This window comes from Scardinius erythrophthalmus, assembly GCF_964197995.2.
Source record: "Scardinius erythrophthalmus genome assembly, chromosome: 17".
NCBI lineage: Eukaryota > Metazoa > Chordata > Actinopteri > Cypriniformes > Leuciscidae > Scardinius > Scardinius erythrophthalmus.
Genome location: NC_138237.1, coordinates 23496214 through 23617412, shown reverse-complemented (window position 1 = coordinate 23617412; position 121199 = coordinate 23496214). Strand labels below are relative to the sequence as shown.

Genomic DNA, 121199 nt, shown 5'->3' with positions numbered 1-121199 from the left:
TGACATTGTGCCTCACTGATTCGTTTCTCTAAGCGCACTGCCAGTGCTATCAGTGAACACCTGAACAGCCTCAATCTACTTATACAATATCCTCATTTATGTTTTTCTTTTTCTTTTTCTTTTTGGGTGTCTACAATGTCGAGTAAAGTGAGTGTTTCTGCTGTGCCGATCTGGGCTCGTGATCATTCTCATGTAGTTCCACCATTCCTCCCAAAATTTTTTTTTCTCCTTCCATTTGCATCCTCTATTTACTGCCACTTCCTCCCACTCGACTCAGGCAATTCACTTTAACCGTATATTTTTGCTTGTGTATTTCTCTATTCGTTCGGATCTCGTTCTGTATTTCACTTCCTGCTAGACTACGGTTATCTCCTCGTGTCGTGCCATCTAATGCATTCTGCCACAAGGCCAAGTGTAAAGCTCGATCTACTACTGTAAAGCCTGTTCTCTGACCTGATGAAAACGTACGTGGTGATTTTTGTAGGTTTTCTGCTCTAAACGCAAGGCCAGAGTACCGTTCCTGTAGCGCGGTCTGACTTTTAACTTCGTCTACGGTGGCGTTGCGATAGCGCTGCGTCGTTTTCTTGCTGCGTGCTCTCAAAGCCAATTTGTTTTTCGTTTCTCCCTCCCTCTCGAATTTGTCATGTTTTAAAAAATCGAATGGACTGACAAGCACTTATTGTAGATCACTGGTGCAGCTACTCATTGCTTTTTAAAAAGAGAAAAGAAAAGAAAAGAAAACATACTTTTGCCATGAGGCAGAGGTCAATTTTAATGGCTTTTATCAAGCAAGAGTAAATAGATGAACTGGGGAGGACCATCTTATAGTTCCCCTTTTGGTGTCCCTTTTTATTCCTCACATTATCTGTCCGTTTTTGTTTTCTTCTGGTTGTTTTTAATTGGAAGCAACTTGTCTGGTTATATTGGATTGCTGATGGTGTTGTAGTAAAAAGATTTTTGTAAAGTGTGAATAAATAATGTATCACGTTTCCTTTCTTTGACATGAATTGTGTTGATGTGTGTATTATATCTAATAGTTTTTGTCATTTTCATTTTGCTTTTGTTTTGTAATACTCAAAACCAAATTTTTTGTAAAAATGTTGGCACACTGAATTATAGATTTATATTGTTGCTAACCTTCACTTCAAGAAACTTTTGAGAAAAAGATACGTCAATGAAATAGTAAAGTCACAGAGAAATAAAGAGCTTTGTCATTTTGTCACCAAACAATTCCAACTTTGACCCTGAGCTTTATGTGGCATTTCACCTGGTTTGAGAGCCAGTTAGTTTAAAGCGTGCAAATGTTTTTGGTTTGTGGCAAGAATAGCAGTCTCTCTATCTCTTTCTTTCTTTCTATCTCTCTCTTTCTCTCTTTTTTTTATTTTTTTTTTAGGTGTTTTGTTGCTACCGCTCTCCAGGAGAAAGTAAGGCTGAGTAGGATGAGATGAGACTTTTTTTTTTTTAAGTGTTCTTGTTCTCCCTCCTTGTGTTCTGTGCACATCTCAGTGTCACTGATCTCTGAAAAACAGTCACTAATAATAAATTGTGCATGTTTAGATATTGTTGCCATCACCATATTGTTCAGAGACGTTTTTGTTTCCTTTGGGTCAAAGACAGTGGTTTCAGGTGGTGTCTTGTGCACGACAAGCAAAAACGACATAATGCTAATCACGTCAACGTGCTCAACTTGGCAATAATTGCTTGCATCCATCCCCCCTTTTCTGATCCACTTGAGCAGATGTTTCTGGCTTCACCGTAGAAATCCTTTTAATTTCCTTTTCCTGTTTCATAGTCGACTTTTCTCTGTCAGTAGGGGTAGTAGTTCAATGGTCAGGATTGTGGTTGAATCAGCTGAGAGTCAATAAGTATTTAGGTAATGTCACTATATAATGCACTGGACCAACTCTTGTTTACCATTTATGGAATACCAGCATAACACTTGCACAATGTTTCAAATAAGAATGTTGCATATATATATATATATAAATAAATAAATACACATATATATGGTAAAAGATTATAGATATTTAATAATAGAAAATCAAATAATGGCAGCTGTTTTTAATTCAATATTAAGTGTTGGGGATAAAAACCTAATGGTAAACAAGCGTTTTGGATTTCACGGTTTCTCCAGTTCTCTTGGTTCTCTGAGTAGTGATGTGTTTATAACAGGGTCAGCTTGTTTCCTTTACACCTATGTATTTTTTTCCTACTCATGGTTAAATAAATTCTATATCTGTTTCAGTCTTGGTGTTTTGTGTTTATTCTTAGATTCGATGTAAATGTTAGAGCACGTTGTGTAGGTTACAACGCATGCAACAGAAATTTCCTTTGAGTCAATTCCTTTAGCATTAAAGGGATAGTTCACCCAAAAATGAAAATTCTACTCAACCTTATGTCGTTCCAAACCGTAAGACCCTTGTTCATCTTAGGAACACAAATGAAGATATTTTTGATGAAATCCGAGAGCTTTCTGATCCCCCTGTAGACGGCAACGTTATTACCACTTTCGAGGTCCAGAAAGTTAGTAAAGACAACGTTAAAATAGGCCATGTGACTACAGTGGTTCAACCTTAATTTTATGTAGTGAAGAGAATACTTATTGTGCGCAAAAAAAAAAGATTTTATGAATTTTATTATGCAACGATTTTATTCAACAATTTCTTCTCTGCCATGTCAGTCTCTGACGCCATTCACGTTGTAAACAGTGCAGCGCTTATGGGTTCTGCGTCTTCACATCAAGCACGATAACTATAAAGATAACGATAAAGATAACTATATATGCGTCCACACCAACGACCGATAACGGTCTTTTTATTCTAAGCACGCGCGCGCGCGCCCCATTTTAAATGCGCGAGACCTTTAAATTAGAATGGATTCTGATTGGCTGTCAGTGTTTTATCGTTTGACAGCTGGAAAAAAATCGTTCTGAAAGTGATCCCAACGATATCGTTCCTCATATCTTTATCGTTATAGTTGTGGTGTGAACTCTGTTATTCTTTAATATGGAGAACGATTTTTAGAATTATATCTTTATCGTTATCTTTATAGTTATCGTCCTTGGTGTGAACGGGCCTTTATAGTTATCGTCCTTGGTGTGAACGGGCCTTTAAGGCTGAATCCGAAATCGCTCCCTAAACCCTCATTCACTATTCCCTACGTTAGTCCACTTAAAGGAGTGAACGAAAACGAGTGAGCGTACGTCGGCTATACGCTCGTTAATGCGGTGCAATGTGGGATAGAATAAGTGCACACCATAACATCCACTATGGTTTCGGACACCACTACAAATGGCTGTCCCTTCAAATAATGCCCTTTTTGAGGGTGGGGGCAATTTCGGATTCAGCCTTAGTATTGGCCGGCTTCTGCGTCAGCATCACACGCACGTGTCGTGGTGCTCACGTGAACGGCGTCAGAGACTGACACGCAAGAGAAGAAATTGTTGCAGGAGATTTTAAGATAGTAAAATGACACACTTCGGCTTTCATTTCATAACCATAACTTGTAGTTTTGTCTGCCCTGATGTGCTTCACCCAGCAGATGGAGTGCATGTTTCATGGATGATCATGATTCTTTTTTCTTTACTTCTCAGTGGTATGAACTTGTCTCTTTTTTCCATCTGTAAGCTTGGCAAGAATTCTAAATGTTTATATATATATATATATATATATATATATATATATATATATATATATATATATATATATATATATATATATATATATATATATATATATATATAAAATATAACACGTGTCTTATAAAATAAAGCCACATGACACTATAAGATTACAAAGGATCCTGTAGAAAGAATCTGTACAAAGTTTTGTATGATTACAGTGTGTTTTACCAGACACAGATGAATATGTATTATATTGTCTACAAAACCCTCAAATTGACAGTCTGTATGAATGTGTAAACAGACATTTCCCTGCAGTTCCATTGTGATTTAATGCAATTACCATGGAGACAAACCCTCCTGCAAAACGATCATCACAGGGAGCATAAACAGTCAGTCTTGGGTAGCAATGCGGCAAACATCTGCAGCGCCGAGATGAATAAGTCATGTCAGTCATAATTTGTTAAAACTTTGTCAATAAGACAGCCAAGTGCTACAAATTATGTATCGCTGAGAACCTGAGATACATAATCATGAACACATGCACAATGTGGAAAATATCAGTCTCAAAACAGTATCTGCTCTTAACCTGTCTCTGAAGCAGTAAGAAAAAGAAACACCAGACAATTACCCCGGTGAAAATGTTACACATTAGATAGACAGACAGTGAGACAAAGAAATAGACAAACAGAGATAGGCATGCGGATGGGTGGATGGATGGATGTTGGAGCTCATGTTGGTGCTTCTCTGCATGCACATAAAATCCACAATAGGCTGTTAGAACATCACTATGTAATTTTGCTGCCTTAAAGCTGAAGTTGTTTACAGGTTGGATTTATCCTTGAATAGACTTCATTAGTTTTGAAGTTTCATTTCAAGGTTTGGGCCGTAGGGAATCTGTCTAAATTCTCTCTGTAGGTTGGTTATGACGAACCAAAGCAATGATCCCTGCTAAACTTTTTCCGAAACAATCTCTTGGGATGGCCTCATGATCGCTTTAGAATTCGCTTGGCTTACACTGCATGCTGTAATGCTTAATGCTGATGCTAAAACCACATTTAAAATCATTTGGTCCTCTGCCAGCAGAGTCATTTTTACAAAATACATGCCCATGGCTGGAACTGTTTACCCCAAGGAGGTCTATAGCCTAATTAATTTCTTTAGGTTATATGACTCAACTGACACTTTGAGTTCCATCTGCTTCTTTGGCCCTTATGCTGTTAGCAAAAAAAGGGACTCCTACCAACATTAGGCCTATCAGTCTGTTAGGCTCAGTGGATAGGCTATACTACAGCACCATCATGCTCTGGTCAGCATTACTACCATTTCAACAGTTGATCCACAAACACTCCATTGAACACAGATGATCATAATCCAAGTCTCACTTAATTAAATTGCGAGTTTTCATTAAGTTCCACAATTGTATGCGACTCCCTGAAAGATACCGTTGGAATAAGAGCTGCCCTTGTCTCTGTAAACGGTATAAATCCACTTGATCAGTGTATAAATCGGTATTTTGTTTACGCAGGCTGCGGTTAGTTTGTTTGTTTCAACCAATCAGAAGTGGCTTTCATCATATATGAAGTCCATATATGGGAAGCCGGAAGTACATGAATTTGTAGCGTTCATTGCGAAATGTTTACGTTTGCGATTTCCCTGCATACACAGCCAAACGTAAGGATTATGAAGAATAAAATAAGGAGACCAAAAGGCGACAGAAAAAAAAAGTCAAAAGGAGAGTAGGCTAAACACTGGCAAAGTATTTCATCACTGGAGGGAGTTGAGAGTTTCAAGGTGTAGGAAAACGGATGCCAAGCTCGCTTTGCTTCTTCTTGACAGGTAAAAATACCAAAGAGTAGAAAGGTCGTTTCTAGTTCTGGATGAAGTTCTACAACGGTTAACATCGCTTGCATGACATTCATAGAGATTTTGTAATTGAACAAATATGTTTGTGAGTTAGCAGTAATATTCAATTTAAGGGAAAATGCATGAAGGCCTATTTCAAGAAATATTTCCAAAAACAAGTCTCAAAATTGTATGTATTTTATTGTGTTTTTTATTACTGGAAAACAAGAAAAAATACTGATGAAGAAAGTAATTTTTTACTGTAAGTAATTTGTGTAAATTCGGATTTTATATTATCTTGTGGAATTGATGCATGTTGGTTATGTTAAATAGTACATAGTAAAAACAAAAATTATTTCTTGCTGTTATTTAAAAACAGTGCTAAACAACAGATTCTGCAAAAAGTATATGGCAAAACTTCATTGAGACTCAAAAAATGTATAATTTGACCATCTGACCAGGTTGTACTAGTCCATCCTTTGGATCATTTAATTAGGATTTTGTCATATATATATATATATATATATATATATATATATATATATATATATATATATATATATATATATATATATATATATATATATATACTAAGGTTCACAATTTAGTTTTCTTGAAAAGACATTTGATGCCTGGTGCTGGTTAAGTAATTATAACGGTTGAACACTTGTATAATATTATAAATGTAGTTTGAAGCAAGTTTAAAGACAAGAATAGATTTTGTTCCACGGAAAATGGAAGCTCATGGTCCTCTGCTTTTCGTTCTCTTAGGCTCATAAATTGTTCAGTGGCTTTCGTAAATGAATAAATCAAGTATCTTGAGGTTCTTTATGAGTTGCTGGTAATACTTGTGCATCTTTGTATTTTAGGATTTCATATTCTAACAGATTTCAGATGTTTCTCTTTGATGTTCAAATACATGCTTGGTTATCAAATACACGTGGCATATCCATAATTCGTTTAAGTTTTTTGTTCCTTTGAGGGGAATACAAGAGGATAAGAAGCTAAAACACCTTAAAATGGCTTGAGCAGCAATCATGGTGTAAAAATAAAATAATGATGCTGCCATCTTTTTTTAAATGCCCCCTGAAATCAAAATTTAAGCTTTGTAGTTGTTAGTAATGTTGGCCTTAAGGTTATGAATAAGCTGGTGTGTTCCAAAACAATGACAAAACTCGCATTTAGGAGATATAAGCATTAAAAACGTACAGTTTCTCACTTCCGCTAAAATGGATCACGGATTTTTATGACTTCATCTTCTCATCACATCTTATGTCCAATCAAATGCTCTCTAGAATCTAAAGCGTCCTGCCTCCTATGCTATAAATACCATGGAGCAATATGAGTTGGAGATGTGCGTTCGGTTGCTAAAACGCTCGAGTTTTATTCCGTTTTCCAACTGTCCGTTGGTTAAGAATGAAATAGACAGAATGTATTCACACCTCTACTATTGAATTCAACATATCATCAGCGCTCGGATTCGCTTCCATGGTGCTGTCAAGTACGAATTGCAGTCTGTGAGGTAAACTAAACGCTATTGGCTATTTGAAAAAGGGGAGGAGCCATTCAATATGTCCTGCCTTAGTTTCCTGTTTCACTGGAATTTAAGAATACGCATCATACAGAGCTGCTGCACTTCAGTGGGCCTTTAAAGTCATTTTTACCCCCTTGTAATTTGGCTCAAAATCTCTGGTGAAAATTGTCATTTTGAGTGGATTATTCAGTAAATATACATCCATGGCATTTAATATTTTGGATTTCTGCTTCATTCATGTATTTCTTTCATTGAAATTGAAGAAATGTAGGATGAGTAATCAAAATTTTTAGGTATTCATATACAGTAGATGGCCTTAAAGCTCACCGAGAAGGATTAAAAGCTACACAATTCCTGTTTTGATTAAATGGAGTGTTTAACTCAATATAGGGAAAGTCGCCATCTCGCATCCCAGATGCGGATTATATTGTTATTTTCAGTGGTAGTGCAAATATCAGTGCTCCGAGAGAAGTGCTGCCACACACACACACACACACACACACACAGATGGGTCCTGACTGCAGTCACCTCAGTGAGGTGGATTTGACATAAATCTCTGCAGACAGCTCCCAAATGCATCCTCCACACTTCCCTGAGTTGTGCTCCACTCACAATGTCACCTGCTTTTTTCCATTTTGCTACAGCAGAAAAGTTCATTTCGCAAGAGAACCCTCTGCGCTCTTTACCTAACAAACCCGATTGATTACTTGTCACCCTGCGAGTAACTTCCTTACTTTTGTCACTTCAAGTTTTCGGCGTCATCCATCTGAGGCTCACAAGGACCCGCGTTACGTCAAAGAGTTATTTAAGTGAACTCTCTCAAATTGAGTTGTTGATGAAGCCACGCTCCGAGTTGAGAGATTTAGAGGACCAAAGCTAAACTGTAGCATCTAGAGCCGGGGAGAGGCGTTTGTCTCTGCCATAGTGTCGGCGGGACATCAAGGACACTGATGTTTGTTAGCGGGGGAGCGAGGCTCAGCTGGAGGTGCAGGTACAGGTAGGATGAGAAGATGCAGGGTGACAGCAGTTCCAGGTAGCTGAATCCGTGAATCCGTGGGGGAATGCTGAGCTCAGCAGTCTGAAGTGAAGTTAACAGAACAGGCAGCTTGCAAAAGTGCAGGGAGGAGTGTGAGGTGAGAAGGCACAGCAAACATGACTGAGCAGATGGGAATTTCTTATTGTTTACCAGAAGCTGCTCAAAAGGGAACGTGCTTTGGTTCCGAAAGAGCTTTTTTTGTTGTTGTTGCTTGAGCTAAAAAATTTAAATATGGAAAAATCAGTGCATATACTCTCAGTTTATTACATTCTCTTGAAAGCAAAAGCAGAGCAGCTATGCTCGTACTACTTGCATGTTGCGACCTGTGTAATATTCTAAATCTAGCTAAATATTTGTCCAGAGTCTTTATATAAGCTTTGATGTCCATGCCACACATCCTCAAGCAACTTGCTTTTCGACCATCAGGAGAAATAAAATTGGGGTGTTTTGCTTTACTTCTCATATTTGGCTTGCAAAGTTTGGCCCTATTTTGTCCACGCGTCAGGCTGCAGTGAAGGTCACGATTCCACCATAAAAAGAGAATCTATTGGTGGTAATTAAGGTAATAAGAAAGAAAATGTGTTTTGAGTGGGCGTTTTAAGTTTACAGGGAACATGTGGTTGTCCATGTGGAAAATTAAAGTCCAATTTAAGAATTAGAACTTGGTTTCATCAAACTGAAAGACAGTTTAATGAAACCAAGAAGCTGTAATAGAATGTCTGTAGATGAAACCACAAATGATCAAAATAAAGTAAAATGAAGATTTCTTTGTGTGCATTTGAAAGGCCTTTCAGCAAATTGTCCTGTGATGTAATGCGTCTTTTGATTTCTTTTACTGGACAAAAACTGAGACAGTAAGTTATGTTGTGGCGCTGAGCATTGTGGAGACACTCACCAGATTTGCAGACAAGACGAGCAGTGAAAAACAAACTGTTCCTGAAACACCAGGGGATTTCAATTCTTTAAGTCACTTTTTGGAAGATTTCCCTCCCATCCATTCCATTTCTTTTCCTGTCCAACATTTCAACGGCTTTGATCATGGAATTGGAAGCAGAAGATGTGGAGCACACTGTCGAGAGAGCCAGCAATGGAGGCTGCTTCTGGTTAAACAGAGGGATTAAACCTCGCAATCTTGTTTGGTGCACACAGTCTGTTATTCAGTTCGTATTCGCATTTGAGGATGATAGTCTATTGCTCTCACCACGTTTCAAAGCTATGTAATCGGCACTTTCCGTGAATAGGGTACACAATAGGGCTTGAAACTCTTAGGAACTAGAAAGTATTTTACAAATCAGTGAGAAGAGGTGCCTAACCTTCATAAAATGCCATTCTTCCACCTCAAGAGGTCAAAGAAAGTATTATATGAGCTTTTTATTTTATATTATATGATTTTTTTTATCTATTTTTTATTTATAAAGCCCTGTTACTGAAATGTGGGACGTCTAAAACACTTTAAACCAAAATGTTCTGGTTTTGTTATTTTCAAGCAGTAAACAGTAGATTAACATTAATATAATGTCACTATTGCAATATTGGTCTTTTTGGATGCACTTTATTTCGATAGTCCACTTCAGACACTCCACTAACTATAAGTAACTTGTCTATAAGTAACTACATGTCAACTAACTCCCATTAGAGCATTAGTAGACTTAGTAGAGTGTTCAGGTTAGTAGAATAAGTTGACACGTAGTTGCAATAGTTATTTATAGTCAGTAGAAGGTCTGTTGAGGGAGCATCAAAATAAAGTGGTAGCAGATTTTAAGCAGACTAATAAGAGTTAGTTGACATGTTGTTGCAAAGTTACTTATTGGGTTACACTTTAAATTAGGGTCCAATTCTCACTTTTAACTAACTATTAACTATGACTTTTGCCTCAGTAAACTCCTAATTACTGCTTATTAATAGTTAGTAAGGTAGTTGTTAAGTTTAGGGATTGGGTAGGATTAAAGGGATACTCCACTTTTTTTGGAAATAGGCTCATTTTACAACTCCCCCAGAGTTAAACAGTTGAGTTTTACCGTTTTCGAATCCATTCAGACGATCTTCGGTTCTGGCAGTACCACTTTTAGCATAGCTTAGCATAGATCATTGAATCGGACGAGACCATTAGCATCTCTCTCAAAAAAATGACCAAAGAGTTTCGATATTTTTCCTATTTAAAACTTGACTCTTCTGTAGTTACATCGTGCATTAAGACCGACGGAAAAGGTAAAGTTGCGATTTTCTAGGCTGACATGGAGCTCGGAGCTGGGGACTATTTTCAGGCGCTGCGTCATATCATTACGCCTGCTGCACTCATGGTACGGCAGCAAAGTTTCTTGATTATTACGCAGGAATGAGAGTATAGTTCCTAGCCATATCAGCCTAGAAAATCGCAACTTTACATTTTCCGTCGGTCTTAGTGCACGATGGAACTACAGAAGAGTCGAGTTTTAAGGAGGAAAAATATCTAAACTCTTTGGTCATTTTTTTTTGAGAGAGATGCTAATGGTCTTGTCCACTTAAATGATCTATGCTAAGCTATGCTAAACGTGGTACTGCCAGAACCGGAGATCGGCTGAATGGATTCGAAAACGGTAAAACTCTGGGGGAGTTGTAAAATGAGCCTATTTCCAAAAAAAGTGGAGTATCCCTTTAAGGGATGTAGAATATGGTCATGTATTAATATGTGCTTTTTATAATAAACAGCCAATATCATAGTAATGTGCATTTTAATAAGCAACTTGTTAATAGTGAGAACTGGAGCCTAAACTAAAGTGTTACCACTTATAGTTAGTAGAATGTCTAGAGTGGGACATAAAATAAAAGTTCTTTTTATAAATAGACATATTATCACAAATAGTCCAAAGATGAAGATGAAGGCAGGTTAATAAAACAATGACAAGGTTTATTTAAACAAGAAGCTAACACTCGAGACAGCGTGCAACTAAAACACGAACAATAATGGACAAATGAAGAGTGCACAAGGAAGAACTTAAATACACAATGGTGATGAACCAAACGACAAACAGCTGTGTTGATTGAGTTAGTGTCCATGGAAACAGACGGATGTCGGGAAACTAAACAAAGGGAAACGTGACTGAAGATAAACAAACTAAAAGTCCATGAAAATGAATGTAACAGAACATAACTGTGACGCATATGATATACAATAAACTTTAGAAATTAATATGATTTGAAAATGTAACCATAAAATGTATAAAATATGATCATATTTCATTTATTGTTCTTTTATTATGATAACTTGAATAACATTTTTGTAATGGGGGAAAATTGTTATAACAGGGTTGCAGAATGAGACAACAAAGTATTATGAATTTGTTTACTAAAATGACTTGATTTAATCAATTTGCACCTTATACATGAAAAGTACCCTTTATTTTTACAAAAGCGAATCTGTTGTCTTCTAATTTTAATCATTTTCTTATTTCCTCTGTGCTGTCAGTGCACATTGAAACAGTCGATTTGGAGGAGGACGTGTTTCCTGCAGGGACGACTTGTCTATGAAACACCCTCTAATGAGGAGCGCTGGTGTCGCTGTTTGTGTAACCACGGTGACAGTCTTTCTGGTCCGTTTTCGAGACAGATTCCACTGGCTGCTGTCACAGACATGTCTCATACAGCCCTCTCATGCTTTAGCCCCACAGTCCTGAATTGGTGACTTTTCATTCGGTGCAAAGTCAATACAGGAGAAGATCCAGAAGACCTTGAGGTCCTCCCGGACCATAATGTGTACTGCTGATCTGGCATATGGCAGCTCAGTGGGTTTATTGTGTGCTACAGCAGAGAGCTCTCCCAATCTTCCTCCATTAAACAGCAGAAAGTGATAACCTTCACCTGAACCCACTCGGGATATCAATATCAAGGTGCAGTCGGATATTCGTCTCCATCGCTTGAGAGAATGATGTACATGCTAATGCATTCCTCGAAAATCCCTCACCATTATTCATCTCAGCTGTGTTTGATCTCATAAACCGATGACGCAGACAACAGAGCCTGCGTAAGATTTTATCCACACATCCGTTTCTGCTTGTTAAATGTATGCTCTGCATTTTTTGTCATTAAAAACGTTTTGCACATATCAGTAGCTGAATAAAAGCTCTTTTATTTGACATTGAAGAGGGTCACCTCATGAGGGCAGACATTTTGAGATCACAGCAGAAGAATATTTTGCTGTATGGAAATCTGAACATGCAATAGGCTATATATCAAAAGAAAGAACAGAGCCTCTGCTTTTTTTAAAAATGGAGGGAACGGAGACGTTATGTTGAAAAGACTGACCAATGGGGTCTCACTTGGGAGCCCCAATCACCCCAAACCCCAGTTTTAGAAAAACGGCCAATGGAATTGGCATGTGGAATTTGTATGCCTTCCCTACAAACGGGTATATAAGATGGCGGTACACATCCACTCATTCAGGTTTATACTGAGGAGCCGAGACGAGGGCCTCGGCCTTTCAGTGGTGGTTCAGGGTTGTGGCAGGAGGGACATAACTTAGGCTATCTGTTCCCTCCATCAGGGAATGAGGGTTGCATCAGTAACCAAGACATTCCCTATCTGTCAGTCAAGTTCAATGTTATGTTGAAAAGACTGACACACGGTGTCCCATGGAAAGCGCTACAACCACTGAACTGTGTTACGGGGGATGGAAATGTAGATGGTGGCAAGCTGTAGCGTGCCTTTTTGGCAACTGCTCTCTTCAAGTCGTAACCTACCCAGCACCCCACGGAAGTCCAGAATGTTAGTCCTTCATGCCAATGGGACGAAAGGGACAGTTTTTATCAACACTTGAATGTGTGCAAGCTTCATAAAAAAAAAAAAAAAAAAAAAATTCAAAGACTACAATATCGCTTTTATCACTTGTTTCTGCTCCTTTTTTTGCCTGTGTTTTGATTCAGAGATTCTCTACTCTTTCAGAAGTTGTGTAATAGCGCCCACCTACCATATAACAGTGAAAACACGGAAAGCCGGAATATTCCATCAATGGCGGGGAAGCACAAGACAGGGATAATGCAGGTCGAAGTATACGGGCGTGCCGAAAGGAGGCTTGCCGAAAGGTCAATTGCTACAACAGAAACTAACCCATAACCCCTAACCCTACCCCACACCCTGACAGACAGCAATCGCGACCAATGATGAAGACCTTTCTCCATGCCCATTACTCCAACCTGCATTACTACACATGGAAGCGTCGTCTCATAAATGACGGAAAATTCTGTCAATGGCGGAGAAAGAATTTGTCATGTCCCTCTGCGAAAAGTGAGTGGCTGTTAATCTGCTAACGCTTGTGTTTGCTTGATGCTGCATCCACTAGGTGATAGTATGTGTCCAAGACATCTGTCAGTACAACTAAAAATACTGAGAACACCTTTAATAAAAAGCTGATTTTTGTCAAAACGGGTTTAAAGGTTTGCATGCATGTACAAGACTGGGTTTTATAGAGTTTTTATAAAGTTTAAGTTTTCAGAAAGCTGAACAACAGCTTTCATAACAGTGCCAGACTGCTCCCTTTACAAGTCCACTTTGTTTTCTTTCTGGTCCTGTAAATGTCATTTGTAAATCATGCTGCCCAGAGATGCTGTTCTTGACTCTTGAAGGACTCCAGCCAAAACTTTCCTATAAAGTCATTTTTCTTGTGGGGTGAGCCACTGTATAAAATCATAATTCATTCAACAAAGTTAAAGCAAAACAGGTTCGCCATGGAAAATACACTGTTGAGGTATAAACCCAAAATGTGTGGTGATGTATTTTTTATTTATTTTTTTTGCTTCATCTGCAAATATCTATCCACCAAAACAGGGATTTGTGTGTCAGCTGAAAGGCATGGCAGTAAATCACACTGGTTTTGAGGTGTAAAATAACCTGTTTTTTATTAAGTGCAACATGTTTCTGGATCAACATTTCAATCAACCAATCAAATTTGAGGGACACGTTTACAGTTTATGTCAAGTTTAGGCTCACAACCAGGTTAGGTGCTTCTATCAGTGTTATTCACCTATTATTTCCCTCTGATTTTAGAGATAACTTATGGTTAGGGTTAGATTTAGAGGTATAGGATATTAAATTTTCAGACAGGAACGTTGTTCCAAGATCCATAAAAAATATGTTGACCCAGGAACGCGTCTAACTCGGCAAAAACAAGATGTGCAGTGTACAACCTTTTCAGAGGTTGTTCATCAATGGACTCAACAGATTTATTGTTTCCTTTAAGGAACAGTTCATCTAAAAGTTAAGTTATAAATGATAAAAAAGAAAAGTCTTAAAAAAAATTAAAACACGTGCCAAGTCCTTAGTCTTTGTGTTCTCGTTGGTTTCATATGCTTTTGATTTAATTAAGATTTTAATTTATTTTACAAAGTACAAAGTAATAACATGTTTTCCTTACACACTGAATACATGTGAGTGTACACATCTCATCACGTTTTAAAATATATTTCTAAGATATTTTTTACAAATAATTATTCATTTCATTTATTTCATTTCAAGTAAACAGTAGATAAACACCAATGTTACCATATAAATAAGATTAAGAATATACATTCTACATTAAACATTATAAATTAATTATTTAAAAATATAATAACATAACAATATTTAAAAATTCACTCAGTTTAGTGTCTGAGTGATTTTAATGGACATAGATTTTTACATTATTAATAACCAGTGAAGCAGTTTTGTTTAAATGTTTTCCCCCCAAAGAAATGATAATTACAATAAATCATGCCAAACTACTTTTTAAGCTTGTCTTTTCTTTTTTTCTATGATATCAGGACAGTTGAATCACCCTGAAATATTTGACTTTATGCCCTCAAAAAGTTTGAGCTTTGAGGCTCATCCATTTTTTATTCTAAGAGAGCAGCATGAACATTCTTCATAACATCTTCTTTTGTTCTCAACAGAAGAAAGGCCGTAGAACGACCTGAGGATGAATACATGATGACAGAATTTTCATTTTTGGGTGAACGTTGCCTTTAAGTGTCTTGTCAGTACTTGTATTTGAGGGCTAGTATGCCTTTAAGCGTATGTTCATGTAATCCATGTGTCTGTTCAGCAGCAGTCGTTTAGCCCAGCAGGTCACGTGACGTGAGTTTGTGCGGAAGGAGTTTCAGGAGGAGAGGGTAGAGAGGGAGCGGAGGAACAAATGTGAAACACGCGTCCTGGCGGGACACACTGGCTCGGCTGTAGTTCGTTTGAGAGCCAGCAGTGACGGCAACATAGATCCATCTCTCTTTTACCGCCACTAAACAGTAACAAGTCCCTTACTGCTAACCTGTGCCAACTCTGGACCCTATCCATGCAGTCTCAGATTAAAAACAAAGGCTATGTAACACAGAATATCTGTCCTGCATTTCCCGGATCCACATGAGTGAATCATATGACACATATGGTGGAATTGGCCGGATGCACCGGAACAAGAGAGGAATTCAAACAGTGTGATACATGCATCACGACATGTTGTTGCACATGTGGTGTGTGATAATATCATTGGTCATAATGTAAATTAAGTTGCTCATAAGTCTGAGCTCTCAGGGACTTTCATGGCTGGTTGTGTTTAGACTTTAGGTTGTGTCTAAAGCCAGCTGCTGAATGTATCTGTTGGTTTATGTATCTAAAGGTTGTGTTTAGCTGCAGTATGCATCTATTGGTTTTTCCCTTCAGGCTCTATTACATGAAATTTGCTGACCCGTCTTTTTTGTCCACAGTTGGCAGTAAATAGGTAGGAACAGCAATAGTCTATTGTTGCCTGACAAGATTGTGTTTGTAAATGAAATTTAAAAGTGTGTTCTGTGTTGCATTTGCTGTTTGTATTGCTTACATTTAAAATTCATTTATAGAAAAAAAATATATAATTATTTAATAAAAAATAATAATTTGATTATACTGTTTGTATCTCAAAATTTGTCAAAAGTCTAGAATAATTGTTTTTTTTAAATGTTTTTGAATGAAGTCACTTATACTCAACAAGGCTGCATTTAATTGATCAAAAATTCAGTAAAAACTGTTATATTGTGAAATATTATTTCAATTTAAAATAACTGATTTTTATTTTAATATATTTTTAAAATGTAATTTATTCCTGTGATGGCAAAGCTAAATTTTCAGCATCATTATTCCAGTGTCTCATAATCCTTCAGAAGTCATTCTGATTTGGTGCGCAATCATTTATTTATCTATAGTGCTAGTTATCCAATAGCTTAGTTTTTTCACAGAGGTATTATAATTCTTAAAATGCTTAGAGAAAATGTTCCTTTCGCAGATTGTCTCCAATGGAGTTATTTAGACAAAAATTAATATACATGACCATCTGCTTCCACATTTACTCTTTTGCAACTTCTTTCAGTTCAGTGAACCAAAACTCATAATCTTTCCTCATCTGACCTCATCATGCAAGTTCAAATGACAAAAGTCTCAACTATTCCCAGGATACGACCTTCCCCATAAGTATAAATTATACTTTTACAGCTTTAACATCATATTTGGCCTTTAAATGGTGTACTACTCAAATTTTAAATGCAGTTATCCTTAGCATGTATACTCAATGCACCTAGTTTACATTCTGGATGCCCAGCTACAAGAAAGTTGCGAGCATGATAGCTTGACCCATCTGGCTAAACAATGAAGCTGGAATGTAGAGATTCAATTAAACCATCGTCTCCCTTAACCACAGTGACAACCTCAATCTTTTACCTCAGTCAGAGAAGCATGAGAAATAGACGCGGTCCCCCTCAGAAACCCTCTCTTCTGCTCTGCACTTAAAATCCCACAATCTGAAGTCTCTGCAATTATGTCATAAAGTTAACCACAGCTGACTTTTGCTAACTGAGCTTATAGTTTAATAGTGTGCTTTTTTTTTTTTTTACAGTCTTATCTGATTCAAAATGCTTCCCAAAACTGTTTTCTATAAACAAATATTTCTGTAAGTAAATCGTTTGTTTTTATAAATTTATGTCGTGAATGCAATGCAAATAAAAGTTAATTACTCCATATGATATAACCTAAATGTGTATTCTAAAAAGTGTATGTGTAAGGTATAAAGTGTATGAATTTATATTTTCACTTGATGGCTTTTGGAGTTGGGATAAACAAGTTGATCTGTTATTGATCCCTTGATAATGTCAAATTTTTTAAAGAATAATTTCAGCAGTAATAGCCCAAATGAAAATATTAATAAATATAGCTGCAAGCAGATATTTAGGGGCCAAGCACAAAGAAGGCACAATAATTCATGCAAGCATGGATGGATATCAGACCAACTGCAACAATGAGCAATTAAAGGCATATTAAGATGATTTTTGTCAAAATGGCTGTAAAATTCAAAAATATATATATAATCACTAGTGAAAAGGTTTATCACTTTTGACCAAAAGCTGGTGCTGTGACTAAATTTATGTGGTGTGGTCAGAGAGTAAGGTGACACTAGCCGCGTTTCCATTACCCTTCAAATTGCGCAAATTGAAATTGCGAATTGAAAATACGCTCAATGGAAACACGTCAATTTCGCAAAAACTCGCATTTATCGCAAAAAAGGTTTTTACGCTCCCATGAGGTGGTTTTTCAGGCAATTCGAAAAAGAAATATTTCGCAAAACTGCAATGGAAACAGTTTTTGCGCATTTACAGTCACCTGACTTAGAAGGCGCGGTATGTTTGGACAGAATACGAGACAGAGTTCTTTATTGAATTCGTAAAAGACAAAAGAATGACAGAAATACTGGATTCTAAACCTCAAAGAAATGCCACAATCAAGACCTCGGAGCAGAAATGAGTGAGAAAACCCCAGAAACACTTCATATGTGCCGCTCACAGACACAGTATAAGGGTCTTTCCATTAATGCTTGGATAACACGCTTACATTTCCTTCCATTAATAATAATAATGGCCAGTGCGTTGTCTGTGATATATATATAAACTTACCAACGTCCGTTGCCATGATTTTTGGAATGACTTATCACGGGAGGAAAAAATGACGTTTTAGTCGCATAACATCGGTTAATGGAAACGCCGTCATTTCGCAATAGTTTTTTATTGATATTTAGAAAGAATCGCAAAAGTTTTGCGCGAATCTTTAATGGAAACGCGGCTAATGACACATGCAAAGTTTGGTGTCAATTTGCCAAATAATTGCAGAGATACAGCCTCAGAGTCATTTTGGTATAGGCTATGCCATCAAAAACGATTTTTTTCTATCGACACGAAATCCATAACTTTTTGCCATCATGGTCTAAAGATGATCTGTCTCATTTAGTGAAAATCAGATAAACGCTTATGGAGGAGTTCGAAAAAGGTTTTTAAAGAAAATCAAAATGGTGGACAGAAGTTTGGTCGACTATGGCAAAATTATTATGTTCTCAGCATGAACCAAGAAGTTCAGCCGACTATGGCAAGGTGGCGCTGCCCCTAAACTTTTTGAGTATCTTCAGGGCATGGTGCTGAAGACCAGTGTTGGGGAAAGTTACTTTTAAAAGTAATGCATTACAATATTGCGTTACTCCCAAAAATAAGTAACTAATTGCGTTACTTAATTACTTTTTATGTAAAGTAATGCGTTACATTACTTTTGCGTTACTTTTTCTCACCTTGACGGGGCTTGCTTGTTTGTTTTTTAATAACAACAACAAATTTTGGGCAAATATTCCTCAGTCTGTAGGAAATGCATATTTACGCCTGTACAGTAGAGGGCGCCACTCTGAAACAAACAGCTGCTGTTATTCTAGATTAGAGAACAATACAGGATACAGGAGAAGGAAGTTCAACACTCTTATTTCTAAATCTAATCTTAAGTCATTTTTGCTTATAGTATGGTTGAATTAGATCATTGAAGGTCAGCAGCAAAGACATTGGTTAATAAAGTGAGATTAAATACATAAAGTATATTTGTGTTATTTAATATACTTAATTATAAAAGTTACCTCCTCACTTTATTTCTCTCAACTTGGGGACAGGAGAGCTGCCAGTCAATAAATATGCATAACTAGCATCACTCTGTCTCCTCTCCATCAATAAGCTGGTGTGTGGTGGGCGTTCTGGTGCAATATGGCTGCTGTCGCATCATCCAAGTGGATGCTGAACACTGGTGGTGGTTGAGGAGATTTCCCCATTCCATATGTAAAGCGTTTTGAGTACCCAGAAAAGTATAATAATATTATTATTATTAGGAGATTTTTTTTAAATTCCAAATGACGGAAAAAAAATTCAAAGGAAAATTATGTCATATGGTGCAATGAGTGCAAATCTGGACAGTTGGTGGCGCTAGAGGGATTGAGTTAGAGACTCCAAATTTGCTATGGTGTCAGTTCAGACTGTCCTCTATCTGTGTACCAAATTTTATAACTTTCCCGCAAGCAGTTCTATGGGATTCCATAGATAAGTGGAGGAGGAGGTACTAGGTAGAAGAAGAAGATTACAACTTCTGTGCTTGGCCCCTAATAATAATTTGCTGATCACAAAACAACCATAGATGTGGGCATGATGAGATTTAACAGCTGTTGTGTAGGGCAACATTTTCAAACTACTTTTATGGTGTGTTTTTTCTTCTTTTTGGATCTTGACGGTCCCAGATCACCATCCACATTCGTTGTATGAACAAAAGCAGAATGTTCTGCTAAGCATCTGCTTTTGTTTTCCAAAAAAAAAAAAAAAAAAAAAGTCAGGGTGTAAGTAATGACAGTCTTAATATTTGATCAATATATGATCAAAGGAAAAATGATTGGAAACAGCTTTTTATACAATCACATTTCAAATGGTTACTAATGTTAAAGGGACACTTCACCCATTTGCATTAAGCTTTGCATTGTTAGAAACCCAGTCATACTATTGAATGGTCGTGCAACACTCTCTCATTTTCCCCTGAGACAGGAGAAATCTGTTATTTACCTCTTACACTTCCTCCTACAATGACGCAAAAATCGTCATTTTGCGTCATTGTAGGAGGAAGTGTTAGAGGGGGGGATTTCTGTTAAGACTACAGACACTAGTTTCTCATCTTTCCCAGGGTGGGGCGCGCTCACGCTACAGACCTATTACAGATCAGTGGGTGGGACTTTACTCTCTGAAACTGAAAGCAATATCCTCCATCTTTTTTGAAGCTAAGCTAACAGGCGCTGTGGAGACAGATGTAAAGTTATGACAATAGCGGAGGAGAGTGCTCAATATGATATAGAAGAGGATTTCGGAAGTCTGATGCTTGAATCAGGTGTTTGTGGCTACCTTTATAAGCCGCATTATAGCGAAGAGCAGCCGAGGCAGAAGACCTGCCTGCCGCGGACGAGGAGCCCGGACTGGCTCGAGTTAGGGCGGACTGGTGGCGCCGGTGATCTCACAATGCAGCTACGAACCGCTACGAACACAGAGATAGAGTGCGTCTGCGAGTTGCTTTTACTCCAAATAGTGCAAATGAAAAGCAACCTGTGGTGGTGGGTTCTTGCATGTTATTGCTCATCATCAGGTTTTTAAAATAATGAAGGTAAATCATTGTACTTTAAGAGCCTTTGCCCCACAGAGGAGGTTGGAGAAGTAAAGCTGCTGACAGATAGATGGCACATGATCCATTTCCTCCTGCGCCGCAAAGATGCATTAGACATTCTTTTTCCAAGAACCCAGCATCCAATCTCACCAGGTGATTTATTTCAATAATCCACTAACTTCATAACAGAGCAGGATGCTTCTTCTCCAACTGCTCTGGTCCTGCATAACGTATGATATTAAAAATACTAGGACAGATGTACTCATTTTTAGTTATAAGAAATATGAATGGGAAAATGAGGAATGATGTCTAGACAGCATCCAAAAACTAAACCACAAAAAGATAATTTAGCTTTTCCATGAATGTAATCTGTTTTGCCATTCGAAAGTACTCATCTTCACATTCTGAAATGTCTTAATTGGAAATGGGCATCTTAATAATTTATTTTTCTTTCTAAAATGCTAAACAAGTAAAGGAGTTTGGCTGGTTAGTTTCCGCAGTTGTCCTGCTGGTAGATGCCGTACACCATTAGATGAACAAAAAAACTTATACTGATGATTTCTTAGTGTTTGATTCTCCTAAAGATAATTAACAAACTTTATATTTTTCAGTGTATGCTTTTTTCCCCCCTGTCTGCTGTCTTTACTGTATCACACATCTCTATAAAGTTTGATATATATTATATTGATATAGGCTAGAAAATCTCAACTGCTTGACTTTTAATGTGTTGCAAAATGTATCACCCTGCTCTTTATGTAAAATTGCATACTTCATAACTTCATTCGCATACATACTTGTAGGGCGATTACTGTATACTGTGTATAGCATATCTCAACGGCTTGATTGCTTGTATCGTCACAAAATGTAAACTATATTGCCCAGCTCTAATTGCTAAATACGACTCAATATTGGGATATTGGGATATGATTTTCAGTAAAGCTGCTTTGAAATATTGTGAAAAGTGCTATACAAATAAATTTTAGATGACTTTCTTGTTACAGCTCAGAATAGTCAGCGTTGATGGATTTGGGTTTGCTTGGTTTGTTTAGATGTAGGCTATTCTACCTTTATGCATATGGTTGTAGGTAAACAATATATAAATAATGGTAACAATAATAATAAATACTAATAAAAAAAGAATGATTATTATTATTAGTAGTAGTAGTAGTAGTTAGCCTAGAAATCTAGACGCACCCTAGCATCAGCAAAATTTATTTTGCAGCCAGTGTAGTCTAGCAACTCTCCGTTGACTTTCGAGCTGGAAAAACCAAACTCTAGTCAGGCCAATCAAATCATGTATAGAGTCGGTGGGCGGGCTTTACATAATGATGACAGAGTTGTGACTGTGACGGTTCCGCGTGAATTCTGTTACTTGAAAATAAAGAAGAGCTGCTGCTGCTGGCGAACAGCGGTTTTTCCAATCGGCTTTGTCCGTGACTCTGGGGGACTTGGAGTTAAGCTTTTCTTTGAGAAAAGAACAAAGAACGGCACTTAAGTCAATCTTAAAACTGGAAGATGTGTTCGTAGTTTTGCCGGCCAGATACGGCAAAGGTTTAATCTATCATCAACTAGCTCCGCTGTTGGGAAAACGCTCTGGTTGGTTGCCAGACCTAACATCTTGATGTAGGTCTGGCTTGCCAGGCTAAGTAGTAGTATTATTTTCTGTCACTTACATGCAGCGGCGGTTTCTTCATTAGGGCGATCGGGCGACGCACCACCAAAGTGTGAAAGGGACTTTCTATCACTATCTCATTCAACCATCAACCACAGAGTTACGCTAGCAGTCACTCACTGTTGTCATAGCCTCTGGATATGGTCCAATCAGCGCCGAGTCACGTTCTGTGGAGTACCGCCTCTTTTTGGGCGATTTCACTCTGGCTGAGAATCGCCCAGAGTCTTCCCATAGACTTACATTCAAAGATTTTTTTTTCGAACTGCAGGCACTGCAATGCATTCTCTATGGGTTCCGGGAGGGCTCGCACTAACGTGCTTTCGTCATCATACGTAACCTTAACTTGTGCAGCGATTGGTGGAAACAAATGTACCTCTATTAGTATTTAGCCATAAGCTGAAGTGACATCCAATAATTTCCTCAGTGCATAACTTACATTTCACGGACATATTCTCCATCTGTAAATGTTAGAAAGTCCAGTTTGCTGTCATGAGTGGGCGAGCTTTCTGCAAGCTATACTTCCGTGAACGAGCGCCCCCGCGTGCATGCGCGCCGAACAGACGGAGCGCAATACAGGAGCGCAATTATTCTGACTAAAATATACATTAGCACTAAATTATAAATATAAATGTAATGTGATTCATTTGACCCCTTTTTTTGGATAGACTGCAGATAGACAGCAAGGTTACACTATGTTTGTTTTTATAACCTTCAATATAAACATTGTTTGTAGGACAATATCGATCAGGATATTAAATATTTTAAAAAAAAATTAAATACAGGTTTTTTTTTTTTATTCAAATAGAAAAATAATAATTAAATACTCAGATTATACCATACATCGCCATTTAGCCCAAAAATTCAGATTTATTTGGCAATTGGCTATTTCCAAACCCTACCGGCTGAAGTTTTAGCTAAACTTTAGGCTTATGATAGCTACATTATCACTGTTAAATTGTTATTTAACAATAAGCCTACATTCAGTCCTGAATTAAAAATTCAGTTTGTTGTGCCCCCCCAAAAATTTTTAGCACCAGCCGCCACTGCTTACATGGCTGGTCATGTGATGGCAGCATGGCGGTGCCCATGAGGGGGCGACCCGCTCCATGTAGAATAAAACAGTTTTTTAATTTGATTTCCTTCATACATACCCTTCATATACAAATACATATTCTTCACATTATATCTACTGTCCACTAGGCTACATGAGTAGGCTATTGAGCTTAATAAACTTTTTAAACAACAACAACAACAACAAACTTATGACTCTCAAGTGTGAGTCTCACAATGAGTTCCCCGTCAACGTTGATGAGAAGAACGATCAGACTGGTGGTCTTCTGTTGTCATGAGAGGATCTGCATTCACGCTCACCGCGGACTGTGGAGGAGGAGAGGGGGCTGGAAAGGGAGGGTGAGAATGAGAGCCTATCTTCCCCGGTGCACTTTGCAGTCAGTCTGAAAGGGGAGGGGGGAAGGAGGGGGTAGCGTTCGCTGCTGGATCGCTTATCTGAGATCTCAAAGTCCGCCTTTCGCCCGTGCGCTCTCCCCTCTCCGCGGACCTGCCATGGATGTTACTCCTGGATGTGCATTCTTCTTTATTTTCCTTCACTTTCAGCACGCAGATACTCTTTACATCGCCAACAGTATAGGTACGTGGAAAGGTTTTTATTTGGCAGTACTGATCACGGTTACTTTAGCAGGAGATACGGATCCGTTCGGGTGTCCAGCTGTATGAAGCAGCAACTCATGTTTCAGCAACTTGTACTTTTATAGAGATGAACGAGTTTTTACTGTCAGCGACGGTTTCCTTGAATTTGAGTAGATCTGGAACTTTTCATGGCTTGTAAACTGAAAGATCTATAACTTTTGTTAGAGTAAAAAGAACGTTATAATACAATATGCATCTTATTATAGCCTATTTACGATTAACGCGTTGATCGTGAAACTCAAAGGAAGCGCAAAAATCCATGCGACCTGTCAATAATGGAACACAGCTGATGGATCTGTGTCTTCTGCTTGAAATAACTGCCGCAAAATGCCGACATTACTGTCAAGATACAGAAGAGTAAATTAGACAGAAGAACCATGCACATTACTTTACTGTCAAATTAGATCATCCAAATCATATTATAGTGTTTACTTTGCTGTAAGCTGCTCTTGAAGTGAAGGACACTTATGCATAGGATGCATAAACAGAGCAGCCAAATGTGTTGCTGCCTCTCATCAGCATGAAAGGAATGCATGACACATTGTAAGGGACAATGGGGTGAGATTTGTATACCCCTTATTCTAAAAAAAAAAACTACATATTTTGTCAAATAGGTATAAATTGTATTCAGCTGCACATTAGAAAAGTCATGAGTAGCCTATTTTTTATGCTAAAAAGCTGTTTTTTTTCTTTGCATGTCTGAATTAATTTCATGACAGCTGTACTGCCAAAGAAAATCTATGCAGCTCTAAAAAAATATGCATTTCGGAGAATTGCAAATTTACCTTTTTTCCCCTGTGGGGTGTGTCAGATGCTTTCGGGTATAAGCTGTGCCACTGACCGAACTAGTGATCTGAATTTAGGAATACTAATATTTCTCTTCGAAATTCCTAAAGTGAGGACTAAATTACTGTAATAATCTGAGTGAGTCGATAAAAAAAAAAGGGTTTTGCGTTTTTTTAATCTTCTCATGACTGATTTATGGTTGTCTTAGAAAAATATGCAGCAAAAAACCACTTTGCAATCCAAGTAATGTGTTGTTGTTATAATTATTATCCTTGTACGAATAACTAATGTTCATACTTTTAATTCAATTGATCAGGCATTTACTCAACCTGCCTGTTGATATGACACAGTTTACCGCTAACAAGGGGCAACATATTTTGTTGATCCTGGAACAACATTACTGTCCGAAAATTGAATCCTAAATATATCCCCACCCCCAAATCTAACCCTACACATAAGTTATCCCTAAAATCAGAGGGAAATTCTATGTGAATATAGTGTAGAATCACCTAACCCTGGTTGTTAGCTTAAATTTGACATAAACTGTAAACTTGTTCCCCAAATCTGATTGGTTGATTGGAATGTTGTTCCAGGATCAACAAATATGTTGAACATCTTGCACTTGGCAGGTTCTGTCATAGGTGATGGCATTTCTCATTTCTCCTTGCCTAGAGCACAATTTAAGCAAAAGGTAATTTCCCAACTCTCCTCAATGCAATATGTTTCCATATATTTTTTATTGTTAATACTTACCCTCTGGTTTGACCGAAGAATTTTACATCTGGGTTTTTTTTTTTCCAAATTTTTTTCTTCATCGGAATGGTACGAAACTTGGTAAAGTTTTTGGCACTTGCTATATGAACACACAAAAAAATCATGGACATGATTCGAACAGGTTAAAGGGTCCTGAAAAAAATAGTCACACTTGTGCTCCTCGCGGTCAAAAATGGCCGCATTGGAAATGAATGGGAGACGAATTTCACCTAGTGAAAACATTTGGTACTATGGCCAAATAAAATCTTACTGAAAGCTAATTTTTTTTTGATATCAGACACAACTTGGTTAGATTTTTGGCTTTGATTTTCTCACAGTTTTAGAGTAAAACATGTTTTCGAAAATATATATTCATATAAAAATTGAAAATAGTATTTTTGCAAATTTTTCATAACAATAAATGTAAAATTCTGTAACTTTTTTAAGTTCACTTTTTAGAACATCTTTGAAAATAGATCAAACTTAAGTCTGTGCTCTAAAGCATTCAAGATTTACCACAGTTTAAGTTGGAAATTCAATTTTCAGGTCTATGCTCAAAAAGGGAATAAATGCATTATACAGCGTAAATATAATTTAGTACCATAATATCCCATAAAAATACAAAATATTAAATAAAAAAAAACATTATCAAACTAAAATATAGTACATTCATTTCATTGAAATAACACACGAAGAGCATCAGAGGGTTAAAAATATTTACACCTGAAAACTTTAAGATGTTATTTTAAATACACAACTGCCATGTGTTTGGATAGCTGTGTAAGTATTGCAGCTGATTTCGAGATTGGTTGAGTTTTGACTGTTGTTAAGCTTCTGCTGTGAAAACTATTGACTTTGTGTTTGCGTGCACATTTGAATGTTTGTACCTGTGTGCGTGCCCCTGACAGATTCCCTGCAGCATGTCCTGAGGGAGTACGGGCTAGTGAGGCCGGTGAGCGTGGATGCTGACGGGCGCTTCCTCTCCCACGCCATCTCTGCCAGCCGGTTGAGTGGGCAGGGGTCCCACCGGCGCAAGAGGAGGCAGGCCAACCAGCATGGAGAGACCGATGAGGAGCAGGACCACCTGAGGCACAAGGAGACACTCTTTTATAACGTCACTGTTTTCGGACAGGAGTTTCACCTTCGCCTCAGGCTAAATTCCAGGCTCGTGGCCCCAGGAGCAAAGGTGGAGTGGCTTGAGGACGATAACCAAACACACTCTGAGCCCTTGTTGCCCAGTGACTGTTTATATGTGGGTTATGTGACCAATGTGCAGGATACATCTGTGGCTATCAGCAACTGCGATGGCCTGGTAAGTTCTTTGCTCTATCGTATAAAGCATTTACTGCATGATGTTCATCTAGTAGGATAATGACATGATGCCCACTTTTTAAAATATAAAAAAAAATAATTGGGGGGCTACCTGTCAAAAGTAAAAAAAAAAAAAACAAGCATATTTTTTTCATTTTTTTGAAAGACAAAACGCTGCATTTATTGATTAAAATACAGTAAAAACAGTAACATTGTAATATATTTATTTTTTATTTTAAATAAGAATTTATTCCTATGATGGCTAGGCTGAATTTATCAGCATCATTACTTGAGTCTTCAGTGTCACATGATTCTTCAGAAATCATTCTAATATGCTGATTTGCTGCTCAAGAAACAGTTCTTATTATTTTTCAATGTTAAAAACAGTTTATGTTTTGAAAACTGATTAATATTTTTGTGGAAACAGCAGTAAAGAGAAATGTTTTTGAGCAGCAAATCAGCATATTAGAATGATTTCTGAAGGATCATGTGACACTGAAGACTGGAGTAATGGCTATTATTTTTTCATCGAGATCATCTTAAAATAACAATTAAGGATTTTTTTTTTTTACTTGATTGCACAACATTACATTTTTAGAGTAATTATTTGTTTTATTGAAAATTACGTAGTTTATCAAAATCAATTTCTAAGGCTTGCCACGTGTTTTAAACTAGAAAGAAAAATTCTTTAACAATAAATTGTATGGCATTTGCTCATGTACAAATAGAGCACAGTGCTTTTCAGTGAGGGCTGCAAAGGTAATGATTCAGATCAGTTGTATACTGTCTTAACCGCTGTTATCTGTTGAGAAGGCTATTTAGCGACTTGCTATTGGATGTCCGCCAGAGGTCCTTCCTGCCGGGTTTCTGTGCGTGCTTGAGCGCTGACTGGCATGGTTAATTCTACTGAAAAAAGCCTGCCAGTCGCAGCTTATTGACATCACAAGAGTGTGCTGTACATTGTTTTTATATACATCTCTTTACAGAGGGACGACATCCAGTATTTGCTACCATTTTCCACCTCACAAATCGCCCTTGAAAAGCTATTCGGCCTTGGCTGTTGTCCATGAATTAGAGATCGACATAGATATTATTCATGTGTTTATATCTTGGATGAAATTGAAAGGAATTACCATACGCTTTGGTGGTTTGAGTGTGGTAAAGAAGAAGTGATTCTTTATTCAAGCGCAGTTCAGCTTGGGTTCTTAAAGGCTAACATGCGTGCCTCGCTTTTAAAAACACAAAATGACTCTCCTAAATGGATTTACATCCACATTGGTGATTAGTGTGTCCCATTGGCCATTTTATGATTTGGAAGTGTGCTGACAAGCACCACATTTGTCTAGTTTAGACTTCACAATGGGCTACTACCCCAAGGCAAAGGGAAGTGTTGGGCCATTAAGTCTTTTGTGTGCAATTTTTAATTTAGAAGTCAAAGAGAGATGAGAACACAAAGACAGTGTTGAAAAATGAACAGTGCTGTTTTGGACTCCATTTAGTATATAGACAAAAACAGTTATTCCAAAGAGTTTATATTGTGTCCCACAGAAGAAGGTTACTGGTTTTGGAACAACATGAGAAGAGTTATCATTTGCTCTCCCTCATTTTTGAGTGAACCAACACTTCAGAAATCCTGAAATTAACAAAAAGATGTTAGATGGAATGGAAACTGGTTTTCAGAAAAGAGGGAGCAGCTGCTTTCTTTTGCTTTCAGTAATTGATACACTAGCCCTCCACTGTCTGTACTTGTAACTTCAGGCGTTCCTCACGCGGAGTGTGTTACATTTCTGTGCCTGGAGCACATGGAGTTTAGTGCATGTTTGGGCAGCGTCGGAAAACACTCTGGAGTGACCTCACAAGTACAAGCCCCAGCTCCTCCATCAATTCAGCCTGAGAGGCGGGGGAACAGTAGCCCTGCAGTGAACTCGCAGACACGTACAGCACCACAGGAGAGCAGGGCCTGGCTTTTAGTCGATGGAGAGTGGATTTCTGGATTATTCCATTTGACCCACTGGGTTGTTACTCCGGAGACGGAATCTGAAGGGGAAACAGTCACCTTTTTAGATTCCTCATAAAAGAGTAAAAGGAATTTAATGTTGCATTTGGGGAGAACTTCCCTACCCTTTAGCTAAATGCAGTCTAATTCAGCAGATCCGCTTTTTAACCGGTAATTGTGTTATTCCTAGACACTTTTTTTTGCACATTCAAGGGCGAATTGACTAAAAAGTTTCGCAGTGCATGCAGTATTTCAGCACAACAACTTTATATACACTAAACTAAGCACTATTTGCTGGGTGCTGTTAAAGTTGTGCTGTTATTGTATGAGAAATATAGGCGTTTAACGGAATTTGATTTAAATGAGCTTTGTTTATATTCATTTTCAATCCATCACGGTATCAGTAATTCATCAAATGACGGTCAAATAATGGAGAAGACCAATATAAACAGGTCTAGTGGTATAGTAAGCACATTTTTATCAGTTAAAAGAGTCAGTTCTGGTATCTGGATCGCAGTGGTAAAGGATGTACAGTCCCAGTAAACTATGTCAGATTGCAGAAGTGTGTTGTATCCTCCAGGATGTAACCGAGCTGCAGGATGGGGAACATGCATGTAGTAAATTGGACTTTTTTGTATACGGGATTTTATCAAATCAAGTGTTAAATCCATGCAGACAGCAAATACCTGCAACTAAATGACGCTATCAGTAGGCTCCAATCTATTTTAGTGAATTCTAGTCCTCAGATTGAACAGCAAAATCTTTGTGGTACAGTCTCACACTCAATGACACATTCAAAGCATGTGACCTCACAACCTAACTGCTTTTGATGCAGACTGCATAGTTCCATGCATATTTAATGTCTGAACCCCCCACATGTGCACGTACAAACACACGCCTAATTCTTACATAATAGGAGTTTGTGGAAGAACAGAATTATGTAATTCCAGGGGCTAGAATGGATTTTATGGAGATTAAGGAACACGCACATTTCTTAACCAACAGATAATCAATTATATGGATATTCGTATTATACATGTCCAGATTCTCCTTTCTTTTATAATTGTGGTAGAAGAGCAAAGGGTGACCTTACTTTTGTGCTTGGGTACAAAAATTTGTGATTCTGAAGTGTGCAAAAGTAACTTAAAATTGGATATTTTCTTTCCAGCCATGAAACTGTTTTGCATAATTTTCTATTAAAAATGTATATTTTTGTCCTCATGACAATGGAATAATATTACAATATTTGTGGAAAAAGTGCATGTCACTCTCAACATCACTATTAAGAATGATAACATTAATAGAGAAACATGTGATACATTTTTCACATCTTTGCAATTGACCCTAGCACTCTAAACTATTCCTTTTGTCAGGAGGGCTCCATCTTTCTCTTGGAAATCTACATTCCTGCTGAGTTTAGTCTTAACCACTGTAACACCTGCCTGCAGTTTTCAAGGGAGACTGTCAGGTGTGTTTGTTTAGAGTAGGAACTAAACTGCAGGAAGTTAGATTTCTAGGATCAGGGGTGATCTCTTCCTCTGGTCACGCCCCTTCTGCCACTGAGCAAAACACGTAAAGTGGAAATGAAGCAGTCAGTCAAGTTTACATTATTTAGTAAACCGATTTCCACTTTAATAAAAAAAATATATAACAAACACGATTAATGTAACAATTTTAAAGAAAAAGGGATGTTTTGTTACAGCTTTTGGAGCAAGGGCGCCGCCATCTTGCAATACCACAGCGCATGACGTCACAGGGTTGGTTGTCTTCGCTGACTGACAGGGAAAGTTAAAGACAGTTACACATTTAAAGATGGAAACTGGAAAGCCACATCATAAGTCAAAAGGAGGGGCACTACTGTATTGCCCCTGGTTGTTGAAATAACGTTTAAAGCGTTAAAGCAAATATTTTTTTTTTAGTTATGTACTTACATTATCCCGACTGTTTCCAACAACTTTCAAACCAGGAGAAATTTGTAATTTAATTCGAAGACATGTCCCATTTCTTTATTTCCGTTTTGTCGCCGTCAATGGCGTCATATCCGCGTTGTCCCTGGTTTCCGCTCGTGCTGCCATGGCAACCAGAGCTATGAACCAGAGCCCTCTGATAGTAACCAAAGCGACTGACGCGGACAACTGTTTAGTTCGCAATGTCTATTTGCACGCTGTTGTTGTTTCGTTTAAACATTATGGACCATGGCAAGCAGACTTTGGATAAAAAAGGAGAACTAAAACGAGAATCAATATCAGCGCTGTGTTTTCGAGATGCCGAGAGCTCCCATAGACAGTATATAAACGAGAGCTCCACGTCCGAGACTTCGACCGCTCCTACATGTACTTTATTAAACAGGTGAGCACATTTACATAAAACTAATCAATGTTATAAAGTTCAACAATGATAAAATGTCAGAATATGATCTGTATGTTATTCTAATGTTGATCTAGCTTACTGCTAGCAGCTAGTCTCATACAGACAGACTAACACATACATTTCAACACATTCAAATGCAGTTTAGTGTGCTAGTGTAATGTTAGACCAAGTGAAACAGCGCTGCGTTACCTCACAAGTTTAATTTGTCTAATAAACTGACCTGTGAGTAGTAATTCTGCGTGTAGTTTGGTAGAATGAAATGTCCGTATTCCTTTATATCCACGACCTCGCGTCGCGTTTGGAGCTGATAGCTGTCTCTTAGCAATCCCGAACTGCTTCATATCACAGTCATGATAAAAGCATCGATGTATTCAGTCATCCATAAACATTATTAGATCAGTCGGCCTGACGTTGATCCATAATTCTTAGCAAATGTTGCGTCATCAAACTACGCCTTTGTTATTGTAAAGAGGTTAGCGACCCCTAGTGGCGAAAAATTCCATACTGTACGTTTAAGCTTGAGGTTTCTTCGTGTGTTTTTAATTTCTCCGGCTATAAAACGTTCTACCGAACGCCCAGCACTTGCCGGTACCAATCAAGTTTTCGCTGCGTTCACAAATCACCCCTTATCACACTATTGTTATCCTCCAGCGAAAACAGAACATGAAGACACTCTATAGTTATTTATATATGAGATTTGGCAAACGATTTGTGAAAAGTTGTTTTAAATCATTAAAAATATAGATTTTTTACAGTGCAGAGGAAAACAGCATTCAGTCAATGCACTGATTTAAACTGTTTATCAGAGTGAATGAAAGGGAGAAACATCATATTATTATTTCGTTCTACTAAATAATGACCCTGCAGCTGATTGTGACATTTATAGCCTTACTGTAAAGGGATTTGTGGTTTTTGATGCCACTTTGAATTATATAGCTGTGCAAATTGACAGTCACCTCGTCGTATCGGCTCAAATGCGTAAGCAATGACTTATTATGGGCTCAACAGTCCTTTCAAGTTTTTTCACTCCGAGAAATGTGCTATATCTATTTACCTCAGCTAAGACAACCAACCCCGTGACGTCATGCGCTGTGGTATTGAAAGATGGCGGCGCCCTTGCTCCAAAAGCTATAACAAAACATCCCTTTTTCTTTAAAAAAGGTTTCATTAATCATGTTTGTTATATTTTTTTATTTATTAAAGTGGAAATCAGTTTACTAAATGATGTAAATTTGACTGACTGCTTCATTTCCACTTTAAATGCAGGGTAGGCAATTTGTTCCAGAAACATTTTTTAGCTGGTCGAAAGTCTCTTCACATCCTGATAGCAATCACTAAGATAAGTGGTCTAAATGTATTTATATGCATATATATATATATATATATATATATATAGATATATATCATCTGTGGAAGGCGGAGGCCCATAAAATGTTCGTCCAATCATTGCATTCGGTCTGAATGTAGTGCCATTATACTTGGAGCAGTTTGTGACTCAAATTTATGTGTTTCAATGGCAACTCTATCAACGCTGAAATGAATCTGCAACAGTCAGGTGGTACAGGTCAGTTCTCTTTATGTTGTTTATGTTCATTATTATTGTAATGTTATGTGATTTGAGGTATGAGGTAGTTTAACGCCATCTCTTGTGACGCTTTTGTTTGGCGTTTATGTGTTTTGGACAAGCCATGGTTTTAGAGATGCTCTGAAGGGAGGGTGGGATCTCATGTTTTCAAAGCTAACTTGCTATTGATAGCTGATCCCAAAACTGTCTACCCTACCTTTAACTGCTGAGGGTGGAGGGTCAAATGCAGTTGACAAGACAAGACAGCATTGCTCTAGGCTCTTCATTAACATTCTTCCTTGAACAAAATATCCTTATAAGGAGACGGTTGTGATTTGTATTTTTATTTGTTCAATGTGTAATTCCACAAACCTGTTGTAACAATCTGTAATTGGTACCAAACATTGGTATTGGCATTAGTGTCAGTGACTCATTTCAACCGTTTTCATTTGCGCTTCATAACAGCAAGGAATATGCTGTATCCAAATGCATTGTGGGATATTATAGGCATGTCATGATACATCTATGCTTTCTTCAAAAATGTCTTCCAGTCAGATGTTACACAAACATCTGATCAGGATGTGGCTTGATGCCCTTTTTTAGGTTTCTGACCATTAATTTAATGACCAGTTGGCTTTGTTTTTTATGTGTTACAATTAGATCCAGGGTATCTGAATAGCCGAACGCTGACGTGTTTAACCACTATGGCATCATACACTCACACCAAGAACTATAACGATATCTGTAACTATAACGTTTTTATAATCATTCTAATTCTATGAGATAAGAGAGGTCCACACCACATCTATAACAATAACCTCACAATATTGTTGGAGTCACAGTAACATTTTACAATAAGGTCCCAGTAGATAACGTTAGTAAAGGCTAACCTCGGTTTAATCCAAGTCTTGTGAAGAGACGAAATCATTTTATGTGATGAACAAATTCAATTCAAAAACAATGATCAACACATACTACATAGAGCGCATAATGTATAGAAAAACACGGAATTTCAAACGTGCGTGGGTTGATGTGCGAGAACTAATGAGGTTTGTTCTAGCATGTGACGCACATACTAGCTTCCGTGTTTTTTTTTAAATATGTGAAGCGCTCTGTGTATGTGTGTTTATATGTGAATAAAAGCCTTAAGTTAAATCTGTTTAACAAATGAAGTAATTGTATTTATTCCCAAGACCGCTTGATTCATAAGGATTTATTTCACTACACTTTCATGGCCTTTTTAGATCTTCTAAGCTTTGGTTAGAACTTGACTTTCAATGGAAAGACAAAAATTTCTCAGGTTTCATTGAAAATATCTTAATTTGTGTTTCGAAGATTAACCAGAGTCTTATGGGTTTGGAACAACATGAGATATTTTTTTATTTCTTTTTTATTTTTGGGTGAACTATCCCTTTAAACTCACTTCCTGTTTGTAACTAATATAAACAAGGAGAGCATCAAATAAGTCTCATTGTGTCCTCACTGACACGCTCATGTTCTTTCTAGAGCAGAGGATGGAGCTCAGAGCTCATTGGTGCAGAGCCTGTCGTGGAGATCACTGGGGCAGTTGCGCACTGTGAGGTCTGAACCCCTGCTAAGTGTGAAGTGAGTGGGAGGTGCACCGTGAGCTTGTGCCTTAGTTCTCCAGCAGGGGCACAAGCTGTTACTGCAACTAAAGCTAGTTTGTAACAGGAAGCCTGGAATTAGCAGGATACTCCTACTCAATGAGGCTTAGCACAATATACAAGGGGATTATTTGGGCTTGTGGATAAGTAAGATGTGTCTTTAAATGTGGAGCATGTCATTTTAATATTCATTCTCTTATCCTGTATTAGAGTGTTATACGTAAGGCATTCGAGGATTGATTTTCCCTGAAAACACTGTGACTGTGTTACTTTCAAAACACTGTTTGTTTGAGTCTTGTTTGTTTGATCTCCCCAGGCGGACATAGCAACATCTACTCAACCAATAGTGTGAGTTTGGGGGCGGGACTATCTGTGTGGTTGACCAATGAAGTTCGGAGAGTGTTCTGGGAAACGCATTGGTAACAATAATTATTATTGTAATTTTGTTCGGTGGTGCATTTGGCTCTGAAATTACACTCCACACCTTTTAGAGTCCGCAGTCACAGTGAGGGGAAGCCTCATGAAGTGTCGTCTTACAAATTTATTCCACTGCTGAGATATGAGACGTTTTGTTTCATTCTTTTGTAATTTTGACATCATTAGTCCAGCACATCAGGGAATACAGAAACATCTGGAAAACTGAATGGAAATGAAAAGCCCCATTTATGGAAACAAGCATCTATTTTCTCATTAGTCCGATTGCTGCTTGTTTGGCTTCTTGACTCAGGGGCGAATGTTTGTGTTACTCTTTGTTAGCAATAGCCCTCGATAGGTGAATAGTCATCCAACAACTGACTAATGAGGTCAACTAGGTAATCTAGATTTCTTATAATATTTTTATTAGTTTTATTATTTTTAGCCATGGAGTTTTAATTGGATTTTGTTCTGCACTGTAAAAAAAAAAAACCTGACAGCTGTGGTTACATGAATTCACTGTAGAAAATACTGTGACAATGTTTCAGGTTAGCCTGGCTAACGTCAGACCTCTTTCTCATTGAGACGTGGTCTGGGAACCATATGTTCATTTTCTCGTATTTGAGGCGTGGTTGACGAATGCCCAGAGCCGTTTATTGGGCGCTACGAATGAAATGCGCCTGTACGTAGCTCATAGCCAATCGTTTCAATTATACCAGATGACGTATGTAGAGCGGCAGAAATTCGACGAGGAAGAAGACGAAATAAACTTGCGTTCTAAACTACTGAGAACACTATCTAAGGCTGCATCGAAAGGTAACTTCACGTCTGATGCCATGTTGGATCCATAGATATAAACAAACTGCTTCGGTGTGTCGCATTGACGTCGCCATCGTCTTGCTGCTCCCTCCCCGTTCTGTGATTGGTTCCCTTGTTGAGGGGAAAATCTGCTCCATGGTGTCCAGGCTGCCTAGCAGCGTGAATAAAATCGCGCTGCGCACAAGGCAGCATGGGGAAACCCAGGCTAGTTTCAGGTATTATTGAATGACATATTGGTGCCCTTTTATAACGTATAGCCATATTTCATTAAATTATATAATGCTAAAATACTTGAACTACCAAAATCTGCTTTTTACCTTACAGTACTGAAAACCACCATAATAATACAGGTTTTAAAATAAAAGGCTTTACATGATGAATCGGAGTTCATCATAAGTGTCCTGTCCATAAAACATAAAAAACATCAAGATCCAACCGAAAGCCTTTAATCTTCTGAACACTCTCTTTTGATGTCAGGTTTGTTCAGTCTGGGTTTAGGCTGCGCCATGAGAGCGGTGCACAAGCTTAGAGCTGAGAGTCTCAAGTGACCTCTGAGCTGTCTCAAATGAATTGAAAAAAGCTCAGAATGAGAAACCGGGCTGTTTTTTTTTTTTTTTTTTTTTGAACAGGACGACATCTGTTAGACTTAAGCAGGACTTGGTGGCACTTTGCAGCGTTTGTGTGTGTGTCATTGCACTGTGGCGGAGGATGAAAGGGGAGCACTAGTCAGGTGGGGTAGCTCCAGAAATCTCCTGGCACCTGTCGCCTGGAAATCTTTCGGAGTGCTTTGAGGATGTCATTAACATTCCAGCAGCAACACTCTCCAAAACATAAAGTGGCAGGGAAAGAAAGTAATAAACAGTTTGCAAATTCCAGAGAGCACTGCTCAGTTGTGCTGAAGTAACAGAACGGTTTAGAGGTACAAATGAAATCACTCAAGAGCTTTGGGCATGGGATTGACTGGGAGTTGCCTTCCAGATGTATGACATCTCTCATTTCTGGAATAACCTCTGCGCTTTTATTATGAACCTCGACTTAGGAGTCTTGTGATGTGGCAGCTGTGAAAGAGAGAGAGGGAGAGTGGTCTGGCCTGCTTCAGAGAAGTCTCCTGATACCTTAAACACACGCTTCTCCTTCCTGTGGAGGGAATAAGAGAGACTGGACTGACTCACATGTGTTCAGGGAGAACTGGGAAGAGAGTCATAAGCAAGATAAGGAGTCCCTCCCTAAGGCTGTACTTACTTGAACTCACAGTGAGAAGCTCATATCTGAATTCCTCAAATTATTGGAGGACATGAAGGTTTGGGTTTGTTGGTTCATGGAGAGAAAGAGGTGTTTCCCTTATTGCTCTGTTTCTCGTTCTCCCTCTGGCCCAGTTGTGCTGAATGTGTGCTACAGCACTGTTTTAAAGTGATATTTCTTGGCAGAGATTCCAGGCGAGTAAACTTTCTTTGCACAACACTGCAAAAAAAGCATTTTCTCAATCAGTATTTTTGCTTTGTTTTCCAGTTAAATTTACTTGAGAAGCAAATTGTTTGAGATAATGAGACTTTTTTTTCAGAGAGTACATTACTGTTCAAAATTTTGATGTCGGTGATTTAAAGGACAATTTCGGTATTTTACACTTAAAGCCCTGTTTACAGATCGTTTCTGATGAAATAGAACGGTTAAGATTAAAATTTGGACACATGCTGCTGTCTCGAGAATTTTAGGTTTATTTCGCTTTCCCCAAAACCTCTAGAATGGGTGTATAGGTGCACTGGAACAATACTTCATAAAACGCATTAAACTTTCGTTTACAAAGACCTGAAACTCACCGAGTGGTCAGGGGTGTTCACTGATATGCTCACACAAAAATCGCTGCAAAAGATGCTTTCCAACAGGTTTTATCGTAGTTTTTGTCCAACTCCATTGACTTGTATTGAATGTGCTGTGTGAGGTACGGTATTACTCCGCCGCTTCTTCTTCTGCTTCTTCTGTGTATTCAATGAAATGCCAGTGGTTTGCTTGCAGTTGGCAAAGGTGCATTATCGCCACCAACTGGGCTGGAGTGTCTATTATTCAAGCTCTCAACGGAAGAATCTACGGGTGTGAGACGTTTGGAAAAATAGATCCACAGTTTTACAACGAATGGTAAAACACCGGTTGGAAAGCATCTTTTGCAGCGATTTTTGTGTGAGCATATAAGTGAACACCCCTGACCACTCGGTGAGTTTCAGGTCTTTGTAAACGAAAGTTTAATGCGTTTTATGAAGTATTGTTCCAGTGCACCTATACACCCATTCTAGAGGTTTTGGGGAAAGCGAAAGAAACCTAAAATTCTCGGGACAGCAGCATGTGTCCAAATTGTAATCTTAACCGTTCTATTTCATCAGAAACGATCTGTAAACAGGGCTTTAAGTGTAAAATACCGAACTTACCCTTTAACATAAGTGTCTTATGCTCACCATTTACTTGATCCAAAATACAGTAAAAACAGAATACTATTGTCTAATATTTCTATCATACTTTTATCAGTTGAAAATGGTTATCAATATTTTTGTAGAAACTGTGATGCATTTTCTTCAGGTTTCTTTGATGAATAGAAAGTTCAAAAGAACAGCTTTGATTTGAAAAAGAAATCTTTTGTAACACTGTAAATATCTTTACCATCACTTTGTATCAATGTAATGCATTCATGCTGAATAAAATATATATTATCAATTTCTTTCAAAAGTATTCAAAAGAAAATCTTACTGACTCCAAACTTTTTAATATCAGTGAATATCTGAATTAAGTGCCAAATAATAAAAGTACAATATATATTATATATAGTATTGTCACGTACTGCTCTGAAACACAGGATAAGGATCCACGTGCAGCTTTTATTCAGGCAATCCAGATTAGAATTATAATCCATAAAACAAAACACAGGGCAGACAATCCAAACAGTAAAAACAGGGCATGAACACACAGGCAAACAGGATAATCCACGATTTTTTTTTTTATTTTTTTTTTTTTTTTTTTAGCTTGATAGACCCTAGTCCCCGAATCACTTTTATTATATGAACGAGCAGCATGAACTTTCTGCTGAATGTCTTCTTTTGTGTTCTGTGGGGGGACAAAATCATACACATTTGGAAAAAGGGTGAATAAATGTTAAATTAAGTTTCATTTTTTTGCGTGAGCATAAAATGTTGTTGTATTTTTCTTAAAACAAGAAACAAATCAACTTAACTCAATATACATTCACAGAAAACAATTGTGTGATTTTGTCAGTCATTCTGATTTCTGATAGCCCCGACCATACCAAATCCTCATTGGGCCGTAGTACTGCTCCATATCTATCATGATTGAGAGAACTGTGGAAATTTAGAAACAGATAATAAATGAAAAATTCCGCAAGATCCACAAGGAAAATCATAAAAAGAAAACTGTTTGGTGAAGCAGCACTGAAGTCTTCAAACTATAAGGTACGGTATGTGTTCATAGCGCATCGCATGTGCGAGAGAGTGTGCCAAGAGAGAGAGAACTGATCTAATTGGCTGTGTTTTGTGGATCATTGTGGTCCGTCACCCCATTTTCAAATGTTTCTACTGGACAAAAATACTTTTTTTTTTTTTCAAGTCATGGAGCGTTTTTGAACTAAAAGCCAAAAAGATACAAAACTTAGACTACAAAGCCAGCGGAACTTAGATGAAAGCAGTGGAGACCAATTTCCTTCTCAATACCTTGAAATATGACAATTAATTTCTTATTTAGTATTAGTATATGATTTTGTTTTTTGCTTGGCTTTGATTTGATCTCTTCTCAAAGGAAACACCAAGGATTAACCTTGTTTTAACCGTGGAAGTGCAAGTGTGAGGTGTGAGTGTCAGTTTTTCCTTGTGTTTAGGAAAGAGAAAGGAAAAAGTCAATGAATTCCTTTCAGCTGATGATGTGGCGAAGAGCCTGTAACATGAGATCATGGTTTCAGTTACCGATAGGCCCATTGATAGAAAAGATTTCCAGTGAAAGCTGACACTGAAAAGTTTTGAAAAAAGGTCAATTTCTAGGTTTAAATATGTAATTAGCTATTTGGCTGGACTTCCTAATGCTCTTAGGAAACAACGCTGGAACTGGAAGTGCTGAATTTTGGTTTTTCAAGAACCCTGACAGGAAAAAGTGTGTGAGGTCTGACCTGATTCATATACAGCGTGTGTGTGCACATGTGTGTCAATACTTTCCAGTACTTAGAACCCACCGTCATTGCTTCATCACATCAACATTCCTGTTAAACTCTTTGCCATAATTGGGGAATTCTGGCTCTTTTTCCCCCCTTCATCTGTCATCCTTTAATGGCACCAAAACCAAAAAATCTGCAAAGAAGTCCAGAGCTCTTCCTCCTCTCTGAGAGCTGCTCATATTCCCTGTCAGTTGTTTAGAAAGGAGAGGAGATGTCTATATGAAATACAGGCCAGCCATTGGACAGGCTGTGGAAAAGCAGTAGGTTTGGCTCGGGGAACGTTGTTGTCTTTGCCCGGCTCAGGAGATAAATGATCAGAAGGAACATGTAAGGCTGTGCCTCTCTCTGTGGAATTGCTATTCCACTTCACAGTGTGTCTAATCACGCACACTCAGGGTTCTGCTTTAAATCACGATTCAATAATCCTTGAGTAATCTGACATGAATCATTGGCCTGGCACAATATACCACATGGGTAACAAAGACTAAAATCCACTTTTATCAAAAGATGAAGTGTGATAGAGTTTATATAATTTTGAATAAAGGCATGGCTCACCTCAAAATCTAAATTCTGTAATCATTGACTTGTTTTTGTTCTTCTGCCATGTCTGGTTCCAAACCAGTGTGACTTTTTTCAGGGAAACATAAAAGGAGAGTAAATGATGATAGTATTTACATTTTTGGGAGAACTACCCCTTTAGAGAGGCCATGTGGTAGCATTTGTAGCCTTTTGGAATTATATTCCAGTACCATATCAGTTATCAGATGATGTTAATGATTTTTTTATCGGTCGTTATTGAATATATATATATTTACAAATATTGGATATTTATTTGTACATGCCTATTTCCTCTATTTTTACATTTAGATTGTCTTTGCTATCATCTAACACTCACTCAAAGTACTTAAAAATAACTACTGATTAAATAACACTTGAATGTAATCTTTGATAAAGCTCAAAATGAATATATGCATATATGCATTTTCATACTGTACATTATTTGCACTACCATCACAATGACAGTGATGATGATAGTGATGCATAAATTCACTTTATTACTTTGATTAGTTTTTAGTATTTGTTTTTTTTTATAGTGCCTCATTATGGTTTTTCGAATATTCCCTTTCATGCAGTGTGTAATATATCTGTCTGTGAATGTAAATGGAAAGAGCATGATAAATAAAGTTATTGTCTCCCAAAATTCTCTGAACCACCTAAACAAGTCGTCAGGAATCCAAATCCCAATCAGCTACGGCTACACGTCACTGGCTAACACATTTACATAATGTCCGCCTATGTTCTACGTTGGCAGCTTGTGTCGCGAAAAACTTAACCCGTCCTTCAAAGCGGGATTAGCAAAACACTTCCTCTAGAAAGATGGGTCAATACCCAATATATTTGGACCAGCTTGCTCCTTAGAATCACAACCTGTGAGAATGATTAATTATTGATGTATATATTTTCTACCGGGTGTTCAAAATACATAGTTTTGTGTTTTATATTGTATAGGTCTCCTGCTAACTCACGTTATTACTGTCTTACTGAAATACTTCTGCTAATCAGCTGTGTGCCACTATTACCTAAAACTGTGTCTAGTAATGCAGATTGTCTGTCGTTCTTAGTACTTTAAGATGAAGGATTTAGCAAGATTTGTTTTGCAAACTTTAATGTTACATCAGTCATTCATGTTAGTCCTCGACTATCGTATGCGCTGTTATTGATACAGTTCTGGCAATTCCACCGCAATAAATTAGAAATATACACATCTCTTTGTTGATGGACATACACTTGTTAATGCTGATGGTGAGCAATTACAACTGTGACATCTCATAATGTACCTCAAAATGAGTAGTGTATCACTGAGAAACGTTCTGTCAACTTCAAGTCGTCCTTGTGATGGACATTCGGTTTGAATAACTAGATTTTCCAATGTTTCATTATTGGACTCGAGCTCGAATTGATATGGTAAAATCAACGCCATCGTTTACTGTCTTGCAGTGAGCTTTAAGCCTCCGGAGCTGAAGTTCAGTTATGGTAATGGATGTTTAGCTTCCGACACGTCCTGTAAGCAGTAGAACAATCACAGCAGACTGGGCCATCTAGCCAATCAGAGCAGTGTAGGCTCTCGGAAAGGAGGGAGTGATTCATCTGTTGAGTCTTTTGAGAATCATTAAAAAATTTGCTATGTGCAATGTATATTATGAGAAATTGAAAGTGTTTTTGACCCTTGATGCATGTAAACCTATTGTAGGAGACCTCCAAAACAAAACTAGAAGACTCTAAAATAGCATAATAGGGGCACTTTAAAAGTACTATAGAATTTTAATATCAACCATTTATTGGTTATCATACATAGCATGAAAATAGCTGTCAGCTTATTGGTATTGGCCAGAATTTGAGTGTTGTGCATCCCTAATAGCTTTGTATTTTACTCATTTCCTCTATTTTTACATTTAGATAATCATGTCATCTAGACATAACATAAAGTTACTCAAAACATTTGAATATATACAGTATATGATATGGATAGAGGAGACCGAATTAAGATAAATCACAGGCAAGAACAATAAGCTCTGTTGTCCCAACAAAAACACACATGAGGAAGCTCATCATCATAAGTCTGACTGATCAAAGACCTCATATGCTTTGGCTTTGCTTAAAACGCAATGAATGAAAAACACTGTCTGCAAATGTTCTGTGTGAATGAAAACACGAGTCACTGCTTTTGTAAAGCAGATATCCTTACAGCAAATCATGTTTAAAAACAAGGTTAATATCCCATTTTCTTATAACGCGGTCATGTTTGGAAACAGTCCAAATCCGATCTTGATTGAAACCTAAACCTTAGCTGCTCTTCTTTCTCCCAAGGCTAGTATTGAATAACAGTCATCAGGAACTATGGAAAAACTGCTCTCATCTAGGATCCAAAGCATACGCAGCTGGTCTTCTATGTACTATATTCCCTGACTGACAGTCTAGTTCATCATATGCCGCTCTTTTAAAAGAGTTTTAATATACCTGGAGAGAGCTATTGCTTAGCATTTCCATTTATCTCAGAAGCGTTTGCTTCTCTGCAAGTATTTGGATGCTGTTATAGATTTATTTAATTTTGAATAAAGAAATAATTTACCTCAAAATAAATTTCTGTCATCATTTACTAATCCTTGTGTCATTCCAAACCTTTATGACTTTCTTTAAGATTTCTGATACAGCTGGAGAATCTCTTAGCATTTTCATTCATCTCATTAGCATGTACTTGCTCAAAGCATGCTGCTATGAAAAAAGGAAAAACAAAATTGTTTTCTTGATTAAAAAAAATGGTGTACATTTTTGAATGGCTGTCAATTGGAGAAACCTTCTTTTTGTCTGCATATTGTTGCAGTTACAGATGCTGTTACTGTTTCAGTTCTGTCACCAGGGGAAAACTGTGGAAGCTAACCAGGCAAAGATTACATGATTTTTTAAGTTGCAGGGCAACATTTTGAAGGAATAGTTCAACTACATGAGGGTGTCACGAATTGCTGGTCAGTAAACACAGCGATAGAGAAATCGATATATAGACTCAAATTAACTGACACTCAGGAGAATACAGGAACAGGAATGATAGACACTACAGGGCCTGAATTTCATTTTGGAAATTGGGGGGGAAATCCCCCCTTAGGTGATTCTTATGGGGGGGGGATTTTTAATTTGAGGGGGGAGTTTAGACTTTTTTTTTAATTACATTTATCTCGCCTATGTATGATTACTTATTGCATTTTTACAATGGGGTAATTTTGTTCTAAAGAATTTACACAACTCAAGGAAGCTTGATTTCAATCTTTGAATTAAATTGAAAAAAAGTAGCACATACCAATAAAGAGAAAAAAAGAGAAAAGTTTTTGCTTAGGTCTAAAACTAGTATTCAGAAATACTACAGAGACTGAATAAAGTAATCAAATGTAAAATAACACTGGGTAGTATTTTAGTCCTGACTAAATTAAATACATTGGCTATTAATCCTGATTCCTTAAAATGAAAGCTATGTTTTGTTGTTTTGAAAACCAAATTAATCACAGACACATATGGCTGCTGTCCCTTTAAGAGCTAGTGCACGGATCCTGTTTTCATTATACGGTCACGTGCGCTTTATGCTTATTTAAGACATAACCGACTGTGTTTAGAGGATACTCCAGACCGAAATTGACATAATTTTCTTATGTTTTTGACTGTTAAAGCGATGTAATCCACGAAAAATAACTTTTGTTACCCGCGAGCTGTGTGTGAGGCGGTTTTACTCTATGTATGTGTGCAGAGAAAAAAATATCTCTCAGACAGCGCGCAAGTAGCTACCGAAGAGTTTAAAATCGCGTGAATGATTAAACTGGTGAGACTTAAAAAGACGTGCAAATGGTAAATTTAGTTACTCGTGATGCAATGCTGGCCCGATTATGCAAGTGACAATTCCGTGTATCCCGACTCCCGAAAAGCGAGAGTATCGCTGCCTGCTGCGCGCTTAACGATTGCCTTGTGTAACCCATTTTGAGAGACGAGAGATATAAGACGCAGCGCCGCTGAATCACTCACGCTGTTTGTGAAATTGCGTCTCGCAGACAGTTTTAAAATGACTGATTTGATTTTATAATCTGTGTGGATTCATTTACTAATACAACCTACATGCTAAAGTGAATCAATGTTTGCGGGAATTTCCCGCATTATAAATGGGAGACCTGCGGGAATGATAAAAAATATGCGCAATACCCGCAATCCCGCGCCGAAATTCAAGCCCTGCACTAACCTAACATGCAACATTACAATAGTCCCCCCTTCCGGAAGGCGCATCATAATAAGTCCAACCGAGGAGGGAGGGGGCTCTGACGATGTGCGACAAACAGGATGAGATGGAGGGAGAAACCAAGGCGGCGATGATGGTGGGAGGAGCCAGGAGCAGGAGGAGCCAGGTGGGGACCCAGACCGCAGCAAGTACAAAGGCCCACGGCGGAGTTGACAGAGAAACGAGCCACGGTGGAAACTTGGCAGGTTTAACCAGTGGGACGACAGACGGAGATGGAGCAAATGGAGGTGGAGATCCAGGCTGAGCAGAAGAGCAAAAAAGCAGATGGGATCAGGCGACACCGATGGCCCTGGTGGCCTAGGTGAAGCCGCAGCGACAAGTGCCCGAGATGGAGCTCAAGAAAATTATCTCTTCTATTTCCTCATTATAATTCCCAGCTCAGCCTCAGCATCGGGAGTGTGGCCGGAGCTCCATTTCATGCCCTCGTAATCCATGAGCACGGCCACTGGGATGCACAGTGGTGCCGGCTCACGCACCTGGTCAGACTCATTGTGGGGCTCGGGCTCCGGGGAGATGGCTGGATTACATTGCGGCAGGCTCAGGCTCTCTGTCTGCGGTGGGTTTAGACATTTATTCCTTGCAGAGTGGGGGAGGTCGCTGGCTGGGCTCTGGGTCTGGAGTAGAGCTGGTGTCGTCCTCCCCGGGGCAGATGGTGAAAACAGATGGGGGCAAAATCCCCCTGAAGACCATCACTAAGCAGGCGTGCCTTTGTGCGCTCATTCAGGCTGGTCCTGAAAAACACGCACAGCGAGCTGTCGGGAAAGTTCGTTAGGAACGTTCGTTAGCCCTTGAGGGCTTTTCATACTGCACTTAACCCTGGATAACCCACACTTGTAAATTAGAAGCAGGGTTAGCAACGCTTTTTACCCTGGGTTATGAAACCTTGCACCGGAGCAGGGTTAGCAACGCTTTTTACCCTGGGTTATGAAACCTTGCACCGGAGCAGGGTTAGCAACGCTTTTTACCCTGGGTTATGAAACCTTGCACCGGAGCAGGGTTAGCAACGCTTTTTACCCTGGGTTATGAAACCTTGCACCGGAGCAGGGTTAGCAACGCTTTTTACCCTGGGTTATGAAACCTTGCACCGGAGCAGGGTTAGCAACGCTTTTACAGTGTTATCCCCACATTATGGTGCCAAATTTGTACAGTGTGAAATGATGCGGTGTTAGAAATTTACAGCTAGACGTTTAGGCAACAGACCAAACGCGTACATATTTGCGTGCGACACGGAAACACTGTGCATTGTATATTAACAGTATATTCAGCGTCAGAGAGTTAAAATGTCAAATGCTGACAGAAAACACTGCAATTTGAGTGAAAAAGAGACCATTTCATTCTTACTTTTATAGTCCGAAATGTCCATTCAGTACTGTATAAACTTACAGTACTGTTAGTACAGTCGGCAATATGAGGATGCGCAATGCAATTTTATGCCCTTTATAAACAGGATGCAGGTTCATCCAATGAATTACACTGACACCGCAAATATGCAGAATTAATTGTTAACCCTGGGTAAATTATGAGCAGCGTGAAATGTGAAGCAAGATAACCAAGGATTCTGTTTATCCCGGGTTTAGAATGATCCAAGGTTAACTATTTCAACTATGAAAAGCTCTTTGGTGTGGTCCTCAAGGCTTTGTTGCTCCTGCTCTGGAGAGCAGTTGGACAGCTGGTAAGTCCGTAATAATCTTTTCTGATCACGAATTGCTGGTCTTTAAACACAATATTCACTATAAAGACTTTAATTAACTGACACCTAAAAGAATACAGGAACAGGAATGATAGACACTAACCTAACATGCAACGTTACAGAGGGTGATTAAATTAAACTATGCCTTAGAATGAGCTATCCCATTAATATCTTGTTAATTTGTCATTGTCCACACTCTGACATTATCCCATTGATAGATTGGACAGTAATACGTTAAGTGTTGTCTCTCCATCGTCATTAGTGTCATTACACCCAACCACCCACACGCCTCTCTTTCATCATGTGTTTTTTTACACTATATAAACAGCTTTCTAATAGCCTCCTGTGTTATGTCAGAGTCTGGCTTCTTATGGGCCTCATGCCGGAGAAGGACTGCACTGTACTTCCTCACTGTCTCATGGACTCTAACTGTAATACTTTGTTTTCTCTCTCTCTCTCTCTCTCTCTCTCTCTCTCTCTCTCTCTCTCTCTCTCTCTCTCTCTCTCTCTCTCTCTCTCTCTCTCTCTCTCTCTCTCTCTCTCTCTCTCTCTCTCTCTCTCTCTCTCTCTCTCTCTCTCTCTCTCTCTCTCTCTCTCTCTCTCTCTTTCCCTGAACGTCTGTTTTCTCTCTTACACACAATTACTTTGTCTCAATTCTACCTCTCTTAGTTCTCATCTTGAATTTAAAGCATTGAGACTTTTGTTCTGTTCCAAAACCTACGGAGGCAGCATTTTTGAAATGTGAAGACTGTTCCGTGATTTTTTGTGTCCTAAAATACCCAATTTCACCTAATGCTGCTAAGGCAGCGTTATATGAATCCTTAGAAATCAATCCAAGAATTAGTTGCGATAAAGTGAAAACATAAAGAAGGCGACGAGGTGAGAGAAATGTCAAATGTAAATAAACTTTAATTCGATATTGAACTAAAAAGCATCAAAATCAAAATGAAATCTGACCCGAAAATGAACCCAACATCTGAAAATTCTATGTATACTTATGCTTAAAGGATTATTGCACTATTAGCTTAGCAAAATGCTAATGTCTGCCTATGTAGAGAGTGTGATGTTTCATGACAGTTAGGATACTGTCTTAAAAGGTGGCTGCCTGTGTAGGTTCCTGTGTGAAGAAGAAGTGTGCATAGTTATATTGAAAGTGCACTTGAAGATTCAATAATTTATTGTCATATATACGGGGAAACAATCATTTCACCATCAAATTAAATTCTTATTCTGCAAATCCTTGTGGGGCTCGGGCTCCGGGGAGATGGCTGGCTTACATTGCGGCACTACAGCCGATTGCAAACTAGCATGTGCGTTCTGCGCCTGTATATACGCAGATATACGAAACGTAAACAAAGCAGCGCTTGCTTACCATTTTGAATATCAGTTATGTTCATCTTAATTTTAAGCCGACATGAGCCCGGCGAGAGCCGAAGTGTAGGACACACCAGAAAAACTAGCTTGACAGACACTTGCCGACGACCTACCGTCGGCCAGGTGTGTCCCAGCCTATAGAAGCATCTGAGAATCCAGCCGGACATGCCAAATTTCCTCAACCCTCTCAAAAAGTGCAAACGTTGACATGATTTCATGACCAGTGTGATGTTGAGACCAGCTGAGATCCTCAGTTACATGAACCCCTAGGAATCTGAAGCTGCTCACTCTCTCCACCTCCGTCTTACCAATGTGTAACTTTGAGTGCTGTTCCCTTTTTCCGTAGATCGACAATCATCTCCTTTGTTTTGTTAATGTTTAGGTAGAGATTGTTATCTTCACACCATGACAATCATTACAATGCAAGAAGTCTTGTCTAAATTTCTGTAATAAGTACTTTTTTTTAGAAGTATGCTAAAGTGTACTTTTTTTTTACAAGCTGTATGGACTGTGGAGCAAGGCAGTTTGCTAAGCTTTTGTCTTAAATGTCATGATTGAATGATGAACTGTTTCCCCTCTGTGATACCTCAGTTCAAATTGGAACTTCTAAATTGACACTCATTGTATTTTTTCTCCTGGCTGTGGATTGGGTGTAAATGAAAAATATTTCTCACTCTTTGAAGTGAAGACAGTAATTTGCTAGGCGGTGGGGCATTGAGATACCTTGTGAAAATTTCTTGGCTATCAATTCCTGTTAAACTTGACAACAAGAATGTTTGAGCCAAAGTGGCGAGGTGGAGCCAAGAAAACTAGAAGCCGTAATGGCAATAGAATAGCTACAGTGCTCTTTGTTTTGTAGCTGTCAGAGTCAAACAAATATCAGCTTTATAAGCAATCACACACATACAGAGGGTTACGGATTTCTTATTGGACTGGGAGGGTGGCCAGTTCCCACACATTCATGTACATACAAACACAGATAATGCTTCTGAATCTTCTCATGAACTCTCTATTTTGGCAGATAGTGACACTTCAGACCGTCTGATGTCCACCCAACTACGGTTTCGCTGGTATGGAGGTCTTAGATGAAGTTGGATGGTGCAGCTGGCCTGGCTTGTTCTGTTGGAGGTTTTGTGTTGTATTTTTTTTTTTTGCTTAGACTGTAACAAACCAGAAAATTTTACTATAGATTGTTCATTTGAAACCATTAGATGCTAACTGTGTGTGCTCGAGAGGGCCAAAAGATAGGCATTAGCCATAGTTTCTCCATGAGGAAAGAGGGGCTTTGGTTTTGATGACGGGTTCCATTTCAGATTACAGGATCTGGAGATGTCCCAAAGGAGTCCAAATGGAAAGAATTAGTCGGTTGAAACGCAGACATTTTCGTTGTCCTCTAAAACTGTGTAGTGACTAGTTTTTCCAAGTAGTCGGTCAGCCTCAGTTCCTTGCACAAAGTATGAAATGTGGTTTTTGGTAAAATGTTATTGGAAACAATGCATTGTGCTCAGACTCTGAACAAGAATTTTTCAAAGGTGCTCAGATTTTTCTTTTACATCTGCCCACTTAAACAGGAAGGGTCCATCTGACTGACTTGAATGACTGACGTAAGGGTAATTTATGGATACATCTACACTAACATTTGTTACATATACATTTGTTCATCGACTAAAACAAAATGCTCTGAAAGGGATCCCAACAATATTGTTTCTCTTTGTTGCATCTTTTTCTCCCTGTTTTGGCCATCCGTCCACACACATTTTTGCGAAAATTTAGCTTTTTGAAGACACTCTACCAAGAGGATACATTTGAAAACTTCATATTACATTCCTGCAAAGATAACAAAAATGATTTGGAAACACTTGTGTGCATAGAAGAGCATTTTGGAGAGAAAAAAAGGTACCAAAAGGTGAAACCCCTTGAAATAAATAAATACACACAGTATATAAATGACATTTTAAGAAATAAACTGCAGTTTTTATTCTTTCAAAACATTAACAACTTCCGACCCCAGACTTTTGAACGATAACGTGTGTATTTTTTTTTTTACTTCAGTCTTAAACTATCTTGTGCATTATTGCCTCTCAAGTAAATTGATATTGTTTTACATATGTTTTGATATTTTTATTGGTAAATAAGGAAAAAATACGTTGTATATATATGTACAACGGTGTATAACATGTTATGCAGATCATGCATTATACTATTAATTGCTTCTTTAACCTCCAGTGACACTGTCATTTCCATTTGCAATAGAGACGACACACTGTTTTGAGTGGATTTTAGGAGAGGACAAAGGTATATGCGAGTCTGTTTTGTTTTTACATCAGCACTTTCAGTCAATGTAGACCAACGGCAACGGCAGCCCTTCATGCAGTGGTGTCGATTTATGCAGCGCACAGGCATTTCCTTCGTAATGAACCCTCGGGGGAAGCAGGAGGGAGTGAGGGAGGTGGCGGGACCACTCGCTGTGTAATATTTCCTTGGAGACCAAGCTAAACGACTAGCTCAGCGGCCTGCACTCTGCCGGGCTTCAGTATTGTGATGACTGAGGGGGCTCCGGCGTGACTTTAACAGCCCTGTTTGAAGTTCACATTTGATATTCCTCCACATCAGAGAAGAGGTCTAACATTGCTATTCAATTCGTGCTCTCATTGGGGCTGTCTAATTTGCTATGGAAGCAAAGGGAAAAGACCCTGTGCTCTGGCAGGGAAAAGCCAATAAGTCGTAGGGACTGCGACGTGTCCTACAATCGATTAGCTCTGTGTGTCTAAAGCCTTGTAGACTCTCTCTCTCTCTCTCTCATTACGTTCTCAGCATCCCTGGCAGTGGATGCGGCTTGTCGCTCAAAGCCAACGAATCTCAACTAGAGACAGCGAGATCGGAACATGAGCTGTCAAGTGTGTCTGTCAGTGAGTTTGTTCACTCTGGCAGAGAGATTCATATTGATCTTTGCTCGCGGTTTGGATTTCCCTCTTTGCCCTCATAGACTATTCTCACAGTCATCTTTAAACTGCACAAACAAGACGATCTCATGTTTGCTCCCTTAAAGCAGCGAATTGTTCTGAAACATTAGCGAGAGTTTGTTTTTGCTTATGACAGGCAATGTCACAGAGTTTTAGAGATGGTCGGGGCCCGAACACACGAGTTAGTAGCAGAAAAGGGATGGATCGATTCAGAGATCGGGTTGCCCGAGGGTTTCTTCTAAAGCTGATGAAAACATGATATAGCAGGCTTACAGAAATAGCCTTTATAGCTGATTCGCTTAATGGACTTGATGTGCAAGCTTTGTGCTGTACCTGCCTTTGAAATTCCTAATCTCTACCTCTCTTTCTCTCTTTCTCTCTTTCAAACCTGTCAGGCGGGGATGATCCGTGCAGGTCAAGAGGAGTTTTTTATCGAGCCACTGGAGAGAGGAGGCGACATGACAGGAGAGGAGGAAGGAGGACCCGGGCGTCATCACATCGTCTACCGCTCCTCTGACATCAAGAAGCCGCCCGTCAATCAACCCGCTGACTTTCACCCCAGAGGTCAGATCACCTTTATGACACCAGCTCTTCATGGAGCACTGCAGCGAGTCCTTCACATGCATGCTGATGACTAGGGAGGGATGCTGAGGTTCAATTTCAATGCTGGTTTATGGCGGTTTGGTGCCGGTTTGGCTTTGTTTTTGTGATGAAACTGGTTGGCCAAGGGAGGATTGATGGTAAAGTTAGTAGGGCTCAGCAGTAAGGCATTTTCTTCTTGCCTGGTCAACCCAGTAGTTAAAATTTCTACTTGCTTTACCAGCAGTTTCTCTGTGCCCACCATAAAAGGATTATAAATACATTAATTTTAATGTACATTCATTTTAATTAACTTTAATTAACAGCTCACTGACCCCCTCCTTCCTCCCCAATTGCTGAGAGGTTTTAGTTTAAATAAACTAAATCCCTGCCAGAATTGGCACTGGAATAAACCAAATCTACAACATCTAGGCTATATACTGTATATAGACACTACACAGTTATGAAATTCCATAAATTTAAACACTTTTGCTGTAAAATAATGGCATACATGGCAAAACATTACTGATTGTTTTTTAAGTTTCAATCCATTCTTATTGATGCCACCAAGACTCAAATCATTCTCAAATCTTAAATCATTATTGCAATTTCGACAAAACCTCACTGATAAAAATGATTTTGTGGAGAAGTAAATACTGCAGAAAAAACAATGTAATTTTCATGAAAAAGTTTGTTAAAAAAAGTTGATAAACAAGAATTTGCTATTAAATCTCTGAGAAATGTTTAAGTGTACAAGGCATAAAAACGTATGTACATGACTGCACTGGCCCTTTCACTTTGACCCAGATATGAACGGGGTAAGATAAAATATTTGGCATGATTGTTAAAATAATGTGTGAAGCACATTACATTTTAAAGCGTGTTAAATGTAACCATTTTAGCAATACTGCTTAGGCTGTATCCATTTGAACTAGATTATAATCAGAGCTTCACTGTCTATCAAAGCTAAAAGCCAAGTCTTGTAGTGTAAAAGAAATAGTTTCTTTAAAAACTGACAATTCAGGTGAGTAAATAATGTAATGTTTTTTGGTTGAACTATTCCTTACTAAATCAGGATACAGTATGTGGATGAAGTAAAGAAAGTTCTCCAGGGCTGAGTCATTGCCCAGGCTGTTCGTACGTCCCTCCACCCCCTTCTTTGTCTTGCTCAGCATCCCGTGTGACGAGAGGAGCAGCAGAGTGACTGGATAAAGTCATAAACTTCTCTAAAAAGGATTCACATGTCACTTTGAGTTTGAGCGGTCGAGTTCAGCCGGGGGATATGGAGAGGCTCGACGTGTCACAGTCCTTTCGCGTTTTCATTTTTCTTCTCAGCCTTGTTGTTTCAGAGGGCTGCATGAATTGCTTAACTGCAGTGCTGCATAACAGAACCCTGTCTTGACCATTTGACAGAAATTCTTTCTTATCCTTTTTAAAGGAATTTGGGATAAGCACTGTAATCATTTCCAGTGGTGTATGTAAGCAATTTACTTTCATTTTATTTTTAAAAGCGACATTACAATATTGCATTAGTAAAAAGTAAAGGCCCATTCACATCAATAATGAAAACTCTTTTGGTGTTTACACCAATGGACGATAATGTTATATGATAATTTTGTTATATTGAATGTAGAATGGTTTTTGATTGGCTATCATTCATCGACTAAAACAAAATGATCTGAAAGGCATCCCAACAATATCGTTTCTCTTTGTCGTTATTGTTATGGTTTGTGGTGAGGACTTCACTTTTTCACATTTTTTATGGTCATAGTTTATATTTTAGGTACCTTGAATGGGCCTTAAAGGTTCTCTAAGCGATGTCGGGAGACGTTACTTCTTGTTGACATTCGAATTGTTGTCAAACAAAACGGAGGCTGGCTAGACCCTCCCTCCTCCTCATCCCGTCTCCTCCCTCCTTCCCTTCCCTTCCCTTCCCTTCCCTTCCCTTCCCTTCCCTTCCCTTCCCTTCCCTTCCCTTCCCTTCCCTTCCCTTCCCTTCCTTTCCCTTCCGGCATAAAGGAAAGTCAAAATAGTCACTACAAAGTTAAGTTTTACTGATACTTCATTCAATGTGTAATGTCGCCAAGTTAGATAAATGCTTTTATATATTGCAGAACAGAATACAGAAAAAGAGAAACATTATCTTAAAATCGTTTTGCCACCTGAGGTTATAACTATATGTTAGCTCCCATACAAGGACGCAATGATAGCAAGATAACGTTAGCTTCGCGTTTCCCAGTGAGCATAAACAACGGCGGCGTCGTAAACAAATTTAGTCAAAGTTGTCAATAGCCTATATATGAACATTCAAATTCATAACAAACCGTGGGTGAAAACAACCGTTAACTTACACAAATTGTCGCCCTATTGTGAATTTGCTTGATCATTTACAATAGAGATTGATCGCTGCTAGAAACATACATGTTGTATTCACCAAAGTTAACGCTGACTGCATAAATCTAGCTAATTACATCCTTGTGTTGGTTTGGCGAACATGAACGTCAGTTTAGAAAGAAAAGTGGATTTACCTGTTCTGCAAAAACAGAGCAACTGAATGTCGGATAGTAGCTAATCCCTTCTGCCGGCGGAGTTCTTGCCACCTTTCAAAGGTTTTTCCGATATAAATTCGGGACTTCGCGCGTTCCTTATCCTTGTCCCTCTTGCAAGTTGTTCTGTTCATCGGAACGTTGTCTCTTTGGTCGTGTGTCGGCCATAATTCAAACTTCCCTCTTCATGCTTCTCTCTCCTCCACACCCCCTTCATGTGTACGCGCACAACCCCCCAGACCCCACCCTCAAATACTTCTTGCCAGTGATTGGCTGGAGCACTGTTTGTTATGTTTCGTGGTGCGGGTGAGCCCAGTTTGTTTTTGTTGCCGTTTGTCGAGCCTGTGGTGTCTAGAGAGACCGCGTTTTTTTACAGTGTGTTCAGGGGACAGGCAGCTAGCGGATAGTGAGGAGATGTTTGCTGTATGTGACAAAAAATGTTTTGGCCTAAAAAACGCGTGACATGACTTAGAGCACCTTTAACTAATTACATTTACATAATTACTTTTTATGGAAGTAATAATTTAAGTTGCTTTTGTGTTACTTTTTATTATTATTGGCTGACTGAGAGTCTCTCTTGTTGGCTTTTTGTTTTTTGATCAACTAGGGTGAATTCAATTTGATTGGGACACCTTTTCCAAGTCATCTCAATGGCAAAAAGTGTCCCAATCACCCTGAATTCATCCCTACTATTCAAAAACGTGGGGTTGTTACAATATTGTAATGTTTTTGAACCTAGGAGGCATTTATGTGATCAAAAATATTTAATAATAATATAATATAGTAATATTTTTGTGGAAACTGTTTGATGAATAGAATGTTCAAAAGAACGTTTATTTGAACTAGAAATCATTTGTAAAATTATATGTTAATGTCTCTGATGTTGTCACAGTGACACAACCATCTATCAGCCCATCGTCACCAGATCAGCACGCTCTGCCCACTCATTCACTCTCCCCAGGCTACTGATTCAACGCACCTGCACCTCCTCATCAACCTGCACTTTATATACCACGCACATTCTGCACACCAGACAGTCTAACAACGTACAGACTCATCTCTTGCTACAACTCCCGTTACCAGCCTGAGACTTACCTGCCTGACTACTCATCTTCGGATGCCAGTCTTCTGTCTTCTGTAGTCTGCTTCTGAGCCGTTATGTGTGTTCAGCCTGTACCATCCTTCAACCACCTGCACCCGTGATCATCATATTCCACCCAACTAAGTCACAGTGCAACTGCTTGAACTTCACATTCACCCTTCCATTGACCAGTGTTTGTTCCCTGCATCTTATTAATAAACTTTGTTTATATGATCACCTGTCTGTTCTCTTCCGTTGTGTGACCGAAGACCAGACCACCAATGATGCAGAGTTCAACAAACCCAGGTGTTGATCACTCCAGCGATCACTTTCCGGATCTCGTTCAAGCAGTTCGCCAGTCACTTCCTCCATCTGCACCCGCTGCTTCACCTGCTGCCTCTGCCGGTCCCATGGCCATGAAGGAGTACATCAGGGAGGCATTACAACAACGCTGTATCCATCCATCTACATCCCCTGCCACTTCTAGCTTTTTCTTCGTGGCCAAGAATAGGGCTGCAACAAACGATTATTTTGATAATCGATTAATCTAACGATTATTAGAACGATTAATCGACTAATCGTCGATTATTTCGCCGACTAATCAGTAAGTTTGGAACGATTATTCAGCCTTTTCAATTTGTTAAAACACTGAGTTATACATATTCTAACTATAATATAAAAAAAGAAAATCACTTCAGCTTTTGAAATGGTTGGTTTAATGAACTTTGAGTCAACTAAACAGTTCATTCTCTTTAAGTTTTCAGATTTCTGTCCAACTCAAATCACACACAAATGCAAAAAGCATTGGTTAAATATTCGGTTCTCTTTCAATAAAAAAAATGAACAAAAAAAATTATCAGCTGCATTACAGACAAACTTAAACTGCAAACAATTATTATAAGAACACAATTTAAAAAAAAATTGACAGCTGAGCTGACAGAGACATTCTCATTCACCTTTTAATTTACAGTATAAAAAATCAACAGACATGATATTCTTCATAACATCTCTTTTGTAAGTCTTCATGAATATGGAACAAAATACAGGCAAGTGATAAGACTGTAATAACTAATAGTTACAATAATAAAAACAGCCCTGAATCCTAAGCTCGATCAAGCTTTATTCTATGCAAAAATAATCATCACATTACTGTAATTATATTATTATTGTTAATATTATTGCTATTATTAGTAGTATTGCATTCTCTAAAAAGAGATTTACTGCTAGTTATTTACGTTAGCTCCAGCTGGAGAACATTCACCTCTCACCGGCTCGTCTCGTGCCGGGTTTTTCCTCTTTAAGTGCTTTAACATTCATGTTGTGCTCCCGTGAAAAGCAAGTTACGCCTTGCATGTATTGCACACGACAGCATTCTTGGTTTGAAGTTTTGTGAAACTTTCACACACCTAAGTTAGCTAGTTCGGATTCGTTTGCACTCCGTCATAATTCGCGCTGTGTTTTCTTCTACCGCAATAGCATTTGTAACGGCTGCATTACACTCTAGCGCTACAGCGCCGTAGCGGTCAAATCGCGATATTGCAGGCCCTTACATTAGGTCACGTGGTATCAAACGACTACTCGACAACAAAGATATTTGTCGACAATTTTTTATTGTCGACGTTGTCGACAATGTCGACTAATCGTTTCAGCCCTAGCCAAGAAGGACGGAGGCTTGCGGCCGTGCATCGATTACCATCATCTGAACTCTGAAACGGTTAAATACAGCTATCCCCTTCCTCTGGTTCCGGCAGCCCTGAAACAACTATGCGGAGCTCGTGTCTTCTCAAAGCTAGAACTGAGGAGTGCCTTATCTGCATTCGCCGAGGTGACAAATGGAAGACGGCCTTCGTGACACCATCGGGGCACTACGAATACTGGGTTATGCCATGTGGCCGGTCAAACTCTCCTTCAGTGTTCCAGGGTTATATGAATGAAGTCTGCCATGAGTTCCTCCAATGTTTCGTCATAGTCTACATAGACGACATCTTAATCTACTCAAGAAACCTGGCCGAACATGATTACCACGTCAAGCAGGTTCTCCAAAAATTACGTGACCATCACCTCTACCTGAAGCTCGAGAAGTGCGAGTTCCACCACCCATCAGTCCAGTTCTTAGAGTATGTCATCGACCAACACGGCATCCAGATGGACCAGAGGAAGGTGGAAACCATCCAGAACTGGCCCCAACCCTGCAGTGTAAAGGATTTTCTCGGATTCGCTAACTTCTACCTACGCTTCATCCACAACTACAGTCTGATCAGCTCACCTCTCACCTCACTGCTCAAGGGCCGGCCCAAGTCTCTGTCCTGGAACCAATCTGCCATCGAGGCCATTAAATCCCTCAAGAAAGCATTCCAGTCCGCTCCGATCCTGGTTCACCCTGATCCGGATCTCCCCTTCGCTGTTGAGGTGGACGCCTCTAGCACTGGGGTCAGAGCGGTACTATCGCAGTGGCAGGGTGATCCTCCATCCATGTACCTTCTTCTCCAAAAAGCCATGCCCTGCGGAGCAAAATTACGACATCGGCAATCGCGAGCTCCTTGCCAGCAAGCTGGCACTGGAAGAATGGAGACACTGGCTGGAGGGAGCAAATCACCGGTTTGAGATAATAACCGATCATCGGAACCTTGAGTATCTGCGCAAAGCCAAGCGCTTGAATCCTCTCGCTCTTACGTCATCACAACTGGTGGCCGTCTATGAACCAGGACATCGATTCGTCAAGGCATGCTCAGTCTGCGCCGTTACCAACACGCCACGGAGACTCCCCAAAGGGAAGCTGGTTCCACACCCAATTCCTCATCGTCCATGGTCTCACCTGGGGATAGACTTTATGACCGACCTGCCTCCATCCGACCACCATAATTGTGTGTTCGTCATTGTTGACCGTTTCTCGAAGGCTTGCAAGTTGATCCCTCTGAAGGGCCTGCCTACTGCATTTGAGGCCGCCGAGAAGCTCTTCCTGAATGTGTTCTGTCATTTCGGCCTGCCTGAGGACATTGTATCAGACCGAGGCCCTCAATTCATCTCTCGGGTATGGCAAGCCTTCAAACTCCTAGGAGTCTGTCAGCCTCTCATGGGGGTATCACCCCCAAACTAATGGCCAAACTGAGCGGAAGATCCAAGAGATCGGGAGGTACCTGCGGTCATACTGCCACCAGAACCAAGACAGCTGGAGCCTGTCAGACGAGCCGTCGGAGGTTCCAGCTGTCAATCATTGGTTCCAGCAGAGCGAGAAGGTGTGGGACTCAGCACACGTGCATCTCCAACGGGCAGTGCGGAGACACAAGAGACATTCTGACGCCTGCAGAACCGCGACCCCGCAGTACCAGCCTGGCCAGAAGGTATGGCTCTCGACAAGGGACATCCGTCTTCGCCTGCCCTGCCATAAGCTGAGTCCCCGTTACGTAGGTCCATTTATGGTGCAGAGGCAGCTTCAGTCTTCTGTCTTCTGTCGTCTGACCCTCTGATCCCGAGCTGTTGTGTGTGTTAAGCCTGTACCATCCTTCAACCACCTGCACCTGTGATCATCAAATTCCACCCAGCTAAGTCACAGTGCAACTGCTTGAGCTTCACATTCACCCTTCCATCGACCAGTGTTTGTTCCCTGCATCCTATTAATAAACTTTGTTTATACGATCACCTGTCTGTTCTCTTCCGCTGTGTGACAGATGTCACTTTTGATCAATTGAATGCATCATTGCGAAACAAGTGCATGGTAGTCCACTTTGCTTGCAATAACATCAATCAGTGTTTCCCAAATTCTTTGAATGCGGGATAAATGAATGTATACAAGAATGAAAATAGTGAGGAACAAATGAATAAACCCATAACAGACCAAAGTCTCAAGTTTGCCCAGGTTTGCAAAGGTTTTTTTGACAAGATGTATGCTGGTTGTCTTGACACTGACAACTTGTTACTTTTAATTGTGTTTAAAATTAAGATTCTAAAACGTTATTTCAAAGTGAAATGTGTATGGTCAGTATAAAGACTGAAGTCAGCAACTATTGTAAGTGTTTTCTCTCACATTTCAGGCGATTGTTTCAACACAGCAGTTGATACTTCTGTTTTTCTTCTTCTTTTTTCCCCCGAACACATCAAATTAAAGTCATAAATCAGTCATAACTCTCAGGGGTGAGTCCGTTTATCAGATTCAGCTTTATTCAGCTTTAACTTGAGTAGAAAGGTTACACGTGTGGCAGTAGGCTTGATGTTGAATTGCATTGTGGAAGTGCGGTTATGCCCAAGCCGGTACTAAAAATAACAGGACAATATATCTGTAAGTGAATCTCTGTGTCTTGAGCGAGCAGGTCTTTGGCGACATCAGCTGGAGCGCGTGTGTGCGTATGAGAAGCTGCTGCTCTCATTGAATTCCAGCAGAGACATGCTGGACTCAGGCAGCCAGTGTCTACGTGGCAAAGCTTGATGAGAGTTTAAGTTCTGCTTGGCAGACGTGCACAATTCAGAATTGCTGCAAAAAAATGGTGGGAGGAGAGAAGGGTGAGAGGTTTTTTCCCTAAGTTTCATAATCAGATATTCTGGAAAAACTCCTCCGCTCTGTTTATGTAATTTCTTTATAGTTTATTTGGTTTAGATAACTGCATTAGAGGGTTTGTTTTGTGAATTACCATGAACTTGTATGGACCAGATTTGACCTTGTCTTTGGCCTTCTGTATTCACTCTATAATGATGTATCTCATGCTAACAGGGGATTAGATTGTGTATGAATGTCTTATTTTATTGCACTTTTTGGAAGTGTCTGCCAGTCTCAAGCCTTTATATGACTTCAGAAGCTGTGGCTCCACTCTTTCTAGAAAGCTCTTATTCTGTTCACTTACACGATCATAAAAGGACTTCCTGTTACTGTAACCTGAGAAAGAGGGCTAGCCTTCACAATACTGAATCATCAATACTTTGTGCTTTCTCTACAAACATTGCTTTTGGTATTTTGATCACTGACTTATCAGAATAATGCAGGTGAATCCAGAGTTTCCCTCCGCTGTGATACGTTTCCCATTTGAGGACAGCTGTTTTTCAAACTAAATAGCGCACATGCTAATTATTTAGCATGTTTCAATCCAAGTTGCAAGTATAATTAGGCATTTTGTCTAATACCAATAATTAGGCCTATTTCCATGATTTCATTTTCACGGATGCAAAGCTAATATTAAAATTCTATACTGTTTTGACTAAATAAATAAAAAATAAAACACTAAAGATATGAATCAATTGTTTTAAATGCAAACATTTTTTATTTGTATATTACATCATAATGTTTATTCTGTAAATTACAGAATAAAGTACTTTTATTTTTCCATCATTGTTATATGCAGAAGAAAAACAATAATTGTACACTACAAGTTTAAAGCGTAAGTGTAAACATTTTGGAAATTTTATTTGATACATTTCTTGATTTCTTATTCATATTTGCTAAATATGTGGATGCAAATCTGTCTATTGAAAGCAATAGGTCTCATAACAAATACAATTGAAGATGACCTTACATATAAAGGTGGAAAAATCTGAGCCTTTTTGCCTTGTCACTTGTCACTGCATTTGAGAAGAGTGTCGTTTCTGCACTTTTGTGACATTTCAGCCCACACATATCAAGCTGCAGCATACCAAATATGCCATAATGCCTCCAGACAGCCATCGAAGACCATATAGGTCTGTGTGTGTGTCTGTATGTGTGTTCACAGCTTTAGAAAATGTGTGACAGCATGTGTTTTTCATTTAACGTTTTTTCCAATCCCTGAAACAAAAACATTCCGGTTGTTCCATTGACTAATAGATGTTGGCTTGGTCTTACAGAAAGGAGGAGCGCCGGCTTCCTCAAGTGCTGCAAATATCTCCATTTGTGCTGGGCCACCTTTGCAGAAGTGCAATGTCTTAAGAAGGAGAAAGGAGAGCTAATGAAGAATGATCTTTTCCGTGCCTTCGAAATTCCGGCTTGTGAGATGAGCTAACTCAACAATGCTCTGATAACTGATGGTGCTTATGTGAATGAGACATTAACAGATTACAGGGTTTATAGGTTTAAGATTGATAGCCAAGGTATAAATGTGATGAAGTACTCCTGAGAGATGTAATCGATCTACGATTCACATTCATTTGTTTGTTGTGCTTACACAACTAGTCATTTTAAGTTGACAATGTTGTTGAAAATGGCATATGTTTTTGGATGCTGGTTTGTTGATGTCAGCCAGCAGATGTGAATCGGCAACCAATTTTACCTAAAGTCCTGAAATATATATGAAGTATATATGAATGAAATCAACTTTATTTTCTAAAGCGCTTTATACAATATAGATTGTTTCAAAGCACCTTCACAATAGAAACAAATTCAAATTCTGCTGTAAAGCAGCTCTAACAAGTCAATAGTGTCATTATTATTCAGCTCAAGTCAGTTCAGTATTGATTCAGTTCAGCACCTTCACATTTTTATAACTGTGTAAAATTCATCAGTTGTGCACATACTGTTTGCAGTGTATTTGTTCACATACAGTACAGGTCAAAAGTTTGGAAACATTACGTTTTTTGAATATTTTTGAAAGAAGTCTCTAATGCTTATCAAGGCTGCGTTTATTTGATCAAAAATACAGAAAAAAAACAGTAATATTGTGAAATATTATTACAACTTAAAATAATAGTTTTCTATTTGAATATACTTTAAAAAATAATTTATTCCTGTGATGCAATTTGAATTTTCAGGATCATTACTCCAGTCTTCAGTGTCACATGTGACATCCAGTCTATCACATGATCCTTTAGAAATCTTTCTAATATTCTGATTTATTATGAGTGTTGGAAACAGTTCCGCTGCCTAAAATAGTTGATGAATAAAAGGTTAAAAAGAACTGCATTTATTCAAAATAAAAAAATATTTTCTAATAATATAAATATTCTTTACTATCACTTTTTATCAATTTAACACATCCTTGCTGAATAAAATTATTGATTTATTTCAAAAAAAGAAAGAAACAAAATTACTGACCCCAAATTACTGACCAGTAGTGTGTATTGTTACAAAAGATTTCTATTTTTAAAACATTTGCTTCTTTTTTTTTTTTTACTTTTTATTCATCAAAGTATCCTAAAAAAGTATCACAGGTTATGAAAAAATATTAAGCAGCAGAACTGTTTCCAACTTTGATAATGAATCATCATATTATAATAATTTCTAAAGGATCATGTGATAGACTGGAGTAATGATCCTGAAAATTCAGCTTTGCATCACAGAAATAAATGATAATTTAAAGTATAATAAATTGAAAACCAATTATTTTAAATTGTAATAATATATCACAATATTACTTTTTTTCTGTATTTTTTTTTTTGATCAAATAAATGCAGGCTTGATGAGCAGAATAAACTTCTTTCAAAAACATTGAAAATAGTAATGTTTCCAAACTTTTGACCTGTACTGTACATGTATACGTGTGACAAACTCCTGTACACTCCACTGCACACTGAACAAGCAAAAGACACAAGAGAATAGTGTTTTACACGTTTCACATCTGTTTGTTGTTTGGTGTGTATGTAGCTAATCATTTTATGTTTGTGTGTAGAGTTACTACACACTAATAGCATTTTTACAAGAGTTCAAATAGTTTTGAATGAAGTGTTTACTATTGCAAGAGATGTGTGACGTTTTGCATCTTGTGTGCATGTTTTGTGGTTTTGTGTGTAGAGTTTAGAGAAAAGGAGCCATAGTTTCTGTGTGTAACCATTTTGAAAAACCATTACGTCTATGGAGTCCCCACAAAGATAGTAAATCAGACAACCTACATTTGTGCAACATTCTTAACCAATACATTTTGTCATTGTTCTTATCTTTTTTGAAATCAGTGCAGATTGGAGTTTATTGAACTTTCATTGCATCTCCTGTTTGTTGAACATTTCAAGTTCGGTATCTTACAGTTTAATTTACTTTGACTCAGCACACATATTTTTCAGTTACATCTGTCAGCATTGATTTAAAAACCAAGCTGTATACTTGTTTTGCATGGAAATTTGTTTTGTTTTGCAATAATCATGTCTAATTTGATTCAAAATTAACTTTACCATCAGAAGTGTATACACGAAACAGTGTCTCTGAGGTATGTTTATACAGAAAAAACATGTCAAAAGAGCTTCCACTGCCATATTCAAAGAGGATTTCTCCAGTTGTTAACAGATCCGAATGACTTTGATTTCATTTTCAAAGCAAAGGTTCTACTTGAAAGCTTCTAAAAGATTCAGTTTTCATTTTATCCTTGCAGATTTTCGCAACGCACCCATTTCCTGAATACAAATAACCCTGATATGTCAGAACTGACAAGACCAGCACTCATTGATTCGAAGAATTATGATAATTGGCAACAGTTACGAACTGCCTGGCCTTCATCAATATTCTGTACATCAGCATTGCCCCTTGCAGACTGATGTTGGAAACCCCAGCTACAGTTGAAAACGCCAATGACTTCAGGTCAAGGGATAACTAGGAGCAGACGTGGTATATCAGAATGGCAACCAGAATATAAGATGCTTGTTTGGAGCTTTATATTTTTAGCCAATAACAAAAGAACGCAGTGGCACATTGAAGGCCGTTAACCTTGAAATATGATGACTGTGGGATTCGGTTGGGTGTCAGCTGACATTGTGATACTTGCTTGACTGTAGCAATGAGAGTATTGTGTAATGATGCTGACTTCACAGTAATTTCATTGTTTTACCTTGGGGTAGTTCACCCCAAAATGAAAATTCTCTCATCATTTGCACCCTTAAGTTGATCCAAACCTGTATGATTTTTTTCTTCTTCTGCTGAACACGGGTACAGAATACTGGTTTGGAACGATTTGAGTGTGAGACAGAAATTATGAAAGAATTTTAATTTTGGGTAAACTTTAATACTCACATTATCTATAAAAGCTAACTATATTAGTGCTACTAATACCAATGTGTTTTTGTAAATAAAATATGACTATCCAATAATTCATTATTTAATTAATTTCTGGGACAAACACAGTAAAGGAGTTTAATTAAATCTCAGTTAGGGTGACAGTATCAAACATGAACAGGTAAATTCATACTTAGTACAAAAAAATGTTAGTCTATGCACTGCTTTTAGTTACAGCAACCCATGGTCTGTGCTGATTCTCATTTGAAAGTAATTTTTATTCTAAGCCAATACTTAACCTTTTCTATGACACTGGCCTTTTGTGTGGATGTCCTGGTAATTGCCCCTATCCTTTGTGTTGTTTCAGCACTAGACACACATTTACAGGTCACCCTAACATATTAGTGCTTGTTTTCCAAAGTCTAAGTTGACTCCATGCAGAAAACTTCAGTTTGAGTGACATGGACCAGCTTTGGTTTTCCTCTTTAGTTTATTTCTAGTGTAATGTGCATATAAATACACAGCTTGATTATTTGGAAGTAGTAAAGCAGATGTCTGTTGCACAAACAAAGCTGATGGCCCATTTTTATGGTAATTTGTCATGTCAAACAAGGTAATAAGCATTGTCTGATGGCAGATATTGACCTAAATGATAGTTTATTAAGAATTTTTTAGGAATTTGTACAAATTTTCACCCAAAAAGGTTGGACCTTTTTTTTTTGTGGGTTAACCCTTAAACACATACCTCGGGTCTTTAGTGACCCGGAACGGCATTCACTACTCTTCTCCTCATTCATTTTTTTAAAGTAAGACATCAACCTTCTTAGTATTCCTCAATCAATTCATTATAAACAATATAACAAGATTTTATTATAATAAAATTATAAAAGACTGCCTGTTTTCCCATTAATTTTTTTAAAAAATTGTATAGGGTTGCTAACGCCCCGAGGTGTGTAACAGAGTAAGTATATTTTTCCTGCACAACAATAATTGAATCTTTGATGACTTAATAAGTGCAATTCACCTTTATTCCACAAGGTGTCAATGTCTGATACACAATGATGAAGTGACGTTTCACTCATAGTTACCGCAGGCAGAAAACAAAAGAATAGGAAGAATCATCAGCAAAACTTGAAATGGCTCAGCGATTTACTGCAGAGCAAGTACTGAACACAATCAGATATTAGTGTCACTGTCACTTGACAGTGGATCTGGTGAAGAAGCTGTCAGCGATCAAAATATTGATTTTGAAGATGTTGAAAATGATAGTTTTGAGAATATGTTTGAGATTGTGAATATGAGCCAGATGCTGAATGTACTGGGAAATGAGCTCTGATGATTACAGTGATGATGGTATAAAACATCTGCTCAAACTGAACCATCCAATGATAAATTGAACCATCCACATGATAAAATGATAACTCATCCAATGATAAATTGCTGAATTAGACACACTCCTGGGTTAACATGTTTTGTTGATCCTGGAACAACATTCCTGTCCGAAAATGATATCCTAACCATATCTCTACCCCTAAACCTAATCCTACCCATAAGTTATTCCTAAAATCAGAGGGAAATGACAGGTGAATAACACTGCACCTTAGCACCTAACCCTGGTTGTAAGCCTAAACTTGACATAAACTGTAAACTTGTCCCTCAAATTTGATTGGTTGATTGGAATGTTGTTCCAGGATCAACAAAGATGTTGATCCAGGAACATGTTGCACTTGGTGAAATCGGGTTCTTCCATTTAAATATAGTATTGAATAGAGTATAAAATACCATACATTCGAAGTTGTTTTGCAAAACATATATAAGTTGTTTGACAGTGTCAGGAGAACTGATTATGCCATCCACTGTTTTTGATGGGAGTGGGCGGTCACTTCTAAGCTCTTTTGCTGGGATTCTGGTTTCCATAGTAACCGCGACTTCTCTGATTGGTGAATCACTCCTTTAGGATTATCTCATTACTTCTGAATAAATTCTGAAATTATATTAGAACATCAAATGGCATATAAAAATCTGTAGTCATAAGGTTTATCACCTTGGGAAGAAACATCATATTTCTCTTAAAACACTGAAAAGAAATCACTGAGTACATAGCAGCGACTTACAAAAAAGCAACATGTTTTTGGACATGATACCATGGTGTTGTAAAATACCATCCATGTAAAAACCATGGTAAATGAATATGATAATCATTGGTACACCACAGTGATTATTTTGTAAGGGAAGTCAAAGGCAAGATATCACTGAATTGGTACAGTAATCTTTTTCTGCCTGTCATTGGATTCACACTGTCCTTCGCTCGAGCAGTTTTGGCACAGACAAAGCCCGAGAGACATGCCTCAGTTGCACCCAATCTGAACATGAAAGCTCTTTGAGTTAAGAGAGTGTTTTTGCCGTGTATTAGGTGACAAGAGAGAGAATGTGCCGAATCAAATGAGAAACATACTGCCACTGTTTTTCCACATTTTTGTTTATCATTGTACAGCTATTTCCTTATTCTAGAAATGGGCTGAATAATGATCTTAATCTACAGTCTGAAGAATATACAAAGGGCAATTTAGTTTCCATGGCTCAGTTAAAGGAATAGTTCAACCAAAAAATAAAATGATCACATTTACTCACCCTCAAGCCATCCTAGTTGTATGACTTTCTTTTTCAGTTGAACACAATCAGAGTTATTTAAAAAAATATCCTGGCTCTTCCCAGCTTTGTAATGGCATTGAATAGTGCATTGAATTTAATAGAGTTTTTGAAGCTCCAAAAAGCGCATCCATCCATTATAAAAGTAATCCACACGGCTCCAGTGGTTTAGTCATTTCCTTCTGAAGCAAAGGAAATTTGATTCCCCATGATTTGACCTCTTTAAATTATATTCTTGAATATTTTGTGTGCATTTTTTTGCAGGTTCCCCTTTGGGTGGTCTGGCTGGAATGGAGTATTTACCCCACCATGTTAAGAAGAAAATGAAGAGCAATATACGAGCTCGTAGAGAGACGTATGAAGATGAGATCTTTAACATTGAGGTTCTGTTGGGGGTGGACTGCTCTGTGGTGATGTTTCATGGCAGAGAGCACATCCAGAAGTACCTCCTCACCCTCATGAACATTGTAAGTTTCCCAAACTCCATTAGAATGAATTCACACTGATGTAAATATGTGTACATTTGTACAACTTTTGTACATAGTTTGAAGAGGTTCAGAGATGACCCTATTATCATAAGCAAAGAAAAATCCTCAGTTTTCCTCACACTCTTAAAAAAATAAAGGTTATTTTTTGGCTTCTATGGAGAACCTTTAACATGGAATCTTTGCGTTGCGCAAAAGGTTCTTCACTGAGCAAAAAGATTCTTCAGATTATTAAAAAGTTCTTTGCACTAAGAATTTTTTTTTCTAAGAACTGTTCATAGTAAGTTTTTTTGGTAATCCCGAAATGGTTCTTCTATTTCACTGTTGTGAAAACACCCTTTTGCCTTTATTATTAAAGGGGTCATATAATGCCATTTTTGTACAAGCTAATATGATTATTTAGGGTCTAAATTAAAAGTTTGTAATATACTTTAATTAAAAATTCTCATTAGTATTGTAAGAAAACACTCATTTTACCTGGTCAAAAACAGCTCTGTTTTCAGCACGCCGTTTAAGTGCATGTGTCTTTAAATGATAATGAGCTTTGCTCACCCCGCCCCTCTGTTCTGTGCGTACACCGTTTGTAACACAATAACACAATAACCATAACGCGTTGTTCATTATAAATGTGGGATTATGAATTATATTGAGAACGTCGTACATAGAAAACATGCCGTAATGTAACTTACCCTGAGTGTAAACCTTAGACGCATTCATTGTGAAGCGTGCTAGCGATTTGCAAAGATTAATATAAATATTAATATAAAGGTTAATAAAACGTTACACTCACTTCAGTTCTTCTGGAGGTTCAGCAGGAACACGAATATTTGGTACCGATCCTTTTTTCAGGAGCAGCTTCTTGGCAAAACCAGCTTTATACTGACCTCGTTTGTAAAGCAGTCTGGTGAAATGATTCGCTCAAACATGAAAGCATTGACGTTGATCGTGGGGAATATTCCCTTCGAAAACAAAACTCAGCCACTGCGTCTTAAGCGGTTCGGATTTAGGAACATCAAAATGACTGCTGTGTTCCTTATTATACCCAAGAACAGAACACCACAATTGCTTAGACACCATTCTGCTCATAGACAGTGCTCCAGCGTATCAATTGATTTGAGACAGGGGAAAACATATAAGAAGATTAAAAAAAAAAACACTGGATGGATTTTTATCATTTTATGATGGTTGTGTACAGACACTGCCAACACACATTTCAGTACAATCAACTTGTAAAAGTGCATGTACCATTATATGACCCCTTTAAAGGGATAGTTCAGGCAAAAATGTAAATTCTGTCATCATTTACTCACCCTTAAGTTTTTCCAAACCTGTATGAGTTTCTTTCTTCTGCTGAACACAAAATATATTTTTGAAGAATATGGGCCCCATTGACTTCCATAGAATGGAAAAAAATACAATGGAAGTCAACGGGGTCCATCAACTGTTCGGTTACCAACATTCTTCAAAATATTTTCTTTTTATGTTCAACAAAGGAAAGAAATTGAGGGTAACAAAATAAAGAACATCAACAACTTGAGGGTGTGTAAAGGATGACAATTTTCAGTTTTGGGTGAACTATTCCTTTAAGAGTTCAGAGAAAGAGTTCTTCTACTTCAAGTTACTTTGTATAAAAGGCGTTAGCTAAAGGGCTTTTGCTTATGAATTTGTCTGCTAAATGACGAGTAATTTACCTTATGAACTTTTAGGTTCTGCGTCTTGTGTAAACCAAAAATCTCCCACAATGTCACTTGACAGTATCATTGTTATATCCAACAATGATTATATCAAACTCAGAGAGGGAAATTAGCATTACTGTACAAAATGCTTGAATGCTTTTTCCCTGACAACTGCTCTAAGTCAAGAAATTACATCCACATCCCTGACAGAGTTTCCTACCTGAAAGATTGATGTACTTGAGATCCTCTACAAGACCAGACTTGCAATGAACTGGCCGTCAAACCTGCATAACTAAACATTTTCTGTCTTTCCCTCCTTTTTCTTTTTCATTTTAGTTTTGTTTTGGCTTTATGGTAGTGTGCAAAGAAAACCCCAGATCCAGTGTCCCGTAATCAATTTGAAGATACTTAAAGGGGTCATATAATGGTATATGCACTTTTACAAGTTGATTGTACTGAAATGTGTGTTGGCAGTGCATGAACACAACCATCATATAATGATAAAAAAAAAATTTAATCTCCTTACAGTATATGTTTTCCCCCATCTCAAATCAAGCCGTCTGACCGTGTGACGTCACACGGTCGGACGCCCCTCCCACGATTGTTACTTGACAGCAGCGTTTTAACACAGACCCGCCCTGAGCGAGCTGTCATCGTAGTCCGCCATTGTTGATACTCTGGAGCAGAATGGCGTCTAAGCGATTGTGGTGTTCTGTTCTTGGGTGCAATAAGGAACACAGCAGTCATTTTGATGTTCCTAAATCCGAACCGCTGAAGACGCAGTGGCTGAGTTTTGTTTTCGAAGGAAATATTCCCCACGATCAACGTCAATGCTTTCATGTTTGAGCGAATCATTTCTCACCAGACTGCTTTATAAACGAGGGTCAGTATAAAGCTAAAGTAAAAAGTTTTTCATGACAATTAGTTGTAACATCAATCTGTTAATGAACTAATGTATACATCAGTAAACACATAGCGTTCGTATCTCACTACTCTACAGTACATACAAAGATAGATCAAAGTGACATTACGTTAACCAACCATTCAGAAATGTCCTGTTCGAGCCTTAATTGTCAAACTTCTTCGGGGCCGTCATCTTGTTCCGGGTCCGACTCAAGTTCAAATTGATATGGTTGCACAGATGTGTCCTCAGAGACTCCCGCTGCCATTCTCTCTCCAAAATATACCCTCAACTGTTGTCAAGGCAACACTCCACATGTGTTGTGTCAAAACGCCCCACAGAACAGAGGGGCGGGGTGAGCAAAGCTCATTATCATTTAAAGACACATGCACTTAAATGGCGTGCTGAAAACAGAGCTGTTTTTGACCAGGTAAAATTAGTGTTTTCTTACAATACTAATGAGAATTTTTAATTAAAGTATATAACAAACTTTTAATTTAGACCCTAAAGAATCATATTAACCAAAAATGGCATTATATGACCCCTTTAACACAAACTTTTAGTGTCTGTTATGGTGCCCCTTGTGGAAATGTACAAAATGCAATGCATATTTGCTTAGCGTTATGAACTGCGGTCTGACATTCTGAAACGCAAAAACATACAAAATCGAATTTGCATAGCTAGAAATGTTTTCGGTTTTGTGCTTGTGTAAAGTATGTTTATAAAAGTGACTACCAGTTCCAAAGGTCTTGCAACTTATATTGCAGTGTTCCTCCACGCTCATAGTTCTCTCATTCACACTTCAATTTTGTTTGCACGGCGGTTCCGTGGCTAAGCAGAAGACAAGCTCCGATGGTATACCTTGCTGCATTATTAATTAAGTCCTAATGATTTTCTGGAACTTTGGCCTCTTACACGTCAATTAGCTACCTGCTAAAGACAAGCTGAGATCTGGACTAATAAAATCCTGACAGGGTCCTGGAGAGGGCCAGAGACAGCCAGCACTAATGAGAGACTTGCTGCTAAGGTGATTAGTATGGTGTGTGTGTGTGTGTGGGAGAAAAGAGAATACAAACAAGAGAGTATGTGCTGATAATAGTCATTAATGTGCCGGGTTACATAGCTGTCATTACTGAGTGCCTAGACACATGGTTTCAGGTGGGAACAAGGTTACTTGCCACTGTTTCTTAGAGACTGATATGCTTAGCAACAGAAATGAATTGTTACTTTAACAACAAGGAAACATATTTTATTTCTCTCATTATAAATATATAATAATTATTTTTTTATAATATAAAATTTAATATTTTATGTAATATCAAGTGAAGTTAATAACTTAATAATTTCGAAAGGAGTATACCCTAATCTTCAAATTAATGGCAGGATATTAAAGCAGCTTCTTACCCTGTCTTCAGTTCTTTTGGCATCCCTCCTCCTCCCCTTCTCCAGGGGGGCCAAATCGGAGTTCAAGTAGAATAACCCCTCTATACACAGCAAGCCAAAACCGTTTACCATGTGCGCTAGTCGTTTACCATGGTTTCCTTTTTTCTTTCACCTAAAAACGTTTTGGCCGTCATTTACACGACAATGGCGTTTTGGGGCCTGAAAATGCAAAGTTTTGGAAGCAGGTTCCAAAGTGCACGTTTTTTTAAATCATACTCGATACAAATCGTTACTGCGATAATCGATACGAATATGTGAAAACGGTGACGTTGTGCACATGTGTATTACGTGTTCAGTCTATAGGCAGTCTATAGTTTTTCTTTACAAAGTGACCTGGCCTGGCCTGGCATGTATAATACAGCACTTTTAGTCACTGGTTTCACAAATGTTGTCATTTTCGCAGCATTAGTCATTTTGACAAAATTGTCTTTTGTACGCAAAAAAATAAAATAAAAAACGCAAAGGAATTTTTTTCCCATTTTTAGTACATCGTTGTTGTGTAAATGTACCCTAAAACAGTTTGGTTGCTCTAAAATGTATTTGTACCGTTTATTTTTCATCATTCATTCTTGACATTCTAGGAGTTTTTCAATATATCAATAAATTGATATATTCTTTTTTTCCCTATTGTGACATATATCCAGTGAAATGGCTTTTCAAACTAGAAAAAAATGTTGGGGAATTGATTGGATGGTCGTGGTTTGCTATTGCTGTCATGTCATGTCATGTGAGTGACAGGTTGTCCCGCACTTGCAACAGTAAACACGTCATCAGAGAAGAGAAGATAAATCATTCATAATAAATACTGCAATATTCCATAAAAAAAAGTAATGCCAATTTTGATTTCATGGTGACTAAAATATCAAAAGATTTGTATAAAAATTATTATTTTCTTTACATTATCTTCTTCTTGTTACAGTAACAGTCTTTTCCGGAGCCATCTGTGATTATGTGAACACACACTCATGTAAAGTTTAGTTTCATTGAAAAACAAGTGATGTTATAAGGAATAGGCATCTAATTGTATCTGTATGCATTCTGGTGAAAGATTGGAGCGTTCTAGTGGAAACTATAGCTAGCTCAGTGTCTGCTCTCCATAATCAGGCTCAGATTTTTAAACAGCCTCTAGTCAAGCTGTCATCCATCTGTCAGTGTCTTTTTTGTATGTGTGAGTCTGTGTGTGGTTTAGTGCTTCATTCGTTTTCTTTCTTACACACCCTGGTCATTTAGCCAGAGCTTAGCGCCTCCTTACAGATTTCTTCCCAGGTTCCCCCAGGGCATTGTGTAAATGAGTGGAGAGAAGTCAGGTGTGAGCATGGTGAAACTGTTTCTCTTCTTTAGGCCCATGTAATGCTGAAATTGAACTGGGGATCTTAAATCTATGTTCTTTTATGAAGGGATGCAGATATGCAGGGGTGATTTTCTTTCTCTTTCTTACTTTGAGATAACACTGCACCCCTCCTTGTCAATTCTCTTACATTTGTTTTTAATAAACTTTTTTAATAAGCATTTTTACACTTTTTTCCTCTGAGGTACCTTGAGGGTCCCAGGACGTCACTTTTATATATACTTTTTACGTACAAATTTTAACCTAGAAATATATATATATTTTTTTCCATTTAAAAATTTCCATTTGCCTGAAAGATCTGAATGAACATGTACAATAGACACATGTAAACGCATGTCAAGGCACTAGTAAATGATGACTCAGGGTTCAGGGTTCACCTTTAAAACCTTCTCAAGGTGACTGTAAGGCTGTGCATTTTCAGCTCACAAGCAGTAAACTCTCAACTTCTCAAACTGCCTCTGGCTCTGTGACAGTTTTTCTTGCCTACATAATTTTGGCATCCGTGTTATTGCCCAGACGAATTACACATCCATGCATCACATCTAGGCTGTCTCTATTAAGGCTGTGTTTGTGTTACCTTTCTTCTTGTTTATCCTTTATGTTTTTCTTATGAATCGTTCCACAGGTGAATGAGATTTATCAGGACAGCTCCCTGGGTGCCAATATTAATGTCGTCTTGGTTAGAATCATGATGCTCTGCTCCTCCAAGGTAAGACGGCATCAGCCAGCTCCCTTCTGAAACTATTTTGGATGACTTTGGTTGTATCAACAGCACTTCAAAGTATGAAAATATCTTAACTATGAAAAATATGATAATCTAGTGTACTCAACTTTCCAACAGAGACTGTTTTGAAGTATATCCTGTTATCGCAATCCAAAGCAAAGTCTCACCGCTGTAGCTGAAAAAGATCGTTTTAAAGTTAGACTTTTGGATTTATGTCTGGGGAGCCTGGACATATTAACAATGGCCTGAATGCCTAAGAATATTTTAAAGCTTAAAATGCGAAAATTGTTTACACTAAAATTTTTTTTGCGAAAATTTAAAACAAGTTTAATTCTTTTAGGTTCAGTAAAATTGGTGTTGAAGTTCACTGCATACTTTTGACGTCTACGAAAGACTTTGATTGATTTGTTTTCGAATTGTCTCTTGTATTCTAAGATAGAAACTTAATTCTGAAACTAAATTGAAATCTGGTAATTGAACCCCCTCCCATCACAAAAGTGTGCCCATTCTTTGTTGGATATAAATAGATATAAATCATATTTACCTGCAGTGCAGAGTCGTTCACAAGATGCACATGCATTAAAGAGCTGTTTGCAAGTTTTGTTTCCAACAATGGATTGTAGCAATATCCACCTCATCCAGCGCTCTTTTTGTTTTCTGTTTTAGAAAATATCCTGTTACACTGTAAGAAACCACTGAACAATTTCAGACCTTTTTGCAAACCCATTTGACAGATCAAAAGATCAAAATTTGCCATTCTCATCTGTGATTCTGCACAACTGATAGAAAACACACAACATGATTGCTAAAATATTATCAGGGAAAATAATTCTCAGGTCTGTACATTGACAGGATTTATCATAATATTTTAATGGGACTCGTGCCCCAGTAAAAAGGGTCTAGCGACATCCCTGGTTAACAAAGTGGGAGTGTATGAACCTGTGATTTGTGTTGGTTTTGTCAGTCCATGGGTTTGATTGAGCTGGGCAACGCCTCTCAGAGTCTGGAGAACGTCTGTCGCTGGGCCTTCCTGCAGCAGAAAGAGGACAAGAATGATGCAGAATACCACGATCATGCCATTTTCCTCACCAGGCAGGAGTTTGGGCCCACTGGCATGCAGGGTAATACTTTTATGAAAACATAACATGATGCATGTGCTAGAGTTGTCAAAGTGGGCCCTGTGTATCTATGTAAGCGCTCGGTGAAGAGCGTCAAAGATGTCATTGTTGGTCACTGTAGCCAATCACAGACATATATGTTGAGCGCATCAACACAATGGCCAATCAGAGGTGTTTAAGAATCTGTTCAACAGCGCTCAAAATGCTAGAGGGAAATGCTGGTATCGTCACATTTTTAAATTTCAGTACAGACTTGTTACCGAAGTCGGTACTTTTTGACAACTCTAAAATTCAGCTAAAATTCATGTAAAGAGGAGAGTTACACAAAGTTATTTTCAGCAAGACTTGTCGATTTGAGGCAGCATAAACAACAGACTGTTGAGTTATGTGACTATGCAAATACTTTTCTACTCTGACTTTTATCTTCCCTTTTTCTTTGCAGGTTATGCTCCTGTGACAGGAATGTGTCACCCTGTGAGAAGTTGCACTCTGAATCACGAGGATGGCTTCTCCTCTGCTTTTGTTGTGGCCCATGAGACAGGACATGTGTGAGAAAAACTTGATCAGAACTTCCACCATAATTTGCCACCACTGACCAATGTTGGAGAAGCTAATATGAAAGTGTTAAGCCTCAAGATACTCCTAATTTAAAGTAGTTGAACTACAGTCAAGTCCTCAAGTTAAGCCAATATGGGCCAGATTTACTAATAGCTTGTGCCAGCGCAAACCCTCTTTTTGCATAAAAAACTACTGTCAGGATTTACTAAAGCCACGCAATGAAAAATTTGTGCTGAAAAGGTATGGACACAGTTTTTTTTTTTTTTTTGTGGCTGACCTTATTGCATATGCATTTGTAGGAGTTTCCCTTTCAGATGCAGAGTTTATGGCAGGAAAGTATTTAAATGAATCATGCATGGTACTAATTTACTAAGGAATTATTTACCAGCCAATAAAATATAAGGCAATATCTTTGAATATCAGACTATTTAATTTTTTTAATCAGAGCAGTATTTATATAGCACAAAAATTAGCAATAAAACTAGAAAGTGCCACAATTACTGATACTTGTATCAGGCCGATTCTGCGCTCAAGCACTCGCACTCGTTCTCATTAAAATGTTCCGATACCAAAAACCAAGACGACATGTCCTGACAAAGAAACAGCCAACATAACTTCAACAGTCTATGAAGTAAATGTATTTAATTAATAGAACATTAAACATAAATTCAATATTTTCACGCTGTAGCATAGACGTGAGAGCTTGATTGATGTATAATGGGTGGTTTCCATAAATGATTACAGGTAAACATCATGTATAAATGGTATGAACAGTAAAAATAACAGAAACTTGTACAACACATTCTAACAGACATTTACTAAACGAATTTAATGAACTAATATGGTTTAAATTCTGTTTATTTCTCTACCCCATATTTTAAAATTGCAAATGCACTGAAAATACAGGTATCAGTATCATCTGCAAGTACCAAAATATTGGGTTTGTAATCGTTCTGGAAAAACTGGCATCTGTAATGCTTTAGGTCTGATGAAGATGATAAAGATTCCAAAACAAAAGTATTTATTCAATTAAACAAACTCTGATAATCCACAGGTATGCAGACACCGTAACACAAGACAATACCAGACAAAGAACTGAAAACAAAGAGGAGCTTAAATATACAAAGATAATAAGCTCAATGGCGAACAGATGTGCTGATTGAATGAGTCTCCATAGAAACTAATGACTGGCTGGGAAAACAGAACAAAGGAGCACAGGAAACAGGTTACTGAAGAGAAACAAACTAACAGTCCATGAAAATGAAACTTAACTTAAACCGAACATGACAGAATCGGTGCATCCTTATTAATTAGATATAATATAATATAATATATCCTAATATACATAATATATTATGTATTACATTTTTACATTCTCTCACCCATGTTTCCTTTAAGTACAAAAGATGACTGAGAGAGTAATATTCGTTTGTTATATTCAGACTGGGGATGGAGCATGACGGCCAGGCGAATGAGTGCGGGGATGAGGTTCCCATGGGCAGTATCATGGCTCCTCTGGTTCAAGCAGCCTTCCACCGCTTTCACTGGTCCCTTTGCAGTCAACAGGAGCTCAGGCGATACCTCAAGTGAGTAACTGTTTTTGTAGCTTCCTGATTTGTAGTATATGAACATATTCACCCGGTTCATTGATTGTAAATCCTAAAATAGTGCTGTTACTTATGCAGTACATATGACTGTCTTCGCGACGACCCTTTTGATCATGAGTGGCCAACTCTGCCCCAGCTGCCTGGACTGCATTACTCTATGAACGAACAGTGCCGCTTTGACTTTGGCATGGGCTACATGATGTGCACTGCGGTGAGTGAAACAGAAACTTTATCACACCAACCAGCCTGACATGCCATCTGACTCCACATCCAACCATAAACTAGTAGGATTTATAGTTAGTGAATCCGGCAGTATACAGTTAAGTCCAAAAAGATAATAAGAGATAGGCTGAAATTGTGCAATGTTTGTTTTCATTTAAACCATCAAACCTTTTTTTTTTTAAGTTTCAAACTGTGAAAAGCCATGAGATAAAATAGAGGAGGAGTATGTAAAGGGATAGTTCACCCAAAAATAAAAATTCTGTCATTAATTTCTCACCCTCATGTCGTCGCAAACCCGTAAGACTTTTGTTCATCTTTGGAACACAAATGAAGATTTTTTTTATAAAATCTGAGATATTTCTGTCCCTCCGTTGACAGCTACATAACTACCACTTTCAAGCCCCGGAAAGGTAGTAAAGGCATCATAAATGTAATCCATAAGATCATGTGATTTTATGAAGTGAAAGTGATTTTATGAAGTGAAGTGCTTTGTGCAAAAAAAAAAAAAAAGATCATAATTTATTTACAAAATATGAATCTCTAACGCGCTCTCATGAGAGCACCATGACACACGTGTGTTGTGTTGACACAAGAGCAGGTGTTGCGTAAACACGAGTTGTAGATTAATATTTTGTAATTAAAGTAGTACATTGTGTTTACCAGCACTTGCGTCACTTCATAAAATTGAGGTTTAACCACTTGAGTCACATATGATTAATTTAATGATTACTTAACTACCTTAATGGGGCTTGAAAGTGTTAGTTGCATAGCTGTCAGTGGAGGGACAGACAGCTCGTAGATTTCATCAACAGAACTTAATTTGTGTTCTGCAGATGAACAAAAGTCTTACTGGTTTGGAACGACATGAGGGTAATTGATGACAGAATTTTCATTTTTGGGGAACTAACCCTTTAAGTTTCTATATTATTTCTAATATGATTAATCAAATGACATTGCTCATGTAACTCTTTGTACAGATGATTATATGTTCTTGGTTCCATTGAGGTACAATATGCTCTTTGGATCATTCTCAAAGAGAATGCAGGGGAACATGATCATCTGATTTCACAGTTTTCAGGTCTTTTCTTCTTCTTCAAAATTTTTACCTTTGGGGTACAAGAGTTAACCTTCAAGGGACACATTCTTTAACCATTTTGTAATATGTAAGGTACTACTATGAACTTTTATGGGTAAATAAGGTACAAAGTTGTCCCTTTAAGGTTACTTCCCCAGTGACAAACTGTTGTACCCCTAAAGGCACAAGATTTGCAAATAAAAAAAATTTCTGAGAGTGTATGGTTATTATACACTCACCTAAAGGATTATTAGGAACACCTGTTCAATTTCTCATTAATGCAATTATCTAATCAACCAATCACATGGCAGTTGCTTCAATGCATTTAGGGGTGTGGTCCTGGTCAAGACAATCTCCTGAACTCCAAACTGTATGTCAGAATGGGAAAGAAAGGTGATTTAAGCAATTTTGAGCGTGGCATGGTTGTTGGTGCCAGACGGGCCGGTCTGAGTATTTCACAATTTGCTCAGTTACTGGGATTTTCACGCACAACCATTTCTAGGGTTTACAAAGAATGGTGTGAAAAGGGAAAAACATCCAGTATGCGGCAGTCCTGTGGGCGAAAATGCCTTGTTGATGCTAGAGGTCAGAGGAGAATGGGCCGACTGATTCAAGCTGATAGAAGAGCAACTTTGACTGAAATAACCACTCGTTACAACCGAGATATGCAGCAAAGCATTTGTGAAGCCACAACATGCACAACCTTGAGGCGGATGGGCTACAACAGCAGAAGACCCCACCGGGTACCACTCATCTCCACTACAAATAGGAAAAAGAGGCTACAATTTGCACGAGCTCACCAAAATTGGACAGTTGAAGACTGGAACAATGTTGCCTGGTCTGATGAGTCTCGATTTCTGTTGAGACATTCAGATGGTAGAGTCAGAATTTGGCGTAAACAGAATGAGAACATGGATCCATCATACTTTGTTACCACTGTGCAGGCTGGTGGTGGTGGTGTAATGGTGTGGGGGATGTTTTCCTGGCACACTTTAGGCCCCTTAGTGCCAATTGGGCATTGTTTAAATGCCACGGCCTACCTGAGCATTGTTTCTGACCATGTCCATCCCTTTATGACCACAATGTACCCATCCTCTGATGGCTACTTCCAGCAGGATAATGCACCATGTCACAAAGCTCGAATCATTTCAAATTGGTTTCTTGAACATGACAATGAGTTCACTGTACTAAAATGGCCAGATCACCAGATCTCAACCCAATAGAGCATCTTTGGGATGTGGTGGAACGGGAGCTTCGTGCCCTGGATGTGCATCCCACAAATGTCCATCAACTGCAAGATGCTATCCTATCAATATGGACCAACATTTCTAAAGAATGCTTTCAGCACCTTGTTGAATCAATGCCACGTAGAATTAAGGCAGTTCTGAAGGCAAAAGGGGGTCAAACACAGTATTAGTATGGTGTTCCTAATAATCCTTTAGGTGAGTGTATAATTTATTATAATAATAAAAAAGTAATACATTACACAGGGTTAGGTTTCATTAATTGTATTTATTTATTCATTTGTAGTATTTTTAATCATTATTATTAACAAGGTTGCTTTAGATGTATTTCTCATTTGTAGATGTATTTTCCATTTACATGTGTATGACTTGTGCACATTTTGCCCATTGTCATTAATGGTTTCCTGTTAGACAAGTAAAAAAAAAAGAAAAAAAAAGGACTCTTGGACCCCACTTAAATGTGTATCATCTTATATTAAGAACTAACGTTGTTTATGCAGGTGCAAGCAGGGAATTCACCTGTAAACAAGTAAATCAAAATAAAATCTCTGAAAACCATTTAAAAAACACAAGTCCTCTGTCACTTTTCTGTCTCCCTGCCACCATACAACCATGTAATCTGAGCTTGTCTCCCGAGCTTTAGCTTTCACAGGCTGCGTGTATGAATGAGAGCATGACTGTTTCTTTTAGTACAGCACCTACGATCCTTGCAAGCAGTTGTGGTGCAGCCACCCCGAGAACCCTTTCTTCTGCAAGACCAAGAAGGGCCCTCCTATCGACGGGACCAAGTGTGCACCAGGAAAGGTTGGACTTGTAGACCCGCTGTTCTACTGTACATTACACAGAACCAAAATAACAGATAGCACTTTTATCTTTTCTTTTTCTTCTCTCTATTTCTCTAGCACTGTTTTAAGGGTTACTGTATCAAGCTGACACCAGACATTCTTAGGCAGGATGGCCACTGGGGTCAGTGGACCAAGTTCGGTTCCTGTTCTCGGACCTGTGGTGGTGGAGTACGGTTCCGCACTCGAGAGTGTAACAACCCAATGTGAGTGTCTTTAGATTGAGCGTCCCATCACCTTTCTCGTCTGTTGACTTGAACAAAACTGTTCTGTGTTTTAGTCCGGCCAATGGGGGGCGCACTTGTTATGGAAACAACTATGAGTTCCAGCTCTGTAACATGGAGGAGTGTGCAAAGGAGCTGGCTGACTTCAGAGAGGAGCAGTGCAAGATGTGGAACCCCCACTTTGAGCATGAAGACACAAAACACCATTGGTTGCCCTACGAGCACCCTGAACGTGAGTCAAAGCAATTTATTTAGTGTTATTAATCCCCAAATCATATTCCACTTTTCATGGAGGTGAAAAAGACATTGGCACACTCACATGTTATACTTTTCATTTTAACGCTTCCTGATGTTCGCCATGTGTCTTGGTCCATGTTCGTCTTTCGTTCAAAGGAATGTGCTTTTTAAATATTCACAAAGCTACGTTTTCTGTAAATGCTTTCCCTCGCCCCTGTAATCTGTGTTCAAGGAAGTTATTATGTGGCATTTAGAAACACTTTTTTTGTATTCTAGTAACTTTACGCTTTGCATTTTGAGATATCGGTAACACTTTACAGTAAGGTTTTATTTCTTAACATTAGTTAACTGCATTAGTTAGCATGAAGTATCAGCATTTACTAGTGTAACTGTCGTAGGCCAGTAAGAGCTGTGCATGTAAACCTCACTCCCCTGATCTCAAGAAACGCTATAGCGACTGACACTAGAGGCTGTGGTCTTTAGCTTCCTCGTTAGAGCGCCCGCCTCCCACGCCGGAAATCACGGTTGGATTCCCACTCATGGCAGGTCAGTAGGACTGGTTACACTAGTAAAAAAAAATAAAGATCAAAATTTGGATCTGTTAACATTAGTTAATGCACAAACATGACAACTAACATTAACAAAGGTTAAATGCTGTAAAAAAAAAAATGTATTGCTTGTTGTTAGTTTGTGTTAGTCAATGCATTAACTAATGTTGACAAATTAGACCTAATTGTAAAGTGTTACAGGGATATCTTCTTTTATGCTGTGCCATTAAAACCTCAATGCAGAACAGCAACAAAGAGAATGGAAATTAAATTAATGGAAAGGACGAAACCAAACCTTTTTTTGGCTGGGATTTTTCTCTCCTTCAGGATTATGGTCTCATTATTCATGTATTTATTTGGAAACGTTAACATTAAGAATTTAGAAAGAGTAATAAGGTTGTTACTCAACTGGAGAGTTACTCTTAGCTGGTACATTCGCCAAAGGTTTGGTCCAGTCACTGAGAAGGGCATCAGCCAAGCGTTGGACAGCAGCAGTTGGAAGAAAGGCACATGGAAATGTGATTAAGCAGCAATGGCATCTCCAGTTATCCACTGGGGCTGAAGTAAAAGGAATGTAGGTACTATCCAGCTAATAACCACTCCAGTGTCCTCTTCTACTGCTGAGAGGAATGAACAGTCTTGCTTTCTGTACATAGTATGAACAATGTTGCAGTGGTTGCAGAAACGTTGTTATTATTTATGATTATTCATGTAGCAGCCAGACACCTTCATTTAGGACACATACACCGCAACGATATCACTGGTATTCTTATTAAATATATGTAATTTATTCCTGTGATGCAAAGCTGAATTCAAAATAATACATTTAATTTATTTGAAAATTATAAAGTGTCAGCTTGAGTAAAGTGACAGAATCCTTCAAAACACACCATCCCCCGGTTGTTTTAACCTGTTTTAACAGAAAGCAACATGCACTGACTGGCATATCTTAAAATATCTCAGTGCCATTGTTTTGTCTCAAGATGCACACAAGTAATGTTTTTTTTCTAAGGCATATATTTATAAAAGATTTCTGAAAAACGCTGTTGAAAGTTGATCGGGCCAAACACCAAAACACACCTGTAGCCAATCAGCAGTAAGGGGCGTGTCCACTCATGATAGGGGAGGTGCCTGTGTTTGCGTTTCTGAATTTGAGGGAGGAGCTATAAAGTTAGGGGTGTGGTCCTTTTGGGTAGGGGGCGTGTTGTGGTGATTTCAAATATCAACAGCCTTTCTCAGAAATCGCTTACTGCAACTTTAATGCTTATTAATTTCAGTGTCTGTGCAACCATACAAAACTGTATGTGTGCTAAAACTGCACCTCGCATACAAATAGCTACAAAAATGAATTGTATGAATTTGTCTGTGGTCTGTTTTTTCTTTTCTTTTTTTTTTTCTTTTTTTTTTTTGGACAGCTGACGAGAGATGTCAACTATACTGCCAGTCAAAAGAGACCGGAGACGTGGTGCCCATGAAGAGAATGGTGCATGACGGCACACGTTGTTCCTACAAAGACCCTTACAGTGTGTGTGTGCGTGGGGAGTGTGAGGTAAAGGTTATTCAAACACACACACAAACCATCCATCACTGAAGTTAATCCTCCAAAATGCCATAGAATGAATAATATCAGGTCTAATATAATCAGCTTTCTGAGGCCTTTCCACTCCTCATTGCCAGTTAAAGTGTAGAGCTAGAACAGAAAACTCTCTTGAATGGTTTGTTTTTAGCTTGTTCTGTTATTGGTGGAATACATGACTGTGATGTCCTGTGGGTAGGGCAGATTGATGAAGTACATGCTTAGATTTCTATGTTTTGCCACTGGAATTAAAAGATAAAGTGCATTCCGATATGTATTGCTTTATAATCTGAGAGGGATGTGAATGTTTGGAAAAGGATGGTTTGAATTTGTTCTGGCACTGGCACTCAGTAAGGGAAAGAGAGGATCTGTGATTGTTTCCATTCAGTTGTGTGCTCAAGAGTGTTTCCTACCTGAACATCTTTAACTTTATTGATTTTATTGGCAAATAGGAGTACTGGTTTGAATTAGGATTGAGTTTAGAGCTAATGTACCATCCACACATAATGTTGTCTTAGCCTTTAAAAGGACATTTACTGCTATGGTTGCTGCACCACAGACAAAAGCAAAGGCTTTTAGTTTAAATATAAATATTTTGGAGAAATTGAAATTATATATAATTGCTCTGAAGACAAGTCTTTTGCAATTATCTTTGCAATTATGTATTGTTATAAATTATATTTTTTGGATGTTTTTACTGAGAAAAACATGTTTTTACTCAAAACAAAGGCGTAGCTTGATGACACTGTGATTTTGCAGAATCATGGGAGTTGTTGTCTTCACCTCTACAGGCGGGGGAAAAAAATCTGATGGGACTCGGGCAGAAATCATATTCACGGATGAGCTAATTTATTAAAGATTTATTAACATTACATGAAGCAGGGTGGGGCTGAAAGCCGTTGGAGTGGAATGAAGCCGCTGGAGCGATTGCTAATGAGAGACAAGCACGACACACAGCTCGAGAGCAGTGGAGCTTTTATTATTCCGCAGACGACCGCTTTTGCGTCTTCCGGTCATGCGTATAGCACAGCGCTGGTTTATCATATTAGATACATTTCAGTGTGTTGAAAGTTATGTTATAATGCTACTCTGTGCATTCACTTGGCGGCTACTATGAGACCGTTTCTTGCACACAGAGCTTGATCGATATTAGGCATGGTAAAACATGGTACTCACGGTAAATCAAGAAAACGAGATTTAAACAATAAGAATAATTGTGTTGAGCTATATAACACTGATTAGTTTTCTGTTGATGAATGTATCCAAACAGTTGTTCACCTGTCTAATAAAACATAATATATCAAAGTGGTTTTGGTGTTTTCATGGTTTCTACATAATAAAACCAAAAATCACCAAACATTCTTGGAAACATTTGGGATAATGTAAGTACACAGGTCAACAAAATATACAATATAAGGTTACACTTTATTTAAGGTGTCAGTATTACAGTGTAATTATACATTTAAGTACTGAGTAATATTAATTAACTACAGTGTACATGTACTTACTATAGGGTTAGGATTAGGATGAGGGTTTGGTTTAGGGTTAATTGTATGTAATTAAAAAGTGATAATGTACACCTAGGAAAGGCGTCCCGTCAGTTTGCCTGATGACAGTTCTAAATGATTGCGCTGGCTCAAACTTACTGATCAACTGCTGCGGTCGGGTCGCTGTGGCCACGTTGCTTGGCAACGCCTGTATACGGGAGATATTAAATAGTGCGCTCGACTTAATAAATAAAAACCCTCACGATTTTTACTCTACAACACATTAAAGTATTATTAATTGATTAAATATTTCTTTCTTTCGTAAGTGACCATGGTATAAGTGGGTTAATGCCCTTCGAGGTGTCCATTGTCAGGTATTAATGGACTTCGGCGGAGGACCTCCGCTGCGCGTCGGACGGTTCACGCCTCGCCGTCGTCCATTAATACCTGATAATGGACACCTCGTTGGGCATTAACCCTTACGTAACATATGTAACAATGACACTGTAAAATAAAGTGTTACTCAATATAACATTGTTCGAGTGGTTTTTGGATATTTTAATCCAAAAATCTTACATATTGTGCCTATAATGAAAAAATGCACCTTGAATGAATTCCAAAAAGTTCCTGCAAAAAATATTTTATGAAATAACATTTCTGTGAATCTGCTCAACTTATCCAAGGTCAGCACCTAAGTTGGACCTACATCTCTCTATATATTCTTGGTTCTCTTAAACCCTGCTCTCTGCACAGAAAGTGGGCTGTGACAACGTTATAGCGTCGGAGCTAGAGGACGATAAGTGTGGCGTGTGTGGAGGAGACAACTCCACCTGCAAGATTGTCAAAGGAAACTTCACCCGCAGCACAAGGAAACCAGGTGAGCTTCTGCCCTCGCTGCAGACTCCATGAGCAGGTCACTCAATGTTTTCAACCCAGATTCATTCTAAAATTTCCTCATAATCAGGAAATCCTTCCATTTTCAAATCTCATTTTGGCTTTTATGAATTTCATTCTAAGGTTTTCTGAAGATCCTGGAGATTCCTAGAGGAGCACGCCACGTACAGATCCGTGAATTCAAAGGAACTCCACATATTCTAGGTAGAAGCTCATTCTCAGTAAATGGCAGTGTGATTAATTACTCCGACACTGGCCCTCATAGTGCAAGTGTCTGGCCTCCCACTGTTTGTTATTGATGGAGAGGTTTGGACTCCTCCTGGCACTGATAACATTAGGAGCTCCAGCTCATTGGCCGTGAAGCACCTTAGCTACTTTGAAGTAATGCCTTCCAAAATTGTGATTTATAGGTACAAGAAACGCATATAAAATCAGCTTGATGAAGACTGATCCCTGTTTTTTCTCACTGGGTGCATAAATTGGACTGCATGGAGATGAGATTGTCCTAATGTTAAATTGTCCACTGCTAGCGGTGAAGAACCAGGCCACAGATCATCTTTTCCTGAACGACGAGGGTGATTTTCCTGAGTCACGTACAGTAATCGAGAAAGGTGTGGCGTGGGAGTATTCTAACAATGATGACATGGAGACGGTCCAGACCACCGGACCACTCAAATATGGAGTTCTCATAATGGTGAGAATGAGCATTATATCCAAAATGACAATATAGTAGACAACTATAAATCCAGAACTAAACCTAAAGGAAGTTCAGGGATAATAAGGGCATTAGATCTATTAGTGTATTTCTAAATACTAGTTGGATGGTAGTTCACCCAAAAATTTAAATATTTTTTTTTATTTCATTTATATTCATAATTAATTTAATTTAATCATATACATCATTTACTCACCCTCATGTCATCCTCTCTATATATGACTTTCTTTGTTCAGATAAGCACAAAGAAAGATTTTTAGGAAAATAATCCATCTCTGTGAGTCCAGATAATGCAAGTGAATTGGTGCCGCTCAGTTGATGCTTGAAAAACCACACACAACGATTGTGACGGCAATCCACCCCACCCCCGTGGATGAGTCAAAACGATACGATAGGTGTGTGAGAAAAATGTATAAACCATCGCTTCCGGCTAAAGGCGGTTTCACAAGTTTAGCTTAACATAAACGTAAGGGCGTTGTGAAGATTGCACAAGAAGCAACACAGAAGCACAGAGGACCACCACTTCTTGCACTTACAGTACGTCACGTATAACTACGTTCGTATGACCGAAGACCAGAAGCAATAATTTTTTTTTTTTTTTAAAGTTGAAATGATTAGTATTTCTATCATGACAACTCTTTTAGCATGGTAATGGATGTTATTAATGAAGAGAGATTTAATCTGGGTTGAAATAACAGCATCTAGTGGTGAATTCAAGGGTCTTCAGACAAAACATTACAATTGGATATGACAATGTTAATGTATTTGGTTTTGGTGCATTAGATCTGCTAGTACACAGACTTGCTACTGCCAATACATACACAGACATGCTGCTATGAGAATGTCAGACATGCTGCTGCACAAATAGCATATATGAAATTGCCAGTAGCAGATCTATACAGGTGGAGCTGGGGAAGGTGGAGGGTTTCAGAGGAACTCTGAAAGTACGCTGCAAACTGGTAGCAAACACTAACTAAGTATTTAAATGTTAAGCAGTTTAAATGTTATTTATTTGACTGCAGATGCATAGGAACCACAGCCTAGAAATCTAGACGCACCCTAGCTTCAGTAAAATTTATTTTGCAGCCAGGGTAGTCTAGCAACTCTCCATTGACTTTCGAGCTGGAAAAAACTAAATTATGTCAAGCCAATCACATCGTGTATGGAGTAGGCGGGGCGGGCTTAACATAATGACGACAGAGTTGCGACGGTTCCCTGCTACTTGAAAACAAAGAATGGCGGCTGCTGCTGGCGAACAGTCTTTCGAATCGGCTTTGGCCGTGACTCTGGAGGACTTGGAGTTAAGTTTTTCAGAAAAGAGCAAAGAACGGCACTTAAGTCATTCTTAAAAAAGGAAGATGTGTTCGTAGTTTTGCCGGCCAGATATGGCAAAAGTTGAATCTATCAACTAACGTTAGCTCCTCTGTTGGGAAAATGCTCTGGTTGGTTGAAGCGCTGTCCTATTTGAAAGACAGCCGTTTATCCCGCCCCTCGGATTGAGCCGTGTCTATGGTGAGTTGCCAGACCTAACATCTTGATGTAGGTCTGGCTTGCCAGGCTATAGGAACCAATCAGCTGGTTCCGTGTAGTTAACGATGTGATTGTCAGCTGGTTGCTTTAAGGACCCATCAGCCTGTGCCATCTAGAGTTTCATGACATAACTTTGTATTTTTCTTACACACACCTATTGTTTTGCTTCAGAAAACATTAATTCATCCAGTGGGGTTATATGGATTACCATCACAATCGCTGTGTGTGGTTTTTTTAAGCGTCTACAGATTATTTTCCTACAAATTTTCATTCGTGTTTATCTGAAGAAAGAAAGTAATTTACATTGAGGATGGCATGAGGGTGAGTAAATTAAGTTAAATGAATTAAAAATTTTGGGTTAACTATGCCTAGTTGGTAAGTACATTTAAGGTTAGGGTAAACGTACCTATTAAGCTCACTAAAATCTACATTGAGACATTTTTAGTGCACAAGATATTGGTTTTAGTACAAGAAGTTATTTTAAAATAAAATATTAATCTCTCACACTATAATATTTCATTTTATTTTAAATGACAAAAGTATTTCAATTAAGATGTACATCATTAAATATAAAAAGTCTGGCTGTGCTTAATGGGTACGTTTTGTACCCTTTAAGCACACCCCTGTTCCCAATAAGCTCACAACAAGTTTTATTAAAAATTCTTGTTTATTTTAAACAACCTTTTTAAGGAATAATTGAAAAAAGTTTTATTTGAAGGCACAGAGTCAATCACAAAAAAACAGAACACTAAAATCAAGCAACAAGGCATTCAATTTGATCAGGTAGCCTATCCTATTCATAGTGACGTGTCATTCAAACTCATTGCAACATCTAGACTAGTCCACGTTCTGGTAACACATATTGAAAAATCAAATAACAAAACAAACCAATGTGCTCCTTAAAGGGATACTCCACTTTTTTTTTGGAAATAGGCTCATTTTACAACTCCCCCAGAGTTAAACAGTTGAGTTTTACCGTTTTCGAATCCATTCAGCCGATCTCCGGGTCTGGCAGTATACTTTTAGCATAATTAATTAAACCGGACAGGACCATTAGCATCTCTCTCAAAAAAATGACCAGAGAGTTTCGATATTTATCCTATTTAAAACTTGACTCTTCTGTAGTTACATCGTGTACTATGACCGACGGAAAATGTAAAGTTGTGATTTTCTAGGCTGATATGGCTAGGAACTATACTCTCAAAATCGCAACTTTTAATTTTCCGTCGGTCTTAGTACACGATGTAACTACAGAAGAGTCAAGTTTTAAATAGGAAAAATATCGAAACTCTTTGGTCATTTTTTTTGAGAGAGATGCTAATGGTCTTGTCCGATTTAATGATCTATCTATGCTAAGCTATGCTAAAAGTGGTACCGCCAGACCCGGAGATCAGCTGAATGGATTCGAAAATGGTAAAACTCAACTGTTTAACTCTGGGGGAGTTGTAAAATGAGCTTATTTCCAAAAAAAAGTGGAGTATCCCTTTAACTCTCTGGGTCAGAGCTTTCCTGTCTACTCCAAACTTCTTGGACAGATACGACAGGTTTCTGATGGCTCTTTCTTTGTATAGATGACATGCCTCTTTCATTTTTGGGCATACACTATAGTTTCGTCTAGCTTTTGTCATCTTACGACTGTGAAAGTAATTTATTAATAATTTTTTTGAAGATTAACATAGTGACAACCATCAGTTAATATTTAAATTCTGATTATTAAGTATTTACATAGACGTTTAATGTGGGTGAGCTTAAAGGGAGCACACACTGTGCTTAATTGGAGCAAAAACAATTTTTAATTAATAAATATTAAATTAAATTTAAAGGAAAATATTTAGCTAAATTAATAATCTAGGTAATGTATTAAGTTTATACCAATTTTAATATGAACAACTATAATTGACAATATCTATGAAATTATGCTTTTTCTAATAGATGTCACACTGAAGCTGTGTGATTGTCATAGTAGTGCACCCTTTAAGCTCACCTAACAATAATATGAATTCTTTAAAAATTACAGCAGTTTAAAACCACAGACTATCAATAAAATGTAAAATTATAATATTATGGATTTAAAAGTACAAGCCATTAATGCCTGTGAAGTAATATATTAGTGTAGCACACAATCTTATACAGCTAGTAAGCTAGCTATGTTCGTAGCATCTGGGCTATGTTGCTAAAACTATCCTTTAGATCTAATTGTAAATATTTCCCACATCCAGGTTCCAGGTTATAATATGCAAAAGTCTAAACATTAATCTCTTAATTTTGCAATAAGAAGACGTACTTCTTCAAAATAAATGTTTAAACATATAAAAAATGCACATTTGAGGGGCTCCTCTTCTGGTGAAAGTTTTCAGACAGCTTTCAAAATAGCCGCCAGACAGTGTGAACACATGGATACACATATCTCAGTGTGCAATGGTATGATTGGTTTAAAATTACAGGAGGTATATAGTAACAAACACATCAATTGGTTAATACATCAAATAGGATAATACATTGCTCATTCTTTTTATAATCTGAGCTCCAAGATGGGATTGTGCTTAATGGGTACTTGAGCTTAATAGGTACGTTTACCCTAAATCACATGATAGCAATAAGGCTAGTCAATAGAATGTATTTTATAAAAGTAACATACTTCTCCAATATCAAACATCTTTTCCAGGTTCAATCTCAGAGCATTTCTAAAGTCACGCTTTCATACAAATACATCCTGCCTGAAGACCCGCACTCATCAATGGAGAACACCCTGCCTCAGGACGACACAGTTTACTTCGAGTGGGCTCTCAGGAAGTGGTCGCACTGTTCCAAGCCATGTGGCGGAGGTACACAGCAATATAGAAGAATATTTCTAATTTTCAATTCACTTTCAATAGACTTAGAATTTAAATTGATTTGACAATGTCATTAGATTGTAATGTAAATTAGAATTTAGTTAGGAATGACAATTAAAAACTCATTTAAAAATACATTTCAGTGGCATTTCAAACAAATTAAAAAGTGTTATGTACAAAACCATTAAAAAGTTTGGGGTTGGTACGATTTTTTTATATGTTTTAGAAAAAATGATCTTGTGTAAAAATTAATTAAAAAAAATATTGTGAAAAATGATTACAATTTAAAATAACTTTTCTATTTAAAAATGTTTTAAAATTTTTTATTTATTCCTGTGATGCTGAATTTTCAGCATCATTTCTCCAGTCTTCAGTGTCACATGATCCTTCAGAAATCACTCTAATATGCTGATTTGGTGCTAAAAAAAAAACCATTTATATTATTAGCAATGTTGAAAACAGTTGTGCTGCTTAATATTATTATGGAAACCGTGATTCATTTTTATGGATTTTTTTATTAATATAAAGTATTTTAAAAGCATTTATTTGTAACATTAATATTTTGTAGCAATATAAAAGTATTAGTAAAGTATTACCATATATGATAACATATTTGTGTATAATTCATACTGAAAAGTAAAAGTATTGATTGTTTGTTATTTAATTTTACTTCCTTAAATTAAGGTTTGAATTACAATTCTGTATTTGGTACCTCACTTCAAATTCAATTCAAATTTAGGAAAATTGATCAAATAATTTAATTCTCAGTTCACCTCTGAACGTGGGACAACCCTGACAGACACAAGCTTTGATTGAAACTTGGATCAACCGTAGAAGACAACAGCTTGTATTGTGGTCTTTTGTCTATTTGTCTGGCTTGCAGGGAAACAGTACACACGTTTTGGATGCCGGAGGAAGTCGGATGGCAAAATGGTACACCGAACACTCTGCGCCAACATACCCAAACCCCGTGCCATCAGTCGAGCTTGCAACCAGAAGGAGTGCTCAGAACCAATGTAAGCAAATGAGGTTCACCATGTGGTAGTTTTCAAACTAATATCATACAATTGTACTTGAACACACAATGAGTGACAGATGATGGTGTAAGGAATATGGGGGTTTGTGGACATTTTTAAAATGTGTATTGTGTATATCAGCTGGGTGACAGGAGAATGGGAGGAATGCAGTAAATCATGTGGTAAGACCGGTTCTCAGACTCGACCTGTGCGCTGTGTGAGACCTGAACTGGATGGTTCATATAAAGCCATCAACGCCAAATATTGCAACGACGACCGGCCTGAAGGACGACGACCCTGTAATCGTCACCTATGCCCCGCACAGTGGAGAAATGGACCTTGGTCTCAGGCGAGTTAGATTTTTTTTCATTTAACATAGAAAAAAACTCTGGATCAATATTGGATATTTAATTGTACATGCTGTTTTCCCATATTTTTGTCACCATCTAGTGCTCAAAGCTATTTAATTGTAGCATTTAAAATTGATTTTAGTGTTTAGTGCTTTATTTTTACATTTTTAGACAAAATAATTTTAATAATAATTAATAATTTGAATATATGGTGTATCCCTATGAACGGCAAAATAATGTTTTTATACAATAGTTCAGGTCCAACTGTACCATCACTATTAATTATGTTAAAAGAATAGTTTCCCCAAAACTGAAAATTCTGTTATCATTAACTCACTCTCATGTCATTTCAAACCTGTTTAATATTATTTATTTTTTTTTCTCTGTGGAACACAAAATATATTTTGAAGAATGTTGGTAACCAAGCAGTTTTGGTCACCATTTACTTCCATCGCAATAACTCTTGATCGCATTATTTTACATATGCATATGATTACATATGAGATCGCTTGTTTCTGCATCTTCTTCGCCTGTGTTTTGATCAGGATATTCAGTGCTCTTTCAGAAAATGTCAAAGCGCCCCCTACCGTATAACACTGAAAACACGGAAACACAGAAAATTTAGTGTTTGGCAGAGGAAGCGTTTTCTCACAAAAAAACGGGAAATTCTGTGTTTGGCAGGGAAACAGTTAATAAAGAGACATTCCTTAAAATTTCTATTATGTTCCACAGAAGAAAGAAAGCCCATTTCTGGGTATATTTTTAAGGGTGTCCCTTTTGAGGTTACTTTTATGCTGTGACTTTTTTTCCTTGCAATTTTGATTTTATTATTAAAATATGATTACTTTTATATCCTAATGTACAGTAACAACCTTATTTTCAAAACATTCCCTAAACAAGCATTCACATAATGTCATGTTTAACATAATGCAGTCTGTTTATAAGTTAATGAGATTTATTGTCACATTCTGCTATATGTTTATATGTGTATGTATGTGCAGTGCTCAGTGACCTGTGGTAATGGGACTCAGGAGCGGCAGGTCATGTGCAGCACCCCTGATAATGCCATCGGCATCTGCATGGACACCAAGCCTGAGAACATCAGACCATGTCTGCTGACACCGTGTTCAAGTGAGTGTCTATACAGCTCCTCAGAATTCACTTAAAGGAGTAGTTCACTTTCAAATAAAAAATTCCTGATAATTTACTCACCTCCATGTCATCCAAGATGTCCATGTCTATCTTTCTTAAGTCGAAAATAAATTAAGGTTTTGAGGAAAACATTCCAGGATTTTTCTCCATATAATGGACTTCAATGGCAACCAACGTTTTGAAGGTCCAAATGTCAACTCTCAATGCAGCTTCAAAGGCTCGACACGATCCCAGTCGACAAATAAGGGTTTATTGTTCAAAATGGTCCTTACGTGTGCATATCCTGGAAGTTTAACGATGTCACGCGTGACATTTCCAATGTGATGATGTAATGCGTGGCGCATCTCAGAGATACAGAGGTACAAGACGGGCATTTGTGGTTAAAAAGTATATCATTTTTATTTTATTTTTAGAAAATGACCAATTGTTTCGCTAGATAAGACCCTTATTTCTCGACTGGTATCGTGTCGAGCCTTTGAAGCTGCATTGAGACTGACATTTGGACCTTCAAAACGTTGGTTGCCATTGAAGTCCATTATATGGAGAAAAATCCTGGAATGTTTTCCTCAACCTTAATTTCTTTTCGACTGAAGAAAGAAAGACATGGACATCTTGGATGACATGGGAGTGAGTATATGATCAGGAAATTTTTATTTGAAAGTGAACTAATCCTTTAAGACTCCATTAAAACCACAATAACCCTGTTCTTAAATCCTCTCTCCCAACTCCCAGATGAAAGAGGGAACTTCCTCATCCAGTGGCTCTCCAGAGCTGACCCCGAGTTCCCAGCGCCCAAGATCTCATCAAGTAAACGTCCCGTCTCCAGTCCTCAGCCTGCTCTGTGCTGCATGGCCGCTCTTTCCTGGACCCTGCCTCTCTTTCTTACACTATGGCTCTGTTACACTCTGCCTTGAGCGCTTTTCTGTCCCTCTCAGAGTCTTAACATTTCCTTCGTTCGAGGGAATTCTGCGGGCTGTTTCTTTCCTCTGCCCTTGTTCGCTCTGTACATGGTCTTCTGCAGGGCTGAGGGCAAAACACGGCCTAAAAGTGCGGAAGGGGCCTTGTTTTGAGAAGCCATGATGGTTGTGCTACGTCAGGTAATATGGATATGACTGTTGTGACGACTTCCAGGGTGAATCATTCAACGAACTCTATGAAACAAACTCCTGTGTGAGGGAGTTGGTCCAGTACTGAAAGCAACTGGTGCATTTCAGTCAATTTGTCAATTCAATACGTATACAAAATGAGCATAAACAATATATCACTAAAATGGCAATGTGAGCCATAATCTTTCTTTATTTTGACTGTTAAATGTCATGTATTTTTGTATATATTTTCTTGAAGAATGGTTTAAGAACTGAGTATATAGAAGGAATCATTAAAAGCAGTTTAATTTAATTTTCTATATGATGATGGTGCACGCTTTAACACTCGCATTTTATTTTATAAATTGGTTGCGTGCCGGCGTTTGATGTCGTATCGAAGGATAAAAAATACCTCATGCTTCTGCGTAATTAGTTTCCACTCACATCAGACATTTTTGCCTTATTTAAGGTTGAAGGGACACGAGTTTACGTTTGCATGCCCACTGAATTTGGAAAAGAGGCAGCTAAAGAAAAGAACAGCAACGAATATGGATGTTTACAGCTAAGGGAGTGTAGACAGTTGCTGCTCCTCAGATCTTCGGTTATATCACAGTCTCTCACTGCTGTATGATTATGAGTCTGAGGAAAGACGACGCTTTAGCGATGCAGACAATGTCTAAAGGCCTTTTTTAAAACTATACAGCGATTATGTGTATATATTAAATGATGTTGAACATACTTAGTAACGTTAATAACATATTCAATGACTGTTATCTCTTACACCATAAATAAAAGTAATATATTGTATTTATCTATGTATTTTGACCTTACAGGCCATGTTTCCTTGCCTGGAAAGTAATGATTTGAGATGCATATAGTATATATCATAATGAAAAGAGTATTTAAAGTTACAATGATATTTTAAAGGATTATAAAGTGTGTGTGTGTGTGTGTGTGTGTGTGTGTGTGTGGTCCTGTTTTATTTTTTTATGGGAATGCTTGTACTCGGAGTAACTGGAAGAAATATAACAGGGTCTAGGCTGAAAATCCTCCTTTATTTAAACACACGAGACTTCGATACAAACTTTGCAGTAAAAGGCATTAACGGTAGCATTTGTTTTTAACAGTTCTTCCAGCACGTTTCTGGAATTACATATTCAAACCACCTCACATCTGGACACATTATTGAAGTATTTAAAACTGTTTAAAGTGATATCAGAGAGGGTGTTGAAGGCAGCATGTGGCCTGAAGTCAGATCTCTGCTGAATGCTGGCCTCTGTAGGTCTTATTTGTCATGGCTCTTTCATTCCAGTGTAGCATTAAATAACATTACAGTACGTGCAGTTACGTTTTGTGATTGTTTAAATGTAATTCAGGATGTGCCATTTTTCCTTTTTTTTATAACTATAATCCTCAAAATTGTCAGTTTTTCAATGGATTTGATGGTGTTGAGATGTTTTACCAAAATATTTACTAAACTGTGAATGGTGTGACATTTCAAAGCAGTTTACATTGTACTAAGAAAAGTTGTATGTGTTGTCTTGTATACGCTCTATATTTGACAGGAAGTCTCTATGTAACTATGTGGTTTCTTGTCGGCTGTGTTTATGGGAATAAAGGGTCAACTAATATATTGAATACTTAAACCCTCTGAATATGTGCCCTTGCTCTATAATTTTTTGTTGCTGTTTTACTTAGTGTGACTAACTGTATTTTCATTGCACTTTTCCCCCCTCATTTCCTGGTGTTCTGCATCTTTCATTTTCTTATTTCATATATTTTTTACATTATTACTATATTATTTTTATGTTTATATTATATTTTCTTAATATATTACTTATTTTGAATTTGTTTGATTTTCTTATCCTATTTTTTTATTTCTCTTGTATTGACTTTACTCGGCACTAAGCCTCTTGTTCATTCATTTTCATATTTCATAAATCTTTTATATTATATTAATAATATGAATATATATATACTCACCAAGGCTGCATTTATTTGATTAAAAATACCCCCCCCCCCAAAAAAAAAAAATATTGTTAAATATTATGACAATTTAAAATAACTGTTTTCTATTTTAATATATTTTAAAATGTAATTTATTCCTGTGAATTTTCAGCATCATTAGTCCAGTCTTCAGTGTATAATCCTTCAGAAATCATTCTAATATGCATATTTGATGCTCAAACAACATTCATTATTATTATCAATATTGAAAACAGTTTGATAAATAGAAAGTTCAAAAGAACAGCATTTATTTGAAATAGAATCTTTTGTAACATTATAAATGTCTTTACTGTTACTTTTGATCAATTTAATTCATGCTTGATGAATAAAATTATTGTTTTTTTGTTGTTGTTTTTTTTTTCATTTCTTTCTCCCAAAAAAATTATTAAAAATGCTTACTGACCCCAAACTTTGAACGGTAGTGTTTAATGTTACAAGAACGTTCTATTTCAGATAAATTCTGTTCTTTTGAACTTTCCATTCATCAAAGAATCCTGAAAATTCAGCTTTGGTCACAGGAATGAATTACACAAATGAAAAACAGGGGCCGTATTCACAAAGCATTTTATCTTACCACTAGGAGTACTCCTAAATCGCACTAAAAGATTTTAGCTAGGAGTTTTCTCTTAAAAGTTATTCACAACGCATTTCAGACCTACTCTTAGTAAAGAAAAATGACAACTCCTAAACTAAGAGTGAGTCTTCGTTGCTATGGATGACGTCATTACTCATGCACGAGCTTGACTGAAGTGACCACCTTGATTGGCTGATGATTGTAACGCGGGAATGATTCCAAACACCTCCCCTACAATGATGAGTGACAGGTGACAGGTCTGAGAATGCGTGCGCTACACAAGTAGTGCGAAGGACGGAAGATGATGAATAACTGAATAAATAGCCTAAATGAATAAAGAGTAAGGCAAAACAAATAGCCTAGTAGCCTAATGAAACATATGGATTGATGCAATATCTTTGCAACATTATTGAATTAATCTGTCACTATATGCCTCTGCCTACGTTTGCAACGAGAAGAACATTTTAATTTGATTCACAGTGAAACGTTACAATTAGTTTACATGCAATGAGTAGCCTAGTTTTGGTTGTTGTTGGTGGTGGCGTTATTGCATCCCTAGTTATGCCTACAATGCAAAATTGTTCCCTCGCGATTGGAAGCTCCTGTAGCCGCCGCATACGCATTTCAAAACATCGCAACGTGAAATGCCACAAAAAGCGGTTTGTGAATAGGTCTTAGTGAGTTAGGAGTCCTCTCGACTTCTTTTAAGCTGTCCCAGGCTTAGGTGCTACTTTTAGGGCTAAAATGCTTCGTGAATTACTCTTAGTCAAAAAAATTAGGAGTCCTAAAGTTACGAGTGACATGCCCATTATTTTTAGGAGTTGCTCCTAAATTCGCCAGTTAGGAGCTACTTTTAGCCTTAAAATTCTTTGTGAATACGGCCCCAGATGTTTTAAATTGTAATAATATTTCACAATATTATATTCCAAATAAATGCAGCCTTGGTGAGCAGAAGAGACTTCTTTTAAAAACATAAAAACATTTGACTGGTAGTGTATATTGTTATGTTATATTTAATACATTTTCTTTTTTCCCCCATTATTGTACTGACATCAGTCTCCTGCTGGTTTATTTTATCAGGGTACCGCTGTAAAGGAGACAAGTCTGTGATCTGTCGAATGGAGGTTCTCAGTAAGTACTGCTCCAACCTTGGCTACAGGCAGATGTGCTGCAAGTCCTGCAACGAAGGCAACTACACCTCTGAATTCAACCTGACCAGACCCTGGATCTACACCACTGTTGCCCCACCCATAACTCCCACTGGAACATCTCCCGTTCACATGACACAGCTGTACAGGACCTCACAGAAGCCCAGCACAACAATCACACCATCAGTCAGCAGATGGAGAAACATCAGCACCAACCCTGCATCTTGGGGCCACACAACCACTCTGAACCCAATGACCCTAAAACAAAGAACCACAATCACTTTCACCACTGGTTCTGTCACTGTGGACACTAAGCGTCCCAGCACATTCGACTACGAAGAGGAAACCAGCACCCCCTTCTACGAGGACGAAACCTGGACCGACGTCTCAGCTGAACACTTCTCTGAATCAGAATCTCATGAGTTCATCTCATCATCTACAGAGCGTTGGTCAACCTCTACGCAGTATACAAGCACACCTGAGAATGAAAACATCCAGACAACGGATATGACAACGCTACCGCCAAACATTACTGCAACAACGAGCCCTCCTGCCATTGTTAGTCTCCATCGGTCAGAAGACAAGAAGGAGAATAACTCCATCGACGTGCCTTACAGGATTGTCAGCCCGAACGAGGTCGCACTCAACCACTTTGTCCCAAAAAGGGAGTGCCGTTCCGTGAGAGAACGCATAATAAAAGAATTCAAGAGCTCCTTGCAGAGAAAAGACAAAAAGACTTCCTGCTTCAAAGACTGAAACGAAAACCAGGAGACTGATAGATTTCCTTTCCTTTATCCCTGTGGTATTTTGTGAGTATATTTTTTAAGTGGTTTTATGGCCTCTACACTCTCTTTTGGCATATACAATATTTTTACAGGAAATAACCTCAGATCTCAATCTTTCATGTTGTATCTGTTAAAGCCATCTGATCGGAAAGAAAAATTACCATTGTCAAGGCTTTTTCTGAAGATGACCCAGAGGTTTACCACATTTAGCTATAAAAACACATGGGATGAATGCAGGGTTGTAAGAAGCTTTCTGTTGTGGAGATCTGGTGGTTTAAGCTTCATTTAAACCGGGCACATACTGTACGATTTTTCCAGTCCTTTACGGTTTTTGTACATGATCCCAATGAGATCTGGGGTTAAAGTCATGGAACACTGTGTGACGTCATAAGTCATAAACACATCATAGGCAAGTCTTCGGCCCCAGTGGTGCCCTTGACAGCTTGCACGAGCGGTCACACTGTGACGGAAAATTTCACCGCCACAATTTCATTGGAGGCTGTGTCATCGTGTAGAAAATGATTTGTCCAATTACACATGTCACACAAAGACCTCAGATTTTGCGCTACAAAAGAGATATCTTGATTGATCCCAAAATGTATCTTTGGTGGTAAAATCGTACAGTTTGAACCTGATTTAAAGCAAAATTTCTCAGATGTTTTGCTGTTTGAATGTACTCGAATGAACAATGGTTGCACATTTCATTATTTTAAAATTAAGATATCCATAAATCTTATTTTTCACAAACTGTGCCATATTTCTCTAACCTGCGATGGAAAAGTCATGTTGATAGTCATTGTCTTGCCTTTAAAGGTTTATTGACTCTGCTTAAAACAAAATGAAACCAGCTTGAGCTGATTTGCTGGTTTTAGATGAGTTTTGGTCAGCTGGTGAGGCAGGCAGACTAGCTAGCTTTACACCATTGACCAGCCTAGGAGACCAGCTTGACCAGCTTAAACCAAGCAAAGACCAGCCAAAAAAGCTGGTTTAATGTTTCTTTTATCTGTGGAATTATTTTTCAACATCTGGTCCCTCTTGTCAGAACTTCTCAAGTCAACTTGCTATAAATATCCATTGGATTGCAGTATGTATAGAGTTAACTGCCCAAGAACAATGAGTAAAAGTGCAGTCACATTTGTCATTTTCTGTGGCCAACTTGAACCCATGCAAAATCTATGTGCGGAAATTTTTCGCCCTCATGAGAAATTCCTGATTGCGTGTATTCATATAGAAATTACTTGATTTTGTATTGGATTTTTGGATTTTGATAAAAGTGTGGTCACATGAACAGCAAATTTTTGCAGGCAAAAAAGGTCCACTCCATATTAGTAATGGTTATATGCTATTATGTTCTGTTTTTGGGTTAGTTTCATTGTATTTCAGCTTCTTCTGAAACTTTAGTTTTCCCTTGCTTCAGCTTTCCCTGTTCCTGTTTGTCTGTGTGACCTAGTATTCTAGTGTGTGCCAGTTTAGCCCTATTCGGACAAGTCTAGTTTTCTAAACAACGTTTGAGTTACAATTCTTATCACTGAACGTCTGTGATTTCATGTACAGATTCGGACGGGACTAACATCTCCGTGTTTATTAGAGGTCGAGTGTGTTTTCTAGACGTGGGCATTACAGAAGGTCATGCAAGGTGATCTGAAAGCAGACACTCAAAATTCTAGAAGGAAATGCTGGTATCGTCACATTTTTTAAATTTCAGTACCGACTTGGACTTGGTACCGAAGTAGGTACTTAGCACAACACTAGTATGACGTATGTTAATACCATTCATATTCAAACTAAATAAAAGCATGCTGAAGATTGGTGTGTCTTCACACCAAAACACACGAGGAGAAGCGTTAGAATCCACAATCACAGACACTCGCATTTGGACGGGATTAGATTTTGCCGAAAAACAGTAGATAATTTGCTCTGGAATTTTTACTGAGGTTGTGTGAGAAAAACACTGACTTGGCAGATTCGGATGGTATTAAAATCGCATAGTACAGTACATCTGTGAAACGTGAATTTCTCTAATGACCCCCTGAAAACCAAGTCTAAAACCTTCATCTACATCTCCAGCCACAGCGAGCCAGTACCTGTCGCGAACAATGAGCCAGAAGACCCATATGAGTTGTGCCCCGTTCCGGAGCCTGAGCCCCAGGACATGTCTGACCATGTGCGCTAGCCGGCAATAACACTCGTCTCTGAAGGAATGCTTGTGGAGTTTGAGGACATGGATGGAAGCTCCACCCACACTCCCTCCACTGTGAATAAGTGATGCCTGACCTCTGGAAATATTTTGGATGAATTTGAGGTAGTAATACCCCTAATTCTCCCTTCCCCGGTTCCACCCAGCTTAAATCTCCTGCGTCCCCGCTGGTTCTGTCCAGCTCAAAGTCTACAGAGATCCCTCCCAGCCTTTCCTCCACTGGCTCCTGTCAGTCCCTCGGCTCATCCTTAGTTATTGGCTCCCTGCAGTGTTGCGGATCCGCCTCAGTTCTTCCAGTCCTCAGCTCCACCTAGGCATGATGATCCCCCGTTTCCGCCTTCAGCCACCGAGCCCCAGATCCAACTCGGTCCTCTGACTCATCGGCTCCGCCTTGGCATCATGTTCCTTCATCTCCACCATGGGCCATCATCCCACCAGTTCCGCCAGGCACCTTTGTCCTACCATTTCCGCGTTGGTCAGGCGTCACCCTGGTTCCACCACAGGATTCCAGGCTTCTGGTTACACCTGTAACCTGTACCATCCCTTCAACTCTACCGAGCTTCACCTTCACTCCTGCTCCAACGTTGCCCTCTGTCGCACCTGCTCCACAGAGGTCTTCCGGATTCCCATCTCCGCCTCGGCCCCATGAGCCTTTTGCTCCACCTTGGCCCAAAAGACCTGCAGTGTCACCCTGGCTCCGTGTCTCCTCGACTTACTGTAACCATTATATTCTGTTATGTTCTGTTTTGGCTTAGCTTAATTGTGTTTTAGTTCCTGTTTGCCTGTGTGACCTTGTTTTCTAGTGTGCGCCAGTTTGTTCCCTTGATTAATGATTCCATTCAAATGTCGTTCCATTCTGTTCTGTTCAGTTCTTTGTATTGTCTTGTCTTAGTGTAGTGGATGTTTCCCCAATTATTCTCTGTATTTGCTTCTGCGGATTATTGAATTAAAGACTGTTTCTGTGAGTTTTTCCTGCAATATTTATAGCACCCATGTGGGACAATACTGTCAAATAGTGAAGTTATGTATGAAGACTTCAGCTTACACAGAAGTCACTTTCGAACCAAGCATCTTTCTGTTTTCCAGCGTGGAAAATCCATGTGACCTTCTTCTATGGGGTTTAACCAATCAGTTGGGTAATTTTACCATTATTCTTGAATATATTGTCATTATTGTATACAGTAGATCCTGATGACTATTATCCACATGACCAGCTGGACCCTGTTAAAAAATCTGCTTGGGGGAATCTTTCAACATTCCAGATCTTGTTGATTCCAATTGAAATGATTTTTGCCTGTGAAAATTTGCTGAAAAATGTGACCGTGCCTTAATGAACCGTATGTTGAAAAATCATAAACCTTTGGTGTCATTCGTGTGTTCAAAAATATTTATATCCTTCTAAATGAATAGGCCCTAAATGTAAATCAGATAGATGAAGCAAAATGGAATATAAACTACTACTAACTTGAGAAAGATGCTAAATAAACAGCGAGAAGCATTGCAGCAGTCAAATATGTCACAATGTTTACATGGGAAAAACAACACAGATGGACGCAAGTGTGAATGGCCCCTTAAAACGTTGCTAAGGATTTTTTTTTAACCTTGATCATCTTATGACATTTTGGGTGAAAACATTAATTCTGTAAACACATGACTGTTTCTTGCCAAAACTTGTCCATCTAGCTTCTCTCTAAATAAATGCACAGATCTGAATCCCTTCGTAAATGTTGTAAATATGAACTAGAATTTTATTTTTGTATTTATTGAAGTACCTGTGCTTTTTCACAGAGCTGTTGTGTTCATCAGACCACTTTGAGCTTTTTTTGTGCATGCGGCATGAGTGACAATCCTACACATATCCAAGAGCCAATATGATATCTCCTCCACATTGTCCAAGTACTGTATTGAGAAATCAGTGTTAGTGTTTTAAGAATGCAGAGGACGTCACGTCTGCATTCTTCATTTATTACTGTCTACTTGATTCAAGGCGAGTGGACGTCAACATTCTTTATTCATCACATTCTTGACTTAATAAAGCAACCAAAAAGAACTAACAGCGTTGTTCTTATTCCAGCTACACATTTCATTCAGTGTGTGCGGGGAGTTTTTTTTTTTTTTTTTTAAAGGGTTAGTTCACCCAAAAATGAAAATTCTGTCATTAATTACTCACCCTCATACCAGACCAGTAAGACATTTGTTCATCTTCAGAACACAATATATACATTTTATGAAGGGAAATATTTTAATTATAGACGGTTTCAACGGCAACAACATAAACAAACGTTCCTGCATGCGCGTCTTTGTGGCCCAAAACGTCTCGGTTACGTATGTAACCCTCGTTCCCTGAGTAGGGAACGGAGACGTTGCGTCGGATGACGACGAATAGGGTTTCGCTTAGAAAGCCTATCATCTTCGAGTATATAAAACAAGCCAATGGCAATGAAATGCCATGGGTCTGCGGAATTTGCATAGCGTATCTCCGCCCCACGCAGGGGGTATATAAGGAAGTGCGCGAGCAACATGCAGATATGTCTTCGCTGAGGAGCCGAGACTGAACTCAGGCGTTCCAGCGGTACAGCGGAAGTGGCAGGGAGACGTAACGTCTCCGTTCCCTACTCAGGGAACGAGGGTTACATACGTAACCGAGACGTTCCCTTTCGTTGTCACTCCGAGTTACGTCGGATGACGACGAATGGGGTTCCCAGTGTAATCACGCCACCTCTCGACTGTCTTCCAGTGCCCTGCGTAAGTCTGAGCTCCCTGTCGTGAGACTAGCACGGACGAAGGAGTCCTACTTAACACAGGAATACCAAGGTACACTGGGAAGCATATCCAGTGGAAATATGCAATCATGCCCAACCCGAAGGGGGGGACTTGGAATACACATATGACCCCGAAGGGCTGCATACAGGATAACACTGGGGTGTCCAGCCGCAGGTGGAATATTTCAACCCCAGGGGTGGCAAGGTGGCTTGCCAGGGGAAAGACACATGCTCAAGGAGGCTTACAGTGGAAATACACATGTGGAGGTCGCCCAGAGGGGGAACCATGCACATGGAGGCACCTAGCCAAGTGCGAAAGCTGCCGGTGGCATAACTCTGGCGTTGACGTCGTCAGTGCTGGAGGAGACTCAGGGCTTATTAGGCTCACCTGAGGAATATCGCACGTATCCCGTCCGTGGAGAGGAATGGCGAGCAAGCAAAGACACCTGAGCAGAATCTAGTACCGGCTAGTTGAGGCAAGTACATGAGAAGAAACTGGCTCCACTCGGAGATTGTAGAATCTCGCGAATGTGTTAGGTGTCGCCCAGCCTGCAGCTCTGCAGATGTCTGTTAGCGAGGCGCCATGCGCTAGAGCCCAAGAGGATGCCACACTCCGGGTGGAGTGGGCCGTCACACCAAGGGGGCATGGTCGACCTTGCTGCTGGTAAGCCAAAGCAATGGCGTCCACTATCCAGTGAGACAACCTTTGCTTGGAGAGAGCCTTTCCCTTCAGCTTCCCACCATAACAGACAAAGAGCTGGTCTGAGGTCCTGAAACACTGCGTTCTGTCTACGTAAGCACGGAGTGCGCGTACTGGACAGAGCAGTGCCAAGGCTGGGTCTGCCTCCTCCAAAGGCAGCGCTTGCAGGTTCACCACCTGATCTCGAAAAGGTGTGGTGGGAGCCTTGGGCACATATCCAGGCCGGGGTCTCAGGATCACGTGAGAGTTAGCCGGCCCGAACTCCAGGCACGCTTCGTCAACCGAAAATGCCTGCAGGTCCCCTACCCTCTTGATGGAGGCCAATGCAACCAGGAGCGCTGTCTTCATTGACAGGAACTTAAGCTCCACTGATTGCAGAGGCTCAAAGGGAGCACTCTGCAGGGCAGTTAAAACCACTGAGAGGTCCCAAGAGGGTACGAGGGGAGGACGAGGAGGATTCAGTCTCCTGGCTCCCCTCAGGAACCTGACGATCAGGTCGTGCTTTCCCAAGGACTTACCATCAACTGCGTCGTGATGTGCGGCAATGGCGGCAACATACACTTTCAGGGTGGAGGGAGACAGCCTTCGCTCCAACCCTTCTTGCAGGAAGGAAAGCACGACACTGATGGGGCATTTCGTGGGTTCAAGATTTTTAGAAGAACACCAGTTGACGAAGAGGTTCCACTTCAACGCATAGACATGTCTCGTGGACGATGCTCTAGCGGAAGTGATGGTATCCACCACCGCTGGTGGTAGGGTACTCAAACCTACCTCGTCCCGTCCAGAAGCCACACGTGGAGGTTCCACAGATCGGGACGAGGGTGCCATAAGGTGCCCCGTCCCTGAGAAAGCAGGTCCTTCCTCAGAGGAATAGGCCAGGGGGGTGCTGTCGCGAGGAGAACTAGTTCTGGGAACCAGGTGCGGTTGTGCCAATACGGGGCAACCTAAATTACCTGCTCCTCGTCTTCCCTGATCTTGCGCAAGGTCTGCGCAAGAAGGCTCACTGGGGGAAATGCATACTTGCGGAGGCCCCGCGGCCAGCTGTGCGCCAGTGCATCCGTGCCGAGCGTGCCCTCGGTCAGGGAATAATACAGGTCGCAGTGGGACGAGTCGTGGGAGGCAAACAGATCTACCTGTGCGTCCCCGAACTGATCCCAAATCAGCTGGACCGTCTGGGGATGGAGTCGCCATTCTCCAGCAAGAGGCCGAAGCCGAGACAGCTCGTCGGCCGCCTGGTTCAGGTCTCCCGGGATATAAATGGCTCGAAGCGACCTCAGATGCTTCTGACTCCATATGAGGAGGTGGTGGGCGAGTTGCGACATACGGCGGGAGCGTAGACCACCTTGACGGTTGATGTACGCTACTGTGGCGGTATTGTCTGATCGGACTAGTACGTGTTGACCCCTGAGCAACGCCCGAAAGTGGTGCAGGGCAAGGCGTACAGCCAGCAACTCGAGGCAATTGACATGCCAAAGGCGCTGGGGTCCTGTCCAGGAGCCCGCGGCAGCCTGTCCATTGCACATGGCACCCCAACCCGTGGCGGAGGCATCTGTTGATACAACAACATGCCTGGAAGCTCGTTCTAAGGGAACTCCGGCCCGTAGAAAATTGAGGTTCAACCACGGGGAGAAGGTCTGACGGCAGGTCGGAGTCACTGGGACCCGGAGCCTGCCGTGTTGCCATGCCCACCTCGGGACTCGATCGCGAAGACAAAGCTGAAGCGGTCTCATATGAAGCAAACCGAGCGGCGTTACTGCGGCTGCGGATGCCATATGCCCCAGGAGCCTCTGAAAAAGTTTCAGTGGGACCGCACTCTTGCCCTCGAACTGACGAAGACAAGTCAGCAGTGATTGCGCGCGGTCGCTCGTAAGCTGCGCGCACATGGCGACCGAGTCGATTTCCATACCGAGAAAAGAGATCCTCTGCACGGGGCAGAGTTTGCTCTTCTCCCAGTTGACCCGAAGGCACAGACGAGCTAGGTGCCGGAGCACAAGGTCCCTGTGTTCGCAAACCTGGTCTCGAGAGTGAGCTATAATCAGCCAGTCGTCGAGATAGTTCAGGATGCGAACTAGAGGTCGACCGATAGTGGATTTTACCGATAACGATAGCTAGGTTGGGCCATACCTGCCGATAACCGATTAATCAACCGATAGTTTTTAAAATTGATACTGGATAAAAACAAACATAACACTCCAAGTAAAACAGTGCTGAACTTTATTATAAAAATAATAAAACTGTATTGAACCATGAAAACATGCTAAATGAAATAAATATATAATATGAATAAATATTGAAGTCAATAAAAGACATCCATTCAAACTGAAACAAAAAGTAATACTCTAAATAAACAAATAAAACCAGTTACATTTAAAATGTAACTGTTATACTGTTCTTTTTCAAGCCAACTTAATGAATAAAAAGTAACAAAATTTGATCTGTATAATATTTTAGCAATACAATTGCACCATGATCATTCATGTTAGTTTGATAGTGCATTAACTATGGTAACAAATAAAAACCTTAATTTAAAAATTTATTAGTACATGTTAATTAACAAATAATGAACAATCCTTATACAGAAATGATTAACCTTAGTTAATGTTACATATGGAATTTTATTGTAAGTGTTATCATTTCATATAAATCCAAACAGTCATGCTTAAATATCTACAATGCCAGATCATTGAAATGACATAAATATTAAATGTATAGTCTCACACTTTTGCTTCTATTTTATAAACACTTGATGATTATCTAATCAAAATAACAAAACATGTATTAAAGTGATGATGAAAAAATAACCGAAATCTAATGCTTTTCTGATTTGTTTATGTTTCTGTCGGCTGTATGAACATATCAGTTTGCTATCTTACATCTCTAGCTTTAAATATGCAACTTCTCTGCATATTAAATGCATAAAAGTGACCAGCTGGATATAAACTAATGCAAATAGAGGTAACAATTGTGACATTAAACATTCGGGTCGGACTTACGTTTATTTTTGTCAGTGTTTTAACAGCTTGAGGTACTACTAATGTTAGCGTCCTTTCAGCCTCGAAGGCAAACAAACATACTGTTGTGCTGTTCTTTCTCTACTAATGCAGCATTTAGTCAACAAATTAATCACTTTATAATGATATGACAAAATGTACTGTGTATACAGACCTTTTAGCTGTCGGTGCTTTAAACGCGCATCTGATATCAGCGCTCTCCACGCAGCGTGTGCTCTCAGCGCAGCACGCAGCATCACGTGTCGAAATAAACAACACGAGGCATCAGTGATAGTTTGTATTACACCTCTAGAGGCCGCTCTTGTACTGCATGATGCCAGCAGGCCCTTCTCAGCTCTCTCTTACTGTGTAATGAATGACAGCGCGCGCTTCTCAGCCGCTCCAGCAACGGACGCAACCAGGAAAAACTATCGGTATGTATTTTTGCCGATAACGATAGTTCCACCAATCAACTATCGGTGCCGATTAATCGGCAAAACCGATGAATCGGTCGACCTCTAATGCGAACCCCGTGTTCTCGTAGGGGAACAAGGGCTGCCTCGACGACCTTCGTGAAGACGCGAGGAGACAGGGCTAGCCCGAAAGGGAGAACCGCGTACTGGTATGCCTGCCCCTCGAAAGCAAACCAAAGAAACGGTCTGTGTCGAGGAAGAATGGAGACATGGAAGTAGGCGTCCTTCAGGTCGATCGCTGCAAACCAATCCTGTGGCCGTACGCATTCGAAAAGGCGTTTGGCCGTGAGCATCTTGAACGGCAGCCTGTGAAGGGAGCGGTTCAAGACGCGCAGGTCCAGGATAGATCGTAACCCACCGGATTTCTTCGGTACAATGAAGTAAGGGCTGTAGAAGCCGGACCTCATTTCGGCTGGAGGGACAGTCTCGATCGCACCCTTCGCCAGTAGGGTGGCGACCTCCGCTCTCATGACAGGGGCATTGCCACCGACCAATGTGAAGCGGACTCCCCTGAAGCGGGGAGGAGACCGCACGAACTGAATCGCGTAGCCGAGCCTGATGGTCCTCGCGACCCAGCGGGACAGACCGGGAAGCTCTAACCAGGCTCCCAGAAACTGAACCAGCGGGGTCATACGGACCACAGACGTACCGTCGGTGGTGCAGCGAGGCGGAATGACCGGCCCAGGCGTGGGTGGCATAGCGGCCCGGTGCGGGGGCACGGTCATTAGCCGTGTCCTGCCAGGGGAGGACCAGCGTCCCACGGGGGCGTGCTCTGGCAGGGGTCTGGCGACAGAGGGGGATGAGAGTGGCGGGGCTCGTGAGCGGCGCGCACTGTCATCCGAGAACTCTGTGTGCTCAGAGATGGGAGAGTGAGTTCTTTCTTTAACCATTTTAGGGTGCTGCCCGTCGTGGGACGAGCAGCGGGAATGGGATAACCAAGGATTCTCCCCCGGCCCTCCACCGGGGGAAGGAGCGGCCCTGCTACCGGCTCCTGAAAAGAACTCAAAACCATCTCTGAGCAGCCCGTCTCAGGAGCGCCGCTTGGCCTGGCGTTTAGCGGGGCGCGGGGCGGGAGAGGGCTGTGGCGCCTTCCTGCGGCTTCCTCCACGACGCGGGCCGGAGGCAGATGACTGCTGAGGCCGGTCGGGAGGGGCGGGAGTCACAGGAGGGCGCCCTCGGCGGCGAGCGGGCTGAGGCACCTGTGCCGACGACTGCGCTGCCGAAGCAGCGGGCCGCCGGGGCAGGACATGTTTTAAAGCCTCAGTCTGCTTCTGGGCAGTCGAGAACTGCTGGGCAAAGTCCTCGACTGCACCGCCGAAGAGGCCAGCCTGGGATATGGGGGTGTCGAGGAACCGGGTCCGCTCGGCCTCCCGCATATCAGCCAGGTTGAGACACAGGTGTCGTTCCTGGACCACACATGTGGACATCACCTGACCCAGCGAGCGTGCGGTCACCTTCGTCGCCCGGAGAGCGAGGTCGGTGGCGGCAGGCAACTCATCGAAGAGTGCTGGGTCAGTCCTCCCCTCGTGCATGTCACGCAACAACTGGGCCTGGTAGACTTGCAGTGTTGCCATGGCATGCAGTGAGGAGGCTGCCTGCCCCGCAGCTCTGTAGGCCTTCGCCACGAGGGTGGAGGAGAACCTACAGGCCTTGGAGGGGTGCTTTGGGTCGCCACGGGAAGAAGCACTCTGAGGACACAGTTGCATCGCAACAGAGCGTTCAACCTGGGGAACCCCAGTGTACCCTTTAGCAGCCCCCTGATCGAGAGGAGGAAAGGCGGAGGAGGCCGCCGAGCGATCACGGGAAGACAATGGTGCCTTCCAGGACCTCGTGACCTCCTCATGCACATCCGGGAAGAAAGGTATTGGGGTTGGGCGGCGACGAGGGTCAGCGGCCGCTCCCAAAAACCAATCATCCAGCCGCGAGCGCACCAGCCCAGGTGGCGGGGACCACTCAAGACCAATGGCCGCGGCTGCCCGGGAAAGCATGGCCGTCAGCTCGGGATCAGACTCGGGCAATGCTGGGACACCCGAGGGTGGCAGCACAGCCGAATCGTCACTTCCCAAGGACTCCTGCCCACCTTGTGATGCAGCGATCGACATACGGTCCTCCTCTGGAGCGCCAAATGAGACATGCGGCAAGTCAGTGGACTGTACTGCAGGCTCATTTGGAACACTCGCAGGTTGCACAGTGCTAGAGGGCGGTGTGGAGCGTGGAATAGTCAGCGCTTTGTTCCACACCATAACCCTCAGGTCACCCTGGCCGCCAGCCAAAGTACTAGCTCTCGCGGAGCCAGTAGATCGGGGTGCGGGTGAGGGGACTCTACCACGAAGGTCATTGAGTCTAGACCGCAACCGTGCGATGGGCATGTTCCCGCAATGGGAACATGACTCATCCACAAACGCTGCCTTAGCGTGCTCGACACCCAGACACACAAGACAGCGATTGTGCCCATCAGAGTCAGACACATATAGACCGCAACCAGAAATACACGGGCGAGGCATCTTTAAAAAGACGAGCCGCGTGCAATGCTCTTTTGTGAAAGGAGATTTCTCCACAAATGCTGAAGCGACCAGGGAGATGAACACACAAACTCTGGCAAATCACTGCACAGATAAGCAGGGAATGTGCACTCGCTGGAACTCGCTGTCACACCAACACTTGGAGAGAGGCTCGTCTCGAAGAGAATGAAGAGATGAACTCAGAATTGGCTGTGGAGTGAAGAATCAACTTGGCTCCGAAGCGAAGACATATCTGCATGTTGCTCGCGCACTTCCATATATACCCCCTGCGTGGGGCGGAGATACGCTATGCAAATTCCGCAGACCCATAGCATTTCATTGCCTTTGGCTCGTTTTATATACTCGAAGATGATAGGCTTTCTAAGCGAAACCCCATTCGTCGTCATCCGACGTAACTCGGAGTGACAACGAAAGGGAACTAAACTTCCAGTAGACTTTTGCAAAGAATCAATAACAAAAAAGGCTGTGTTATCTTTCTTATGCGTTATCATCTTTTCATTTTAATTGTGCAACATTATCTGAATGAGGTCATTGTCAGCGATGCCGGTGTAAATCAGAAGAGATCTAAATGAATAGCTGCGCGCTGCTCAGTGATACTGCCAGAGGAATAATCGGAATACATTATGAATTTTATTTTTAATGTTCTATGTTTTTATTGTTTTCAGAATGTTTATTATAATCTCCCATTTCTGTCTACAGAAGGGTAGAGTGGGGGAAAATGTCCCCCCTAAGCAGGGCTCGACATTAACTCTTGTCTGGGACAAGTGGGTTTTTTGAAGGGGCAAGTGAACGTGAATTTTACTTGCCTGACAGGACAAGCCTGATTAAAACGTCAATAACAAAAAATAACTAGGCAATCAACAAAACGCGAGAATGATTCTGCATTCATTTAGTATGCTGCTCTTAGTCACAACGCGAAGCCTGAGGTTCATTTAACTGATGTATAATGCACTCTGGACTTAGACACCAACACCAACAGCGTAGAACCGAGTAAAAAAAGGTGAATATACAACAAACATGTCATACATTCAGTTACATGGAAAACACACATGACTTTAAATAAATAAATAATAATAGACTTTCATAAATAAACAGAAAATAAATCCACATACCACTTTTGCCTGCTTGTGAGCTAAGAGAAGGGGTTATATCTTGAAGCTTCTTGATCGGATGACTTGTGATATTAAAGAGAGACACTTTAAACTTTGCGATGATTAAATCATTCCATCTGATCAGCAGAATTGTTCTGTCAAACTAGGACCGCAGTTCTGACTCATTATTCGGTGGCATAAAAGGAAGTGACATACAAAGGCACGATGGGAACAAAATAAAATAGAACCAAAAAAACTCTTAGAAAGAATAAATATTGCTCAAATATACAACAGTTGAGTATAGAAATCACAATAAGCATTATAAAATAGTCGAAATATAAAAATATACAGATGACTGATCAAAAGTTACTGAAATAAATGAGTGTTGAAGTACACAAGCACCATCTAGTGGAAATAAACATTATCGACACCGAAAGCTTTGTGACAGCAAACACATTTAGTATAAGTAGCGATTGATAGTGAATAATAATACGTATAATGTACTGACAGTAAGTTGTGCTGTTGAAGTTCGCGCAGCCTCTCAAGGAGAAATCGAAACAAATGAGCGAAGCACACACACAGAAACTCAGTTAACATACTGCGGTAAAAGAATCATGTTGAGTTTTTATATTTATAACATATGATACAGCAACATCACACGACCAAGATTGCTGTATACCATCACAATTGAAAAAAAATATTTGACACTGATTTCAGTTAATATTAAGTCACTAACATTTTAGACGCAATGTTGACTGTTTTTGTTCTATTTCAGCAGCAGAAATAGTTCCAAACAAAGATCACATCAGAACTATAACGCATTTCACAGGAACACGTAACCGTGTTTTCATTACTGAATGATTTAGCGAATTGAACGATTTGATTTGAACGAATCATTTGAATAAATGACTCACTCATTAAGACGGTCACCTGCCGCCACCTACTGGTGGTTTAGTTTCATGTTTAAAAGCGTCATTCTTTACAACATTTTGTATATTGAAAAAAATATTTAAAACAATACCATAACATTGGTATTGTTACCATACCATTACCATAACAATACCTTAACATACCATATACCATAACAAATACCATATTTGCAGTGGTGGCGCTAGACCGGGGCTTGCTGGGGTTTTAACCCTACCAAAAATTAGCCCGTAAGGATTAATTAAACTATTTGAGATTGATTGTATATTCTTAGACTTGGCTTTTTATCTAAAATAGGAACAGAAGACGGCGCTCAAATCGTTCCTTTGTAAGAATGGCATTTTTGCTGTTTTGCCGTCCAGATATGGCAAGAGTCTAATCTACAAGTTAGCTCCGCTGGTGGCTAAGCGTGGGGCTTGTTATGATTGGTCGTAGTGTTATCCAGTTGCATGCAGTGAGATTTTCAAATGCATGCTTGGTGCCGCCCCTCGAGCTGGCCGATTTTCATTAGTCGATGCCAGACCATTAATCTTTCAGATTTAGGTCTGGATTTCCAGGCTAGATACAGAGACCACTTGATGAACAAATGTAAAGGCGCCGTGTGGACTGACGATCCAATTATATAGGCTATATATATATATATATATATATATATATATATATATATATATATATACATATATATATATATTGTGGCGGGAGGAGCAAACAACAGACACAGTGGGAGTGGTGTCAGGCCTCGGAGAAGCATTTATTAACATAAAATGTCCAAAACTGGGGAAATAAAGTGTTAAAACAAAAGGGGATCTGGTGTCCTCGTTGTGCCAGGGAATCGTGAAGGAGGAGATGGGATGGGTCCAAGCAGGACCGCATTAACAATAGGGCTAGGCGGGGCTAAAGCCCCAGGTCCCGAGCAGGGAGGGGGCCCGTGATTGGCTGTGGAGCAGATTAACTAGCCATCGGTAACGCTGATTGCCAAAGCCTCACCACGCCCCCCACAAATTAGCCCTGTTATTTAGTGGCGCTTTGCCGTAAATTACATGCATTATCATGGAATCATTATCATTATTATTATAGTAATTGACCGTTCACAAAGACCCGCCTCCTTTAGTTCCTGTTGCTGTGACAAGCCAGGTCACCCTCACGAGTCACGCCACACATGTTCTCACTCACGCAGTGAAAAATACATCGAGTTCACGCGCATAGGTTTAGTGCCTATGATCACGCGCGTGAACTCGACAATCGATTACTATGGCCTTCCACCGTAAACAGGATGTAAACAGAGGTATGAGCGCTGGCTGAATTAACTTCATTTTTATTAATATCTCTAACATCTACTGCAGTCAGATTCACCCGTGTTCACTCGGAAGGAATCACTCACATTTTCTGTGCACTTGTAATGACACATCAAGGATGTTAAGAGGCTAAAAAGCAGGCTTACTACTTGCCCCATTTAAGTCAATAGGGTGTAAATTTTAAAAATAGAATAACTCGGTGTAGGCAACACCGATTTTTGTCGTTGTTCTCTGTATTGACAGCACTCCAAATGTACAATAAAATGAGCTCAATGTTAAAATTGACCGGAGTTCTCCTTTAATGCTAATCGGTGAAGAATCCCTTCCCAGATAGCACCGACTATTTGATGTGCATTTTACATCTGGAAGACGTATTTTTAAGAGTGTTTGCTCATCTGCAATACGTCTATAGGACGTTTCTGTCAGATGTCAAATAGATGTTTAGTAAAGACATCTTCTAAACGTCGATTTGACATCTGACAGGAAACGTTCTATAGACATATTGCAGATGATCAAACACTCTTAAAAATACGTCTTCCAGATGTAAAATGCACATCAAATTGTTGGTGCTATCTGGGTTTAATCTACTGACTGCTTTGTTGTTGGACAAAATTGCGGATTCGGCGTTATGATTGGTCAGATCGCCTGTCAATCAAACCCCGTGGGCAGCAGGGCAGGGTGAATTGAAACGTTATGTTTGAATTTTGTATACGAATCAAATGCATTTATTATATTAACTGGTGAACGACGACCTGCTGCTGCACGTAGGCCTTTCAGGTAATCGCTGCCTGCGCTGCCACCAATCAATCACCTCCACTCTTCACTTCATTCTAGTATAGAGCTGGTAAGTCCCGCCCCTTCCGCTAACCCCGCTGGACCTCTAGGTTGAAAAATCGTCAATGCAAGTGAATGGGAGAAAATAATTATTTTCTGGTCCCGTTTGAATTTTGCCATGAATGTGAACATATGTTGTCTGTGAATTTTTTATATAACTTTTCGTGTAAAGAATGCTACAATTTAGCGTGTAGAAGTTTGATACGGGTAGACTTTGTGTGTGAGCACTTTGTGGACTACAACTCCTCGCTGCTTTCGACGCGTTTGAAACGTCAACACCACTAGCACACGGACACTAGCTCACGGATCCCGCTAAACATGGCTGTCTTTGGTGCACTTCACCGCCTTCTTTCAGGGAGAGGACAAAATCGTTGAGGTTGGCGAAAACCACGGGTAAGTCAACTTTATGGGGTGACGTCACATAGGTGACATGTAGTCTTTCTCGTTATGTCTTTTCCAAAACTGCTAGCCGAAGAATCATACCATATACTGTCAAACTCGTAACATGAAAAGTTATATAAAAAAATCACAGACAACATATGTTCAATTCATGGCACAATTCAAACGGGATCAGAAAATAATTATTTTCTCCCATTCACTTGCATTGACGGTTTTTCAACTTTGAGGTCCAGCGGGGTTTTACGGAAGGGGCGGGACTTACCAGCTCTATATTCTGAAAATTGATTGTTCGCAAAGACCCGCCCCCTTTAGTTACTGTTGCTATGTCTGACAAGCCATGCCGCTCTCACTCCACACCATGTTCTCACGCAGTGAAAAATACATCGCAGAACAAAGATTTTTTCAAAGATTAAAGATCTTTAATGTGTCTGACAGATCGCTGTAGAGTCTCAGTTAAAGCTGCGTCCAACGTGCACCCACTCCTCCCGGTACCCGCAGAGACGTTTTTGCTTTTTAGCGGCGTGTTGGGGTTCCCGTACACCAGCCATGTCAACGAAATGAATGAATGAAAATTAGCTTATCAATGCATATCTAAATTCGCGCCTACGGTATCTTTGTAGAACTTAAAAAAAAGAAACAAAAAAGATGCTGCAGCCAATGAGCAGCAGGCGGGGGGTGGCTGCAGTTTTTTATGTTTTATCAGGCAATAACTACTCAAGATTTTGCTTTAGTATAAATTTCGGGACAATTAGGGCCGGATTCGGGACAACGATTTCGGGACTGTCCCGAATTTTTCGGGATGTCTGGTCACCCTAATAAAACCGATCTATATGAAGCGACGTGTGCTTTGTTTGCAATTTTTCTTATTATTATTATTATTATTTTAATAACTTACTGCTTTATTTGGGCCAGTGACAAATAAGGTTTTCAACTGATAAAAAATTCAAATAGGTTAAAACTGCACATCAAATTAGTTATTATCTTTATGGGGATGTTTTTTACTTATTACTAAAATCTCAATTTTAAACAATGTATTTTAAGCAGTTTAACTGAGAATCATGTGACGACACCAGTCAAAATGTCATACGGGATAACGTTAATGCATTTTCTAAATATTATGATATTAAAACTTTTCAAATCAATAATACTTAATGAATATATAAAGTGATGGAGTAAACAATATTTAGATATTATATAAAAAAAGATAAGTTTTTTAGATAATATTTAAAAAGATAAGTTTTTTAGATAATATTTAAAAAAAAAAATTGCACAACTTTTTATTCTCATTATATTGTGATTTCTTTAAACGTGACCCTACTTGTTCAAGTTCTTAACCCACATTTTAACACTGCAATGTGATTTAAAATGCAAAATGTCTGAAAATGTTTTTGTCACGGTTTTCAGATGCATTGTTTCCTTCTTGTCTCGTGCCTTTGTTATTTGTGTGTGTGTCTGTGTCGCGTGGGTTGGGCGTGGCCCAAACAATCCTGTTCATTCATTCAATCTCTAATCAGCTCGGCGCCAGCTGCAACTCATCTCCATAGCCTATTTATACTCACCGGTTTCTTTTCTCCACTGTCAGATCGTTGTCGATGTCTAGATGTCTGGTGTTCCTCGTCTGTGATCGTGTGGTGTTGTTCGAGTTTCCTGTTACCTGTTCCAGTTCGTGTTCACGTCGGATTCATCATCATCATCATCACATCACCCTGCACCAGCTCTTCTCTCTGTGTTTGGCCATCGAGGTCCCTGCGCTGCCCACCCACCTGTGTTGTTTGTTGCCTCTGTTCAGCTTGTCTCTAATAAAGAGTTGACTGCACCTGCTTTTGCTTCCTCGTTAATCCAGTATGACAGAACGATCTGACCAGAGCATGGAAGCAGCGGGCGGAGCTCAGATCGCCATGGAGGCATTCATCAATCGCAGTATTCAACGCATGGATGCCCAGGAGGACGGGCTCAACAACACTGGTCGTGCGGTTCAAGCTCTGGTGGCGCAGGTGTCCGAGCTCACCCAGCAGGTCCAACAGCTGCGTGTTCCCACTGCGCCGCCCACACCGGCCGCTCCTCCTATACCATCTGATCCTCTCTCCCAGTCGGAACCTCGTCTGCCTGCACCCGAGATGTATGCCGGAGAACCCAGTTTCTGTCGAGCGTTCCTGAATGCATGTTCTTTGCACTTTGCTTTACAGCCTAGAACCTTCAACAATGAGCGAGCCAAAGTCGCCTTTGTGCTGTCGCTACTGACTGGGAGAGCGGCACTTTGGGGGACGGCGGTGTGGGAGAACCAAGACCCTTGCTGCGCGTCGTTCCAGGCACTCTCCGCCGCCATGAAGCAAGTGTTCGACCGGGCGGTCACGGGAAGAGAGGCGGCAAGAGTACTCGCCGAGCTTCGTCAGGGTGATCGCTCGGTATCGGATTATTCGATCGAATTCCGGACCCTCGCGGCAGAGTGCCGATGGAACGACGAGGCGCAGTGGGACATGTTCCTGCATGGGCTGGCTGACCGCGTCCAGAAGGAAATCTACGCCCTGGACCTGCCCACTACGTTGAACGGACTTATTGACTTAGCACTACGAGTGGATGCTAGACTGTCGAGAGTCGAGCGACATGCCCTTTCCGGTCGTTCATTTGGAGCTACAGAGAGTCTGCGGTCCAGCGGCATGGACGTGGTCAGCCCTACCCACGATCCCGAGCCCATGCAGGTAGGGCGAGCTCGGCTTTCCCGGGAGGAGAAGGAAAGGCGGAGGTCCCGTGGCCTTAGCCTTTACTGCGGCGGAGCGGGACATTTTTCCATCACGTGTCCGGTAAAAGGCCACGCCCGATAGTAACAGTGAGGCTACTATCGGGTGGGATCTCCGCCGAGAAGACCTCATCGACATCTACTCTCCTCCCGGTAAGACTAAGATGGTCAACACTTCAACACGACTGTCATGCACTATTGGACTCCGGGGCGGAAGGTAATTTTATGGACTACACTCTTGCACATAACCTCCAGATCCCCCTTCAGTCACTTCCTCAAGACATTTCTGTTCACGCTCTAAATGGTCAAGAACTTCCTATGATTTCACTCTCCACTGGTCCCATCACCCTCATCACGTCTGGTAACCACTCAGAGACTCTGTCATTTTACATTATGGATTCACCTCTTGCACCCATAGTACTCGGACATCCCTGGTTAACAAGACATAATCCAAAGGTGGACTGGCTCCGTAAATCCATCACGGAGTGGAGCACTGAGTGTCATGAGTCCTGTCTTTTGTCTGCCTGTTCGTCTGTTCCTATGTCTGTGTTACAGGAGGAAGCAGTGGATTTGTCTAACGTGCCCGTGGAGTACCACGACCTGAGGGAAGTGTTCAGTAAGTCTCGAGCTGCTTCTCTACCTCCGCATCGTCCCTACGACTGTGCCATAGATTTATTACCAGGTAAATCTCCGCCTAAGGGCAAGTTATATTCACTTTCTGCTCCAGAAAGGGAGGCCATGGAGAAATATATTTCTGATTCTCTAGCAACGAAGTTCATTCGCCCTTCCTCTTCTCCGGCGGGGGCGGGATTCTTTTTCGTGGGGAAGAAGGATGGATCTCTGCGACCTTGTATTGACTACCGGGGGCTGAACAACATCACGGTAAAGAATACTTATCCTTTGCCGTTGATGTCTTCAGCTTTCGAGAGGTTGCAGGGAGCGTCACTTTTCACGAAATTGGATTTACGTAATGCTTATCATTTGGTCCGCATCAGGGAGGGGGATGAATGGAAGACTGCTTTTAACACCCCCAGGGGTCACTTTGAATACTTGGTCATGCCCTTCGGGTTGTCCAACTTCCCAGCAGTCTTCCAGGCTCTCGTCAATGACGTGCTGCGAGATATGGTCGATCAGTTCATATATGTTTACCTGGATGACATATTGATTTTTTCTTCTTCTCTCCAGGAACATGTGCAGCACGTCCGACGAGTGCTTCAGAGGTTGCTAGAGAATGGGCTTTTTGTCAAGGCGGAGAAATGCGAGTTCCATGCACAGTCGGTTCCATTTCTTGGGTACATCATTTCGTCTGAGGGAGTACGTATGGACCCTGATAAGGTTAAGGCTGTGGTGGAGTGGCCAATCCCAGATTCCCGCAAGGCCCTGCAGAGGTTTCTGGGATTCGCCAACTTTTACCGACGTTTCATTCGTAATTTCAGCCAACTAGCCGCACCTCTGACTGCCTTGACCTCCCCCAGAACTACGTTCAGGTGGTCAGACGCGGCTGAGGCCGCGTTTGCCAAACTGAAGAGCCGCTTCGTTTCGGCTCCCATTCTGATAGCCCCTGATTCTTCACGTCAGTTCGTGGTGGAGGTCGATGCGTCAGAGGTGGGGGTAGGTGCGGTGTTGTCCCAACGTTCTTCCACAGACGAAAAGATGCATCCCTGCGCGTTTTTATCTCATCGTTTGTCCTCTGCCGAACGTAACTATGACATTGGTAATAGGGAGTTGTTGGCAGTCAAGTTGGCGTTGGAGGAATGGCGTCACTGGTTAGAAGGGTCGGGGGTACCTTTTATCGTCTGGACCGATCACAAGAATTTGGAATACATTCGATCTGCTAAAAGATTGAACTCCAGGCAGGCTCGGTGGGCACTTTTTTTCGGTCGTTTTGATTTTACTCTATCGTACCGCCCGGGTTCTAAAAACATCAAACCCGATTCCTTATCTCGCATTTTTGATCGCTCCGAACGCCTGGTTACTCCCGAGTGCATTTTACCCGAGACCCTATTTGTCTCCACACTCACATGGGAGGTCGAGTCGAAGGTCAAGAAGGCCTTAGAAGGGGTAACGCCCCCGGTCGGTTGCCCACCGAACCGTTTATTTGTGCCATAGGGACTACGGTCAGACGTTATTCAGTGGGGACATTGTTCCAACGTAGCCTGTCATCCAGGAGTGACTCGTACTAGTTTTCTGGTTAAACAACGATTCTGGTGGCCTCTCATGGCCCGGGACATTCACAGTTTTGTTTTGGCTTGCTCGGTTTGTGCCATTGGTAAGTCTTCCAATCGACCCCCAGATGGGTTACTTCAACCGCTGCCTGTCCCTTCGAGACCCTGGTCCCACATCGCGCTAGATTTTGTTACCGCCCTCCCACCCTCCCAGGGCAACACGGTAGTTTTGACCGTGGTGGACCGGTTCTCGAAGGCGACTCACTTTATTCCCTTGCCCAAATTACCCTCAGCCAAGGAGACAGCGGTGGCTGTCGTGGATCACGTCTTTCGTTTACATGGCCTTCCGATTGACGTGGTTTCCGACAGGGGACCCCAATTTGTGTCCAAATTTTGGAGAGAGTTTTGTAAACTGCTGGGCGCGACTGTTAGTCTGTCCTCAGGGTTTCATCCCCAGAGCAATGGTCAAACCGAGAGAGCCAACCAGGATCTGGAGAGAATGTTGCGGTGTTTGGTATCCAAGAATCCTTCTTCCTGGAGTCAACAACTGTCTATGGTGGAGTACACCCACAATACATTACCAGTGTCATCCACGGGTCTTTCTCCGTTTGAGTGTAGTGTAGGTTACCAGCCACCTATTTTCCCCAGTCTGGAGTCCGAAGTCGCGGTTCCCTCCGCACACGCCTTTGTCCAGAGGTGTCACCGCACCTGGACTAGAGCCCGTGAGACTCTACTCCAGGTGAGGTCGCGCACCAAGGCTAAAGCCGATCGCCACCGGTCGAAGCCTCCCGTATACGTCGTTGGTCAAAAAGTGTGGCTTTCTACTAAGAATATTCCTCTCCGTTCCGTATCGAATAAGCTCGCACCCAAATTTATTGGCCCGTTTTCTGTCACCAAGATCATTAGTCCGGTGGCAGTCCGCCTCAACCTTCCTCCCGCGTACAGGAGAATTCACCCCGCCTTCCATGTATCCAAGATTAAGCCTGTGTTTCGATCAGCGATTAACCCGCCAGTTCCGGTTCCTCCCCCGCCGCGTCTCGTAGATGGGGAACCTACTTATTCGGTAAATCGTATTCTGGACTCTAGGCGGAGGGGACGTGGAGTCCAGTACTTGGTGGACTGGGAAGGTTACGGTGCGGAGGAGAGAAGTTGGGTTCCTACTAGAGACATTCTGGATCACTCCCTTATCGATGATTACAATCGACAGGTAAGGGAGTCTGGGGACGCCAGGAGGCGTTCCTAGGAGGGAGGGTACTGTCACGGTTTTCAGATGCATTGTTTCCTTCTTGTCTCGTGCCTTTGTTATTTGTGTGTGTGTCTGTGTCGCGTGGGTTGGGCGTGGCCCAAACAATCCTGTTCATTCATTCAATCTCTAATCAGCTCGGCGCCAGCTGCAACTCATCTCCATAGCCTATTTATACTCACCGGTTTCTTTTCTCCACTGTCAGATCGTTGTCGATGTCTAGATGTCTGGTGTTCCTCGTCTGTGATCGTGTGGTGTTGTCCGAGTTTCCTGTTACCTGTTCCAGTTCGTGTTCACGTCGGATTCATCATCATCATCATCACATCACCCTGCACCAGCTCTTCTCTCTGTGTTTGGCCATCGAGGTCCCTGCGCTGCCCACCCACCTGTGTTGTTTGTTGCCTCTGTTCAGCTTGTCTCTAATAAAAAGTTGACTGCACCTGCTTTTGCTTCCTCGTTTATCCAGTATGACAGTTTTACAGGACTTGGTAACATGTTATTATTGTTTCCTCAACTCCATGAAGTGAAATTATGCATTTCAATGGAAAAAAACAGCGTTATCCCGCCTGACTTAAATTGTTACTCGGTATGACACCATATGAGTTAACACATGAATTGTCATTTTTACAACACTTACACATAATAATGTTCATAAATAATTAATGTTTATGTTATGCAATGTTTTTCTAAGGAAATTAATTAGGCTGTAAAGAAATACAGATGTGGTTTTCAGTGTGTAAACTGTTACACACAAACTCAGTGTGGTTTCTTCCAAGATTTGGCAAGTATACAAATACATTTAAACAATTTTTGTCATGTTTATGAATATCAAAACAGCACACCTTTTCAACATTAGGTTTAATTTAGTACTGAAATGTACCTTGAACCATTTTATTGATGATCATAGTCACTCTACATCAATATTCATAAATAATGTAAAGGGTTAGAGTATAGGCGATCTTCGCTCATTTCACTGAACATCATTTATTTGAAATGAAATATTTGAACAAATTTACAAAAGCATGTAATTGAACAACATATTTATAAAGAAAAATCTTATTAATGGTTTGAAATACCTTGAATCACTAAATTTCATTAAATGAACACTACATTTTTTATAGACATTGTCTAAAATAACAGAATTTAGAATT

The 121199-nt window shown here is 39.7% G+C and overlaps 1 protein-coding gene across 1 annotated transcript; it reads left to right on the top strand.

Moving 5' to 3' along the window:
- The first annotated feature begins 23634 nt into the window (after positions 1–23634).
- On the top strand, positions 23635–97849 carry adamts2a (ADAM metallopeptidase with thrombospondin type 1 motif, 2a). Its single transcript, XM_081391869.1, is given in 23 exon segments — positions 23635–23816; positions 26323–26726; positions 50974–51142; positions 66573–66775; positions 72787–72870; positions 73850–74006; positions 74446–74551; positions 76004–76147; positions 76247–76379; positions 79400–79513; positions 79612–79757; positions 79832–80007; positions 81976–82109; positions 84377–84500; positions 84641–84721; positions 85048–85211; positions 89428–89587; positions 90480–90612; positions 90754–90961; positions 91964–92093; positions 92847–92921; positions 96861–97595; positions 97598–97849. Coding segments are annotated over 23 exon segments (3972 nt in total). The 5' UTR covers positions 23635–23731; the 3' UTR covers positions 97705–97849.
- Positions 97850–121199: the final 23350 nt, after the last annotated feature.